The sequence below is a fragment of the Ixodes scapularis genome, unplaced genomic scaffold (assembly GCF_016920785.2).
Source record: "Ixodes scapularis isolate PalLabHiFi unplaced genomic scaffold, ASM1692078v2 PGA_scaffold11__112_contigs__length_91849675, whole genome shotgun sequence".
In the NCBI taxonomy this organism is placed as follows: domain Eukaryota; kingdom Metazoa; phylum Arthropoda; class Arachnida; order Ixodida; family Ixodidae; genus Ixodes; species Ixodes scapularis.
In genome coordinates, this window is record NW_024609837.1 from 87,068,725 (window position 1) to 87,212,903 (window position 144,179).

At 46.4% G+C, this 144,179-nt stretch overlaps 2 protein-coding genes and 1 pseudogene across 2 annotated transcripts; 2 read left to right on the forward strand and 1 right to left on the reverse strand.

The window, feature by feature from the left end:
* Window positions 1-12,932: 12,932 nt before the first annotated feature.
* Window positions 12,933-37,750, forward strand: LOC8027389 (ADP-ribosylation factor-like protein 15). The gene is made up of 4 exons (XM_029966128.4): window positions 12,933-13,202; window positions 21,324-21,534; window positions 22,908-23,119; window positions 30,207-37,750. The coding sequence occupies exons 1-4, from the start codon at window positions 13,140-13,142 to the stop codon at window positions 30,336-30,338; spliced, it is 618 nt and encodes a 205-aa protein (XP_029821988.1). The 5' UTR covers window positions 12,933-13,139; the 3' UTR covers window positions 30,339-37,750.
* Window positions 37,751-49,008: 11,258 nt separating this feature from the next.
* LOC115320453 lies at window positions 49,009-49,780 on the reverse strand (annotated as a pseudogene).
* A 13,091-nt stretch (window positions 49,781-62,871) lies between these two features.
* On the forward strand, window positions 62,872-117,890 carry LOC120840772 (tetraspanin-33-like). The gene is made up of 5 exons (XM_040501336.1): window positions 62,872-62,893; window positions 104,312-104,555; window positions 113,251-113,533; window positions 114,842-114,985; window positions 117,615-117,890. Exons 1-5 carry the CDS (start codon window positions 62,872-62,874, stop codon window positions 117,888-117,890), a joined length of 969 nt encoding a protein of 322 aa, XP_040357270.1.
* The last annotated feature ends 26,289 nt before the right edge of the window (window positions 117,891-144,179 follow it).

The window sequence follows — 144,179 nt, forward strand, 5'->3', positions numbered from 1 at the left end:
TCGAGAGGATGGCCTAGTCGTTCCAGCCACCGAAGCGGCTGCTTTTGTACGAATTTTGAGTGACGGGTTAATCTTCTGTAATCTTGTAGGGGGACAATAGCGACTTCTGCGACACACAAAAGGGATTCTCGGGAAGAGGGGAGTTCCTCCTTGCCCCTTTCTCTCGTCGAGGCCGGAGGCGAGACAACCTCCGTCACTAGCTGTCAAGGTTCCTAGACGAGCATTACAAACGAGGCGTTAGCGACATCCACCAGGTGCTCTTTGCTAATCGTTTAATTCGTTTTAAAATTCCTTTTCGAGACTTTTTTTAACAAGATATTGGTACGTTCCATGTGATACTGCTCTTTTGAACACATATAGACCAAAAAATGAGCGCCGAAATTTCGTTGTAGTATCCCTTTAAAGGGATACTTAAACGAAATTTGAAATATTCCCGTCGTGTTCAAAAACAGGTTGAATATGATGCACAATATCCGTAAATGACCATCACACGTTTGTATTTTGAGCCTGGTGGCTGTATTTTTCGTTATAAACGGCCCACTCTGGCAAGCGCTCGGAGAAGGCCCAGCGGAGACCACGTGACATCCAACGCACGTAGGTCGTCTCGGGACGAGCAAAGCTACGGTGAGGCTGACGTCGAGAAGATGGCCTAGTTGTTCCAGCCACCGAAGCGGCTGCTTTTGTACGAATTTTGAGTGACGGGATAATCTTCTGTAATCTTGTAGGGGGACAATAGCGACTTCTGCGACACACAAAAGGTATTCTCGGGAAAGGGGAGTTCCTCCTGCCCCTCTTCTTTCGTTGTGGCCGAAGGCAAGACAATCTCCGTCACTGGCTGTCATAGTTCCTAGACGGGCATTACAAGCGAGGTGTTAGCTCTTTGCTAATCGTTTAATTCGTTTTAAAATTCCTTTTCGAGACTTTTTTTTTTTAACAAGATATTTGTCTGTTCGATGTGATGCTGCTCCTTTGAACACATATAGACCGAAAAATGAGTGTCAAAATTTCGTTGTAGTATCCCTTTAAAGCTACCAGTCTAACTCCAACAATGGTAAACGGCCTGATTTTAAGGTTATGATGTTACTGCAATTAATGCAAAGGCGACGCGAGCTGGGCAAGAATAACAGTAATAATTTTTGGAGAGTGTGCACAAGAAAGGACAAAGGAGAAACAGAAATCTCCAAGCACAGCTAGGTGACTCTTGCGCGACTGAAAAATTGCACCTGGTAAAGGTGTCGAACCAGGGACCTTCCCATTTCCAGTGGAGCCAGGCAAACCAGGAATTAGACGTCAGTAGAGCAAACGTCGCCACTGCACATGCGCCGAATGTAACCGCGTTTGGCGCTTCGCGTGCGCTATTTTAGCGTACGCTATTTTTTTTTTTTTTTTTTTGGGAAATTGCGTGCTTACGTAAAGAGCCTTTGCGCTCCTTCAAGGAGGTTTAGGGAAGCGCGAGAAATTGGCTAAAGCCAAAGTGAGCACAGTTAGGAAATGGCGGCTCCCATAACCGCGGCATGAGCCGCTCTGGCGGTCGTCGTGAGCGCGACGTGGGCGGCATCCTCGCTACTGCGATCTTCGCTGCAGGACGACATTGCACATCTACGGGAGGTGCACGTCACAAACGGTTTGGAAGACCCCGCAAGGTGGGCAACGATCGCCGGAAACCCGCTGCTTGCGACGCGCGAACATTTCTCGGCGAACTTACGTCGGGTATGTGTGTGAAGGTCAGTATACGGGACCCCTCTTGGCTAGTTGACGCAAGTGAGAACGACCGGTCGACCGCTCGCCTCTCATATTTAAACAAATAAAAAATTTTACACTGGGCATATATATATATCAGGGTGTCGAACTGGAACCGAACCGAACCGAAAACCGGAACCGAACCGGTATTTTTTCCGGAACTGAACCCGAACCGTTATATTGTTATCGCGATGAACCCGAACCGGAACTGAACCGGCAAAAAATAACGGTTACCGGCTCATGTCAAAACGGTTCGGCCACGCGCTGTTGACAATGAATGTGTTATCAATGCCATTTGTTTTTTAAGTGCCGTCAACTGACACACACCTCGCTTACATATTTTTCTTCTCCACTCAGTCTTAGGAATATAAACGCTGCATCCATGAATCTTAACATAGGAACCAGTATTGCGCTGGTCGCGGCTTGCACGGAAGAAAAAAAATTGAAAAGCTGTGCAAAAAAAAAAAAAAAAATCGCGTCACGGGATTTCATTTTCCTACAATCTCGTAAATCCTAAATGCTGCTGTGTGCTCATTTCATAACAAGTTTCTAGAACGCGCGAGTTCTTGAAGCTTGCTTCCATCGGAATGAGAAAAGAAAAGGCTGTGGAGTTTGATAATAATGCATCCGGTTTCGTATAGGCACTTAGAAGCCTTGTGGCTTCTAAGTGCCTTCTAAGTGCCTATATTTGTGAGACAGCGAACTCTTCTATTTTAATATTTATCCTATTATGTCCTTGCTAGCATTGCGTTCGGTGAAGTGTTTTTCATATTCCGTATCTTGTTTAATGAAAACTTCTTTAAGGGTTTAATTTGAGTTACCGAAGGCTAGTTCAAATAAAGAAAGCTGCATTTTCTCCCCACTGTTCCTTCAATTGCTTACACGCCGAGGTGGCGGGATAGATAGCGAGTTCTACTTGTAAGTGGGTTTGTAAGGAGGTCGCGGATTTTACAGCTACTGCGTCGGACCCAATAGGTGACATTGACTTGGCGTCACTCGCTAGGTTCGCTGGCATCGCCCACCACGGTCGCCATCTTCGAGGTCTCTTTCTATCGCGGTTATTCTTATAGGGGTTATTCTTATACTTTGGTGCTTTTGAAGCGCCGTAGGAGTAGTTTTTGTGTGTTTGAGTTCGTTTTTGTCGCTATCGGACTCGTTCACCGCGGCCGCGTTGCTCCCTCGGCTCCATGAAGCTCTCCGTGTCGCGCGCCGTGCCCACGGCGCGCGACACGAAGCTCTTGCGAGAACTGATTTTTCTACTTTGGTGCTTTTGTAGCACGGTGTGATTACTCTATTTTGTTTTTCTAGTTTATAGTTTTTTTCTAGTGGATTTTATGCACTACGGCCGTGTAACCGTGTTGCTCAATCGCCTCTGTGTCGTACATACGTTGTGCCTTGGGTGTTCGTTCCTGTGCAGAAACATACCGTGCGGCTCACAGAGTGCGCAGCTTATGAAAAATGCGGCGCATTTTTCATTAGCCCGAGCGATCTAAAAGCCGCATGTAAGCGATTTGGCGAGCGGCGAGACAAGCAACGGCGACCCGCTTCGCTGCCGCTTTGCGCAAGGTCACTCGCGCGACGAGGCAAACCGCATGAAAGCGACGGGAGCACACGACCAAGGCGATGAGCGCTAAGTTTTTTAGAAATCCGAAAACCGAGCTACGCGACGAGCGACAGTGAAGGGTGAACCGCATGTAAGCGATGTAGCGAGCAACGGCGACAGCGACGGGAGTCGGCGACGAGCGACGGAGATTGCTCACGGTCGGTCGTCGTGTCGCTCGGTTTTTGGACTTCTAGAAAACGTCGCTAATCGCCTTGGTCGCTTGCTCCCCAGTTGAGTCAAACCGCGACCTCGAAGATGGCGGATCGACGGTGGCGCTCCCTGGCAAAGTCGAACCTGCAGGCTCAGTGAATACAACCTATTAGATGAGGTCCGAATGCGTAAACGTCGGTGAGGTAACCTTTGAGTGCACATAAAGAAACCATTCCTGGTAGAAATCCCTGAGCCTTACACTACGATGTATCCCGTTTCGTATGTGCTGATTTCAGATGTTTTATTTGTAATTTATTTTGATGTTGCAATTTGTCATTTATAATTTCCGAACCGGTTCGCGAACCGGTTCAGCGCCCCCGAACCGGTTCGCGAACCGGTTCGCGGATCGAATTAATCGAACCGGAACAGAACCGGAACAAAATGAATTTACCTGTACCTGAACCGTAACCGAACCCGTATTTCTTTCGGTTCGACACACTGATATATATATATATATATATTAACGCAAGTGCTATGTTTAGCGCCAGCGTGCGCTTAAAGGGCCCCTAAAAAAAAAAAAAGATGTTTTTTTTTTTTTTTTAAATTCTGGGCGCAAAGTCCATAATGTCACGGGATGGTCATACACCCTTTCCACCTCAACGAGATGGTCATACACTCTCTCCACCACAACGAGATGGCCCAAGCCGATCCACCTCTCCAGAGAGAAAACGAGTGGAAAGGAGGTGACTACCGACGAAATCGCGTCTCGCAACATCAATATTAATCTAATCTTTTCTCTTTTTTTTTTTTTTTTTTTGACATTCAACAATTTAATTTTAAGAGTTCCTACTCGTGGTTTCGAGAGAAAGGAAGCGACAAAAAACTAAATGTTAGGAGTGTTTGTTTTGTTGCGACGAGTTGAAGTTGCCCGAGCGCTTGTCAACGTTATTTTTATTAATTGCGTGATTCCGGTGCTTTCTTCCAAAGTAAGCCAGAAAAGAACTGGGTATACAGACCTTACAGCTGCGATGTTTTGGTTGCTGCTTTCTGCATATTAAGGTGTCGTCGCCAGCGATATGGGCTCATGGAATCACCAACTGGGAACGGACATCACGTGGGAAAAAGCTTCATGATGTTCTTAATCGTTCATCTGAAAAAAAAAAAAAAAAAAAAAGATGAAATCTGTGCAGATGGCACAGAACTAAGAGATCGAGAGCTAGCAAACACCTTTAGCAATTATTTTGTGAACTTGCCAAGAGTTAACCCAGGAGAAGACGCCTGTGCTTACATTGAAAATCAATATGAGTGTTCTATATTTGTTCAGCCAGCTGTGGAATCCGAGGTGACGCTTGCATTCTTAGCATTAAGAAATACTAAAAGTTGTGACGCTGACGACATGCAAATAGGGCCAGTAAAATAAGTGTTAGACATCCTATCTCACTGTATAACGTATATTTTTAATTTGTGTTTGCAGGCCGGGGTTTTCCCGAAGAGATTGCAAATCGCGAGGGTTTTGCACAAAAAGGGTGACAAAAACGATTTCGGGAATTATAGGCCTATTTCATTTGTATCTGTTTTTTTTTTTTTTCAAAGGTTTTTGAAAAACTTTTGCTGTCCCGTATGGTAATGTTTGCGGGCAAACACAATATAATCACTTCATCGCAATTCGGATTTCGTAAAGGCCAGGCAACAGAGCTCGCCCTTCTGGAACAAAAGGAATGCATTTTGCGTAGCTTTGAGGATAAACAGATGACTCTTGGTATTTTCGTTGATTTTACGAAAGCCTTTGATTATTTAAACCATGACTTGCTGATAAAGAAACTTGAAAGGTGCAGGTTTCGCGGACAAGCGTCAGCTATCATTTCATCATATCTTGCTCATCGTAAACAGTATGTTCACATTAACGGGTACTCTTCAGATATCCAACCTATCATATCTGGCGTTCCACAAGGCAGCATTTTAGGTCCTTTCTTTTTTGTTCAATTTATATATTAATGACATCGTGAACGTAGATAAAAAATACCAAATATACCATCTATGCTGGCGATACAAGTTTGTTTTTCATAAGTTTTTGCTGTGATGACTTAGCATATAGGGCGAATCAAACTGCAGAAGTTTAGTAGCTGGAGCCACGCTAACGCTTTTAAAATCAACGTGAACAAGACTAAGGCAATTTTGTTTCAACCGAAGAATAAAAATGCAGCTATTACAAAAGATGTCGTTTTGAATTCGAGAAAAATATAAGTTTTGACCAATTTTACGACTCTTGGAGTTGTTTTCACGCAACATATAACTTGAGATGAACATCTAAACCAAAACTTGATAAAGCTGTCACGTGTGATTGGCATAATGTATCGTGACCGTTCTGTTTTGCCAGGAAATGCTAAATTGTTAATCTATAACTCGTTATTTTTTTCACATATACATTACTGTCACCTCGTCTAGGAAAATACTACAATGGCAAATTTGAACAAGATACTTATGCTACGAAAAAATATACTGCGAATACTATGTAATGTTTCATATGATTACCATAGTAAACCTCTGTACACTAAATTAAATTTAATGAATATTTACAATATCTATAAATATCGTTTATGTCCAGCTTATAGGTCTGAAATAAAAAAAAAAATAATGTTGTCAATCTTAGTGAACTAGCATCCCTGTCACTGAAAGTGGCAACATATCACACTCGTAGCCTAGACGACTGGAAAGTCCCCAGTTGTAGAACAACATATGGTGAGCAAATGCTATCCAACGTACTTCCGACCCTACTTAATTACATTAATACTCACAATATTCATCCTTTAACATCAACAGCAAGATATATCAGAGAATTTTTTTCTTGTAGAGTGAATTGCATAGCAATGACTTAGTAAATATCCCACTCAGTGTCCTCATTTGTAAGTTAGTTATATCCGTTGAGTATGAATTTATTGAATGAGTATAGTATTACATAGTCGTGCTATATATCTTGAATCTTGAACCCTTGAATGTCTTCAATATCTTGAACCCTTAAATTTGCAATTGTTCATTTTTTTTTTTTAGTAAACCGCCTGTTTAGCAGAGCTAATTTACCTGCTACATTGGAATGTTTTATTTTGTTATCGGAAACACCCAAGCACTACCGGTCTGCTGCGGGGTTGGAAGGGTCGCTGACGGAAAGGGGATGCTGAACCGAAATTCGGATTTCACAAAATACGCTTGCAGAAGTGTTCAACAGGGCGCCATAAACCACGAAGCCTCACTCATATAGCCATATCTCGAGCGGATGGCCGTATTTCTAGAAAATAAAGGAGCGAATGAGGGAGAATGTTGACGTCATCTTATCGCAGAAGAGTTGAGAAGGAGGAGAAATGGCCTCAGCTTCCCTCTTCGTCTCCGCGCCCTCGCGGAGTCAAAGCGAAAAAAAGAGGCAACGAGAATCGCGAGGTCGCGCGTCTTTTTGGCCTTGCGCGAGCGCGCTTTTCTTTTACAAAATTACGACGATCCGTTGGAGAGACCGCTTTACGAGTGACGTTTTTGGAATTTGTAGCTTCGCGCCTATTGATTCTGCGTTGTTTTCTGAAATTCGATTTTCGGTTGAGCCTCCCTTGAACCCTGAACGCAGGAATCACGTGGCCACGAGTCGTCTGGAGGCCGAGAAGGACAACGTGACGATCCCTATGACGGTGGCCGACTACATCGTCCAGCACCAGGCCAAGCCGGCCGACATGCCCACGGACCTGACGGACATTTTCTACGACACGACGGACGACGAGATCGGAGACTGAAGAAGAACTTGTCGTAGTGTAAACAAAAGGTCGAACTGCGTCCGCATTTTTTTTTTCTTTTATTGTTCTGTTTTAGAAGCATTAAATGCTACCTGCGCGACGCATCGCTTTTTCTTTGCTTCACCTGTCCTTTTTGCCTTCCAGTTGTGGGGGGTCTTATGAGGCTAGAGCCCGCTCGAGGCACGAAGCGCTTAGCAGCTTCCCAAGTACACAGACTCAATAAATAAGCCGAAGCTGTCTTGGTGGCGCCACCTCGCGGTTTTCCTCCTGTGACGCGGCTGGTAGGATGAGAGCAGACGACGCGCTATGTAAAAGCACGGAGTGGCTATGTTAGTTGGAATCTATGCCGATTAAAAACGGCTTATTGATTAAAGAAACGCGTATAAAGTTTTTGTGAGTGATCTTTATAACGAATAACAGCCCCTTACAGTGGCATTTTATATTAGAAATACTTTAAAATGTCCATAAACTAAGCCTGGAGCTTCACATTACAATTTATGCGCCGTGCGTCAGAACTATTCACAGCCTTTTTTTTTTTTCCCGGATCTGTGGAGCCTGGTGTAGATAATGGTTTTGCATTTACCAGGGTAAATGACGTTCTGTCAGCTGTGCTCGCGCGCACAGCTGGGTTTCAAAGCGCCGCGCACCTGTTTTAGCTACATTGAGCTCGCCGGCCCTGACACTTCTATGCAAGTGTGACTCGACAGTTGCTGTCGAGCAAATGCTCGTCAGCAACTGACGCTTAGTTGCTTCCGAATCGTACACGTGGCAAAGACGTTGATCCCATCGCGACTTCTGCTTTCTTTTGCACGAAGAAAAGCTGAAATTTTCGTAAATTATTAAATTCTCGGCCATTGCCCGGCAAATTCAGGTGATTGATTAATTGGTTCTATCTTATGTTTACTAAAATTTGTTTACAAAATTTAAAATCGCTCGCTGAGAAGCGCATCACGCGCATTTGGGTATGCAAAAATTAAACATTCAAACAGTAATAATTCATAGCAGGTGTATTACTAAATATACTAAATTACTAAATTTTTAAAAACCCCGAAAAAGTTATTTTTAACAATTTGGTTGGGACACGCGTGTCAAAAAAATTAATTTTACGCGAAAAAAAAAAAAATTGAGCGCAATATTGACGGCGCGATTTCGTCGGCATTTCGGGTGCGTGGGGGAGAGGTCGATCCGCTGGGCTATCTCGGTGAGGTTAAAAGAGTGTATGACCACTACGTGGCGTCATGGACCTTTACGCGCAGAATTTAAAATAAATCTCTCGCCGTCAATATTGCTGTATATTTTTTTCGCGTATTTTTTTTTTTTTTTTTGACACGCGTGTTTTGAGCAGATTGTTTTTTTTTTCTTTTCAGTGTGTGTGTGTGTGTGTGTTTGGGGCGGGGGGGGTCTTTAGGGCTTCGATCTCGAGGGTGTCTCGCACGTTTCGCGTCGACCGGGTGAATAAGCAGGGATTTAGTTGAAACGATTCCGGATGCCGTTTACTGGTTTACAAAATTAAGAACGGAATCAACCCGGAACTAATAAGAGACCAGCCCTCACAGAACACGTTGGAGCCAACAGGATACGTGTAGTCGCTTTCACTGAAGTGTGTACTACGCACGCGAATTTCGCTTTTCTATTTCCAATCTGATGAGACATTCCTTTCTTAGCTTCATTTTGTCCGAATCATCATGAAAAACACACCCTATTCGCCGTGGTAGATGTTGTAGTGTAAAGCGTTTGATATTCGATTTTCATCCGTCCAGCTTTTTGTACTGGGTTAGAGAACAGCACACCAGCAGCCGAGGGCTTCGACACCTCAGAGCCAAAAGTGTTTGTTGGCACAGCTACGCGTGTCAGGTGTGATTTCAACCTCTGGTAAAATGTCCCACTACAAATATCGCTTCACAAAATAAACACAACCCGTGAAACGTTCTGCCGCGCGTTACCCGAACAGCGAATGAAGCGAGCTGCGTGGTCTGGCCTACCCGTGACGTCACAAGCAATGATGATGATGATGAAAGCTAGAGAAGTACACGCCGCCAAGGTTAAGAAAAACAGGACAAAGCCCTCCACTCTTTCCACTTCAGCAAAGAAAATGCGGAAAAGGAGGCGAGTGCACCCGCCTCCTCTCCAGCATTCGCTCTGCTAAAGTGGAAAGAGAGGAGGATATTGCGGAAGAAGCTTGCCCTGATTTTCTTAACCTGCAACATAGTATATAACGGTTTTCAGGGCATCCAAGGAAAACTGGAAAGCCTCAATAATGCCCACCATCCTTCTTCCAAAACCGACGCGCCCCATCGCGGCGAAATACCACGCAGTGCACTCTGGGAACTAGTTGGCCACTCAGTTTCGGTTTCGACTGAGCAGCTTCATCTCATGCTATCGCGACCGAACGCGCTGCTTGCGTTTTCGACTATCTGACTTTTCACGATTGTACAATACACTCATTCTCGAGCGAGATGAAAACGAAGACCTAGGCACTTTCCTTGGTTCCCGAAACACCGGATATTGTGCGTGCGTATGCAAGCGTAGTAAGACGTGGCTTAGTCACCTCACCCCACGAGTGCATCTTTGAGCTCGTGTCAGTAATCCCGTCTAGTACCAGTGAACTACAACTGAAATTTGGTCACCTTCAGCCCTACACGTATTTTGTTTGCCAAACGTCCGCTTCTTGTTACTTCATTGGGCGAAAAGCAAGCCGCATCCTCACAGGAGTATCAAAGTTGAGCCAGCGTTGGCAACGCAATAAATTTGACCTCACTACTGCACAAAAGTTACTATGATGTCTTCCTCGTGTCATCACATATCTCACACTCAAGTTTTATGCTGGTATAAGATTAAGTTTTCGCAAACGCTGAGATCGGCTAGCTACGACGGAGGCCCTAACAAGCGTCCCCTACTCCTCGCTCAGCCTTTTTGGACGAGCTTTTACTGACGCCCAAGATATGTGCCTGAACGGTGTGTCTGAAATTATCTCGGCACACTCAGTGAGGAATAAAGCAAACACATAACAGATATTATTGCCATCAGCAACCGTCAAATGCGCTTTGAATAATTTCGTTCGTTTGGCGCACCGGGGTTCATACCCGTCCGACGCACTTGCGCCAAATGGTGCGACATTCTTCACACAAGTGCTCGACTTTTGGTTTCTTAAGGCGGTTTGTATGTGCGAATGGGCCTATATGATTGCAGGATAACTTTATGCGTATATGCGATGTTGAATATAATTAGTGAAATGCAAGCGGGTGGGTACTTTACGAATTCGTGCAGTGCTGCGGGACAGTACAGATAAGCGATGAGAAGTGTGTTCAAATGGAGCTTTTCAATAGCGCCTCCAAGTTTTACCTCGCGTACTCAGGCATATTAAGAAAAAACAGTAATTGCAAAAAGTTATATTTCGTCTATGGACGCACGAAACAAACAAACTTCCTGATTGCGCAACAACACTAATGTAAAGGCGCGAGCTCGGTTTGTGCATACTTACTAGTGTCTTGTCGTTTCGTCCACAAGCAAGATCCCCGAGCTTCGCAGCGTCGAGATTCCCAGCACTCGCTAGTCCACATACCTCGAAACGCTAGCAGAAAGGCTCGAATAGAAAAATACAACAAGCATATGCGTTAAGACAAGCTATGCGTCTCGGGCTTGTGCTAAAGCTTCGAGATCTGGCCATTTAGGTCAGTTTAGAGACCACAAATGACGCTCTCGGGACCAGAAAACATAAAACAACGGCCGTTTATAGTGCACGCTCTCTGTATAACCTCTTGTCGACGTGTCGATCGAAACCGAAACCATGGCACTCTCCTCCCTGGCCAACTAGCACTGCAACCAGATGTATGTTTCTTTTGTATAATATGCATTTTATTTTAACGCTTTCTGCTCGGCGGAAAAAATTCTTGGAAACAAAATGAAGTTAAAAAAATGGGCGGGTTCTTTTACCCGAATTTCTCTCGAGTTTCAACGAACCTTTAAAAAATGAATTAATTACCATTGTTACCTTTTCACTAGAGCACTTAGTTTCGGTTTCGCATTCAACCTTATCTGGGACGACTATTTTTAACTAGGATGTAAATATTAGAGCAAAATAATTTATACGTATCAAGTGTGACCCAAACTTAACCGAAAACAGTGCGACTTCTCAAAGTAAATTACTCAACTAATTCTAGCAGTTGATATTTACATATGAGGATAGATTTGAGGGCAGGCGCACTCGCCGTACGGGTTGTAACCTTTCTGCACAGCCGTGCACGCCACTCAGGATCAGATTTTTGTATGCAAATAAATATTATTATTATTATTATTATTATTATTATTGTTGTTGTAGCTCGTGCCACTGTGCTGAAGTGCCGTATTCCGACTCTGTAAAATACCTTGGTATACACTTCGACTCCGACCTTTCGTGGAATTATCATCTAACGAAAATATGTTCGAAGTTGAGAAGCGTTTCTTGTCTGCTTTATAACATCAAAACTTTCATGCCCCTCGGCTTACGCAAACGCGTTGCCTATTCGTTAAGTCACCTGCGCTATGGTATAACTTCGGTTCATGCTCGAATTTATGGCAAACGAAAATAGACAATATCTTAAAGGGGATTTTGAAAAACGTGTGCTATAACCTCAATTATTCTCATTTAGACCCTTTTGAGACATTGTCAATGCCGAACTTTAGATCTCTTTTTTTAGAAACAGTTGTGATCAATCACTACTGGTCTGACGACTTTAAATCTCCTTGTCTCGTCTCACGGCAACCACGGAACGTTTCCAAATATCTCGTCCCGAAATGCTACACACGGTATGGCAAAACTATGCGTTCATTCTACGTTCCAGACATTTTTAATCAATTACCTTCAGATCTCTGGAACCTTACGTCAAAGAAAAAACTAAAAAAGCGCCTCCGTCATATGGATATACTAAAAAAAAAAAAAAAAGGATAACTGTTTTTTTTTTTTTCACATTTCTGTGGAGTATGTTTTTGTGACTAGGAGAGACTCATCACCTGGTATTTCTGTCCCTCATATTTTGTGTCGATCTTTGAATGTGCTGTGAACAGACGTGCCGTGTGAGTGCGCCCTTTTTTGTTCATTCTGCTAGACTCCTCATCTCGAAGATCTGTGCCTCAAAGTTTTGTGTCGATTTTTTTTTTTTTTTTTTAATGTCCTGTGACCAGACGGACAAACCAATTTTAACCCTTTTTTTCTTCTGTTTTCTTCAAATAATTTTTATTGATTAGTACCGCTGAAGTGGACATTTACTGTGGACTCCTAGTGTCTTAACGTTTTTTGTTGTTTTTTTCCTTTTTTTTGTTTTTTTTTTCTTTCTGACCGATTTTGTTACCAATTCTACCTAAAAGGGTTCAGTCACACAAGCCCCATGTCGGCTTTGACGAACCTGACAGCTTCATGAGTATAGTCCTCGAAAATAAATGTATTATTATTATTATTATTAACTGCAGTACCCTCTGTAACGGGCGGTAGCTTGCGCTACGTGGCCTATTATTAATACATCTATTTTACCCTTTCTCCTTACAAACCAATGCGTTCCTCTATTCCTAGGCGAACTAGGGCACGGTATGCGACCACTCTCCCGCGGTGAATTTCTTGGGGGTTTCTAGGCTAGGTGGCGCAAACTACCGCCCGATGTAAAGAGAACAGTTATTAGGATCAATCCATCCATTCGTGTTCCAAAAAAGAAAGATGGCGACGTCAGCCGTGGTGGAGTTGTGGCGGTCGTCGTTCCGGCCTAGTACGAACCGCTAAGTCTCGTAAAAAAAAGTCGTTTCGTGCAGTTCTCTTTAAACTAACCTCGTGCCAAACATCGTTTCGATGCTTCGTCGACGCTGATCGCCGACGCGCCAAGGAGCAGACGACGAAAGCAGCCGCCATGCCGAAACTCATGGAAAACATTCAGCTCGGCTTTGCGGGCTGCCGGATCGCTTTCCGGCGGGTAAGTTCACAACCGTTTCCTCCAAACTCCTAAGATATTTTATTTTTATTTTTTATATGACTAGAAATACGAGGAGCGACACATTAGTCTTTCGGGGTATCACCACATTGAGTCTTGAGAGGCGGTCGGCGGGGTAGTGTGAGCGAGCCAAGAGACACCGGCATAAAAACAAAAACTTTGCCGGCCACAACAGTCTCTGAGCAAACGTTCTTTTTTTTATTTTTTTTGAAGGAGAGGTTACGTTTCGGCGACCTTTTTCACGCGTCGTGGTAGCGTTTCCGGCGCCTTTCCTTGGCTTGGGTCACTGTTTGTTTTTAGAACTTCCTTCGTCGTCGTGCAAGCATCCGCGGTGCGCTGCTTTGTTTGATGAAATAATAATAATAATAAAAAAAAGCCAAAAAGGTCACTAACGTTGCGATTTGTTTACTAATTAATTAATAGGCAACAGGAAATATTTGGGGCGCCTGCGTCTGTCTGAAATGTGCCAGATGAGCGGTCAGTGCTTGTTTATCAGGCCAATCCGCTTCGAACTGCGTTGATGGCCCATAATGGTGGAGTGTCAGAAGTGTTCCTACCAGTAAACAGTTTTTTTGCGTTGCCTGCAGGCGAATTTGTCGAGGGGTTTCGAAAGTTTATTTTGACAGCTGCATGCACGCACGAATGGTTTGAAACACAGCCTGGCCTATTTATTCGTAAACATAAAATATATCTAACGCATGGGACTGCATTTTTAGTAAGTAGTAAACTGTAGTGTGAAACCTACCACGCTGAATACTTGCATAACTTGTAAATAAATGCAGAAATCAGTTGGATAACACCAACCCACTGTTTTTTTTATCACTTGCAAAAATCCCAGAAGGCTGCGTACGGAGTGTGAAATGAATTATGGGAATGACCTGTATGCTCCCGCACCATCTACTAGAGAGACAGACACGGAGCGCAGGTTTTTGTCTGCCCTTGACCGCTTGCCTGTGTTTCCCTGGTCACCTCTAAGGTCACCTTTGTTGTCTGCTACAATTGGTCCTATACAGGACGTTCCCAGCATTCCTTTCGGTGCCACGAATGGCACTGCTCGTTTTGCAAAAGCACTATTTCTATCTGAAAAAAAGTAAGAGGCAAGAAATTGTGCCTGAGATGAGCGGTTTCTTTTTTTTTTTTAAATAGAGGATTTGTTTTGTACTCTCTCAAACCAACCTACAGAACTCCTGTGCATTCCTTGGTGCTCTTCGTGAGGATGCATTTTATGGGCAACAGGAACTTGTCCAGATGTTATTTGCTCAGGCATGCAAAGCACACTGCAGGTCTTTTTTTTTTTTTTTCTTTTCGTTTTTTTTTTGTGTGTGCATGTGTGTGGTGGGAAGGGGGGGGGGGGGAGATCCGCGAGTTTAGATGGCACCATTGGCTTTTGTCCAGCTCCGTTTTTGTGCTCCTACGTCAACTTCATTGTGGATTGCATTGCTGCGTGCCAGCAGAATATGGCGGAGCTCACCCAACTCGGCTCTTTCCTGTGACGCATGGTCAATGCAATGCTTATATTATTCACACGCAGTCAAAAATGTTGGTGGAGTCAAAAAAACGTTTATGTGGCAGGTTCGTGGTAAAAGCAAGGCCGGAAATATATAGAGTACACTTTTTGGGAACAAGCTGCCAGCCATAACAAACACCAAAGATTGCAACAACAAGAAAACAGTAATTAGCTAAATAATTTACTAAAGTCACTAATTAGCTTTTTATTTAGTGAAAATAAGCATATAGGTAGTTCCAATTAGAAACTTGCTGAGTGTCATTGAAAACCCCGTAATCAGTAAATTGTATGAAGAAGCGCTGGAGTGCGCTAAAGTTTTCACTGGTGTAGCAGGCCCAGGGCTGGCAATGTGAAAACACAGATGATATTCTTATCATTCAAACCAGTGTGTGTTTAAAAGATACAGTGGAAGCTAGGAGCTATGACGTTCTTACCGCCGAATTCAGAAACCTCACACAAACTACACTCAAACTGAAGGGTCCCTCCACTTCCTCGAGGAAGGCGCGAGGGCCGGCGCTGGCCAATTGCGACGGCGGATCCGTCCTCGCGATTGGCCACCTCCGGCCCTCGCACCTTCCTCGAGGAAGTGGAGGGGCCCTTCAGTTTGAGTGTAGTTTGAGTGAGGTTTCTGAATTCGGCGGTTAGACCAACACCGTCGAAGTTGACAGTCTGAAAGTGCCCATGGTATGGCCAGTCGTAGAAAGCCGACCACAGTGACACTTGGTTTTTCTGTGGCGATAAAGTTAACTCTATGGGCGCCCGTGCACCTTGAGTGCTGATCGATGCTGTGCACGCACACTCTTAGTTCCTGAAAAGCCACAGGAAGCTTTAGCAACCAAGTCTGACGAAAAAAAGAAGATGAGAAAATAAACTCTAAAATTATTTGTCTACGAATGTAGTCAGCGCTCGTCGTTTTGTGGACTCCTCTCCCATCCTGGTTGTTTAGCACACTGTTTCATATATTGCTCGAATGTAATCATGGGCAAATTGTGAGGGCAGTCAAATGATAAGTCATCAGTCAATTCTGACAATAGTTTGTGTAGCATTTCATTAATATTTTCAATAACCTCAACTTGGAATAATGACAATCAGTTTATTGCACTCCATCTCACAACTTGCGTGGGACACAATCATGGTATAGGGGAAGGGAGCGAGCTTAGCTCTGCACAGTGGCCTGTCTGCTCGTGCGGGAACTGGCCGGGAGGCAGGAAAGCAATCGCGGTTCTTCCTGCCCTCAGGCCGCTTCCCCGCATTACATCGGTGCGCGCGGGGAAAACCAAACCTCCCAGGCCGATGCGCACTGCAAGCTAGCATGTGAAGTACTCAACAGCACAGCTGCCACCTTTTACAAGATTTATGGCACACAAAGAGCAACCTGTCGACGTATGTCATTGCGCAGTGCGTCAAGATGTAAGAACTTTATTTCTATCTTTGTGCGATAGCGAAAGTACGCGTAGGAAAAAGGCCAACTTTCTTAAAATACACGACGCTTGCGCTTGCATTCTTCTGCCTGAGAAGAGTGCTTTACCACCATCGCACTGATGTGTTGCAGGAGAGCTGTAGGACGCGTGAGCAGCTCAACCCAAATTTGCTCACATTAATAATATTATTATTTATAATAATAATAGTAACAATAAAAAGCTTGCTTGTGGTTTTTCTAGCAGCATATATTGCAGTGATGTGATTTCTGCGCCGTTTGCACCAAAGTGCTTGCTCTGCTACATCCTAATACATTTTGTCAAAATTTGACGAATTCCCACCAACATTGTGCCATAAGTCAATATAATTTACAATACCTAAAATATAATAGTCAGGCCCAGCTACATAACCAGATTATTACAGCAGGCTTGTGCAAATTTTCAGAACTTTCAATTATAGCATCAAATATTGTACCATTTGCTTTTATCTCTATAAACACTGACAGCACTCGAAAGTTTCACAATATTTTTTTTTATGTGCGTGGTTTGTTCTGTCAGGTTAACTGGCTTCGTTGAAGGTTCTTCTCACCGCGCACCTTGTGTCAAGCGACAACCACAAGTAGAACCAGAGTGAAGCGGCATCCGCAAAATGAACATCACGACTTTGCGTATCTTATTTTGCCCCAACGCACCCGCGTGCTAAGGTGAAAGCATCATTCTGGAGCCACATGGGACGTGACGCGCAATTTCTGAATAAAGCTGTGGCTATTATATGTAGGACTGCAATATTCTGACGATATCTTTTTTGAATTCGAGATTTAGCGAGCACAACTGAGTATTGCAAAAAGACTTGCACGGGGTATTCACTGGACGGCATATTAGAGTGTGCTGATCAGAGCGCATGCTCAGAACGAGCTGACATTATTAGTCTGACAGGACCGGCACTATTGATGGTGTGCAATGCACGTTTCAAAACTACTGTGCAAGCTTGCTGTCAGCATGCGCTTAGCAGTCATACACTCAGCTATGGTCGCCAGTGAATACTCCCCATAGGTTTATTTTTATGTCAACTCTCTCGTTTAGTTATTACCTTTATATGGCTTCATACCTGTTCGATGGCTTAGACAGTAGAGTACATTAAAACTAAATGAGTTGGAGCAGTAGATGGAAGCTTGAAAACAACCTTAACGCTTTTTGCGGGTTGGTTTTTAATAAGGCATATTTGTCATTCAGATGCCATATGGCGTATGCAGGGTGTTTCTGCGAAAGCTTCCGAAGAATCACAAAAAAATATTTTGTTTGAGAAAATACAAATCTCTTTGCGGGAACAAACTACCAGCCTTGGCAGACGGCAAAGATTGCAAAATCATACTAATTAGCGAGACAATAAACTAAAATTTACTAATTGACGAAACAATGGACTAAAATTTACTCATGAATTTTTTAATGAGTGAAAATAAACATACGGTTCTACTGAAAGACTTGCTAAGCATCATTGAAAACCGCTAAATCAACTCTTTTTTTAGAAAGATGTAAGGCAGGGGCAGCATCTTACGGCATTCCGCATTCCGTAAAAAACGCTTCATTTGGACGCGTTTCTAGGTTTTGGTTTCTTATCGGAGCGCATCTTTGCGCCCACGGTGCTGCTCCTTGGCGGTCGCTGCGCGAAGCCACTGCCTCGCCTTCCTGGTAGGATGGAGGGAAGTGTGACGCAGATGTGTTGCGCTGGACGCCTTTTTTTGCACGTCTTCAGGGCACAATCATGTGCCAACTGGGATCACGTGACCACCTACGTGCCCCCTCCTCCCTCTCTTGCCCCATATCAGTTCCTCTCTCTCATTTCTATCCACGTTTAGTTTGTTTCTTCGTTTGTTTTTTTGCTGCAAGGTAGAATTTGGACAGCACGCTGAAATGAATCTGTGATGTGCGCACTTAAAAAAACATCCAGTTGCCGGCAAAGCAGTTGAAATCTCCCTTTGTGGTTGTGGGTCTAAGGGGCATGTTTGTTTTGCACAGATATTGTTTTTCCACGTAAAATTATATTGAATAACGTTACAGCGCACAACAAGAGAAACACTCACAAACACAGACCCTCTGAAAAAAATATACACTCATTCGGCGCTGACTTACAACTAATGGTTTGTATTGTCTTCTTCTATGCACAAAGAACCACCCTCTCTTTTTCTATGTTCTAAGAACAAGATAACCTCAAACGCAAGTTAAAAAAAAAAAAGGAACTTTTAGAGCAAAAGAAGAGGAGGTGTTTCTTTGTGCATAGTAAACGAAGACAATACAAACCTTGAGTTCTGAGTCAGCGCCTGAGTGAGTGTATTTTTTAGTGGGTCTCTGTCTGTGAGTGTTTCTCTTGTTGTGTGCTGTAACGTTATTCAACATGAACTAGCAACTCGCCCAGTCAGCAGTCTTACCACATAAAATAGTTTTTTTGAGAATACGTAGATGTGACCGAAGAATTACATATCAGTGATTGGTGACATGAAGCAAGCTAATGACTTAAAAGTAAACATTAGACAGAAGTCTGTCCGGTTGGGGAAATAATTATTAAAATATGACGACCAACCAATCCCTAAATCAGGGGCCCAACGTTTCGAAACCAGTTCGGCTTCTTCTTCAGGGGCGACTATGGAGGAAAGGAGCCGCAATCTTCTTTTTCCTCCATGACGGAGGCGAATGTGCACTATCCCATCTTCTTCCTCTTTAAATCATTTTTTGAAGACACATGGTCGAGCCCGTTCACATACAGTGAACGAAAATTCTGGTATCTTTTGACGTGATATCCCTGTTCACGAGCGTTCTGGTCTCCTTAGGAGTCATAGCTGCCAGAAACACCCTGGAGAAAGACAGCGATTTGAGAAACAGGACCAAGTTCAACGTGAACAAACTTTTGCCGCTTCCTTAAATTCTGCCCGAGTAACACTTATTTCAGCTTCAAAGGAGAGTACTTTAAGCAAACCAGTGGAACCGCAATGGAGGCCTTCACCTCTGTCGCCACGGCGAACCTGTGCATGGAAGCCATAGAACAAAAGGCTGTGCAGTCCTTTCCTGCACGCCCCAGGGTGTTTCTAAGATATGTGGACGACTGCTTCTGCGCAATGAAGAAGTCTCAAGCAGACAACTTTTTGACACACCTCAATTCGATCGAGCCTAACATCCAATTCACCGTGGAACGGGACAAAACAACACCTTACCGTTTCTCGATGTGCTTGTACAAAGACAGAAATACCATCTCCAGTTCTCAGTTTACCGGAAAGCGACGCACACCGGAAGATACTTACAATTTGACTCCAACCACCCAAGGAGTGATAAAGTATCGGTGGTTAACACACTCCTATCAAAGGCAAAGAACCTTTGCTCAACTGATTCTGACCGAGGAAAAGAAGAAACCATCATTTGCGACCTCAAGAAGAATGGATTACGGGCAGCTTCATACACCGCATTGCCCGTCGTCAAAACCGCAACCGACAACACCGCCAGCTGCAGGTTGATACGAAACGCCGGCCAACCACGCGCATCAGCGTCCCATACATCAAGGGAACAAGTGAATCGCTGGCACGGGTGCTAGCAAAGGAGGGCATTCAGACGGCCCACAAGTCCATTTCGACCCTTGAACGCTTTATGCCACGACCAAAAGATCGGCCCCCTAAAGAGAAAGCGCAAGGTGTGCTGTATGAGATTCCCTGCGCGGAGTGCCCATTTTCGTACATCGGGGAAACAAAGAACTATCATGAACGGATTCATCAATACAAGGCTGATGTGCGCAACTTCGATCAAGAGCGCGATGCGGTTGCTGAACACTGAAAAAAATGACCACCGCATTGACTTTCTAAAGACACGCATCCTGGACATCGAAACTAGTCCTCGCCGGAGGCTCTTCCTTGAATCTTGGCACATTTAGACCACGCCAACAATCATTAATAGGTTTCTTGGCGCACTGCCATCTGTGTATGTGAACCGACTCCACCAGTTGTCTTCAAAAAACGATCAAAGAGGAAGAAGATGGGATCGTGCACATTCGCCTCGGTCATAGAGGAAAAAGAAGATTGTGGCTCCTTTCCTCCATAGCCGCCCCTGAAGAAGAAGCCGAACCGGTTTCGAAATGTTGGGCCCCTGATTTAGGGATTGGCTGGTCGTCATATTTTAATAAGCAAGCTAATGAGTGCAGTCTTCAAATTAATTTTTCTACTTGTGCTTCCACTTCTGCCTTTCACATATTTTGTTGTTATATTGTAATCGTGCGGTGAACTATAGTAGCCCAATGTATGATTATGCGATCAAGAATATTGGGCGTTGACTTCTCTACAAATTGTACAAAGCATTCGTCTAGACATTTCCGGGGTTTATTATTTTCTGAATTCGAGGGTGTTTTTTGGGGGTTTATTTTGCAACAAATTTTGTTGTTTTATTAACCTTGTCGAGATTTTTCACATACTTTTGGAGCACGGCTTCTTCGTCATTATCAGATGTTGCGCCTCCACCAACATAGCTTGGGAGAGGGGGAGCACGTAGGTGGTCACACGGGTCACGTGATCCCTATTTTCACGTGGCTGCGCCCTGACGACGTGCAAGAAAGGCGTCCCGTGTTGCGCATCTCGGCCACTTGGGAGCATGACCGTCGGCGCAGAGATACGCTCTGATAAGAAACCGAAACCTAGAAACATATCCAAATTTAGTTTTTACAGGTTGTCGAATGCTGCCCCTGCCTTGCGTCTTTTTAAAAAGAGTTGGTTTAGTGGTTTTCGATTATGCTTAGCAAGTTTCTCATTCGAATCATGTTTATTTTCACTAATCAAAAAATGAACTAGTACTTTTCTGTTAATTATCTTGCTAATTATTATGTTTTTCAGACCTTTGACGTCCGCCAAGGTTAGTAAGTTGTTCTTGCAAAATAGTTTATTTTTATCTCGAACAGAATATTTTTAGGTATTTTTCAAAAACTTGCAGAAATGCTCTGTACGATGTTATTGATGTTCATATATATAGTGCCAGTGTACATCTATTGCTGTAAGTTTACTAGGGACGTCTTGCCACCTGGAGCTGGTAAGTTTTATTGACTAAAGCCCAACAAACAATATGCCATCAAAAACAAGCTCCTACTAAAAGCACTTCACTGCCCCTTTAAGATAGTCAATATATATATATATTTTCTTTCTGCGTTTCCAGTGCTGCAACTGGGTTTCCTGCGGCAGTCGCTCGGGGTCGGAACTCCGGGAGCAGTACGAGGTGCTCTGCCTGGGTCTCATGGGGGCTGGGAAGTCGACTGCCCTGGCAACCCTGGTCGGCGAACCGTCGGACGCCCTGGAGCCCACCACGGGCTTCAACATCAAGACGCTTCCGGTCAACGATACCGTGCTCAACATCAAGGAGCTCGGAGGTGGGCTTCCTCTGGCATATCTATGTTTACCTGGAATTTGCTTGAAGATGGTGTCGAGGAAAACGGCCACTCTTACAGACCTTTTTCGTTGACCCTTGTCTTCAGCCACGTAGTTCGCACATCCGGTATGGGTGGGAAGAAATAAAGACAGGCATTTCAATTTGGAACAAGTTAAACAATATAAACGAGAAAAAAGCGAGAAGGGGTAACAATCGCGGTAGAATACAAACACCTTCCAGTTGCGTGGCGAGGGCAAAACAACGTCTTCCCCTGTACCAAAAGTTCTGTAACTCAAAATGGCAAGAACTACGCAAAAGAGTTCTACGTCTGTGCCACGGGAATGTTTCTTTTTCAGCTTGTGTAATATTCATAACGTTAATATACTTTTAGACACAATCGCTTGGTCGTTGCCTTCGGTAGTGGGCCAGTTTGACGTAATAATTTGCCCTAAAATACCGAGCAGGTACCCACCCAAAGGTTGGTGATAACCATAAAAGCATGTGAATGGGCGCTTGCTAGGTCCAAGAGGAGGAAGCAGAGGGGGTGGGGTGGGCTTTTGTTTGATCCAGCAGAATGGAATAGGAGCAGTATAGGGGTTTGGTAGAACCCCTAATTTTTAAGGCATCTGTGCCACTCTCTTTGAGCCTTTTTTGTGCCGGCGCTTTCGCACGAAGCTTCGCCGCTTCCTGACGGCTTCTCGGAGGAGTGGCTTCTGTTAGCTCGGTGGGCTCAAAAGTTTGTTGGGGTGGGCACTTGATATGTCCTTTCCTAATATTTTAAACGTTTCAAAAGCAGTGGTGGGCACAAGGGCAGTTGCTCGGCATTTTACGGTAGGTGCGATAATGTAAGACCACGGCCCTTAGGTGCCTGGTCTGGCATTTTTTTGTCGTGCCTTCTGAAAGTTTTCTTTAGCGACAGATTGAAGCGCCTGAGTCACGCTGCCGACATCAGGAGTCAACCAATTGAATCGATCGGAGAACCGGATGAATAGATGCAAGTTCGAAGAGGCAGCAAAGGAGAGAGTCGCTGCATGCATCTATTTTTTCATAAAACCCCACAGGCCCGTCGAAAAGAGGGATAATTGGAAATTCTATCTATGTGAAACCTAGCGGTCGTATTATTTGGGAATAAGTGAAACGTTGCGCAAAGGGTGCTACGTCTGCTTTCGAAATATTATCAACATTTATCAAATTTTTTACACATTTTCTTTTAATCCTACGTGGATCGGCGCTGTTTCTGGCGACAAAATTTACTGGGGCTGAAACTGCCGAAATTTCTGGACCGGTGAGTAGTCTGTCCAAGGACCGCGGTAATACCCGTTTAAGGCGAGGGCAAGAGGGCGCATTGCCAGGAGCAGCTTTTTCCCATCGCAGGTACGGACGCCGTGCGTCCCTTCTGGCACCAGTACTTTGAGGGCGTGCACGGGCTGCTGTTTGTGGTGGACGCGTCGTCCGGAGAGGCGTCCTTGGCGACGGCTAGGGACACCCTGCAGAAGGAGGTCCTCGCCCAGGGGAGCCTCAAAGGACGGCCGTGCGTCGTGCTCGCCACCCACGCAGATGTCGGCCACAGCATCCCTTCCGCGCAGGCAAGGAGAAACTTTACAGAACTCGTGCAGCTCTCAGTGTTAAAGGAAAGCCGAAGCACTTTTCGGGAAATCCCAAGTTTGGAGCGGACTCCTAGAGATTTTCGTCTTGTGAATTTGGTTGCCACACTTAACTGGGGCAGAAGTAAATGTAAACCGCTTTTATGTAACAAAATGTCCACAGCGATTGCCGCAGGGCGTGCGGTGAGCCTCTCCCAGCCGTTATCTGTCTGAAGCATTGTGATGTTGTCATTGGCATCCTCGAGCCAGCTTAGTGGTGAGCAAGAGCCATCTGACTTCGCCGACGACGTCACTTTTCCCAGTTTTTCTTTCTGGTCTGGCGCTCTCCTACGTTCAACACACTGCAACAGGCGAGGCAATGTCGAAATTTTATTGGTAGTTACGAGGCTCCTACATGCAAAGGAAAAAAACATTTTTTTTAACAGTGTGGATGGGAAAAGGAGCTATAAAATGAATTTACAACGAAAAGGATAATTTTTTTACTTATATATTTACAGTGCAAAATGAATTTCTAGTTGGTGCCAGCGTGCGCCACGGAAAAGTAGCCGCTATTTATCACGTGGTACTTGTGCTCTTTCGGAAGCTTCCTATAGTCTCTAAAAGTTACTTATTGATCTTCGCTTCAAGTGCAACAAAAAATGAAGATTAATAAGTAACTTTTAGAGCCCAAAGGATGCTCCTGAAAGAGCGTAAACACCACGTGATAGACCCGTGCGTCGGTCAGAAACTGATGGCGGCGGCGCGCTGGAGTGTTTTCTTCCGGTGGCAGCAGCGGGGAGAAACGCGTTGAGCCGGCGGTGCACCACGCTCAGCGTGCGGTGGTGGCGGCGCACAGGTCTACCACATGTGGTAGACCTGTGCGCGGTCGCCAACTGCAAATTCGTTTTTCGCCGTAAATATAGCTCTAAAATTTTTTTTCTTCATTACAAATTTGTTTTATGATATTCTTTTTCCATCTAGGCCAGGGGCAGCCTAGCTTTGGCTCTTCGCGTGTTAAAGTGCGGCTCGCGGCTCCCTTCCCCCCCCCTTTATTCCCCAAACTTCCCCCCCAAAAAAGAAATGGAACAATTTTTGAAATCGAAAGACAGGTTGCGGTTTGGTAGTCTTGTGCCACTGCTATTTTACGTACAGATGGACTGATTTTGACTGGGATAGATTGAAAGTAGTTGTTTCATTTATTTCTGTAAACAAAAGTTTGCCCCCCCCCCCCCCCCCCTCTTGGAAGTTTTGTGGTTTTTGTTTGCGCTCTTAGGCCTGGTCAGCCTAACCATTCCTGGTCTAGACTATTTAAAAAAAATATATATATTTTCCTTTGCATGTGCCCTTTCAGGTGCCTACATTAAAACTTTAATTGTTGTTTTTTATTCGAGGCCCTCTTTAGCTTTTTTTTGAGGCCGGTTCACACACTCCTAGTCCAGAGAGGCTAAAAACCGATTTTAAGCCTCTTATGACTGCTTACGTCCATCTGCGCGGCGGTCGTAATCAGTCGCAAGTGTGGGAGCCAGCTCCTAGGTCCGCTTCATACCGGCCACTTTTAACGCAGAAAGCGTCGTACGGAATCGTAAACTTGCATCACGAAGAGAATTTTCTTGCTTGTGTTTGTTTCGCAAAATCTATATAATCTTCCCTCGCATGAAAAGACACTAATACTTCGGTGCTTAAGTGTCTGCGACTGGTGTGTTTGGCGTCCGATCCTGCCTGCGCATCAAAAGTTGCCGCAAAGTGGCAGCAGACGACGTTGCAAAAGCCGGCGTGTCATACCGCTGGATGTTGCAGTCCCGGCGGTTAGGGCTAGGAGTCCCATCAAAAAGTATGAATGAATGCGAGTACCGCCATCGTTGCGGTTTCCCAACTCCCAGCTGCCAAAGCTTGCGTGGACCGTCGGGCTTGGAGAGTGACACGCAGCGGAGCAGGCGTCAGGCGTTTGGCAACAGCGTGACACTTCTAGGACGTCGTCAGACAGGAATCGAGGGATCACGTTTTAGGATGCGGTGAACACACGCGTCGGGGACACACTCGCAGGCATTGTAACGGCCGCAGCCAATCGGGAACGCAATCTTTTTGAGTGACACCCCCCGGCCCTGCGAGGGTGATTACGATAACTGAACACTTGGTTCTGGTTTGCAATAGATTGTTTTCGTGACAAAATTGTTTTGGGGAGATAGGGTAGCGTTTTTAATTCCATTTACAGGTATAAAAACGCGGGTCAGTGTCAAGGTAAAGCATTTATGTTTAGGCTAAGTCATCGTGAACTTGTGTATTTCTCGACATAATTTCTATAATTGACTGCGATTTTACTAAGTTACAAGTTACCCCATGGATGTAACTGAACTGCGCTTATGATTAGTCCAGGAATACAATTAGGCTGCAGTTTTAGTTATTAAAAAAAAATTAAACCTCGTTAATGGTGTGGCCAGGATTTTTTTTTTTGAGGGTGGTGGGGGGTGGTGAGGTGGCTGGGATGTCCAGGACTTGGGGTTCGGAGGGGGAGGGGGGGGGGGTCAAAGTGCATGTGCATATGTAAACGCGCCGAAAAAAGACGAACCAAGACGAAGAGATACAACACAAGGCGCACTCGCAACTGTTGTTTATTAGGAAAGTACATGCTTAATATAACCTGTTAGTCATCAACATGTCGTTGCAGTTCCAGCTTATGTATTCAAATTCTTTCTTTAATAGGGTGACTGACGCTTCACTAATGCAATCTACACCCTTATCCTTGATTTCATATGCCTTGTACACCTCTCTGCTTGTTTTAACTTGGTATCGAGCCACAATCTTAATGTCATGCAACACAGGAGTGCAAGCACAGTGCAAGCACAGTGCATGACATTAACATTTCGCCTCGATACCAAGATAGAACAATTTGAGAGGTGCACGAGGCATGTGAAATTCGGGATAGGGTGTAGGTTGCATTGGTGAGTTGTCAGTCGCCCTATCAAAGAATTGGAATATCTAAGACAAGCGTTGCTCCGACACATTGATGACTGACAGGTTGTGGGGGGCCTATATTATTAGCATGTACAGGTCCCCTCAAAGTAAAACGGAGCGCCGGAGCGGCGATGGAACTGCATCGCCGCACTATCTAGCAGCGCTGGCTGGAACTGATGGCTGCATCTGCGCATGCGAACGTGCCTTCCACTGGATCCTCCGTTTTCTTCTTCCAACCCACATGTTATTGGTAGTTCAAGCTGCGCAACGATTTTCCTAAAATCGACGCCTGATAGCACAAGGGGCGGTGCTCATCGACAACACTGGCCCTTTCCCACTTTCCCTCGCGTTATCTACCCATGCGAGCGGAACACCTAGCGGTGTTTATCGGAACAGTGTTTGGCAGCTCGAGACGCCGATAATGCGAGGATCAAAAACAAGAAAGAAGGAGGACAGTGCGAACGGCACGTGCGCACGAGCAGAGGGCACCTATTAGTTGCAGCCGGCGCTATAGTGCCGCGATGCAGTCCGGTCGCCGCTCCGGCGCTCCGTTTTACTTTGAGGGGACCTGTACATTCCCGATAAACAACAGTCTCAAGTGTGCCTTGTGTTGTATCTCTTTGTCTTGGTTTTTGTCTTTTTTCAGGGCTTTTACATTTCAAACTATGAACCAACTGGCCCAATTATTTACTTTGCTGCTCTATATATTAGAGTTAGCGGAATAGGGGGGGTGTTGGAGTTTCATTGGCTCCTCCCTGGCAATGCCATTGAACCGTCATATTTGCAATTGCTAAACTTTATGGACCTCCAATTGGGTGCACTTAATGGCTACAGTAGGTGTGCACAATGCTCTTCAGTTTGCGTAAGCTTTCACTGCATTCATTTCCCACCCCTGACAAAGGATAAGCTTAGGTTACACACCGCTTGAGCTGCTGAGGGCAAATGGATACCTCCAATGTGAATGTGGACTCACTAAAACCAAATACCGTGGAAGCCAATACTGGCAACTCCCGCGGAAAACGGGCGAAAAGTGATTGCAGCGCCCCTGGCGAGCTCGGAGTCTCCGCTAGCAGACAAATTCTCCAAAATGCATTGGTTTTGCCTATCTCCGTGCGAGGTGACCAACGAAAAAAAGTTGTCACGGACGTTCGCTGCTTTGAAAGTTAAAAAATGGGTGCCAGCTCATGAGTGAAGGACATTCTCTTCGCGTGGGAAAGATGTTACAGCTTTCTGGGTGCAATTTCGGAGTTCTCCCGAAGAAAACATTCTGTCACAACTTATGTAAGCCAAGCAAAACACGAATGTATGCCTTCGCGCTGTTTCGTGAAAAAGGGAAATGTACAAATATTTCAGAACATAGCTTCGTTTCAACTTTATTGTTCTTATCAGTCAATTCGTTTTGTCGTTGCAATTCCCATTTCTCATGAATGTCTTGCTTATAACCGTTTCGTCGAACAGGCGAGCTGGCTAATCCCGTTAAGATCGTCTCCGGATGAAGAAGCAGAAGTCAATTTCGAACCACGTACGTTACGGCGATGTCAGTATGCTCCGAAAGAAGTCGTTGTGCATATGCAAATCTGACGCGATTATAGATTAACAAAAGCAGAGTTACGAAAAAAGCAGACTTCTCGCGCTTGCAAAAAAAGAAGGGGAGAGCGTCGTAGCCCCGCGAAGAAAGGCGATTTCAGTCACGTTATTTACAGTACACAAATTCCGATTGTTAGCGCGGGGACGACCAACATCTTCTGCTTCGCTGCTTCTTCTACGATAAAGGCCGACACCCGTTGAACCGTCTCCACTCTTTCCATTTTTGAGTCTTCTTTCTTTTATATTTTTGAGGCGACGCCACTCTGCCGCGTTATTTCTTCCTCCTGCTTATATGTTGCTGTGTATATTTTTTGTTTTCTTTGTGCTTTTTTTTTTTTTTTTGCCCGACGCGTAAACCATTGCGTAGCTTGCTTTGTTTGGCTTAGTTTTTACTCCCTTTCCTTCGCTTCGGCGCTTACTACCCCAGGTTCGTCTGCGCTAGGCCCGGGCATTTTGAGGGCCGTCTGCAACTTTGCTGTTGTTGTTGTTGTTTTCTTCCAGTGTCGTCTGCGATAACCTCCTATTTTCGCCTTCGATTGAGTTTCTAATCCAAAATCGTCATACGTGCTTTTTGATATTTATTAAATATATTAAGAAGTGTAAGCTCGTTATACATTTTTATTCGAATTTTATTTGTGTACTCCGGCCGGCACGTCTGCTACGGGTCATCGTTTGTTGATCAACCAGCCGCATTCGAGCATACACCAGACCATACTTAGAGATGGCAGGCATGTTATGTGCTGCCTACCATTGCAAGAACAAGTTTGTGTGATGTGGTGGAAAATCTTTCTTCTGCTTCCTACGTCAACCTACGGACACCTACGTCAACAAGTACTTGAATGCACTTTTAAACTGCTTCGTCAAGCGAGCAAACGAACAACCCGCCAAAGTCACTGGAAAAATAAATTCGAAAGCAAAAAAAGGTTACTCACTGCTAGCACATATAGAAGATTGCTGCCTGCGACCAAAACATTTCTGCGACTCTTTTTTACCGGGCAGTGTGAGCTGCACTACGTTATTTATTTCCCCTGTTTTGTTTTTAGTTCGTACCTACGCCGCGAAAGCAAATAAAGAAATGTACAACAAGCAGCTGAAAAAAAAGGGACGCTTTCTTCTTTTTTCATTAGTTTCGTCTGTTGCTTCCGCTTTGTTTGTCGTGAACTCAACACCGGTGGCGACCACCAGCTATTCATTTGCTGCTTTCCATTTTTCTTTCTTTTTTTCTATAAGCGCCGCAACGATCGTCGTCGTTGAAATAGTTTTTTGCTAGCTTCTTTGTTTTATTCGCCGTTGTTCGCCTCTTTCCCGTTTCTTTTTATTTTCGTCGGGAATGGCGACACCATTTTTTCTGCAAAGTTCGGTAAGTGTTTGCACGGTCATTTTTATCCTTACTTTTTGTTTTGTTTTTATGCTCCAGCAGCTCGTGCGCTTGCTCTGGTAATATTAACATGTCGTTTTTGCATATTTTAATAATTACGACGTAGTTCGAGTAGCTAAACGCCTTTTTTCGCTTCCCAGACGCGTTTCAAACGCGTGTGATCCCCTGAGAGGCGTTTGAGACCGCTAAATAAACTGCTCTATCTTTGTTTATGCGCGCGTTGTTATTCGATTGTCGTTGCAGTTGAGATCAGTGGATTCCGCTTTGCAAGCGAACTGACCGTAATAAATTGTTTCTGCTGTTAGGGTGACGATACGGGGCTCGTAAAGCTCGAGGACGTCGCGGAGCCTATACTTTTCCATTGCGACGACTGCTTCCGTAGACTCCGAGTCCGCTAGAGGCGCCACTGTCACGTTCGCCGCCGCTCCTATGTGTTTTCGGAGGAGTTTCCAGTATTGGCGAAGCTATATCGTATTTGCTAAAACTAGAACAGGTATGACGATTGATGAAGTGAGCATTGTTCTAAGCATGTTATTTCTTCAGAACACTTCGAATATACCTTCCGGGCATTTGAAGGTAACTTCAGAGCATTGCTTTAAGGAGTGTCTTTTTTTGGTGTTCAGGGTTTTCCTCGTACTGTCAGCTGATCCTTGATACGCGTGTTATATACCTGTGAGGAATTCTACGCTTTGCCCGCATGAAGGTTGTTCTCGGTCCGAGTTGCAAACCAACTTTGAGCAGTACGGTCCTTTATGGTATCGGTTCTCAAACTGTTCAATCTCGAGAAACCCCATCTCTCTGAAATGATGCCCTGAGAACCCAGCCTCGGTATTGATGCATTAAAGCGGTGCAACTACCTAGAGGCCATCAAAAGAATGATTAATGTACTTGGAAGCGAGTGGCTCATAGTTATGCATCAGTAGGTGACTGAGATCTTCTAAATTTGTGCCTTAACTGGAAAGATGCCTTACATAGGGGTGGAGACAAGCCGAGGAAATTTTTGAGCTTGCGGAACCCCTCAGGGTTCTCTGGGGAATCTATCGGTTCCGAGTGAAAACTCATGATTTACGAATCTGAGGCAAAGAGGTCCCTCCAATTATGCCATACATTATGTGAAAACAATGTAATCGGTCTCATCAGCACCTCTAAAGCTGGGGCACAATGGACTTGCAGGTGGAACAGCTGCTTCAGGGTGTGATGCACGGCCGCAAGTGGGCGGTTGTGTCCTGCTCACGTGGCGAACGCCAGGGTGTGCTCAAGGGTCTTGAGATGCTCACGGGATATATGACGGCCTCATCAAAGTAGGCACCACAGATCCTTGGACCCAGAGAAGACAGAAATTCTCATCCCATCTTGTGGGACAGTCAAAGCCCTCCATGGACCGTTGCTCTCAAGACTGCCAGATACTGTTCAAGGGCTGCACAACAAAGGAGCTGTCATGTGCCAGAACCCTCCTTGAAAATGGCCTTTGGGGTGCTCTGGAATTGTCCTGACATGTGTTAGAGGAACTCCCTTGGAGCATTTTTGGAAACCCTCCGAGTTGTCCTGGACATTGTTCTGGAAGATATCCTGGAAATATCCTTTGAACTGCCCTGGTGCTCTTCTGGGAGTCTCCCGGAATTACCTTTCTGGGGATTGCCTGGAACTCTGTTGGAGTTTCTGTTGGAGGTTCTCCAGGACTGCATTGGAAACTTCTAAAAGCATTCTGGAGCAATCTTAAACACCTGTTCAAGAACTGCTCCAGTAATTCCTTTGGAATTTTTCTGGAGCTTTCCAAGAACTGTCCTGGAGGCCTTCTCGAAGTCTCCCGAAACTCCTCAAGAAGTCTCCTAGAACAGTGTGAGGAACCTGTCCCTGAACCTCCCCAGGAACTACCTGGGAACTGTCCTAAAGTTCGACCTGAGTTATCCTGGGACCTATTTTAGGAGCCCTTCTGGGACACTTCTGGAACTGTTCCAGGGTTACCCTGCGAATCTGTGAAACTCCCCTTGATCTTTTCTGGAACTGTCTGGGAGGATGTCCTAGGCGTCTCCTTGAACTTTTCCCGGGAATCTCCTTGGAACTGTCCCAGAATACACAGTTGATGTGGACGGCACTCACATGGGCACAGCCTGACAGGTTCTTTGGCTCACTTGTCCTCTGCTGGTGCACATTCATCCCCAGCGTTTCTTGCTGAAAACAGGGACAAGGCCATCTTCAGTATTTCAATTTGAGTAAGGGGAGGAGGCGAAGCTGGACGCAGGTTTCAGATGCTCAGTGGCGTTACGAGACAACGTTTGATGTGTGTGCACCCATTGTTTGCCTGTGCTTGTTTGGCGTGCTTGTCTTCTATTGTTTTTTTCTGTTTGTCTGTGCATGGTGTATCCGAGATTGGGGCCGCCTGGTCATGCGGTAGGCACAGAAAGGAAGCAGTGCGCAGCGCTCAACATTTGCGTCTGGGAGCTCAAGCATAATTTCGGCTGCATGTATGAATTGGGTGTGCAATCCTTTCCTATGGTGATAACTGTGATATACTACTAACTCCGACATCATAGCCCAGTTAATGAACAGGACTAGGAGAATGCAGGATCACATTGTATGACCTCGGGTGCAGATGTTGCACACTGCACGGATGCTGTCTTTTCACGTCTACTACACAGTCTGGTCACCTTTGTACTGTTTGCTGTTAGTAGTTTGCAAACCATGAATGGTGTTCAGCAGTTATGTTTGAGGGGTCGTGGGGTCTTATGGCAGATCTCATTTCGATGAAGCTCACCGAGTTCTGGCGTGTAGACCTCTGTCGAAAACCCCCTAGTGTGCTATGTTGTGATTGATCTTGTGATTGGTCTGATCTGTGCATTTTCTGATCAGTTAGTTGGCGTCTCCTTCTGAGAGTGTTCCACTCGTTAACAGGCAAAGCCTATGCAAACCGTTTGAATGGGGAATCAATATTTTCGGGGAGCTGGTTGTATTCTTAAAAAGAGCTGTAAAGTCACTTACAGATGTAAAGTTACAAACAGACGTAACATCGCAGACGGAGCATACATCCTTTTAGTGTTCTTTCCTGCTAAATTTGCAGGCAGTGCTTCTGTTGGAGCCTCATTTAATCTCGAAACTTAAAGGGGCCCTGCAGCGACTTTTTTACTGGTTTTTAATTTTCACCGAACCTGAGCGCACTGAACGTAGTAACCTAGTGAAACTTTTCTTTTCACGAAATTTATACATTTCGTGAATGTATGAATTCGTGAAATTCATACATTTTAGAAGTTATAGACAAATTTAAATTACAAAAACGAGCAAAAAATAACCTCCCTCATGACGTCCTTGGTTGCTTGAGTGGCCGTGAACTATAGGAGGGGTAGTGAGCTGGTCGAGCGCTCACGGCTGCCGCACTCCGTGTCGATGGCGCGAGAGGGCGCCACTAAAGCATGTTCTGGATAGGCTGTATACAGCGGGCAGCCAGAGTGGCTCTCATTGCATTTGCTGCATGATTAAATACTAATTCAACATGACACTTCATTGGCCACAAACGACAGCAAACACGGGGTAAAGATCAGTCCAGAATGGAAGCCACTTCGTGCTGCCATACCGCAAAACGGCAAAACCGCAAGACAAAGCTTCTCGTCGAAGGCCTTCGGAACGCTCAAAGCCGGTCGGATCCTCTTGTCCATAGGACCGCGGTGCCGCCACGTACATCTGGGACCTTTCCATGTCGGCGCCTGATCCTGCTACTCCTTTCTAGTATGCGCCGCCTTTTCCACTGCTTGGTGGCGGGTATGTCGACGGGTCATTTCTTGTTTTCGTGCTTTATAACCTGCATTTCTTTCTTTTCTGATCTAAAATACCGAACAACAACTACTTTTATAAATAATTGATACAGTTCGCGCCACATATATTTTGTATTTCGACTAAAAAGAAGCTTTTAGCGGCTCTGACCAGTAGTAAGCCCGGGACTAAAGACTGCACATATCGCACGCTTTCGGTACCGCGGGTCGCCCTCATCGGTGAAAAAGGTTTCCGCGTCGTCCGGTTCAAATATGACGCACTGATATTTAGTTACTCTCTCCGTGCCCGCTGGCTTGCCCGAACCACAAGAGACGTGGAAACCGCAAAAAAGGTAGACACTTAAATATGATTGCAGGGCCCCTTTTACAAAGACTGATTCTCCATTCACGGGAGTTTGGTAGAAACCTGAGCATTTTATTTTATCCTATGTTTGGCTTTTCCTCGCAGTTATCGCTGTGTGCAACGATTTTACCAACCTTTATACTCAATTTCAGGACTGGTGATACCGAGGTTATTTTGCAAAAGAAACCCTTTATGGGTTTATTTTGCAAAATAAGTGTTCCCTCGTCCCAAGGATTAGGGAGGGTTCTCGCAATTTTAGAAAAACTTGGCAGTTTTCAAAGTCCATCTACTGTCCTTAAAGTTCCAAGTCCGGGGCCGCAGAACGAAGATGAGGTGTTTGCTCCGTAGCTCTCGTCTTACCCACCACATGGCCGACCGACTTGTTGCGTAGTGCCAAGTGCCCCAGGGTACCATCGAATAGTTTGTTTTTATTCCAGTAGGGTTCAGTGCGTGTCAGCCGGAGGCTACTCAAGCACATTTTAATGTCCTATCAAAAGCTTTTTATTTTAGGTACAAATTTTTAGTTTGATTGGAGAACTGCATTCGTTGGTGGTTAGATCCAGTGCCACCTAGCTGGAAGACTTGGCCTGCACCTTTTTTCTTCTAACGTCATTACTAGTGGATCCCTGCAGGACGTCTGCTCCGGACATCTGGCTTCCATCATGCTTCGTTGCCATCTGCTCCGCTTTGGCTGTGCGCGCCCTCTAGAAGCTTGCAGGACGCCAAAATGTTATCAAAGGTAGAGAGCTCGTGCTGGAGGCGAAAGAACCGAAAGGCCTCCTTGATGTTTTGTCCCGTCGGTTATCGTAGTCTGCGTTGCTGCGATTGCGTTCCCGGCACGTTGGTGTGGTCGTACAAGAGGGGCGATGCTAGCTCGTGCCGACTCAGCGTACCGACGTCTGCCATTTCACTACGCCCTCGTTGAGCTTGAGCATGTTTTCCGCTCGGGGTGGGTTGAAGGTTCACCGTACTCCATTTCACTTTTTGACAGGCCGCAGCGGACGCTACAAGTCCGAGCCAATCTGACGCCGCTCAGTCGCATGATGCGTCCACGGCACCGGATTGGCTGGGACGGCTCGCAACATCTGCTGCGATTCGTTCAGTCCTTATTGCCTAGGTTGTACCGCTGGGCGACCCACCAGTGTGGGATACCAATCTGTTTTGCACAATTTTCAACATGCTAACGCAAATTTTAGTACAAAAGTGACGAGTGCTCGGATGTGAGGGTGGCACGGCATCTGCAATGCAATTTTCTTCACCGTTAGGACACGCTGAGGATCTTGTGGGGACAAATTGGGCCACAACGCCAATATGTCGAGTTGCTTAAGAAGGAAGTTTAAGTTTTTTTCTCGGGACAGACGATCCACGCCGACTCTGCCAAGGGAATAGTTTCTATCCGTAATGTGCTCTCGCAGCGGGCGCTTGTGCGCCGGACTATTCGTACCAAAGAAGGTGGTTACCGTACCAAAACAGTGCTCGAGACCAACCTTTACTTCACAGCCAAGGTCCCAACAGAACCGTGTACGATTGGCCATCTGTTTTGATTGTGTGGTTTGCCAAATTTTACGAAGAACCTTTGTTAGTGGCTTGCAAGAGAGACAACTATCTGTTGTGGCTTTTTTGAAAAAGCAGACTGGAAGATTTTTTTAAGGGCTGACCAGCAAAGAGGAAATCGTTCCGTAGGATTGGAATGAAAGCTATCTTTGAAGTTGTGTAATTTCTTTTTCTTTTTTCCAGTTTGCTTTTGGCAGGAATTTGCTGGGGCATGCAGAGTTTCATGTCGATAGGGCAGCAGCAGTACAACCAACGCAGTACAATCAACAGTGGAGGCAGAGTAATACAATGCTGTACTACGTGCAAAGCCAGCACTTGATTGACGGGCATCATTGTTTGTTTTTTTCATTTATCTCTCGTCATGCCTTTGTGGTCTTTCCTCAGTTTTCTGCTGTGAATATCTTGTTCAATATTTTTAACCAGTCATCCATAGTTCCTCGAATTTCGCCTTCTGATATGTTTTTTTTGTTGCTTACTCTTGTGCATGCCTTTTATTGTCTACAGTCTACTGAAATTATTGATTGCCAAATTTTGTTCTTCACTGGCATCGAATGTGCTGGGAATGTCTTTAAATGTTGCGTTTGTCTATTCGATTTAATCTGGCTGCACCTATATAGGAGTCAGTTTGATATTGTTTCTGCGAACTCTAGTCTCAGTATGACTATCGGTGGTTATCGGGTTTCTGTAGGTTCCTGGAAAAAAAAAAAAAAGAAGTGTTTTGTCTTGTTCAACTGCATTTGTGGGTTTAAAGGGGCATCAATGATGGTGTCAAACATCTTGTTTTCATTAACTTTTTTTTTTTTTTTTTGCCACAGGAGGTTTGGGTATTATCTTCTCCAGTTTTTCTGAGGTGTGTTTTTGAGAAACTGCTTCTGAAAAAAAGGTCAGGAACAGGAGAAACGAAGTCCTCTCATCTTTTTTTTTTCTTTTCTACCCTCGGCATTAGAAAGACTGCTACTGTGGTGTTAAGGCCCGTTCACACTCTTGCGACTTCTTAGAACTTGGTCCCTTGAAACCTCTTGTAACGAGAGGACACAGTGGCGCCATCTATTGGGTAGCAGTGTAAACTTGGCGGTCCGGCATATTTTCTATTGCTCCCGCGCATTATCCTTCCTTTCTTGACTCGAAAAACTTTTGTAAATGTTATAAACGAGCCTTTTTCATAGGTATTATGCACATTTGACCTCGGAAATCCCGCATTACCTTCGCTCTTGGGAATTGCAGTGCCAGGGTCATCGCATAGATGGCGCCATAATGCCAGTGTGTTTTAAGTGTGTTCCCTCATCCTAAGAAATATTAAGAAGTTTTAACAGATCTCGTCTCTCTCGGTCGTGCTCGGTTGCAAGAGTGTGAACGGGCCTTAAGAGTTCAAGTGATACCCATGCAAGTCCTTTATCCACAGCGATCATAGGATAGAGTTGTGTCTCAAGTGCAAACAGATCTGCAGGCAAAGCACTTCTTGGAGTATGCTTGAATGTTTGTCAAAATTAACTTCAAAACTTTTTTTTTTTTTGTGGTTTGACTTTATTTGTTTTAGGTTTTCATTTGCAGGCATTGTTAGGATGTGTTGCTCTCAGGTTTCCTTTGTACAACACACACAACTTTGTAAAAGGTCCGATAGAGAAACTTCGACCACCTTTTTCACCCCGCGGAATGAAACTATGTATTGTAGAAAACTGTACCTCCATCTAAATAAGAGGCTTGGTGGAAATAAAATCAGAAATTTTAAAAACAAAACAGTAATTTGATAAAAAAAGAAAAAGTGATAAAAATATATTTTTTATGAGCCCATGTCTAGCTAGGTTTAACATTTGTCAAACTAAGGAATCACATTATGGATGCCTGTGGCATTCATTTCTGTGAAACAGGCTTGTAAATAAAAAAGAATACAAGATTATAATTATAATGCAATTAAATGCAAAGGTGCAAGCGAGCTGGACAGGATACATAATACAAGATTGTTTTTCTTGCTGACAGGTTTTGTTTTTTCAGTGAAAAAAACGCTACAGGCACCTGCAGTGCCATTTCTTGGTTTGGTGAATATTAGACCTTGGTGAATGTTGCCTCAATGCGAAATTTCGTTTTTATCTTTCGATCCAACGTCCCGTTCTAAAACTTTCCCATTGTATACAACCACCAGCGTCACTTTAACACGAGATTGGAGCTTTCTGCGATGCATCGTTTATTTGGGGCCCAAAAACAGGTTTTAATTTTCTCTATCAAACCATGTATATGTTTCTGGAAAGAGTCGGCGTACAAATGATGTGAACTGAAAATTGACTGCGGGTACAATTTAGAATTACGTAACTTTACATGGCCTTGAAAGGCTGGGTTTACTCGTAATAGATTTTACTGAGTAAATACTCACCGGTTGAGCCTTCCGGGCTGCTGTGAACACGTCCACTCAACGCGAGGCTCCCTTTTGTGAAAAATTGCCATACTCTGTTTCATCGTGACATGGCAAAGAGTGAATGCTATGGCCCCATCGGACCAATCAGAGTGAGGGACAACCCTTACCAAAGGCAGGGGCTGTCATGTGCAGTTGGAGAAGGGGGAAAGGAGGAACTTCGCTCTTACCCGGACCCTCTTTTGTACGTCCCAGACGTTGCTCTCGACCCCCTCGGAGACTAGCCTGTCGCTCAGAATTCGTACAAAAGCGTCTTCTCTCCCGCCTCTGGATTTGGCAGCACTACGCACAACTGAATTGAAGCCGTCCAGCCGAATCGGTCTGCTCAGCCGAATTGACCTGTCAGCCGAATGGACACTTCAGCCGGATTGGGATGACACCTAGCGAGATAGAGTATAATCACGTGTTTCCCTCCGACGCACTGATTGGCTCACCTGGACCGTAGCCTTCGTCGTTTGCCAAGTTACGATAAGACAGTATAATGTCGGATGTTGCTTTTATGAGCTCTCTTTTTCATTTTGTTGCTGTTGTGTCAGTCATGCAAGTAAGGGTATAATGTCTGGCTTCCAAAGCATCCCTCGTCTGTGTTTGTCTTTCCAATAGGGAAGAAAAGCTCTTGCAACACTAAATACACAACTTTTTTTTTGTATGTTTTCGTGGTCTTTTATTTCTGCTCTGACTTGCTAGTGGTGGCGAGGTTTCACGACTCATCCTGAGGTGTGTTTGTGTGTCCGTCGTGGCTTCCCCGCTACGTTTAGCGGGGAATCGCAGTGTCGCATGACGTCGCAATCGCCCCCTGCTAAGTGTATCGGGAAAATTTTCTCCGCTGAATTTGGCGGGAATTTAGTGTCACGCCATGGTAGCCGAAGTTATAGTAGCTTGGGCTCTAGCGCCAATCGAAGCTGTGCACGTTTACTCTTCACTTCTGAAATGCAAGAGAAGGCTCAAGCGCTTCATTGGGAACTCGGCCCCTCCTCGCAGAGGGGAGATGCGTGTAGAGCACGAGACGGCGCTAGCCCTCGTGCACTGCCGTCTGGTTTTCATTTAGCAGCGTTGCCAGATGGTTCCACCAAACATTCGCCAAACGGCTGGAAGGTATAGCCCTAATATAGCCAAAGCAGTAAAAAAGGTATAGCCAAAATAGCCAAGACGAGAAACAAGGATTTTTAAGCCTTTCGTTGACAGTTTTTCACACGCATACGAAACACGGTAAATTCTGTATTTCAACCCTCCGATGCGCCACATTTTGTGCACATTATGTCACTTGTGAACTTTTCGGAAAAAGCTCCAGAAGGATGGAAATTCACACAACACTGATTCTTCCTTTGTAGGTTTTCAAAAGTAAGTACAGAACACACGAAGACAGCTTTATTGTGAAGCCCGGGAGATATTGTGCAGTAAAAGAACAGAAGCAGACAAGTCAGAACGCTGGGCGTTTCAAATTAGAACCCCGAACATCTAAGGTCCTTACTAACATCCCATCCGCCTCTTTTTCTTTGTGTAGAATATGAGTGTCCCCCACTCCGGTTCACGCTATTTCCGACTGTGTTGTCCTTTCTTGGGGTGGGCGACGACTGGAAGTTGGTCAATTGTTTAGCGATGAAGCCGCAGACTTCTTATTGTTGCGAACTTGGGTGCCGAGGAATTTTCACAAGGTGCACCAAAGCAGTGTTTGGAGAGTTCAGTTTACATCCCGGTAGAATATATGCTACCGGAGCTGTGGTAACAGTGCAACCTGTTTGTATGGTTAGTTCCACTGGTTCCACTGGGCTGTGGGGAGACCGCTTGACCTACGCAAGTCTTTGCTTCTCTGCGCATTGTGAAGACCCCGAAGTTTGTACAAATTTGAAGCCTTTCTCCTTCCTGTCTCTCCTCTCAGCTAATCAAAAGAGAAACAAACTTTTTTCGAAACTGATTAAAAGTCTGAAAAATAACTAGTTGAACCTCAAAGTTCAACGTTGAACCTGAGGTTCGACAAATGTTCGCCACATCACTAGAAATAGCCCAAAAATAGCCACATACGCGACTCCAGCAAAACGGACGCCACCAAGCGGGAAAACCGGGAACCAGCCGGAACAGGCCGCTTTGCGCCCCTCCGTGCGTCTCTGACGGCTTTCGCGGACACATGTTGTCGGCGCGGTGGCGAGCAATGTAATTTGACGAAGGTCCGAGAATTTCTTAAGTTTGCTTGAGTGCTCAGCGTGAGGAAGCATCTGTAGAATGTTTCCTTCCAACACGTGTTTGAAAGCCCGTTTACTCCACAAAACACAATCGCGTGCTTTCGATTTCTTGGATTGGCAGGAATCACAGAAAAACGTTTTAATTTCTTGTCTGTCTCGAATCACATTCGAAGTGACGACTACTTGGTAAGTGATAAGTGTTTTTTTTACAAGGATGTGGAACAGTGGACTGAGAACGACAGACGAGGTGTTTCATTGAGGGGAACACCAATGTTGCAGTCATGTGAATGGGAAGGTTCGATAGCTGCTTTTCTTGAGTTTGGTTGTGTTCGATTAGCTTCAAGATTGAGCCATCCACGCCGGTCGGTACGTTGGCTTTTCATTTTGGCTTCTTTTCGCCGAAAAAGCCTCTGGACCACACCGAGGGAGTTGGGTTGATTTTGCAATTACTTGATTCCGGAAAACCGGCTCGCTGCGGACGATTAATGAGGGAAATTGTCTGCTTTCAAAAGGTGGGGGACGCGTCTCGCAAAGTCAGTAGCTGTCACAGCATTATGATCTATCGCGCCTCCAATATTTATATTGTACCTCTGCCGAAGCCAGCAGCAATGTACGTCTACATTGCTCAGGTTGACCGGCCACAAAAAATACTCATCTTCTCCATTCAGGATACGAAGGCAAGTTCAGTGCAGAGAGGTTCTGCGTGAATCTCTGATGAACATTCCCTTCAGTTTGTCTGCGTTTGTCTCCGTGCTACCGGCTAGAACCATTTGGCTGAGTTTAAGTGGTATCTCTCTGTCTGTCAAATATACTTTTATTCAGCAGTTCACTTAATAGCTGGTCAACTAAGCTTTTATTTCAACCCGAAGAATATACTAATATTGCTTTAGTGGGACATAGTACGTAATATAATACATAACCCGCACATTCGTCAAAATGACTTCTCAATCGCTACAAAAACCTGATTTGAAATACGACTATCAGCTGCTTGGTGGGGCGCCAGCGGGTTAACATGCTCCTTGGCTCAAGAAGCGCTCGCAATTTTCATAATCTTCCTGCAGCCTGTGTTGACCGAGCAGACGTCTGGAGCCGTTTGTTAAAGGGACACTGACAGGGTATTTATGGTCGCACCAATCGCCAGAGAGATCTGTGGTCACGCTGAGCACAAAATCGTTTAAACTTTTTATGACTAGGCTTCACCAATATTGCAACGTGCCCCTTCCTAGTACCTAAGACCTCCTTGGTCCGGACGCTCCAGCCTTCCCTTCTGTGCAAGTTTTCTTCTCCTAAACTTTGAGATTCCCCCAACCCTTGAGCACCAGTGGAATGGCCACTAAAAAAAACAACCGGCGCGCTTCACCGCTGATGAAATATCGATTCTGTCGGGGCTTGTCGGCAACCATAAAACGATCATTGAATGCAAAAAGACAGACTCCGTATCTTCGAACCTCAAAAACGAGACCTGGGAAAAACTCTGCAATGAGTATAACTGCTTACCGGGTGTTAGTCCACGGGACTCTAATCAGCTCAAGAAGTGTTGGGGGAACCTCAGACAAAAGTGGAAAAACGAGCGCTCGGACGAGAAGCGCAAGACCCACAAGGCAGGTGAGTGTTCTGTCCCTACTCGTCCATATTACTCGGAGTGATCGATCTACTCTGGCATTTGCGATTGGCGAAGGATCTTATTGGGAAAACTCTTCGCGCTTCCTTCTTGTCAGCGTGTGTCATTCCGCAGTTTGTTCAGTACAGTATATAGAAAGATTGTGATATGTGCAGTGTTTCGAGTGCCGTGGATTATCCCGCTCCCGTTTAGATCCACTTTAGCTCCGTTGTACTGAGACGCACAACAGATGTCGACATATCTTCCGTAAGGAGCGGTGAAATAGTTGTATTTCATGCGAAATGGCATGATATGGCATTGGGGCCGTTTACTGTTGCGGCGTTATTGCCTTATTGATCGACCTACCTTTCTATTTGTTACCTGTGTGACAAAAATATCGTGCTAAAATGTCCCAGCCTCGTCTATGTACAGGAGTGTTTATTTAGAATATTCATTATGTGCCTGTATCTCGACTGCTTTAATCAAGTGACCTGACATACACGATTGTTCCTTGGGGGGGGGGGGGGGGGGGGCGCCCCCCACACCCATGAGCGCAATTTCTGTGCTTGGGGGGGGGGGGGGGGGGCAGTAGCGGGGCACGTGGCCACCCGCCTCGACAATGACGACTCCGACGGAGCGGCCTACCTGCCCCCTGTCCAGAAGGAGCCAGTGGTGCGCCTGCTGGAGGGCATGGTTGTCTCCGGCCCAGAGTATGAGTATGCAGGTACAGTGTTGAGACACATCGATATGCACTTTAGACCACTTGTAAGTTGTGTGTGATGGAAAAAAATAAAATAAAGGGACCCGGAATTCCAGAGCGGGGAAGATAAGAAGGGAGATATTTACAGTCGTAAGAAAAGGAAGTAAGAAATAAAACGGTGTAGATATATAAACAAAGTTCAGTTCGGCAAATCCGCTTACGACACGGTGTTGCACGTCGGCATTGGCATGGAGTTAGTCCCGTCTCGGAAATGCTTGGCAGGCTCGCTTGGCAGAAGCGGATGTTTCCCAGCAAGCTTGGTTAACAGCCCCACGGGCCTGGATTCGTCCGTCCGGGCTCTTCTTTGGCTGCCAGGACCACCGCTGTCGAGCCGGGTTCCGTGTCATGCCCGCCCTTTTTTCACGTATCACAAGCTTGTGTCGTCTTCCTCTCATCACGTCTTCGTTTTTCATTATATCCATCTTTTGCTTTTGCCTTGTTGTCTTCGTCTTCTAGTTACATCTTCACCACGTTCACTGCGTCTTCTTTCTCGTTTTTTGCTCAGTCTAACTCACAGTTTTCATCTGTGTCGTTTTTTATCATCCTTGGTTCCCCCACATCATCACAGTGTGCACCTCATAAGGGACTGGTAACACAGAATCCATTCTATAGCTTTGTGGTAATGTTGCACAAATTAACCGACCCCAATGGCGCCCAAGCGTGGTATGCTACCCACTCGCAGGAATTTCACGGGGCTGAGTTTCTTCTTTCGGTAAGCCTTTTTCCCACTCCCTGTGTTTCCTACCGTCTCGTGCTTCGGTCACGTCCGCGTTTGTTGTATTGGTGTGTTTTTGACTGCTCGTTTTGTGCCTGCGGCAATAGTTTTGCACGCTTGTGTTGGTTTCTGGGGGGCGTTTCTTCTTTTGTGCTTGCAGCCATGCTCACACGGGAGCAGGAAGCTTGTTATTGGCTGAAGCTGAGCATGTTGCTTCATTGCTTGTGAATGGGGCCGGCTGAATGTTATATTTTTTCTGTGTGTTTTCCATGTTCAGCTGGCCCCATTGACAAGCAGGAAGCTGCAGTGGCCGCAGCGGCACAAATGAAAATGCTCAAAAGGTCATGGAAATGTGCAACTTCGTGATGCAGCGCATGGCCCTCACGCCTGGCCAGCACAAGACCACACTGCAAGAGCCCCGACCACACTTCACTGTACCCGTCTACATGAGGTACGACAACAGTAAGTCTGTGGCAGACTTCCTGGGCGAGTTGCAGACGTACCACCTTGCCTCCGGTGCCTCGAAAGCCTTCATCATGGACCGCATTGTCCCGCTGGCGTTGAAAGCCAGTGTGATGTTCTGTGTCTCGTCCTGACTTTATTTGGGAGACTTCCGAGCACGGCATTCCGGCTGTCCTCGCCCACCTCGTCGAGTTGCGGAGGGGTCACACCACCAGCGACCGAGTGCTGCCCAACGGGTGTCGAACGTCCCGTTGCTTCTCGCAGCCGATAACGGCTTGCAGGTGCAGTTCCAGACTCACTAACAAGCTGAACTCTGGTGCTGGCTCTGTTCTGGAGGCTTCGACCACGGCATTCCTGCTTGCCTTCTCCCCGCCCCACCGAGCGACAAGTCCCACTAGCACCGCCGGAGCGCCACCCGAGTTAGGTGTCGGATGTCCAGCTTCTCCTCGGTCCCGTAACAGCTTGCAGGTGCGGGTCCAGACACTCTGGCAGACGGGACGGACCCATTTGCGGACCGGGGGTTTCGGGATGGTGGTGACGTCGACTTCGTGGAATTGGGGAGAGGGGGAGGATGAACTGCTGCAGGAGGGGACATTCGTTGGCGGGGTGGCGTCGAGGGAAGCCGAGAAAAAGCAGCTCGCGGCACGGGGGAAGAACGCCGACACGCGGGACGCCGAGAAAGTGCGGAGTTTGAAAAAGGACTCCCGGTACGCAAGGCCGCTGGAGAGGGAACCCCGCGAGAGGCGAGACGTCGCAAAGAGATCGAGTCAGAGACGGAAGAGGGCATCGCCTGGGAGCCGGGCCTGCTGCGGAACCCCTGCGAGCACCGCAAGCCCCCAAGAGATGCACGGCAGGACATATGAGCCCCGTATCATCAAAGCCTGATTAGTGTTCAATTAATTCGAAGAAATGCATAAAAAGTTAACCCTGCGATCAGTGTTGTGAATTCCTCCGCCCTGTGTGAACCCCGAAAGACGGTAATGCACGGCGCCGTCACATGGCCAGCGCTAGAAGCTGGTTTGGGTTGCAGGCCCCAATCACGAGCCTGGCAGACTCCAGACAAGGCTTCGAGACCGGCACGTAGCCAGGATTTTAGTTCGGGGGGGGGGGGGGGGGGGAGGGGGGGGGGCGCCCATGACAGAATGCTGTATGAGGGGGAGAGGGGAGAGGAGGCCCCAGCAGAAGGAAAGATTTCAGGGGGAAGGGGGGGGGGGGGAAGCCTGGGCCCCATGGCCCCCCCCGCGGCTACGTGCCTGCTTCGAGAAGAGTTCCTGCCTGCAACGCAGATTCTCCGAGAGCTCGAGGCAAGGACGCAGCACTTGGACGAAAGTCAGGACTGGTACATTCGGGTCATGCAAGAGCTCTTCAAGAGGGCGGACCCAAATACACCGGAGTCGGACAGAGTAGCTCGGCTGAGAAGGCAGTGCCACCCAAGATACCACGCCTACCTCATCAACCGTATCTTTGAGACCTTTGAAGAGCTAGCCCGGGGCGCCTGCCTCATTGAGGAAGCTCTTCATGCTGAGTGGAACTACGTGCCGCCGCCACCAGCCAAGTATGTACTCAAACCAGCATGCCCCGAGGCCTCCGAACGAGACCTCTCTTCCCCACTACATCAACCAGGAGAGTTGGCGTGACATGTATGGCGTTCTCCCATGCGGGATAAGCGGATGTTCGACTAACTCTCATTGAGAGGTCCCTGGAGGTCACAGCAGGGCCCGTGAGGGTCTCGGGCGGGGGTTGCCACGAGAGGTGGGAGGTCGTTGGCCGTGCCCTATCGCAAGTTGGGGTCCAACGGAGATCACTACCCAAGCGAACCATCTTCATCAGTATGCTCCTGCAAGTGCTGGGGAAAACTGGCACGCTGCGGTCGAAATCCTACAGCCATGCAGCATTGACCTCGTCGCAACGGAACAAGCCCTCCCCACAACAGCTAATCGCAAGCATGGTAGAGGCCATCTCATAGTGGTTCTTTACCCGATCGGAGGCAGGCACTTCGGTGCGGGTGACCTAAGCAGGCAACTGTTGTCGGACTGCTGCTACGAGTGGGAGCAGCCCGGCCACCAACGAAACCAGTGTCCAAGACTTCTGGACACTACAAACAAGAGGTAGCACAAGACGGCAGCAAAGTGCTGGAACCAGAACAACCAGGGAAACTATTATGGCTGCCGACGCTGAAACCAGACAGCCACTGACTGACAGCCGTTACAGTCATGGGGAGCAGTGAGGCCGCGGCACTGATTCCATCGGTATGTCGAATCCAGCCCGAGCCTATCATCTTTGAACCGTGCATGGCGATCACTTTGCTCGGTTTTCCCTTTGCCGCACCTTTGGATTCTGGGGCCACTATCTCAGAGGGGATTTTGTTTTCGAACTCCGCAAAGTAAAAAAGATAAGTGTCCGGAAATGCGAAACGCGATTACAGCTAGCTTCTCTGACAACTTTCGAGAGGCCCGAGAAAATCTAGACGTCGCCCGAGTGCAGCAGTCGTAACAGTACAACCAGGGGCAACGTGACCTGCAGTTTGAGTTGTCGCAGTTTAATTGGGATACAGCTCATTTCATGCCGTGCAATTTATAAACATTGTACCCTGTGCTAACGACTTGTAATCCAGATATGGGTTTACCCATCTTGTGACAGGAGATCACTATCAACCTGGCAGCCCCTCTATGGACATGGCAGAGCCAGAGGCAAGTGCCAGTGCTGCAGTAGCCCCGGATCCCCCAACCGAGCAGACCGTACCTGCTCCTGCAGCTGCTTCAAGCTGCAGCAGCGACAGGGTGGCGGCTACTCACGACGAAGCCAGGCCGCCTAGAGGGAGGATGGTGCTCATAGAGTAGGCTCTCTCAGCAGAGAACGATGTACGAAGTTCTCTGCTGAGGGCAAAGTCTGCCCTCCGTATCAAGCTCCTTGAGGAGGAGCAGCAAATGAAGGTGGCAGAGCACCGCGTGCGGCTCCAGGTGGAGCAGACGAATTTAAAAATTGCTGAGTGGAAGCTGAGGGTGTTTCAACAGGGAGGCGAAAAATAAAAAGCAGTGCCAACGCCTCGACTTTTTAAGGGGTCTAATTTATTTCACAGAAGTTGAAAGCTGGGGCTATATCCGGAAAGGGATAGGGTGCGATTTCAGCTCGTTTCAAGCTAGGCATGCTTTGAGAAAATGCACGATTACATAATGGCTCCTGCCTATCATCTATTATTATCATTTGAACTAGTAAAAAGCCACTGCACAGTCACTACAGCAAAGAGTCTGGCAATATTTTCACATTTTTGTTGGTGAATAAACAGGAATAAAGAAAACAGTAAAGGCATTTACGAAATACACTAAAAAAATACTCATTTACATATAAACATACCTGCAGACGATGCTTATAGGACAGTTTCATTGGATGCCGTGCTATTTACTCCAGTACAATGAAAAAAAGCCACTTTCACGACAAAAGCTTTAAAGGGGCAATGGAACAATTTTCGTACTTTGTGCAGATACTCCTTAAAACAAATCGCCGAGGTTTATGAGCTATGAAACATGGTTGTGTTTTTTTAAAATCATGCAATAAAAAATGCCGAAGACAAAAATTAAATAAATGGCAACATTTCCCCCTTTAACTTGCAGCCACAAAAAGTGGCCAAGTGATCTGGAGACGATTATATGCCACCAATGTTGACCATAGTACAGGACACGCGCCGAATTGTAAACATTGTTGGTTTGGCTATTGTCGTCGTTGCAGCACTTGGACACGAGCCATTACCTGAATGATTGTCAAGCTGTTATCGCATGCCCAAATCGAGTGCTCACGCAATACTATAGGGTCCAGTCTGTGAGCCGCATTCAAATATTGTCACTGGGAGGGGAGACTACACCGACAATGCGACCCCTGAGCTTTTGTGGAGTTTTGTGAAAGAGTGATTGAAAGAAAACGCTTGCTTTTATCTGTGAAATTACACTGCAACAAAAAATGTTTCTCTGTCAGCGGCATTGCATTCAAGTATACTTAGGTTCGTCTAGTGCCAGTAAGCTTGTGTGAAGTGAAAAACATTCTAATTGAATATTGTTCCACCGCCCCTTTAAGGCAAAGCTCGATCAGTCATTGCAGAAGGGAGCTTTTACTTCAAAAGAAGCTTCTACTTGAAGCTTCTTTCTAGTATTCGTTCCCATGTCTGTATGCCTGTGAGGGAGTCCTCCACGATGTCCACGGGTGGCAGGTGACTGGCCGCATGGCCCTCCTCCTGGGTCTGCGTGCCCTAGGCACAACTTGCGGAGCTGGGGGAGGTGGAGGATGTGGGTCCTTCCTCAGGCAGGGCAGGTTGTGGAGCGCACCGCAGGCTGTGATAATCTGCACGGCCCGATGTGGCTTGTGTTGCAGCCTCATGCCAAGGCAGGGGAAGCGCCGCTTCCAGATGCCAAAGGCCCTTTCCACAGAATTCCTCGTTTTGATGTGGGCCGTCTGTTACCTGATTGTGTGAGGGAATATCATGATTGGCTAATTAAAATATAATATTGCCTGTAGATCCCCTTCATATCTTTCTCCCGAATAGCTCGATTTCAAAATGCTTCAGCACCACTTACAACAACGCACTAGCCGCAGACAACGACAAACAGGAGAAGCTTCACTTGTCCTGCCTCTAGCATCAGCATCATACATTCGGTAACACTTTTACATCTTGTGCACCTCGTGCGTGCATGTGCAACCAAAACATGCCAGAAGGCATTGAGCGTGCTCTGGAGGCAGGGCAGAAAGACTTCCTGCAGTTATTTGCGGGGGTAATGTTGCCACACCCAGTATCTTACTTATTTTGTTTCGTACATTATTTAACCAGCGCAACTAGCGCACAAGTTCAGTAGTGTTACTACTGTTCCACATTTGTATATAATGTTTTCCTTGTCTCCGCACATAGCCCTACATTTGCTCAGGCACTTGTATGATTTACTTGCCTGCCTCATGGTGTGTTGGCTGGACCTGGATCGGCCAAGGGGTCATCAGTAAAAACAAGCAAACGTAGCCCATGTCCCCAAGCAGCGTCCCTGGTACCCGGTGTTCCTTGTACAGCACCCGCACACGGGAGTTGTCCAAATTCCGGCTGTCGTGCACCGACCCGGGCCAGCTCACAACGTCATAAAATTGCAGCTGGGGGCCGGTGACAGCCTGCAAGTAGATTGCATTGAAATGAAACATGAAGACATAAGTAAGAAAAATGAGTGGCAATGGTCCCATCGAATGAAGCTGTCGTAATACTCGACAAATATTTTCATTACAAAAACTGCTCAGGTGATGTGTTCTGACAACGTCAGTATGAACATTGCAAGCTGAACGTAATTTTGAATTGGAGAAGAAGCATGACCAGAGAGAAATCGTTTCTATCAGCAAAGTAAGAGAGGTACACACTTGGAACAATTTACAGCTGTCACTCCTGTGTGTCCAACTATATGCACATATTTAGCACAAATAATGAACACAGGTGTTTAGAAAATTGCTGCCTATAGTCCATTGCAAAACAAAAAGGTAGGACGAGGGTGAGACGGGCCTGGGAGCAGGAAGCAGACCGAAAGCTGGAGAAGAGAGGGGGAAACCTCTCTTTAGCCTTCCCTCTGCTTCCTCCTCCCTGGCCCGTCTTACTCTCGCCCTACCTTCTTGAGTTGCAATGGACTATAACATATACCCAATAGCCACAGTTAAATTTTGAAGATTTTACTGCTATGTAATATCAACAATAAAAAACCTTCCTGACTTTTTTCTTTTCTTTTTTGTAGTACATTAGGCGTGCTCGAGCATTATGCTAGTTTGAAGGTGTGCTTTCTCCTAAGCGCGCAGCTGAGCTGCCGCGAAGCGAGTCACAAGATCGTTGTGTCCGCTCCGCGGTTATTGCTTCTCCGCAGTGCAACTGTGCTTGAGGAGAAGGGCACTCAAGGGGGCTAACCCGCCGCAATCAACACTTCGAAAAGTATGAATATTGCAGTTCATTTGGTAGCGAATATCAACGTAATATTTGAAACTACTATTAGAAAATTAGAATATTCGTGCAGCCCTACTCTTCGCACGTAGTACTTAGGCATCAAGAAAAAAGAAAACTACTTGCTTAATTTTCAGTGGCATCGCCAACCATGCCATGTGCCAGACGCTTTAGAGCAGCATGTAGCAGGTCAACCACTGCATATAGCGAAGCAAAGACGAGGGGGCTTCGACCACGAAAGTTTCAAGTTATACATGTGTAATGCTTGGGGCAGAATATCCAAATTTCATGCAGTCGAACATGAGCGCATACTCAAATGAATGACATCTCGCGATCGCGCGAACGTTGCTCTAACCTGATGTCAAAAGCTTTTAAACTCTAAATTCGGTAAACCGCGAACTCTGCACTCGTTACCTGGACGTTGATTGAGAAAACTCCCTTGTGGTTGCGGAACACCTCCGCGTCGTCGCCGCCGGGGCTCTTGATTCGCACGTGGGTGCAGTCGATGCACCCGATGACATTGGGGAATTTCGCAAGTGCGAAGAAATCGGGCATCTCCGTGTTGAATTGGGCGGCGCTGGGGAAGTGAACGAGGTCCCGGAACAGGTGCCTCGCGATCAGCTGCGTAACTACTCCGACCGCGCGGCACACTGTTGGTTGGGACACGTTCACGAGGTCCCCAGTCACAACCCGGAAGGTCCCGGCACCATAAAACCGCAGCGTGACCAGCAGTTGCAGCATGGGGGTCAGCGGAAGGCCGCTGCAGTCGGTGCTCGTTTATAGCGGCAGCATCCCGAGCAGCTCTCGCACGGTTCCCTTCGTACAGCGGTACCGCGCCAGGAACCACCAGGAACTGCCCGTCGTTGTAGCGCTCCATCGGGTTTTCCCTATCTCGAATTGATGGTCGCGGGACTCGTGGCAAAGAAAACGTGTCCCCGAAGACGATGTCGCACGCGCGAGTTGCAAATTCGAAGGCGGAGATCCTCTCTGCGACGTCGCTTCGCCAAGTCGCCATGTTGAAACAACTACGAAGTCGCGTTCAAGACAGGTCCAAAATTTGGCCACTTCAAGCTCGCTTCAAGCTTTCACGCTACGCGATAAACAGCGACTTCAAGTTTGTTCTTTCGAGAGCGGCTTTTGGTTTCGCGGACTGGGTTTGCACTTCTCCGTGATGTGCGGTTGACGAAGGAATTGTGACTCGAGGAACACCAAAGATAAGACGCAAAGTGCGCGAAGTAACTGGGTATCGGTTGTCCCCGTTTAACGTCGAGTGCAGTCGACGAGAAGACTGAGTAACTGCTTTCGAAACGCGAGTTTCTGTACCTGTGGGGGGAATCTGGCTTCGGAAATAAACACAGTTCGCGGAAAGCTCGTGTAACGCTTTTATCTGCTGCTCCTCTCGTCCCGTACAAGAGACGTAGCGTCCTCGTTAAGCTTTATTGAGCTCGATTTGCTCGATTCAGGGCCGCCATAATGAGATGCAGGCAACGGAGGAACTTTGCTCCCCTGCTTCAGGGACGAAAGTTTCTCCCTTCCTAAAGGAACATAGGTTACAAGACCGTTCCTCCCCTAAGGGAGGACTATCCATACCCTTTTTTCTAAGAGTGTACCTCTTGCCATTTCGTATCGATTATTTAGCGGTGTAATGTTTTGCCCGTGTAAAGTGTTTCGCAGACCCGTTGCTATGTGCAGCTTTCATTAGACAGTTTTAGTATAGCGTTGCTGGATCTTACGTACGCAATACGCAATAGTATAGCGTACGCTAAAAATGACCTGCTTGGACCGAATTTAGTTGTGCGTTACGTTTTCGAGTGAACACCGCGCATGATCTTGGTTAAATTTGCTAGAGTCGTAGAATTCCGCGTGCTTATAGCGCAACCATGCTCCTGGAAAGAAATATTGAAAAAGAAAAAGTGTCCAATCATTTCATTTCAGATTAAACCAAGCCACAGCTGCCTCGTCAAGCGCGTTTTTCTGCGGGGTACAGAGAATACGAGTACGAGTGCGTAGCCAATTTCGATCGCGGAGCCTCCGTCAGTCGTCCCGTGGAAACGGCACCTTTTACCGGTGCTATCGCGGAATGAAATTCATGACCCTGATGTCCAGTGCATAGCGAGAACTTCGACGATTTCTTTTAGAGTCGTTCGTCCGTCGGCGATGAACTGTGGAAATAGGCTTAGCGTTGAACAGATCGCAGCGTCGACGCACACTGCGAGTGGCGAACATTTCCACTGTGCACTCTTTCAGCTGCAGGGCGATCTGATTCGACCGCGGCAGGTCCCAGAAACAATCGCCGAGCTGAACACCACGCAATTTCACGTAACACAGAACTTCGAAAGCACCACGTCGCCCTTGCTGCGCCAGTCGAAGCAACCGCCATCTTGAAACTGGCGCTCTCGTTGGGTCCGAGATCTCTCGAGAGCGTCCCGCAAGGCCCGCTAGCCAGCAACGCAAAATCCCCAGCGTTGCGTGCGTACGCAATACGCTAGCCCTTCTATTGCGTTCTGCGCATGCGCATTCATGAACCACAATCTCCTCGCGTACGCAAAGCTATAGCGTACGGTCCACTAAAACTGTCTATTTTAGCTAGTAAGACACGCGTATGTGACTAAAAACGCGTTACGACGGTCGATCCACGCGCGTTGCCTTCGCTTCGACGCTTGCCCCCGATGGCCTTCCTTCGCAACGTCACGAGAAGAGCGGTACGGCATTATTTCTAGCAGGTGTTGGCTGGCCACTCACAGCGCGGCGGGAAATCACATGACAGGAGGAGAAACATTGCGGGAAAGCTGGCGCATAGGACGGCGGCATTTTCACGTTCTTGAAGCAGACGACAAGCAGAGAAGGTACGCAAGCGACTGGGTTGCAGTTTCTCTTGTTCAGGTGGGTCTAGCTTTGCGGCTGCAGTCGCGTCGGGAGTGTTCAGGAGATTATGGAGGTAGGGGATTGCTGCCCTTCCCACGGAATTCGTTTTCGCAATGAATTACGCGGCTGTTTTTTACTTTCCTCGCCTGAGTACCAACTGTGGCGAGAGCAAGAGACGCTAATTGGTAGCGGCTTGTGCGAGCGTTAGTGAGAAAAACAAAAGACGACGAAAAAGAACTGAGCGTCATTGACGTGAGTTTTCCAACAGAGATCGTCACACCAAGTAAGGCACATGCCCCCATTTCGGAAATACCAACTACTCCAACGCCGTCCAGGAGGTTCGGGTCGGCGAGATCAGTTGGAGCTTTTACATCCGAGGAAGGCGCTGCCCGTGACTCTTTCGAGTATCATCCGAGGTTTCATCCTCCGCGAAAACGAAGTTAAAAAAAAAAAAAAATAATAAAATAAACAAGTAAGACCAAGGTTTATTTAGTATTTTAAACGCTTTTGGTTTTGTTTTATTAGGGTGAAATTAAAGGGGAAACTGAAAACTAAGGCATTAAAATTGTGTTTAGAAGCCGCTGTAACCGACTTTGCTCATCTGCTTGCTGCAACCAACATTGTCCATCGCAACCGCAGAAAACGCTTATGTGAAATGAAACCTCGCGATCCGTACCTCTGCGCTTTTTCTTTCTATACCGGAACTGATGTCAACGTTTCAAAGCTATATTGAAAATAAAAACTGCGTGGCGCTGTAGGCGCTCCCACTTTGGGAAGTATATTATCCTCTTCCGACTTCATCTTTCCGAGTTAGTGGTTATAACACAGCTTGCGGCTGCATTGAGGTGGTGGGGCTCCCATCAGAAAGACAGAGTATAGGCGTTTGAGCACTCGGAACGCTTTTATTTCCCGAATCTGGGGGTTGCGCCTGGTTGGAGCTCTCGCGCTACGTGCTAGCTCTGGTGCCACGTTGGGCCACCTCGACCTGCGACAGGAAAAAGAACATGATGATTCACCCGGAAAATCACCCAGAAATACGGTGGGAGTGTGAACTTGGTATTAAGTGCTTCTTTGGCTTCGTGTTATTCCCGCTCTAACTGTAAGTACCAATCGTCAGAACTGGTAATTACACTTCAGCCTCTGTCGCACTTACTATCAAGTTCACAACGAGACTTGTACGCGTTACTGAAAAATAGTAAGGAATTACATTTATGATTACTCGAGGCTAAATTGTAATTAATTACTATTACAATTACCTTCTTATAAAAGTAAGTGACCGTTATCCCAAAAAGTAATCCGTTACTTTCGTGGCGTTACTTTCATCATTATTGTCCTCAAGTAAGAAACAAAGGGAAGAGGGTTATTCAAGTTCTTATTGTTGCCACCTGTTCCATTTATTGACCTTGAGTATTTTGAGTAGCAGCTGACTCTCAAAAGTCTCGTCAGATTTTTTGCGTCATTTCTTACTGAAGATGTCGACTGCTACGCTGAGCACCCTTTGAACTGAGGCACTGGATGGGAGCGCCATATTTTGCCTCACGAATGCTTCATGCTGTTCATTGAGCTTCTTCAGCGAAGCAGTGGAAGCACTATTTACCTCGAAGATAGAGGAAAGCTTCATCGTTGCAGCCGTTGCCTGATATTCAAGAGTTTTAGTAGATCGCTCCGATACCTCCGATAACGATATGATGCATGCGCAAGGGCGACGGCGGAGTATCGGGTATCGTTATCGGAGTCATCGGACCGATCTACTGAAATTCTCCATCGTCGAAATCGCGAAGGTGTAGAAGTCGTCATACATCTAGCCAAAACTAGAATAATATTTAATTTATGTACATCTTACTATACCGTCATATATTGTCAGACAATAACAAAGCATAGTTGTAACAGTAAGGTTATAATTAAATAATAAATAAGGTTTGGCTCGATATTCTTCTTCCTTTGGTTGTGAACAGGTCGAGGCTAGGTTGAGACGTTGGTGAATAAGAAAACGTTTCCAATATATAAATATAAGTAATCGAGAAAAGAAAACATTTTCGAAGTGCTCGCAAAAAGCTGACTCACAAAAAAGCATGACTGAGATGCTGATAACGTGGCTGGAAATCACAAATAAAGTGGGCCAACCCTAGAAGTCGGAGTACAAAAAAGTAAGTGGCTTTTAAAACAGGGTCAAATAAGGTGAAAGAAGCAGAAAAAATTACATCCTGTTTTCTAAGAGAAGATGATAAGTGAGCAGCAACGAAAGAGGATGCTTGTGGCAATAACACCTTCACATATTATCATATCTCTTTTAGTGGATTTTAGGGTAGACGGAGCGTTGTCTCGTGTTGTGTGATTATGAAAAGGGTCGTAGTCACTATAACCGAGAAGGGCATTGTTAATTCTTGTCTGTGCCCTTACCGCCTTGAGTTTCTCGAAGAGACACACAATCACCTCCCCCCCCCCCCCCCCCCCTTTTTTTTTGTAGAAATGCCCATTTGGATCTTTTGACATTGTTGTTAGGGTCTAAAAAATAGATTCAGGGGCTCGACTTTACCAAAATGAGAACAACCTTTTCTTTAGAAGAGGGAGGGGAAGGGGGAGGGTTGGACCTGAAAAAAAATGTAACGGATTACAACGAATCCGTTACGTAAAAAAATGTAAGGAAATTACTTTAAAATTACTCTAGAAAATATGTAATTATTCCGTTACTAAATTACCGTTAAATGTAAGGGATTACAAGTAATGTCGTTACTTGTAACGGATTACGTACAAGTCTGGGAATCAGAACTGCTTGATCAAAGCTTTCGCATGTCGCACCTGGGTTCCAAAGTGAGGCCGGGTATCCGATTGCCGTCGGTAAAAGCGGTTAAATATCGCCTCGGAGGAAAAGTCAGCTGCTGCTAAGATGTCAGCAAGTGGTACTGCTGACATCTTAGATGTAGTCGGGATGGACTGTAGGGATTGGCGCTGTTTTGCGCGACTGGGCAACTGTGCTGTGTTAGGCAGGAGTAAAAACCAGCTTACCCGAGAAATTATAGAAGCGGAGAACATTGCAAGACGGGAAACTCAGTGCGTTAGCACTCCGTCCTTAGCTTTATTGGAGAAAGAACTGCATTATTTAGACCAGAAGGTGTTTTCAACAGTAAGCCAGTATAACCGCTGGTTTCTTCCTTTTTGTTTACTTCTGATATTATTTAACAATTAAATTTTGGTAACTCTTGGACTTTTCGCATCACACGAACTATTTACGCCAAGAGTGTAGTCGACAGTGGACCAGCATATCACCTGGTTTATACGTGTTCGTGATTAATTCTCTAATTATAATGCAATTCAGGTAAGTACCAATATAACGCGAAAATCAGCTACCGAAGTAAAACCCTTGGTTTTACTTCGGTTTTACTTCGAGAATGTGCAGCATTCTCGAAGGGACTGACGGTGGTTGCCTCATGGTAGCTAATGTTCTCTTGCAAGACCAGCCCTGACGGATAATTGTTATATATGGATACAACAACCCAGCACAGAGGGAAAGCCTTTTTTGCCAAGCCAGAATTCACGCCAACACAAGATTTAACGTCATCCTACTGGGCGATTTTAATTGTGTTTTAAATAAGAAAGACAGGGTCCCATCAACAAACATCGTTGATCCAAGTGCGGAAGTTTTAAGATCACTGATACGAGACTGTGACTTGATAGACTCCGCCACAAATCACGCGCTCTGTTACACACACTTTCAAGGATCGTCTCATGCACGTCTTGATCGGATATACATATCGGCTTCAGTTAGTACCGCTTTGAGTACCTACAGCGTGATCCCTGCTTTTTTTACTGATCACTGCATGGTACAAGTTCGTGTAGGTATAAAAACACAACAGAAAATTAGAAAATCACAGTCTTGGTCACTATGGAAAATGAACGAAAGGCTCCTTGAAAATGACGATTTTAAACGAGGCGTAGAATCAGCCCTAGACGTACTTGAGTGCACCAAAGAAGGATGGGGTCAGAAATGGGAAAACTTTAAACTTGACATAAGAAAAATGGCGATAGAAACGTCATCAATTGTCGCATATCATGAAAAAATACAAGAAAAGCATCTGAACAATGACATCCTCTACCTGTATCGTCTAGAATGCCGAGAGCCCGGAAAGTACAAAGATGAAATAAAGAATCTAAGAAAGCAAATTGAAGAACACGATAAAATACGATATGGGGGCGCGGCTGTGAGAACACGCACTCTGGAAATGATAGAGGGAAAACAACCGACAAAAAGATACCTCAACGCGGAGCGAGAATACATAAAAAAGAAACAGATTACTTTATTAAGCCAAAACGGTCGCCTACTGAACGAAAGGAAGGAAATAGAAGATGCCTTCGTTTCTTATTATGATAATATATTTGCTTCAACTCTGCTCTCTGTCACAACCCAAATGCAGGAATCTATATTAACTCGGTTGCCAAAGCTTAAAACAGAAATGACCGAAACACTAGACGAACCCATCGACGTGAATGAAGTCGAACTACACATAAAAGAAATCAAGAATGGAAAATCTCCGGGACCGGACGGTTTACCAGCCAGCTTCTACAAAAAATGGAGCAAGAAACTTGCGCCAATACTCCTAAATGTTTTTAAAGAATCATACAGAAATAAATGCTTACCTCCATCGTTCCGGAAAGCACACACTGTACTGATTCCCAAATCAAAAGACCCGGACAAGCTCCAACGAGTGGACGGTTATCGACCGATCAGCTTACTTAATTGTGACTACAAAATATTTGCACGAGTGCTTGCTGGTCGTTTACAGAACGTGATATCAACATTAGTAGGTGACCACCAGACATGTTCCATAAAAGGAAGGAACATACAAACCAACATTCACATCATCCGGTCTATAATAGAGATTTGTCAACGAACGTATGAACCAGCGGCCATTCTACAGATTGATCTTGCCAAGGCCTTCGACAGAGTTCAACACTCCTTTCTTTTTGATATTCTCAAGCACATAGGAGTAGGAGAAAACATCGAATGTGGAATCAAGCTCTGTTATAATGATATATCAACAAGACTACTAGTAAACGGAACTCTCACAAGAGCCATAAAAGTCCAATGCTCGGTCAGACAAGGATGCCCCATGTCGCCACTGCTCTTTGACCTCTACCTTGAGCCCCTCTGCAGAAACATCATAACCAACAACGAGATTCAAGGTTTTCGCCTTCACAGCTGTGAGGTCAAGCTTCTAGCCTACGCGGATGACCTGGTGCTGGTGTGTACTAACAAGCCAAGCATAGAAAACGCAATGCTCTGTGTTTCGAATTTTTGTGCCGTGTCAGGAGCAGCGGTAAACAATGACAAAAGTAGCGGTTCGTGGTGTGGAGAGTGGGGAACGACTCCATCTCAATACGTAGATATCCAATGGTCCACCACAAAACCACACATCTTGGGAGTGCCATTGAGCGCAATGGATAATCCCAAGCCTATGTGGGACGCTGTAAGGAAAAACGTTAAAGCCGCGGCTAATATGTGGAGCTCACGTTATCTTTCTACTTTTGGTAGAGTCGCTGTATGCAACATTTTTCTTTTGTCAAAATTAACGTATCTTCTGCAGGTTATGCACTGCTCAAGGCTAACAGTTAATGTATTTAACAGAATAATGGCGACGTTCATCTGGAGGTCACCATACGAGCCAATGAGAAGATCCAACTTGTTCCGACGAATGCACGACGGAGGACTCCATATATTCGTAAGACAGCTGATCGCAAGGTGGAAATTTTTCACACAGGAGCAGCACCCGTTTTTAGAGTTGTGCAAACAATTCTTTTTGAAGAAATATATGGTATCTCTAGGTGATGCAACAACCACAAGCGATATAACAAAATTACGAGGATTCTATAAAGAAGTCGCGGACACATTAGAATTTCTAAGAGCAAGATTCGACAATGCCTTTTTGGCTTCGTGCACTAAAAAGAAACTAGTTACTCAATTACTCATTTCATTGTTCCCAGAACCAGTGTTTCGAGTGTACCCTTACGCCCCTCCCCTGAACTGCATAACTGATGTTTTGAAACGGGTTAAGACAATGCCGATACCACCGAAGTGTAAAACTTTCTTTTATAGATTTCATTCTCGTACCACACCAGTTAAAGAGTGGCTCGACTCTCGAGGCACTGATACATATGGAAGCACTAATTGTAGACTTTGCCACGTAACCGAAACGTTCACCCATGCCTTCGTTCTTTGTGTTGACGCTGTGTTCTTTTGGGATGTCTTCAAGAGAACACTCGGAAAGGATTTTGAAGTGGAAGAGGCAAACTTTAGGTATTTGCATTTCACCGACCACCTTGACACTGTTCAAGATATATTAGTAGTACTAGGTCTTTACAGCCTGTGGAAAACGCGCAAAACAGACACAGAAGCAGGTGTTGCGAAGCCATCCTGGGTTAATTTAAAAAAATATTGCAATTCAGGTAGGCCAAGGCATATTGGCCACCTGTAATGAAAGTGATGAATGGAAATTAATAGTAAAGAACCTGAGTCGTTCGCCTCATATTATATAGGCTATGATGTCATGCGTTGAAGAGGTCAAGCCAAATGAAAGTTTAAGTGATACCTCCTCGTAAAGTATTTTGCGATGAGTGCTCGTTTTGAGAACTTTGTTAAATGTTCCTTGTATTCAACTTCGCTACATCACCCACCATAATTCATTGCTTGTATATAATCTAACGCAAATTATCATCGTGTAAAAATCATTAAATGTAAATAAATGTTTCTGAAAAAAACAAAAAACAACAAAAAAACAACCCTTGGTTAGCTCAGTTGGTAGAACGCTTCGCCTGTAGTGGAGAGGTCTCGGGTTCGATACCCGGATTTTTTCCGGTCGCTCACCAGTCACCTAACCGTATTTGGAGATTTTTGTTTGTTCTTTGTCCCTCTTGTTCCCCTTCTCCAGGAATTATTTTCGTAATTCTGTAAATATTTTTGTAATTTTTGTAACTCTTGGACTCGGCTGTATTAGCCATTTTTCCCTTTTCTTTGTGTTCTATTTTCCATTTTCTATTCATCTCTGTTTTTCTTTCTTTTTCTTTAGCCTTTCCTCCCTTTGCCTTGTCTTTCCCCTTTTTTTCCTTGGCAACCTATTCTTTGGGGTCGAAGAAGAGGAAATTTGAAATGCAAAGCAGTTGATAGTTCAGCGCTGTGTGAGTGCATATTTCTGTGTGTTTGGATTTTGAGTAACTGTCTACCTGTGCGCTGGTTCGTAATTATGGTACTCCCACCTCTACAGCTTTGGAGGTGGCTGCTCCTCGCGTTGAGTGCGCTCTGAAAACCAGACATGGGAAGTAATCCGTTACAAGTAACGGATTACTTGTAATCCGTTACTTTTTCCAGTAATTTTGTAATCTCCCACGTTACTTTTTTCGGAAGTAATTTGTAATGTAATTTCGTTACAAAATATTGGTAACGGATTACTTTCATTACTCGTCACTTTTTAAAAATATGAGCTTAATACAGTAACTGGAGCAATACGAGCAGAACATTCAGCAGCATAAAGAGAGCAAGATTAACAAAATAGAAAACATCAGGAAGGGGAGAATAGCTGAAAAGAAAACAAAGTGTTTTTTGTATGACCGGTCACTAGAACCACTAGAAAAACGAGCAAGGCATGTACACGTATACAAAAGACAAAGATCAAGTGAGACAACGCTGAGTAGGCTCTCTGTCGCCTTCTTTAGTGTTTTTCTTCTCCCGGGGAGGCAAAAGGTCGTCGTGTTTAATTGTTTTTGTCTTTTAGACCGTTTCACTTTTCCTAACTTCTTCGACGTCTCCCGCCACCTGCACAGATATCAAACGCGGGTCCGTACCCCCTCTATTCGCGGGTTCACAACTCGAGTAACAGACGATCTAGCCTCGCTCGAGGGGGTCGAATTTTCTTTGTCTTTGATGATCTAGCACATTCCTGAGCCGCGGCTGAAAAGCGCCCGGCGCGAAGCTAAGGGCGTAGTCTTGAGGGTACGGACGATACTTCTTTTGGTTTGCTTGTCTGGGCATGTTGGTCGAGTCCACTCCTCACGTTACAGTCAACTATCAGCATAAAAAAAGGGGGGGGGGGGGGGGGGGTTAGGCCATCTAAGGAGCGCTGACAGAGAGAGTGAAAGATGGCTTAAAAGTGGTAAGATTTACCGCTTCTCTCGCTCTCTATGCCGTCCCCTCGCTTGGCCTCCACGAATATTGGTATGAAAGTGAGAACCGATGAACGATCGATAACCCGTAACCGCCACTTTTTCTCTGACTGGTCGAGTTTCGGTTACGGAGTGTCCGTCGTCTCCATGGCCATCTCTTAATGAGATGTTCAAAATTTAGGGCATTAAGAAGAACGAAAACCTAGAGTTTCAGTGCATACTTTGCTTGCCAAAAAAATAACATATTGTCATCAGCAAGAACAACAAACTCTAATCTACGGAAACACATGAAGGTAAGCTGGGACACCTGCATTCTGCATTGGCTATACATTATAATGCCAAAACCAAGTTTTTCTTGTGAACAACAGGCGAAACAGCCGAGTCAAAAGGGCGATATCGTAGATCGCTTCTTTAGCTCCAAATCTCGTAGCGGGGGTAGACGCTGCTACTGAGCATGCGCACCGCTAGCTTTGTCTGCACAATTCCAGGGATCATTTCCGGAGGCCGTAAGCTAGTGGGATGGCGGGTGGCGTTGCAGCTTTCGGTGCCTTGTCAGCTTACAGGCGAACGAAGTGCACCTACACTCTGTCTCTTAAATACAATATTTTATTTTTACAAGGGCTACCCTATACGGGCGTATGAAAAAGGAAAGGTAGCGTTGCAGAACATCTTTGAAAAATATCAAAATTGTTTGTATTATTTTTTTAATAAGTGTACGGAAAAAAAAGTAACGTGAAAGTAATTTGTAACGTAACGAGTAAAGTAATCCGTTATTTTCTAGCGAAAGTAATTTGTAACTGTAATCCATTACATTTAAGGCTCGGTAAGTTGTAATTGTAATCCATTACATTTTTCAAGTAACGAGCACAAGTCTGTTGAAAACCGACGTGTCAATGCCCGCAAGTGTTAGTGTGTGTTTTATCCAGTGAGCTACTGCGTTCTGTGCTGCTGGGCGGAGAGGCAGTTGTGAACCTGATAGTAAGTGCGACAGAGGCTGAAGTGAAATGAAACCTCGCGATCCGTGCCGCCGCGCCGCTAGCGGCAGCGATTTCGGCCGCGGAATCGCTGCATGTGAAACCAGCTTTACAGGCTTGCAGATCGTCGTCGTCGTTTGCCAGCAGCTAAACAAAATTTCCTAACGAAGCGGAAGTTGCCAAACGCCGCTCACATATGCAGTCGAGGTACGGTGCCTGGAACGCGTCTCCGATTGGTGTGTTTACCGGGTCCAAAAAAGTGGTACCTCGATTTCCGCCTGATGACGTCATAGAAGTGTCATGCTGTCGCCGGTCGCGAACCTGGCGGCGTCCGAATAGCTGTGGTGTATGTGGCAGACGCCTGTTCTGTTGCACGTCGCTCTCCAATCCGGAGAGCGACGTGCAGCCGGAAGTTGGGACGCCTGGAGCGCCGTGACGACAGCGACATTCGCGTTCGCCTGTGGTTTTTGCCAGCATTTCTACGACCAACCGCCAGGATCGCGACATCCGACAGCATGACACTCCGGCTTCTGTGACGTCATTTGTTGCCACTTTGGAACCACTTTTGATGTATGGGCGGGATAGGACGCTAAACACACCAGTCGGAGACGCGTTCCGGGCACCATAGTTGGGGGAGAGTCACTGGATCTTAGGAAAGTATCAACAAAGTCCCCGTATGATCGCCATTTTGGTCCATGGAATGAGATTTTTCCTTAACCTCTTCAGCCTTGGTGAGCCCATCCCCATTCGGTGTGAAAGATTGCTGCGGGTGTAAAGAGATTTCTTGTATACCCAGGTTTTGTTAGCCGCACACCGGTGAAACAAGCGCGCATCTTCGCAGCGCGCACGGCGTCGGCGCTTGGGTAATGCGCTGACAAGCAAGGGTCCTGGCTGGAATTTCGCAAAAAGACCGATATCGCTGTAAAGGATCTGTGCATATAAGCGTGAGTGATAAGCTGATTGCATATTAAAGGCGCTTATATTGGCGAGGAACGCTTTCCAAAAGATGATGCTCCATAGTTATCTTGGCGCGGCTGGTCCAGAACAACTCTTTCGAAGATTTCAAAGGACTGATTTCCATGGCATCAAATACAGATCAGCCAATCGCTGTGCGAAGTTTGGTCGTATGTATGCATTGACCAAACTTCGCACAGCGATTGGCTGATCTGTATTGACATTGACAGATCAGCCATTCGCACAGCGATTGGCTGATCTGTATTGACATTGACAAGCACACCGTCCAAGGCGCTCGCGCGCCTTGGACGGTGTGCTTGTCAATGTGCACGCAAAAGTTTCTGCGCCTGCTCACCCTGAGCGCCGGTCGAATGCACGATGAACGCAATCATCGTCATCGTCGATCGAAGACGAAGAGCACGTTTGCTGCGTAGGTAGAATCTCCTGGTGCCCACGTCCGGTCGGCCTGGTTCGCCGTGTCGCTCCAAGATGCATCATTCCAAGGGGGAGAAAGAGAGGCCTAACTTGTCCAAAGCAAGCCGGTCCGAGGTGAGCGAGCTCTGTTCTTAAATAGGCGTAGTGTTTTAGTGCGGAACGACGTTCCTCGAACGCGTTCCTTTTAGGGGGAACGAAGGAACGCCGCCGCTCCATCTTGCATCGGTGGAACTTGTTACGTAGTCGACGAAATGGCTGTAGCCTGAACGGCGTTTCTTTTTTTCTCTTTTATCTGCAATCTTACCCGTGTTTAGTAGGCATTTGAGCTCTTTTCATTATCGATTATTGCAACCTCCAACTTCGACGGATGGAGAAGTGTCCGAGAGATAGTCACAAAGAACTAGAACAAATGGGACCTTGGTGACTCGACAGGTAGTTCGATGGGGATATTTTCACTCCATCGTTCTATTTTATCTATGGATCATCCGGCGCAATACTTAATTAAAAAGCGCAAATGTAACGTTGACGTAACCAGATGTTCAAGCTTAACAATGTTATGGGAACGAGTTCGTTTCCAACCACTGGAACTTGTAAAGGGAACTCGTTCTAAGACTGAGGAGGAACGAACTTTCGTTACTTTTTTGAAGGAACCAGTGCAACACTGAAACTAGACGCGTTTCTGCTGTTGTTTAGTCTGTCGGCCTTCGCGTGACGTCATTATGCAGGCATGACGGCCCTGCCGGTAGCCTGTACGTGCGAGCTGTGCGTAAGGTAGCCGTCAATCAAGGAAAAAAATCATGCGCTTTAAATGCATAGCGTTTATAGATTCTCTAACGTTACGGTGTCACATGACGACTGTCACGATGATGACGTCACGTGAACACCCAGTGTTCACGCAATGATGTAACAGTAAATCTTAAAACGCGTATTGGTTTATCAGCTGACTTCACCATCGAGGGTGTACATCTTATGGAAGCGCTAAGTGATGTCCCCCAAATGCTACGCATCTAAAAGCAAATTTGACGCTAAAAAATAAATCAGGTGAAAACTCGTTGACGGCGAGCTTCCACTGCGGTTCCGCGGACGTGTGTTTCACACAATCAGGATTGTTGTTCATGATAACCGGCAAGTGTAAGGTCGTTTTGAGGATATGCTACACACAACAGTACCGCAGCGAATACACGATTTGTAAAAAACCACAACCCGCATGTGCTTGAGCCCAGTCCAGCCAGCGCGCTCAAAACTGCGGCAAGTTCGAAAATCACTCAATCACTTTATTTTTAAAGTCCCCAAGGGGGGTATTACAATAAGGGGTAGGCTGCAGTTGCTCATGCTGCACTAGAATTTTGTGACCACAAGCTCCTGCGCGCTGGTCAATCACAGTAGGGTGGGCTGTAGAGGGAGGTGTGCTCATTGCCTGCTTCGACATAGTAGGCAAGAAATTATGGTGTGGGTGTTCTTTGCTTCCCCACAATCTAGCAGAAACGCCACCTGTGCATCATCCATATGGCGGCGCTGATGCTATCAGCCATCTCACACGGGTACACGGCACCTTGTTCTAGCCAATTAGGAAATGTGTTATCTAGAACAAGAGAGAAGAGTTGAAGTTGTTTTGATACATCAGTTCTTTACTATGGTGAGGTTTATATCTGTTTTGTTTTTAGTATTCGTGTGTACTGTCAAAGTAGACGTGTGTACTGTCAAAGTAGACTGTCGCATGAAGAAGCATCTCATCCTGGCTGCATTGGGCTCGTCACATTGGGGCAAGCTCCGGCGTATCATGAATCAACTGATGAACCCTCGTCCAGCTATGACCATCCGTTTCCGCCTATCCCACTTTAATTTCACGGCACTGAGACAAAAAGCCCTTTTAAAATAGCACTCCAGCCCTTATGTATTTTGGGACCCTCACAGTGCTGCGGTCCCCTTCAGCCCATCAAACCCCTCAGCCCTGGAAAACCCTTCAGGCCTTTAAACCCCGTCAGCCTTTCAGACCCCCTCAGCCCTTCAACCGTTTAGACGCCCAAATGTCTGGGAAACATAGAACAAAATGGAGTTTAAAACGTGATTGAAAATTTATTTCAGACATTGAGTTCTACTTCCATGTCTTAACTCAAAAAGATAAGAACCAACGTTCGCTCAAACCCGGGCGCAACCAGCTGGAGACAAAAGCGATCAGACCAAATAGAGACAACGGAGTTCTTTGTCGCAAAAAATATCTTTAATGTACAATGCCTCTGGGTAAATTTCTGATATGCACGGTAGTTCAACTAATAATATCGAGCAAGTGAACCATACGCACAGATACTGTCAGTAACACGTGTAGCGAAAAACACAACTGCGCAACCAACATCCGCTGCTCTTGAGAAATTCTGAGCACAGTTGCGGTGTCGTCTCCGGTGTCTCTTTTGCTCGCTGGATGCTTCTGAAGCCGGACGAATGAAGAGGTGCAAGAAACAGGGCACTGAGACACCTTGATCCGCACACTCAGCTGCTCTAGAAGATAGGTCCCACCATGGCCTCCTCTATACTTACAAAGCCTGGCAGTGCGTCAACGGGGCCATAGAGTGTCCGGTCGCAGATTTAGAGCCCAAGGATCTGGTGGCACAGAACATTTCTCGGGGAGTTCGGTAGTGAGCGCACAGCTTTTGAGCGGCGCGGACCCGAAACACACTGTTCGGTCGGGAAAAACCGATGCTACTGGCTGCTGATGTCGAGGCTACGACGAATGCGGCCGCCAAGGCCTGTGGCTTCGGCGGCCGCGATTAAGATGTTAAGTAAAAATATCTTTTAACGAATTCTTATTTTCGTACTCATTCTGGTTTCGTGTCCACTTCCCCGCATGGAAACATCTTGTACTATTGAAAATCATTCGGGAGAAGACGTTTTTGGTCTTCCTAAATAAGGGAACCTGAAAACGTCCTGAAGACGTCTTTGAAAGGACCAGAATGTCCCGACTAGTTCTGAACTTCCCGACGACGTCTTTGTCGGGACGAAGGCGTCTCGACCAGCTGGGGACGTCCTCAGGACCATCGGCGTTATCTGGGCAGTTGTGTGCCCTATGGCGCATGGACCGCCGAAAACTCCAAGCAGGGGATAGTTTTAGTCTTTATTTTTTTTGGCTCTGGAGAGCCTTCACGGAGTTGAAAAGTCGACTGGTACAACCACCTATTCTGCTTGCTACTCGCGTATGTGACCAGTAAAGAATTCCGTCTCACTTCTATAGTAAAACTGCTCCTGAGCTTGCTTCAGACGCGTCCGTGCGCAGCACGAATTCCTTTTCGGGGTCCAGTGATAGCAGAATAGGAGGTTGTCCCAGTCGAATTTTCAACTCCGTGAAGGCCCTTCTCTTCTCTTTGACTCCACTAAATATCATTGCGGGCTCCCTTTTTCGTTAGATCCGCTAACGGTCCTGCGATATCTGCGTAGGTTGTTACGAACTGTCTATAAAATCCCGTGAGCCTGAGGAATGACCGAACTTGGCGCTTCGTTTTCGGTCTTGGTGCGTCTTGGATTCTTTCCAGGATCGTTGGGTCAGGGGCGATATTCCCCAGTCCAATTTTATGTCCTAACAAACTGATTTCGCTTAACCCTATCTGACATTTATTTTGTTTTGATCGTAATGTTGGCTTCGCATAGACGCTCAAAAATCATCCTGAGTGTTTCCACATGCTTCTCCCTCCTCAAGCTCGTCGCGACCAAGATATAATCAATGTAGTGATATGCATCTTGAGAACCTTTCTGTGTAGTGTAATCAATGTAGTGATATGCACCTAGAACCTTTCGCATCAACTTCATAAAAGTAGCAGAGGCGGCCTTGAGGCCAAAGGGCAGATATCTGAACTGGTAGTGCCCACTTGTTGACGAAAACGCCATCTTCTCTCTTGCGTCGACTTCCATGGGAATCTGCCAGTAGCCCTTAGCTACATCTAGTTTTGCGAAAAACCTCCTGTGTCCCGCTTTAGCAAATGTCACGTCACTTCTGGGTGTTGGCTCTACATTTGTCATTGTTGCGTCGTCCAATCGTCTGTAGTCGACACAAGATCTTTTTGATCCATCCTTTTTCTTCACAATAACTACCGGAGTGTTGTGCGACGATGTACACTTCTCGATTACCCCCAGCTCGAGCATTTTGCTGATTTCATCCTCGACCACATTCTGTACTGCAAGAGGTATTGGGCACTGCCTCACCTATATTGGCCGCGTTGTTGTGAAATAAATATCACACGTCATAAGGTTTGCCCTCCCGAGGACATCAGAAAATATGTTTTCGAATGTCCTTAGTAATTCTCGGACTTGGCCTATATTCTCGCTATCGAGGTTCTTATTTATGACCACATCGTCCCACCCTTGCTGTCTGGTCCAGATTGGCATCGGGATGTCGCAGTCTTCGGCCTCATGTTCGTCCTCGTCAGTTTCTGGTTTATTAACCACCGCAATGCAAAGTGATTGATGTTATTGGGTTTCTTTCCTTTCTTCATATTTCTTGAACATGTTAATATGAAATAGCTCCTTCTTGCCCCCCACCTCTATCTCGAAGTCTAGTTCATTCTTTCTTGCTGTTACAGGAAAGGGTCCCTTGCACTGCATGATCATCTTGTTATGGTCGGTGGGGAGAAGGATAAGTGCTTAATATCCCAGTTGAATCTTTCGGTTAGAGCTCTTTCTGTCGTAATAGCCTTTGCATCTTGCCCTTGCTTTTTCCAGGCAAGTGTGTGCTTACTTGCATGTGTTCTCCACTCCAGTTTTTCTTTTAGCTCCAACACGTACGTACGAAGTCTTCAGATCTTGCTTGAGAGCTTGGTTTGACCACATCTTTTTCAGAATAGCCAAAGGTCCTCGCTCGCACTTTTCTGCCGTAGAGTAACTCGAAAGGCGAGAACCTGAGGCTCGACTGTGGAACTTCTCTGTAGGCAAACAGTAGAGCTGGAAGGTATTGATCTTAGTCCTTGGGCCTCTCCTGACACATCCTTCTCAGCATTTTCTTGATTGTGCCGTTGAATCTCTCCCCCAAGCCGTTGTTCATGGGATGGTACGGGGTGGTCAGGAGGTGCTTCATTGATTGAAGTCGACTCACCGCATACCATCGAGGCCCGCGGTGCCGCGTCTAGCGAATATAATAATGTGATGAGTATATACATGCAAGATGACGACGACAGGGGTTGTTGGTATTGGGCTGGATGGCAGTCCGATTCGCAGAAGTCCAGATTTCGTGGAGGCGGGTTGGGCGGGTCAGCAGCGAGCCATGGGGATCTGGCACGCCGTTCGATCGGTGAATGAAGGAGCCCCAGGAACATGGTGGCGCTGTTGCTCACTGGAGTCAACTGGGGTCGAAGCATCAGGCTCCATTGAGGTAGCCCAGCCAAAGTAGAAGCTGCCGCCTCCGAGGAACCGAGGCCCAGGGCTCAGACTGAGGCACCGCCGTCGTCCGGTGTGTCATCCTCTCAACGCCGTTGTCGTCATCTTGCATTTTGATCTTCCGACGCTGTTCCCGTGTATCAATATCTGTAATCTGTAACCAATCAGCCCCGGCAGTTTGCCGCACAATTTTGAGCGGAAACGAAACAGACGAAACCGAAACGGAGGAACGGGGAAGGGGTGGCGTTTTAGTATATCCTCGCCAACACGAGAGATAAAAAAGTATAGTGTGCTCCGGCTGCTCCGGCGTCTCGCCGCAGCGGGGCGCCCGTTACATGACTCTCCTCTTGTCCGTTGCTTGCCCCTCTGCCTTTTTACTTTCGGCGGCCGCGTCACGTGACTATCTGCCATGCTTTGTCAGTATAGAGGAGGCTATGGTCGCGTGCATAGTACGGGAAGCCGACACTTACGTCCGCTCGTTGAGGAAGAAAAAACAGGGCGACCAGCCTCTGATGAAGGCTGCATTTCTACTGACTAAAACAGGTGATCTTCAAACGAACAGCAAAAAATCCACCTCCAATTTTCCCCACGCACCCTCTTTTCCTCGTGAGCGTGGACTGAGCCAACACCACTTAGAGCTGAATTCCGCACCGCTCCTCCGGTGACGTCACAGGAGTCGGCTGGCCAGCGTCGCGAAAAAGTGCTGAACTGAAGGCGTCGCGCATAGATTTGCCGACGTAGTTTGGCATTTTTATTGACAAAAACGCTTGTTCATATGTAAAACAGGATTTATAAACATCCATATGACTGGGAAATATATTTTCTTACACGGGCACCTTATTAGGACGTACAATTATTGGTATGATTTGCAAGGACAAGGTTAACGACGTTTCGAGAAAGATCAGATTTCCTTTTAGGCAATCAACCAACACTTTGGTGTTTTTATTATCTTAAGAAGCGAGCAGACAGATACGAACGTATAATAACTGCCTTGAAACTTTATCGTAGAAAGTAAAGGGACCTGCCGGAAATGCATAACAGCAACAATCAAGTAGGTGCTGTTTGCACATGTGTTTTTATTGAATTCGTTCGTGCAGCTAATTAAAAGAGGGCGACGTCATTCCTCTCTTTCAGATATTTCCGTGAGGCTTTTTGCGGGCTGTCAGTCCCATTTCTTATGTCCCCCTGGCCGTAAAACTCACATTCAGAGATAACATTAGTATACCCTTAACTTGTATCTTTATATATATATATATATATATATATGAATTTGTTCGAATTAACGCGCGTGCCCAGAGACTGGAGCTTGCTCAGGCTGGGACTGCGGCAGAGACCTCGGCAGATGCTCCAGCCGAGCCGTTGACCGCATCGACGCCGTCGAACGTGCACAGCGAAGAGCAAACGCCAAGTGCAGCGGCGACCTCAGCGCGACTCATTCAAACTGTTCCCAAGGCACACGCTAGAATGGACGAGACCGAGGACCGTCCCCTGCTGCAGCGTTCCCCGGAGCAAGAGACTCGATCACAGCCGCTGCCGGTAAGAGATATTCAGGTACGTGTAACTTTACTATGATACGTTACGCCGCGTTGGTGGTGCTGTGGCAGACTTCCGGTTTACGAGTGAGGGTAGAAGTCGCTATGCGGGACGGGCATTCCTCTGTTGTTTTGTAATAGCCTCGTCCCACTGGAGCGACAAACACCGGGTTTTGTCCGACGACACCACAAAGTTCCGTGTCGCCGATGCTGTCCCATTGCAACGACCAACACCCGCGAAAATCGCCAACAAGCGCCGACAAACGATCGACGACGGACGAGATCTTGTTTGTTGTTGGACTTGAAGCGCAGCAAGCAGTCCCACCGAGGAACATCTCTCGGAGACAAACTTATCCTCCTCGCCCGTTTATACCTTCTGTTGCCTCCCTTCCCACTTTTCTACCCTTTCTCCCGGAACGAGAAGCCCTTGGCGGCCACTCCTCGTTCGCGGCCCCGCAGTTCCGGTCCCTCGATTGCACGCCGTGGTCGCGGGCGCGGCTTGCTCGCTGGCGCCGGGCGGTCGTCTTGCGAAAGGGAATTCGCTGTGGCTGGTTTTGCTCGCGAAAACTTGGTGCGCGAGGTGGTGCTTCAAGACGCTGAAGTCTACGCACCTGCATCAGGATGGATACACCCATGTGCGAGGACTGACCAAAGTAAGACCGCTCACCACGAAGTAGGACACGACGTTCCGCGCCAAGCCATTCCGGCAGACGAGACTTGTCATCACGTTCTGTAATAATCGTGATGCCGTATAGTCCACCAAAAAGCGCCTGCCCTCGATCATTGGAATATGAAGTTATAAACATCCTCAAAGTCAGCGTGAAATTCCGTGGCGCTCACCTAGAAGGCCTCGAACGGCCCAAAAAAGGAACGATTCGGGTATTTCTAGTTCGGAAAAAGTTTGATGTTGATTGTCACGACTGTTTACGGAAAGTCGCCAACGGCAAATGAAGGGAAGCGGAAGCTTTAATCAAGAAATAAAGCAATCGTCTCCACTTTCACCGTGTCTGTCGGCGCGTTTTATGCCCAAAAAGCAAAACACGAAAACCGCGTCGCCAGACTCCGTTTGTATGTGTATTCTGAAATGTTTTGTTGACAACTCCAGTCCCACTGGGAAACAAGTTTCCTTGCCCCCGTGTTCTGCGTCGTGGTGCGGGTTCGGAGGGCCACGGCTTGGTTGAGATGTGGTGCGGTGACGCAGTGTGTTTCTACGCTGAGGCTCTTGAATTAAATCAGTTGAAAGTTAGCGCTCTGTGGTGTCTGTTTTTCCTATGTCCCTGTCTTCAAAGCGCAATCATGTTTTCTAACGTGCCATACCAACTTGCCCAACAATCAGCGCTTGTACCTACATCGCCCGTTGGGCATTACAGTAGGAGGACAGAAATTGTAAAAAAAAAAAGAAAGACGTTTACAACTTCCTGTAACGCCGAATTAGAGCGCAGCTCTTTAGGAGGAGGAGGGGAAGGTATGCCCCTTTTCCTCATCCGCACCCTCTCCTCCTCATCTCCTGGTCGCCTCCCATTTAGGGGATAATTTTCCCGCTAAATTTAGCCGGGAAATGTTTTCGCTAAATTTAGTAGGTAAATTTTTCCCCTCAATTTAGCGGGGGATATTTTTCGCTAAATTTACCCATAATGCAACCTCACTGGTACTCATCGTTACTGGTGACCCTATGACGTCACTGGTGATCCTCGAGACGTCACACGTGACGTCATCATGGGAAACGTTCTATAGGCTCCTTGCACATGACGTCATTTCCGATACCCTCCAGAGAAGAGGGGGAGAAGGAGCTCCCCTCTTATCAGGACCCTCCTTTGTGCCTTCCGGATTTGCACAGGCGTCGCTATTCTCCTCCCAGAAGATTATAGAAGATTAACCCGTCACTCAAAATTCTTACAAAAGCAGCTTCCCTCTCCTCCTTTTACTTGGTGTGCAAATGTGTGCGATGTGAGGTCAATGCAAGGAGCCTATAATGCACCGCCGACGACGCCGACGCCGCTCAAGCCGGAAACGGGCGCCTGAGAGCTGCGCTCTAAAAGCACAAAAACGACAGCAATTAATAAACGATGAGATTGAACAAGATAGACATTCAAAAGTAAACATTCCAAACACACTACCATAACATAATTTCTTAAAAAAATAATTAACGCTTGGAAGGTCTAAAAGTTTGATCATTTATTTTATCAGAAACATAATCAATCACAGTAGCTACTACTCTAATTATCGAAGGCTTTCATACATCGGGCATTTGTTCGGCAAGAATGTTATGTCAGACAGCACTGTGAACTCGGTTCAGCGCCTATTGGACTCGAATGCTGCGTTAGCGTTCGACGTGACCTGGGGCCCATTCGTGTGCTTTACGCGGAAAACAAATTTTACAAAGGGTCTATTGTGTCATACGTATAGGATGTGTCCTTCTATATAACAATGCATCAACACATACTATTAAACTAGATACTGAGAAATGTGTTTGTGTTTGCAATTAACAAGTTACAGTAATAATTATCTCTTTCGAGTGTAGTATTTATTTTTGGCGGCTGGGCCCGTTTTGTGCTCATTATTGTGAGTGTGCTTTGATGTTATTATCATGTGTGCATTTTTAAGTATCCTCTCTGCAATGCCTACATGGGTTCTTGAAGGAAATGAATATTAAATAACATTTTCACATCACTGGAGTTGATTTTGGATGCACCACATGTTCAGGAGAGGTGGAACGAGTGCAGCACCATCCAACAGGTCTGTCAGTATGGTATGTCCCATTAATTAATATTGAGGGGTCAGACATGCAGGTGTCCTCAAAAGGTCGAGCACGTGCAGTGAGCACCATTTTTGGCGTCTAGACTGAAGGCTTAAAGGCAAGCAGAATTATGGTTATTTGGTTAGCGTATCAAATAGGTTTATTTCCATTTGATTACATAATTGTTGATTCTTAGCAAATGGTTCGAGTTCTTTCTGCGACAGTCTTGTGTCGGGCGTTCAGTCGTAGTACCTGTGCTCCTTGTTGTCGGATGACGCTCCTGGCACGTCGGTGTTCAGTTTGGTCGAGTGGCAACTATGACTGACTGATGCCGTCTTGTAACCATGTGTCATGTGCCGCCACTGACATCTGATGCACTGAAGCTGCAGGACTGGCTTCTAGTCCGCCAATTTTCCTGGTAGTTTTCTTCGTCAATGCACCAAGCTCGGGCATGTATTGCGTGGCTGTGCCTTTTGCTGTACCATTGACTCGATGGCTGGCAACAATGTTTGTTGGTTATGCAAGCCATTTCACTTTCATTTTGTAATGGCGATTTCTTCTGCATCCCGCGACCACTGCAACTTGTGTAAGTCGCGTGTGGCGAAGTGAAGTTGGGTTATTGTGACAAGCCGCGACAAGCCGAAGAGAATGAGGAGGAAGAATACGGGGTGGGGGATGCGAGGAGCGCGAGAGGGGATTCGGCGGTTGACAAAGGACGCAGCAGACGCAACCAGGCCGGACCTCCGTCGGCGTGACCAGACGTCAAGAGGCCCAACCCACAACCCGCTTCTCATGCAGTCCGGGCGCCAACATTCCGGAGGTAGACAAGATGCATGCGTTGCGCAGTTGAACACTCCTTGCCGCTCCGTGCCACAGACGTACTGGGCCTGACTCAAGCCTTCGGCCAAAGCCCAGCTGCCTCGTCGCTACGTCCCTCGGCCCTGACCTTGGTGGATACCTGGTCATAGGCTGCCACCGACATACGGGGCCTGATTTAAGCCTTCGGCCATCGATCAAGTGCCTCGTCACTACGTCCCTCGGCCCTGACGTCGGTAGACCTTTGGTCATCGGCTGCCACGGGTGCTACGCCGCAAGGACTGGAAAGTCGTGGGCGAGGGACTTTTTAGGGGAAACTCGAACCTTAACATTTGTTCAAGTGGTGTGAATAGTTGTGTAAACATTCTCTTTCCATATTTCTACAGTTCAATATGAATTAGCCCATAATGCATCCTCATGTCTTCTGTCATTTCTTTACAATATCTCGAACCTCACGACAGTGATGCTTGGTGTCCAGTTTTGAGAACAACCAACCATTCTATTTTTTCAAGTCACTCAGCGGAATTGTCCCTCTAAGTTGGAAATTGTGTGCTTCGTGGAGTGGACACAGATAATTTGTGTCAGGAAATTATTAGGTATTGTCCTTGGATGACAACCGACACCAAATCAACTGTCATTGCATTGCCGCTCACCTGCTTTGTCGTGCTTACCTGCCATCAAAGTGATGGGAATCAGAAGCTTCGGGGTAATGTTGGCACCAGGGACAAAGGCTGTCGAAGGTAATCCTCAATGTTCCGCAGTCGCTCCTCGAAACGGGGTCGAGGGTCGTTCGGCATGGACCCTCGCAGGCCACTTCATTGGTAGGGGCAGCTCCGGTAGAAATGGTAACCCTCTTGCAGTTATAGTAGAGTGGTTTTGGGTCGGCCATTCGCAACACCTCTGTTTTCCTCGGTGTACTTTGTTCAGCGCAGACCTACACCCAATGTCGGGAATGCTTCGGCGTTGGGGTGTCTCATTGAATTGGCACTCAATACTAACGGCCAGCCGGTGGTGGTCGCGATATTATTGTGGCGTAAGTCGCCCTCGGTTCGTCAGTTGCCGCTTCGCTCGCAGAAGTCTCCGGTTGAAATGCCTGTCGAACTTGTTCCGAAACAATTTCGTCAATCAAAATAAAGGCTGGGCAACTGATGGCAGGAAGTTGCTTCCTGATCTCCCGGACCACGTCGTGGGTGATGTCGCGGATGTCTGGAGGCTGGCGTCGAAGTAGCAGCTGGACAACTGGAGTGTCGAGACACCTGGAAGTTGTTTATAGTGACAGGCTCGGGCCTGCAGTCCATGTTCAGTGTTGGAAGCCTCGGTGATATGAGCCCTTCGACTGTTGTCGGGGGTCGCAGACAAGGCTGCCGAAGGTGGTGTCCGTCACATGAGGACATGGGATTCTTAGCTTCTTGTGATTACTATTCATAAAGCAGAGCTGTCATTTACAATTTGTGCTGTGTACAGACCGCCTAGCAATAATTTAAAATTGTTTTATCAAGAATTTTCAATATTACTAAATAGGTTTATAACAATGATAAACTCGTATTAGCAGGTGACTTTAATATAGATACCATGTGCGACAAGAAAACAGGAGTCACGGAATATCTCGACATATTGTCTAACTATGGTTTATATAGTTTAATGAACGACTACACAAGGGAAGAGTACCTAGGGCATACAGTTACAAGATGGTGCATTGATCACGTGATAGCAAGGTCGGAGTAACTTAAAATTTCTAGGGGGAACTATTAAACAAAAGGGAGCAGATCATTATCTCGTTGCGCTCAGGATAATAAACGAAGAGCATACAGCCGTGATAGGAAAAAAAGAACGTAAAAAAATCCTTGACAGTAAGAAAGTAGATGACACTATTCAAAAATATGACTGGAATGCTTTGCTTCATCTAGATCACACCACTCTCTATGATACGTTAGTTAAAACATTGAAATATATACACAAACAATCTCTTAGAACACTAAAGTTAAAACCGAGAAAACCTTGAAATAATTGGATCGACAAAGAAATAATAGAAATGAGTGTCAAAAAAAATAAAACAGATTATGGAATAGATGTAAGCAAAATCCGCATGACACAAAATTAAAAAAGAAGAATTTAGACGACTACGAAACAACCTCACTGCAAAAATTAGACTTGCTAAAAAGAGATTTCATATGACGCAACTCCAGCAGTGCGGGAAGAACTTAAGAGAAACATGGAAAATCGTTAAATCAAATAATTGGCAGACCCCCTAAAGATAATATAGATGCATGTATACAAAAAAAAAACTTTCGGTGCAACTGACTTTGATAAGCTCAGCAATGAGTTTAATGACACCTTCATCACAAAGATACAAGACTTGCGTAACCAAGTAAACAGCACAGTAGGACCAGCTAAGCTATTAGGGAATTCAACTAATTCGGCGTACTTGCCCCAAATGACAGAATCAGATCTAGAATAGATAGTTAACAGTATGCCTATAACAAAGCCAGCGGGATTTGATGAAATAGGATTTAGAGATATAAAACATAACATAGGCTGCTTAAAACGCATTCTGCTTGCTATAATAAATGATATGTTGTCTACAGGAAATATACCCAGTAAGTTAAAAGTTTGAATAGTACGGCCAATTTATTAGAAAGGAAACAAGAAATATATTGTTAATTACAGGCCCATCGCGTTGTTGCCGGCAATTTCTCAGATAATGGAAAAATGTTTTTACAAGTCATGACCTCGTTTTGTGACAAATTCTTGCTAATAAGCAACTGCCAGCATGGATTCCGGCAACAAAGAGGCACGATACTTCTACTGGAGGAGATAACAGACTACATTAGTTAACAAATTGATAACAACAAAATAGCCCTTACGCTCTTTTTAGACTTGACAAAAGCCTTTGATACATAGATCATTCATTTTTAGTTAAGAAACTAGATAAAATTGGTTTCAGAGGGCATTTCCGTACATTTTTTTAAAGGTTACTTCACCGAAAGAACCCAAAGAGTTCGAATAGGAAATAGCACAAGTTCTGCTGCGCAGCTGAACTCTGGTGTGCCTCAGGGTTCGGTATTGGGCCCGATGCTGTTTAACATATATGTGAACGACCTATCTTTGCTTCCTTTAAAATAAAGAAGAAGTATCAATCAATACGCTGATGACACAGCCTTTGTTATTACACACGAAGATTATAATACTGCCGTTTCAATTTTACAGGATGACATCAAACAAATTATGAGTTGGTTTTAAAAAAAACTATATTTTTGTGAACAATGATAAATCGAACCTCGTGTGCCTTCGAACTCACCAGAAACGCATTAATCTTAATCAACCCATCTTTTTGCATTCATGGGACTAGACAATGCTCTTGCTCACCACTACTTTACGCCAGTGGCACTAGGTACCTTGGTATACACTTTGACGAGTATTTATCTTGGAATCATCATATTAACTACCTACTTAAACACCTGCCGAATAATTTATTCATACCTCTATAAACTCCGAAGTTCTGCAAGTATTAATCAAAGGCAATTGATTTATCTGATGTTAGGTGAATCAAAACTAAGATATGGATCCACATATATGCACTTTCATCCAAATACAAACTACAGGAAATAAATAACCTAATTAAAAAAAATGATACATGGCGTATGTACACACTTAGAAAGTCTTTCGTTTCAAGAACTTCTGTCAGAACTCCAATTGTTAACAGTGGAAGACCTGCATAAATTCCATGGTCCTGATAAAATATCATTTCACGCACGAATTCAAAATACCATCAGCTAAAGAAAAACAACTACGGCGCACAGAAACATTTTACATAGAGAGAAAATACACTAATTATGGGAAAAGGTTGAGGAAGTATTATGTACCAACATATTTTAATAATCTTCCTGATAGTTTACTTAATCCGCTATCATTAGGACAGGTGAAAAAAAGAAATGCGTAAATGATGTAGTACGCCAGGTGAACAATAGACAGCCCCCAGACCCATGCCTTTTTTTTACGTCCCCACTGTATTGCCGGATTCCTCTTGCACGCCTGCATTCACTGTTGTTTTCTACGCGCCTGTTTGTATTGCCATGATTTTAAAATCTATAGTTGATTTAATTGTGTCATTTGTTGTATTACAAAGTCTATGTAAATCATTATTATTGTTGTATAAAAATAGGTAATTTCGTTTCATGCTTACTGGCATAAAAGTTTGTGCTTGTATACTGTTAACGTGATAAACCATTTTTCCCTCTGCGTTTTATGTTGAGTTCCGCATAAAATAGGACTCCAATCAGTTGTATCAATTTAGTTTTACATACTTCCGATTTATTAAATTCATCCCACGCTGGACTGTAAGTACTCACGCACAAGCACTGAAGTGCTTTTGTGAGACTGAGTAAATTGTATGTACGCTTTCTTTGTGAATAAACTTAATAATAATAATAATAATAATAATAATAATAATAATAATAATAATAATAATAATAATAATAATAATAATAATAATAATAATAATAATAATAATAAACTTGTATTCAGGACACATTCATGAAAGCATACAAGAGTGCGGGGGCAATCAAAGCCAACAAATGGCTTGTGTGATGCCGCCCAAAAAATTACAAAAAAAAAAACAACTGATATGTCCACGAAAAAGCAGTGTAAAGCTCGTCACACACACATCAGTAAAACAAACTGAAAAACTTTAGGATGTACAAAACTGAATCAGTAATTAGGCACATACACACTGATACTAACAAAATATGCACACGTTAGGCGACATCTCATCCCAGTAGGTGAAGTCTCAGCATTCTCTTTAGTTGACGCAGTGAATTCGCTTGTAGAATTTCAGAAGGCAGATTATTAAAGAGTTCAGGCACGTAAAATTCGCGTGTACACCGTCCATATCTTGTTCGGGCGAAAGGTATGTCGAAAGTCTCTTGAAAACGAAGAGAACGAAGAACAACGTTTTTTCTTTTGAATTGATCAGTCCAAAAGTATCGTAAGATAACAGTTTGAATAAAAAGTGTTCGGAGGCAGGGAAATTGTAATTGTTGAAAGAGACCAGTACCATCGGGAAGTTGCATGCCATAAGAAACACTTTTCAAAATATTTTTTTAAAATGCAGTCAATTTTCTCATGCCAGAAGCCGGAACAGTTTCCAAACACCGTAACGCACTATATGCAAGAGCATGGGTGACTAGTCTGCGAACTGAGAGATGCATAAGTGATTTTGTATTATATAGCAGACAGCAAGTACTCCTTAATTTTTTACAGAGGGACGTGAGTTGAGCATTCCAAGTTAAACCGCAATCAAACAAGATTCCTAAGTATTTTACAGATTCAACATATACTAAAGGAACACACTTGCAAGATACACAGTTTGAGTTATGTAAAAGGAAAGGGAAATCAAGACACACATATTTAAGAGGATTATGAAAACAAATAAGCTTAGTTTTGTTTACGTTAACGTCCAGAAGATTTCGTTGAAACCAATCCATGACTACAGTCGCAACGCATTGCAGTGAGCGGGCAGCATCTTCGAAGTTAATATGTCGAGTAACAATTACAGTATCATCCGCGTATTGATAAAGTTTGGCTTGGGAAAGAAAAGTAGAAATGTCATTAACAAACAAATTAAATAGGAGAGGAAATAGGATTGAGCCTTGTGGTACGCCTGCCCTTAATGTTGTTCGCGGGCTTTGTGCCCCAGCTGCAATTACAAGTTGTGAGCGATCTGATAGGTAGTTTGAAAGAAAAGAAAAAAACGGACCACGAAATCCGTAGCTATAAAGCTTCTTCAGAAGGATTGAATGGCTAACGGTATCAAAAGCTTTAGATATATCTAAAAAGAGAGCACAGCAAACAAGATGTTTTTCAAAACCAGAAAATAATAAATCGGCAAAATCTTCAAGCAATGGCTGGCTTCCCCTTCCTTGAACAAAACCAAACTTACTCGGTGCAATTACATCATGTAAATCTAGAAATGATGTCATAGTATGGAATACATGTTGTTCAAGAAGTTGTGCAATAATTGGCAAAATAGAAATTGGGCGGTAATTTTCAATCTTACTCCCTGCGCCGCCTTTGAACAAGGGTCGTACTATAGCGGTCTTTAGTTCGTCTGGAATAATGCAACTCGTAATAAAGCCGTTTAACATATGAAGCAGTACATGCTTAATAACCTCATAATTTCTACGAAGATCAGTAACTCGAATGCCGTCGATGCCTGGTGATTTTGATGGTTTGAAACTGAATAACAATGAAGAGAGATCTGATTCTATCATAGGCGGAAGGAAAGCGGAGGCCGTTACAACATTTTCGAAAGTCATGAAAGAATCTCGTGTCGTACCTGAAAAGGTCGCAAAAAAACTGTTAAAACCCCTTACAACCGTTGACAGATTAGAGCCAAAGAACCTTTTTAATACATTATCGATTGAATTTCGGGAGGAGTGACCACGGAATTCGTTAACGAGAAGCCACGTTTTGCGCATGTCTGAGCGAAATTCTGAGAACTTTTTACAAATGTATCTGCGCTTAGCTGAACGAATCATCGTTGTAACCATATTTCTACAAGTTTTGAAGTTTGATTTAAGCTCTGCATTGTTAGGAGCGCGCCTATGCCGAGCCCAAAGTTTATTTTTTTCTGTTATTGCTGCCAGTATATCTGCATTCAACCAGTAGTGGTCAGGCCGGCGTCTTTTAACGTATATTTCTTTTCTGGAGGAAGCATCAAATGCCTTCAAAACCTGCACAAACTTTTGGTAAATATCAGTGGATGTAGATGATTGGAGAAAGTCGTTCCAGTCAAAGGAAGAAACAAGGCCATCAAACTTAGAGGAGTCAAAAACTGATATTTTTGTGCCCGCCAAGCTACTCAGGGGAGAAGAATTATCACAGAACCAACGACACCCAACAAAATAGTGATCAGCTAGCTTCTGTGTAATAACTGCCGATAGGACCTTTTCTGAACAAGTTCTTAGATTAATGTGGTCTAAGCACGAAGCAACCAACCTGCCCAAGAGAGTCTCTTCTCGAGTGGGAGCTGTTATTTAATTTAATTAATAATAATAATAATAATAATAATAATAATAATAATAATAATAATAATAATAATATTATTATTATTTTTTTTATTATTATTATTGTTGTTGTTGTTGTCTTCTGTAGCATCAGGGTCGGCGTGGACGCTCGATCAGACGCAAACATCCTCCACGAAGGCGATGACGCTCTCGTTGGGACCGTGTCCTTGACAGAATCAGGAATTCGGCTCCCTCTCGTCGATGTTAGCTGACGAACGTGCACTTCAGCTCGATCTTGCAAACTTCCCACGACGTTAAGAAGGATTCGTGGTCTCAAACCAGTGCCTGGCCGTTTCTGCCACGATACGTATATATGTTCTGCAGGAGCTGGTTGTCTGTCCAACTATTGTGGCAAGCGACACGGTCATAATGTTCAATCCAGTCCTCGTCGTCTTCATACACCTTGCGTGAAAGGGCGTCGGAGTGTGAGGTGTGACAGGCATGCAAACAATGGTGGGAGCGGACGCGGTTTGCTGCTACAGGTTTGTCATGTTGGCTTAGTCAGCTTGGGTTTTTCTGTCAGGAGACCGAATTCCGGTGGTTTTTCCTGGTAGCAGCGACTGGCTCGGATTTCAGGTTCTCAAAGCTGTATGTTGGGCTGGTTGGTATTGGTCTTGGGTTGCCAAAGGCATGGTAGCGCTTTTTTGGACGAGGACAAAAGAAAGAAAGACAAGACAGACACGAGCGCTGATTCTCCGTGGTGTATTTGCGAGGTTCGTTCTTGTGGTACTCGCTCGATAGGACTTAGTATAGACTTGGACTTGGTTCACGGCTCGCCGGGGGTCTAAGACGCGGGATAGTCCGCCACCCGTGTCCCGTTATCGAGCAACTCAGCTGAGGAGCCGCCAGGGTGCACAGAGAGTAAAGGGCTATGGGTAAAGTTCCCAGCACCTCCACCAGAACTTACGATGACAGCCGAGCATAGCTTGGAACTTTCTAGAATAGTAAATACTGAGAGAAGATACTTGAACAAACATCTGTGACAATATAACAAAACTGACAGAAAAGAGTCTATCTTGACAGCTAAAGAAGCAGCATTGTTTTGTCCGGATAAATCCTCTCCTTCGGGGTTTGGCGACTGCCGTAGACGAACTGAACTGAAATGCATGTGACAGCACGTTTCTGGTAATGAGCTACTGCAGACTGTCTCCGCAAAGCGGCGTGAACGGGTGAGTTGGGTAGGTAACACGCTCGATGAAATGTGCCTACAGCTTGCAATTCGCGTAACGAGTGTTGATGAAACGTTTGTATCGACGAAACGTGCGACAGACCAGCGGAATCAATACCAACTGCAACATCTGTGCTCCGTGAAATTGCACGTCTCCGTCAGAACAATTCAGGAAGCAGCACGGCACAGGAACTACCAGTTTAAAGGCAGCCTTTCGGTGCGCCGCACACCTGTGCTCCGTGAAAGTACACGCCTCCACCGGGACAATTTGGGAGGCAGCACAGCATCATTTAGGCACGGTACAGGAACTACCAGCTTAAGGCAGCTCTTTGGTGCGCCGCACAACCAAAAGGAGCCTTCGATTATTTGAACGAAGCGGCACCACGATTGTACACTGCCAAGCACGACTCACGCGATTTCCGTAGCTAAACTGTGTATACAGATACATTGCACACGCTTCACTGCAGACCTCAAAGATTCTGATGGTCAACGAGAGCACAGAAACGTCGCCTTAAAGTTGAACCTAGCGATATCCGAATTAGTCCGAGGTCCGAGCAATGCAGGGCCGATTGTCTCTTTCGTTGCCATATCCCCGTCGATCACCAGCGAAATGCACACCGTTCTTCCGTATTTTCACGTTATACCTACGTCAGACACCACGCTGAACACTGAAGTCGCTTTCGACCGGCCTCATATGACGGCTTCCGCGTCTGAAATCAACTCGCTGAAACGAACGACAACGAACAAAGCATGCGACAAGCTCCGGCCCAGCTGGGGCCAGCCGCTGCATCGGCGCTGCCATCTTTCCTGTGACGTCACGTATTTGGTTTGATCACGTGACGAGTGGTCACATTTACGTACAGTGGCAGCGGGCTTATGGGGGTCACTTTCGAGTGCAGACCGGAACCCCGGTTTATCGCTCTAAGCCCCTCTACCTCGTTGGTTTGCTGCGTTGTTGACGTCACTTCCCTCTCCCTAGTCGCCGTGGGAGTCCGATAAGCGCAACATAGGGCTCGAGGTTTTTGACGCATTTATACTTCTGTCGGAACGACAAGATTTATAGAAAAATTAACTTTTTATAGAGCACGTATTTGCACAAATTCATATCTTTTTACAAGTCCCCCATTGACGTCATGCCGTGTGGTTCTCATGGCCGCCGCTGGCGGCGGCAGGTCGGGAAATATTTCAACTTTTGCCTCGCGATTACGCGGCGGAATTGCAACATTTTGAAAAAAAAGGTGATGTGTTTTCTGTCCTTTGTGACTAGATAAACAATGTAAAAAGTAGAAGATGCATATCCTTTCAACGTTAAAAATTGTGGCACATCTCCTTTAAGGACGTGACGGTAAAATAAAATTTTAGCTGTGTTAGGAGTTTTGTGTCTGTCCTACGTCTCTTCTTTTTTCCGGCTCCAGGGCTATCAAGTTAGTAACTTAAAATCGACAAAACATAAAAAAGTACGAGGTCTTTTAGGCTGGATAAAATCCTCCTGACATTGCGACGCCAAAAATGTAGCATACCGCTAGCCTTAGAACACAGAAGTGTGCCGTGATCATTCCATCGTGTTAGCTGTCGGACGTACGCCGAGATGGACTGCCTCCGTGCAAAGGTTTAAAATAATGTTTACTATAAAAGAAATCGGAACAATTTTACGCTTTCTAGTAAATCTAACGAATACATTTGAATATGTTACGGAACATTTTCCATTTTTCACATTACTCTGAATTTTCGTTTAAATCGCTTTGAAGAACCATAGCGTCGTCTTTCCTGAACACGTTTTTATGCAAGACAGTAATCTGCGTACAATTTAATATTTGATGAGATTCCATTTGTACTATCAGTAATAAAAATTTTCAAAACAAGGGGGTCTAAGAATGAGCCTTATGCGCTCCTGACGTTACACTTGCACACAATGAGTGAACGCCATTTATGATAACACGCTGCTCACTGCCATCGATATAACTACCTATCAAATAAAGAATGTATTCATCAATGTTCAAGGCTCCGATATACCCCGACATCGAGCGTAGGAAACTCGGCGTAGCGCAGCGCACACATATATACTGATTGGTCGCAGATATCGAGTTCCAGTGTAAAGCATGAGACATGTGAGCGATGAAAACAGGCGCCACGGGGCAGCGCGCTCCAGTATCCATAGCAACCGATGCTGGGCGTCTTGACGTCACTTCGGCGCGGCGTCGCGTCGCTCGTATCTGGTTAAAACGGATAAAGCCACGCTGTGCGCCTGTGGCGCGCCTAGCGGCGAGCGCCGCCCGGCGCCTTCTTGGACCGCTCATGTGTTGCATGCTTAACAGAGCCTTTAGGCTACGCAGTTTGTGAATGAAGAGTGAATGGTCAACTAAATCAAAAGCTTTTCTAAAATTCAGAAAAGCACAACCAGTTTGGCAGCATTTATGAAATGCACATGTAAGATCATGATGAAATTCCAGCACAATATTCGCAGTGATGTCTAGTAGCTGAAATAGCAGCCTCTATTGTTGTTTGCTAGTGGCGGATAAAATCTGGTACCTCTTCATCAACGGTAGACGTGCGAAAGTTACGGCGTTTTTCGTTGAACAGTTATTTCTCTATTTGCTTCAGTTTCGATAGTGTCAAGAAACTACCACCCTGTACAAGGCGCTTATAGAAGGGATTCTGTGTTTTTTTAGTTTATTTTTTGTCAAAGTGGGAGGATGTTTTTCGGAGTTTATTTTTTGCCGAAGATTCGGAGTTTATATTTGTCTGATTCCGAATTCTTCGAAATTCAGAGTTTAATTTCGCAGTGTTTCCCATTGAAAATAAATATGTAAATATTAACCGGATGTAAACGTATCCCAGATAAAAAATAAAACACGCTTGTGTCAATTAAAATTTCTTCAGTTTAATCGGCGTTGGTACCATTGCCACTGGCAGTAAGATTTTTGTCCCACGACAAAAGTCGCACACTAGTGGCGCTTCGATAAACGTCGATACCTTAAAATAAATAAACTCCCGGAGGCAATCTCTACGAAGCTCGTAGTCATCCCATCCTATTCCATCAATCTAGCCTGCGGCCGCGCGAGGTGGAGTGGTTGAGGATGTAATAGAGGGGTTTCAACTGTCCCTTTTTCCTATTCTTTATAATCTCTATGGTCCATAGCTTTCACTGTTACAAAAACATACCCTCTCCTTTCTCTAAATCACACATCGCATGGCTGAAACTGGAAATCAAAAGAGTGGCTTTTGTCGTGACCCCAATGTACGATGACCTGTTGCCCTGAATCAACCTCGACGAGACACGCGGCTAGACCCCTTTTGACAACGATCTGAGATTTGAAAGATAATTATGGTGGCATCTTCGCAGGACCATTGACTCTATGCTGATCAATCTGTAAAAGAAGAAAAAAAGAAAAAGGTATATATATATATATATATATATATATATATATATATATATATATTGTAACGGTCAAGGAAAAGGAAGAAAAGGAGAGGAAGAAGACGAGGTCGTGTGGAGAACGGAGGACTGAATTCTGGGTTGCCCGTTTAGCCCAAGAACTGAGACTCCCGCAACAATATATATATATATATATATATTACTTTTTTTGTTGTTTTTGCGCGGGGGGAGGGGGGGGGGGGTGGCATTGGCACATAAACATTCGGATATTATCGGATAAATCCGAATGGACCAAAATTTTACCGGCGGGTGTTTTTCGGAGTTTTTCGGATTTATCCGAAAACACGGAACCCTACTTATAGACATAAGCCGATCTCACTAAGCGTTTGGCGCATGCGTGAAACCCCCATAGCTTTAGTTCATATGAGGCAAGCACCAGTGCCCGAGACTTCTCGTGCCGTCTCGGGATGTGCATCCGAACACCTCCAGCCAGAGCCGTGTATAGAGAGAGTTCGGTCAATGGGAGGCGCGGGCAGAGCCAGGGTGTGCACCAGACGCAGGAAGTGGGCTAGACATGGTCTCTTGGCCAACCAGAAGCCGAAACGAATCCCCCAGCGGTGGTAGCGAGAAAGTGTTTTAATCAAAGGTATATGTTGGTATACGGTTTTAATAAGCGCGTAAGAGTGAAGTGTAGTAACCCTTCATGGTTGAAAATAGGGTGCACGTGATGTTTCGATCATGATCATGCAGAAAGATACAAGAAACAAATGTGCCGCTCAACTCGGTTTTGCTCGGACAGGGTGGAACCGCTCGGACAGCGGATTCCCGGCCCTCGGCGCTTGGCGAACGGATTATGTCGATCGTTCCGCTAGTCGCACTCTTCCACCATGATTTTGGATGACCGCGATTGAAACATCACGTTCACCATCATTTCTAAATAACTAAATAACTAAATAACTAAACCATATTTCAGTCACCTAGAGTTACTTCGACGAACATATTAAGTTTGTTTCTCGCGACCACCGCCAGGGTATTATTTCCGGCTTCTGGCTGGCCACATTCGAATCTCTGAAGACGCCCTGGAACACGCCCAGCCCGCTTTCGCACACCTTTCCAAAAAACACTCGACCCCAGGGGCAACAGACCGTTCTCGAGCCCAGTCACTGAGTTTGAGGCTAGACTCTCACCGGCGTCCCTCCTAACCCTAACCGAGTGGACTGTGATTTCAATAGGCGCAGCCTGCGTAGGCGCAGTTTCAAACGCTGCTGGCGGCTAAATTCTCGTCTTTTCCCGCTATATTTTGTGTTTCATGGTACATGTATGTTCCCGAGGACATTGAGAAAGCATTGTGCCACATTAAAAAAAAAACAAAAAAAAAGGCAAAAAAAAAAAAAAAGCTGTGAATTATTTTTGTTGGGTACGCGTGCGACAGAACGAATGCGACTGGAATGTATAGTTCTAGTTATTTGTTTTTTTCTTACGTTAAGTTTTGACGGCGCCGCGGGATTTGCCGCATGTTAAACGACAAAGCGCTTTGCTGTCAAAAGTAAATTGCAACAGAAGAGGGCCGAAAGTCATGCATTTTTCACGCTCACAAATAACGTGTTTACCGATGGACAGGACACGGACATACGATTGAGGAAGTGTTAACATTCGAACAATATATCGTACGTACCACGCGATGCAGCGTTATCCGAAAAGAATTTATTTGAGAAAGATCTCAAATAACACAGTCACAGTCGACGAAAGTCGCATCTTGACGATCGGATGGAATCCGAGATGACTTCGTTTTGGGGCACGCTTTGGGGAGAGCTTCCTTTTTTCCCAACCGCACCAAGGCAAAGAAACAAATGCAACTGACCCGTTTCTCACCCCGACCCGGACAACTATTTTTGGAGATGGCTGAGGATTCTACGCGGATTATCTCTGGGACGGGGGAGAACAATGTTCGCAAAATCGCGTCGAGGGTCGTTCGACGTCCTTCACCTCCTTCGTTTCCCGTGAATGTAAAGCAGAAAAGCTTGAATGGCAGGCACTTACCAGCCTTATTTCTGACAATGGAAGATAACACAAAAAGGGTACGCAGCACGCATAAAAAAAATTAAGTGGAAACTTTCAAAGGGGGCGAGAAAACGTCGAATGCAAAACCGCAAAAATGTAGGTAGAGAACCGCGCTGAGCGGGTCTTCACAGTCCCAGAGAGTGGCAGATAATTTCTAGTTGATAGAGGGCGCGAGAGTCGCACCAGCCGCATCAGCATCAGCAACATGGCGGCGGCCTAGGAGCGTTTTTTGGAAAGGTGTATACTTCCCAACGAATGGTCAAACTCTCTACATATACGGCTCTGCCTCCAGCAAGGTAGTCTCACGTGCAAAAGGACTAAAGTTCCTCCCGAAACATTGCGGCAGCGGTGGCGTAACCGAACCGGCTTGTGAGATCGGTCTATTGCAAGCATGGCGCCACGATTGGTGCTCCATGCCTGCAAGCAGGTGCAGCTTGCGCGTGAACATAGCTTTGGCAGGCTTGCAATGGCACGGTCTTGTCTACACGAGCATAGACATGGCGGCGGCCAGTCGCCTTGCTTGCAATCGTCTACAGGGAGTATTCACTGGCGGCCATAGCTTTGTGTGCGAATGCTGAGCGCGTGCTGACGGCGAGCTTCTACAGTTCTTTTGGAACGTGCATTCCGCACCATCAAGAGTGCCGGTCTCAGCAGCCTATTAATGTGAGCTCGTTCTGAGCATGCGCTCTAAACAGCACCCAAAAATATGGCGTCCAGTGAATACTTCCTGTAGTTGAGTCAACCTCTTGATAAAATTAACATTTTATTGTCACGAGCAATCTGGGGCGTGCGGAAGCCGAGCATTCCAAGGACTTGCATGACACCCTCAAATGTAGCACATATAAGCTTTTAAGTCTCGATGCTCAGTCTTCGCATCGGTTTCATTCTTCAAATATTTTCTTCATAACGCCGCCATTAGCATGTACAGATTACACACACTTAAGTGATGATTGCTATCGAAGTGGCCAGACTTAATTTCTGAAAGGGTATATTGAGTGCTGCGTGATAACCCTGTGCGAAAACTTTGTAGAGATGGTGAAAAGATGTTACTGTTATTTAGATGACTCACCAAATTGGAGTAAACTGTCTGTTCCGTGATTTTGCTACATTCACTCGTGAAAGATATAGGCCTATAGTGCTCGACATTATTTTTTTAATAATTTTTATGTATCGGAACTACATTTCTGATTTTTCAGTTTACGAAGTAGCTTTCTAGCTACTTTGTAAATATAAGTACTAAGACGCTACCATATCAGCACAATATCTTAATACGATATTGGGGATTCCATCTGGTTCGGAAGCTTTCCCTAATTTAATATTTCCCAATAATTTGCGTATGCCGTTGTGAACAAAGGTAAGGTCGTTCATTTTGGTGCTAATTCTATCTATAGTTTCTGGCAGGAATGAGGATGTGAGTGTTGGGAAAACAAATTCAACATATCCATTAAAAACAGCTGCCTTAGCACTATCTTTTGTCACTAGGTCACCATCAGTCATTAGAGCATGGACGCCTGCGACATCCTTTCGTTACGATTTTTCATGTGTCTATATTTTCTTTATATACATTCTTTAAGTTTTTGACCAAGTGAAAGTAATGATATTGTCACGAATGACAAGTAAACTGAACGTTTAATAGGGCAAACGTCTGTCCCCTGTCCCAAAAATAAATAAATAAATATAACAGAAGAAAACAGCAGAGCGTTGCGGTCGTCGAAGTCGTCGTAGAGCAGAGTCGAACGCTGGGGCGAGACTGACTCCGCTCGCCATGCGGAGTCCCTTATGCACCGTGGTGGGCTTCTGGAACATCCGGCGTAGAACTTTCGGCGCGGAGAACATTCGGAACTCGATCAGACGAGAATGTTCTCGAATGATTAAAAAGCGCGACAGGACAACGGACACAGATGGAGACATAGACACAGCGCTCTGTTCTCGAATGTTCTCGAACTTACGAGAACGCCAGGTTGAACGAATAAATAAAAGGACATTCCGCTAGCTGGAATCGAACCTATACTAAGTTACAGGTCAAGAAGGTAGCGGCAAATCCCCCTCAAAGGGAATCATACATCCCTCCGCCATCTCCGCATCCAATAGCGTCCCATCGTTTCCGTGACGTCGGGGCCAACGCGCGAAGAGGGTCTTGCCTTTCTGTACATATTTGCTTTATCTTTCGACTTTGACTTAGCATTGTGGAAGCCACGAGAGGGAGATTAGAGTTTTCCCCCTCCGATGGGAACAAATACGACTTTCGGGGATTAGGTTCCCTCTCTGATGAATATAAATGTCGCTTTCTTAAAAAGTGGGATCGGAGACAAGTGGGAATCCATTGAAGCGGAACAAGGAGCGTTTCCAGTGAAGTCTCCTTTCGGCTGCGGAGAGGTTTGAAACGGGCGCATCACGCTTGTGGGAGGAGCTTCTCCTACCTTCTTGGACTTGTAACCGATTATAGACATTCCGCGTGACAATCAAGCGCGCTAACCGTTCGGCCACGCATGCGCTCGCTCGTCGGCGCGCGTGGCAATATTCTGCGTCTTTGATTTTTATTTTGAGGTCTCTTTCAAGATTTTTAAGGTATAGATGCACGCGTCATTACTTATTCTCATATTGTGCAAAAATACTTTTATTTTTATTTATCGAGCCCCTGATTTTCGAGTTCATCCAAGGATTATCTTATTTGCGTTTCGCACTATCTTCGAGGGGACATAAATCTCGACCAATTCTTGTATCTTATTCTTAAGTACATTACACAAAGCATTCACAATGATCGATACAACGCATACTTTACATTCACACAATGAATCATTGAGATCACCCCCCACACTATTATAACCACCCCCTATTAAACATATCAACCATTTTAGGTTCATTTTGATATCTTAGTACACTGAAACATTTCATAGCCGCTACAATTGCCTCGTGGTCGCTTATGCCTAGAACTGCAGAAACCGAGAAAAATATTGATAACCTGTTGCACAAAAGAACATCTAAAACTTTGGTTTTAATACACGGATACTTGCGGTCGTCAGATTTATTTGTTTTGTTCCAACATGAACCCGGGAATCCTGTCACGTTGTCTTGACCACCCGCAGACCACGTTCAGTGCGTCTTCTCGTTCAAACGGTCATCTGGTCGTTCAAACTGTGGTCTGCTGGTCCAGACGACAGCGGCCAGTAGACCAAACATTGGGATAAAAAGTAAGTGTGGGCCTGAAAATAAGTTTAAGCTTTAAGGATGTTTGGTGTAAGTAGGCAGGTGAAGCAGGTACAGCAGGTACAGGGAGATGTTGACCATTGTTACCATTGTGAATTGTTATCATTATGTTATCATTGTGAATCAGGCATAAAAAGTCGGCCATCACCGACTTCTTATGTCTGATTCACCTGATCCGATTCTGCTTGCGATTTCCTGTACCAACGTCGAGCATCGCAGGCACCGTCTTCGCTTTTGGAGCCCGAGCGACGTCGCGACTGAAAAAAAAAAGAGCAGAATCTCACGAGAATCAGGCTTTTGCGTTCATTCTGCGGTGTTCACGCGGAATGAATCACAATATTTACGCCAAGTTTTGCGATGCAACAAGCCTCGATAATTTCGCTCAGGCGATTAAAGTGGTAAGACATTGCTAGGAAGGCGTAGAATAAACAATCCTAACGCGAAAAAAAGCACGGGGACTCACCCTGACGCCGACAACATCACATTCCAATGATTTTGTTGATGAGGAACGCGGCGCTTCTGGTCCACACCCGATCGCGCATGCGCGGCGCCGGTGGCGTGTCGCATAGGTGCGCTCCGGTTTGTTTGTAAACATGAGTTGGTGTATAGACCGACATTCTGTTCACAAACAAGTTGGCCTTCACCCACACGAGGTTTGGGGACTGCGCCTGGAAAGTTTTTCACACCTGGCCCACACCTCAATAAAAGTTTCCTCTTGTCTTGAAAAGTTTGATTATTGATTGATTGATTGGTAGCACACCATTCTCTGTAGACGCAAGGCGAAGAAAAAGAAAAACCCGAGCGGGAGTCTGAGCACCAGCCTCATCAGCGTGAGCCGCTGCTCGAGCAGACGAGTCCGGGGCCGATGCCGAGGCTCGACCGAGTTGGACCCGAGCCCCAACCCGAGCCCCAGCCGGAGTCTCCGTGTCCCGGGTTCGCGGGACAGTCTACAGAAAGAGTGGCCTGGTTGGAAGCCAGGGAACCCACGCTCCCGTTCGCATCCGCACAGTACGCTTCCCAGCTGGAAGGCGCTGACACCTCCAAGATGGACTTCAGTACGTGGTCCTGGTTCTCTATATGCCCGTATTCGGGCCAGTAAATGGGATAATTGCTGGTTCGCACCATGGAGTTTGAGTGCGACCGAGTGCGTTGTGCTAACCACATAAAAAGATTAAGGCCTTCGAAGATTTTCCTGATGTCATCGCAGTCGGATGGCGCCATCTCGGCAACTAGACCCGAGACTGATGATCCTTTGACGGGTTGATTGGACACGAGCCTCTGTCGAAAGCTGACGCGGCCCTCGTATCCAATTCGCGTTTTTTCGCGATCCGCGTTCGCTCAATCTCATTGCGATGACGTCAACATTCTAGTGCACAGGCTTCGAGTACGCCGGGTTTAGTGTTGGTTGTGCTGGCTTGTGCCCGCGTCCGACGAGAGATGAGCATACTGGCACTCTGGCGTCTTTAGGTTTTGGTAAGCCTTTCCGCCTGCTATCCTCTTCGCCACGCGGTAACGACCGCGTGCGCACGTACAACCAACGAGCGCGGGAGGCGCCGGCCATTAAATAGCGAACGTTTCCCGTGGTTTTTCAAGTAAAAGAGCCTAGATTTGAGTGTGTTTCCAACTGCTGGATTGGGGTCATGTGGTTTGTGATTGTGGGCCGCCTCTCCAATACGAGCTGTTGATCGTCTGCAAACGTCTTCGCCTTCCCAACAATTTCCTCTTTTCCACGCGACAACCCAACACATGCGCACTTGCGACCACTATACCCAATTTGGATTTAGACCTAGATTTAAGAGGACAATGAAATGACTCCTTTATTCTTGCCCTCCAAATAACTTTTACATTAAACGTTCAATATTCACTGAACGCCGAACAGACATCTGTTTTTGTTTTGGTTTATTAACTTCTACACGAAAAATTATTAAAATATAGAGTTTTTCTTCCTCTCCAACTCACCGCAAAACAAGCCGTGGCGTAATTTTGACGGTCGTGACGTACTATGGCACCAGGCAGGAGAAGGGGAGCTTTTAGCGGCGAGCTGGCGGTGTGCCGGTAGGTCTTACCACAGTGTTTTACTGCACTGATGGCGCCGATGCCATCGACATATTTCCTGAATCGGCGCCTCTCACAACCGCGATAGCCATGGCCACATCGCAGCTGAGCGAAATTTAATCAGATATGTTGCGCTACAGCGACAGACCGGTACTATACGCCGGTACGAAGAGCAGCAGGTCGTCAGCACGACAGCCGCCGCCGCCGTCAGCCGTTTCCGCGGTATCGCTAGAAAGAAGGGAACGCGCTGTCACTCTGACGTAGCAGAAAATGCACAAATCGTTTTATGGGCACAAGCTTCAGGAACCCTGAAGCGCGGCGAAAGCGGGCGGGAAACGGGTCTGTAAACCCAGGAAGATCCGCATCTTCGGCTAACTCATTTGACAAAGCAGGGGCAGCAAGATGACCATAAATAAACTTGATGCCTTGACTACCCAGGTCTGTGGTATGCTTAGAAGGATCAGGAATCGTAGGTGGGGTTTTAATTGAGAAAGACGGCATACAACTCTTTCAGGTCTTTATTATCTCTAGGGTCAATTACGCCACACCGTACCTGGTCTTGAGTAAAGCGGAACCACAGAAAATCGATGTCCTGATTAGAAGAGCGTACAAAAGTGTTCTTGGCCTTTCCGAGAGGACAGTGGCCGTAAAATTACTAAATATAGGGGCACACAACTCGATAGATGAGCTTCATGAAGCATACCTCGTGGCTCAGATGAAGAGGTTGGCGTCCGCGACTAGCGGAACGTGGCTCATAGATAAACTCGAGATGGCGGTTCTGGAAGAACGCATACGGGTACTGACTTGGATCATGGCCTGTCAGCAGAAATAAGGAGGTTAATATTTGTTAGTCGTATCCCGAGGAACATGCATATAGGGAGAGATGACGACAGAAGAAAGGCCTGACCTGAGGCCCTGTCTAGGACATATGATCACAGAGGCTAAAATGCAGGGGGTGCATCTGGTCTGGTTCCCTGGTCACGCGGGTAACGCTGGGTATGAGGCAGCAAATGCTGAAGCCCGAGGTTCTATTCTTCGGGACTCAACCCAGCCGGGTGATCAAGTGAACCCGGATCTCTCGTGTAAAGGAGCACTCAAAGCGCGGAAGCTAGACAGACGCGTATTCCCAAGCCCGTGCGGGGGACTCGGGAAAGAAGAATGGACCCGGAGAAGGCTACAGACGGACACTCGGTGACCCCCGCCAAGTTGCACCAGTGGTACCCCGACCGGTATACTACGGGAGACTGCCCCTTCTGTGGCGAACCCTGTGCGAACGTGCATCCCGTTACTTGGAGTTGCAAGAAGATCCCCGGTCTGGCTCCAATTCTACACGAGAATGAGGAGCGGGCCTGCAGAGCGACGTCATCGGTGTGCAAAAGCGGACGGTGACTCGTGCGCTGCATGCCCAAGCCGCAATCGAAGCCCTGGAATGAGGGCATACATCCAGTTTCTATTTCTCCGACTCCCCCTTCCCTATTCCTGCCTGTACTGTCCAATTAAAAGTTTTCAACAACAACCCAGGAGGCGTCCGCCATTCAATTGCAAACGCCCTCCATAAAGACCTGGCAGCGGTTCTCGGTAATCTAGCAGCTAGGCTGGACCTCCCTATGCCTCAACCGGATAAGATTGAGTCTGTGCATAGATTGAAAGCGAGGGAAGGAAATATCCCGCCAATCATCGTGCGGTTCAGGGACAGGTCGGAGAGAGATAGATGGGTCAATAAGCGTTCCGCATTAAAATCTGAACGTATTTTCATCAACGAGAACCTAACGAAGCTCCAGCGATGGTTGTTTTGGAACGCGAAAGAATGGTGCAAAGGAAAAAGGCTATAAATATGTCGGGATGAGTAATGGGAAAATTCTAGTAAGGCGGAAAGACGGCGCGGCTGTGATACGTATCGAGGATGAGAGTGACTTGAACCACATCCGCTGATATGACCTCGTGCAACTCATTTACAGATTGGGACAGGTACACCAAAAATTTACTAGTTGAGGACGGAATAGAAGGCAGCCGGCAGATTCTCCATCTCATTCAAATCAATGTTAGAAGCCTTAAAAAACACTGGGGCGAACTAAATGTATACCTGAGGGATACGCTCATAGATATAGATGTACTAATACTAACCGAAATAAATATCGAGGCGACAGAGCCTTTGTCTTTTAATTTTGATGAATTTCACGCATTTTCAGCACGCCTCCAAGGCAGAAAAGGAGGAGGAATTCTTGTATACGTAAAAAATACCTGGCTAACCGATCGTATTGATCTGTCTATGAAACACGCGGAAGTTCTTGTGATTACTATTCATAAAGCAGAACTGTCATTTACAATTTGTTCTGTATATAGCAATAATTTAGAATTGTTCTATGAAGAATTCTCAAAATTACTAAATAACAATGCTCAACTCGTATTAGCAGGTGACTTTAATATAGATACCATGTGCCATAAGAAAACGGGAGTTACGGAATATCTCGACATATTGTCTAACTACGGTCTATATAATTTAATTAACGACTACACAAGGAAAGAGTACCTAGGGCATACAGTTACAAGATGGGGCATTGATCACGTGATAGTAAGGTTGAGTAACTTAAAATTTCTAGGGGGAACCATTAAACAAAAGGTAGCAGATCATTATTTTGTTGCGCTCAGGATAATAAACGAAGAGCATACGGCCGTGACAGGAAAAAAATGAACGTAAAAAGTTCTTGACAATAAGAAAGTAGATGACACGATTCAAAGATATAACTGGAATGCTTTGCTTCATCTGGATCACATCACTCTCTATGATACGTTAGTTGAAACATTTAAAAATATATACAAACAGTCTACTAGAACAATAAAGCTAAAGCCGAGAAAACCTGGAAATAATTGGATCGATAAAGAAATACTAGAAATGAGTGTTGAAAAAAAAACAGATTATGGAATAGATGTAAGCAAAATCCGCATGACATAAAATTAAAAGAAGAATTTAGACGACTACGAAACAACCTCACTGCGAAAATTAGACTTGCTAAAAATAAATTTAATATGACGCAACTCCAGCAGTGCGGGAAGAACTTAAGAGAAACATGGAATATCGTAAATCAAATAATTGGCAGACCTCCTAAAGATAATATAGATGCATGTATATAAAAAAAAAAAAACTTTCGGTGCAACTGACTTTGATAAGCTTAGCAATGAGTTTAGTAACACCTTCATCAGAAAGATACAAGACTTGCGTAACCAAGTAAACATCACGGTAGGAACAGCTAAGCTATTAGGGAATTCAACTGTTTCGGCGCACCTGCCCCAAATGACAGAATCAGATCTAGAATACATAGTTAACAGTATGTCTATAACAAAGCCAGCGGGATTCGATGAAATGAGATTTAGAGATATAAAACATAACATAGACTGCTTAAAACGCGTTCTGCTTGCTATAATAAATGGTATGTTGTCTACAGGAAATATACCCAGTAGGCTAAAAGTTTCAATAGTACGGCCAATTTATAAGAAAGGAAACAAGAAAGATATTGCTAATTACAGGCCCATCGCGTTGTTGCCGGCAATTTCTCAGATAATGGAAAAATTTGTTTTACAAGTCATGACTTCGTTTTGTGACAAATTCTCACTAATAAGCAACCGCCAGTATGGATTCCGGCAACAAAGAGGCACGATACTTCTACTGGAGGAGATAACAGACTTAATTAATGAACAAATTGATAATAAAAAATAGTACTTACGCTCTTTTTAGACCTGTCAAAGGCCTTTGATACAATAGATCACTCACTTTTATTTGAGAAACTAGATTAAATTGGTTTCAGAGGGAATTTCCGTACATTTTTTGAAGGTTACTTCACTGAAAGAACCCAACGAGTTCGAATAGGAATAATTAAAAAGCGCAATAGGACAACGGACACAGAAGGAGACAAAGACACAGCGTTCCTTCTGTCTCTGTTGTCCTGTTGCGCTTTTTAATTATTATGAATCACCAACTCGCCCAACTTTCTACCCTCGTCGAATAGGAAATAGCACAAGTTCTGCTGCGCACCTGAACTCTGGTGTGCCTCAGGGTTCGGTATTGGGCCCCATGCTGTTTAACATATATGTGAACGACCTATCTTTGCTTCCTTTAAAATAAAAAAATGTATCAATACGCTGATGACACAGCCTTGGTTATTACACACGAAGATCATAATACTGCCGTTTCAATTTTACAGGATGACATCAAACAAATTATGAGTTGGTTTTCAAAAAGCTTATTTTTGTGAACAATGACAAATCGAACCTCATGTGCCTTCGAACTCACCAGAAACGCATTAATCTTAATCAACCCATCTTTTTGAATTCATGGGACTGTAGACAATGTTCTTGCTCACCACTACTTTACGCCAGTGGCACTAGGTACCTTGGTATACACTTTGATGAATATTTACCCTGGAACCATCATATTAACTACCTACTTAAACACCTGCGGAATAATTTATTTATACCTCTATAAACTCCGAAGTCCTGCAAGCATTAATCTAAGGCGATTGATTTACCAGATGTTAGGTGATTCAAAACTAAGATATGGTAGCAACATTTATGCACTTTCATCCAAATACAAACTACAGGAAATAAATAACCTAATTAAAAAAAATGATACATGGCGTATGTACACACTTAGAAAGTCTTTCGTTTCAAGAACTTCTGTCAGAACTCCAATTGTTAACAGTGGAAGACCTGCATAAATTCCATGGGCCTGATAAAATATAATTTCACGCACGAATTCAAAATACCATCAGCTAAAGAAAAACAACTACGGCACACAGAAACATTTTACATACAGAGAATATACACTAATTATGGGAAAAGGTTCAGGAAGTATTATGTACCAACATATTTTAATAATCTTCCCGATGGTTTACTTAATCTGCTATCCTTAGCAAAGGTGAAGAAAGAAATGCGTAAATGGTGTAGTGCGCGAGGTGAACGATAGACAGCTCCCAGACCCATGCCTTTTTTCGTCTCCACTGTATTGCCGCATTCCTCTTGGCCGCCTGCATTCACTGCTGTTCTCTTCGCGCCTGTTTGTATTGCCATGATTTTAAAATCTAGAGTTGATTATACTTCGTCATTTGTTGTATTACAAAGTCTATGTAAATCATTATTATTGTTGTATAAAAATAGGTAATTTCGTTTCATGCTTACTGGCATAAAAGTTTGTGCTTGTATATTGTTAAGGCGATGAACCATTTGTTTTCTTTCACTTGTGTTGAGTTCCGCATAAATAGGACTCCAATCAGTGTATCAATTTTGTTTTACTTACTTCCGATTTGTTAAATTCATCCCATGCTGGACTGTAAGTCCAGCATGGAATGATACCATATTATGGGATGAATGGGACAAGCACGCAAGTGCTTTAGTGAGACTAAGTAAATTGTATGTATGCTTTCTTTGTGAATAAACTTATTATTATTATTATTATTATTATTATTAATATTAGTATTATTATGGTTGGAGTTGCTCCCTCTTAGATTTGGAGCCATCAACTGCCGCGCCGCCACGCGGTTCTGACACGAAGCTTGAGAGTGTCGATACACGGGAGATATTCAGTGGGTCGCACGATGCGGGTTTAGCGACACTAAGATCTTCGCGCAGTCGGCTAACTCACTCGTCCATTCCGTCGTAAAACAATGGTAACGTATCGACTCGCGATGGTTTCACGAAACCTCTCGCAGCAAATAATATAAAGTACGCACAATGTGAGAAAAAAAAAATTACACCATCTTCCCGAGGGGAACCATGGGGTGATGCGGAGCATCGTTCCATCACACTTCATCGGAAGAACGGAGTGGAGTCAACAGCGGTCAACTGAACGCGCGCAGAAATTGGTTTGCTTTTTATGTTAATACAGCCTTGATGGAGATGCGCGCCTCAACGGGTAATCGGTCTCTTAGCTGTAGATGAGAAATTTAGCCAGTGCAGTACAACCGCTAACCTGGGATTCTTAACGTGCATCACGCAGTAGTGATCACACGAACGCGTGCCGGTACGAAACTCGTCCAGATCGAAACGGGCGGGGGGTGGCGGGGACTCGAACCCAGGAGGTTCCCAGCGCAAGCTTTCGCTCCACGCTCCAAGCTGAGACGCGTTAGCCCACTCGGCCACTTCCTCCCCTTGAACGCGCGCAGCGCGCTACCGCTGCTTATATTCAAACTTGAAGGAGAAGAAACTAGAGGAGCAGAGTTGAGCCTGCGCGCGTGGTGTGAGTAGAAGCGAACGCACGCGAAGTGCACGCAGCGGGTAGCTGCGTGCACTTCGCGCAGCTGTTGGAGAGAGAGAGAACGCACGCGCAGATGTTGGAGAGAGGGACGCAGCTGGTAGCTGCGTGCACTTCGCGCAGCTGTTGAAGAGAGAGAGAACGCACGCGCAGCTGTTGGAGAGAGGGACGCAGCTGGTAGCTGCGTGCACTTCGCGCAGCTGTTGAAGAGAGAGAGAACGCACGCGCAGCTGTTGGAGAGAGGGACGCAGCTGGTAGCTGCGTGCACTTCGCGCAGCTGTTGGAGAAAGAGAGAGAACGCACGCGCAGCGAGGAGAGTTGCGCATGCGTAGTGTGAGTGCGGACTACGACGCCGCGGGACATAGCCCGAGCAAGAGATGCTCCGCATCTAAAAAATCCTGTCTGCTTTGTTAATATTGCGGTGTCGATATCGCGAGAGAAACTTCACCACCGAAGACATGGCTCACTTTGTTCACCTGGCCTGTGACTAAACCGAACGTGCTTACATCAGTTCGGTTGCTCACGCGCGAGCGGGTATACGAGCGAATAGCGATCCTGGCGCCACTAAGCGCGCACTGGATCCTCAGAAAGTAGCGCCAAGGGTCGCCGTTTTTGTTCATGGAATCAGCAGTTTCTCTTTAAACTCTCTGGCGAGCCGATCCGAATTTCCGGTGACAGATTGCTTTATGAACATATTTCTCGCATCCCGGGATTTTGTCAGCCACACACCGGCACAACAAGCGCGCATCTTTGCAACTCCCATCACATGCGCCGTCGGTGCTTTGCAGTGTCGAAAAATAATTTACCTGTCTTGAAATATACGCAAGAACAACAATATCATTGTTAAAGATCTGTGAAGATAAGCATGATTGATAAGTTGATTGCATACACAGTGCCAAATACGTCTATATGAACGAGGAACACCTTTCCAGTATACGATGACGCTCTATAGCGATCTTGGCGTGACTGGTTTAGGACGACTCTTTGAAGCTTCGAAGGGACCGAACTGGCGATTTCTATGGCAACGGAGACCGATCAGTCAATTGCCTTGCGAGGTTTTGGTCATCTGTATGCGCGTGTCTGTTTGTGTCCGGCAAGCAGGGAAGGCAATGCAACTTACCAGGATCCACGTAGCCGGCTATACTGGAAGAGTTTGGCTTTCCTTTGAATGTACCGACAATCCAGCCATATGAGATCTAGAAACCAAATGTTTTTCACGATGTATTGTGTTACTAATTCATGACCCACTTGATGAGTCATATCCCACGCCTGTAGTGGCGTGTCATCGCAATGAAAGGGCCTTTCTTTAGCGCCTTTGGCTCTTTCTACGCAATAAGTTGCTCACACTTCCTTCCCTAGTGAAAAATTGGATGAAATATTTCGTGATACAATAAACACATATGATCAAAAAATATCACGTGAGAACACATAAGAACCATACGAGATTATATACGATGTAATAAGAAACGGAGAAAAAGTTTCCGATGTTCTTATGACTTCTTATATAATCTTATATTGTTCTTAGATTTTCAGACATCTGTTTCATGGACAAAAAATAATTGCTTATGCATGCTGGCTGGAAAACATATGGTTAAGTGAGAGAAGAAGGTATGTAAAAGAACATGAAGATATTGTAATAAAGAAGGGGAAACGAGACTCCGCTATCATGAAACACAGGGCACTCTGAAACTATAATTTATATATATATATATAATTAGTTGTTAGCGGTGTGCAGAAGGGAGTCATAGTGCCAGGACTGTCATTTGTGAATGCGGTATTGTTTATGAGGTCAGAAATCCAGGCAGGTTCAGAGATACAACAAAGGAGTCTGGGTAGGTTGGCATTGGGGGCACATGGGAATACACCAAATGAGGGAGTACAGGGAGATATGGGTTGGCCATCTTTCAAAAGTAGAGAAGCGATCAGTAAAGTAAAATATGAACAAAGACAGCCTGAAATTTATGATACACGGTGGGCAGCGAAAGTGTACAAGTATGTCTAAACACTAAGTGGACAAACCGAACCCGCAAGCTGAGATTTAAATACATTCAACGAGATGGGGCAGATCAGAGCATATCAGTAGAAAAGGAGTAAAGGAAACAGAGGATATTGTGGGAAGAGAGATAGCAGGGGAAATCAGCTTTCACAATATACAGGGCACAAAATCAAGAAATAAAGAAGGAACATTGGTATGATAGTTCATTGGGGAGCTCATTGCTGTTTGAAGCTCGGACGGGGGTGCTAAGAACGAAAACATATAGGGCTAAATTCCAGGAAATAGATACTGTATACAACATATGAAAAAAAAAAAAAACAAAAAAAAAACGCAAAAGGGAAACTAAAGAGCATATAATTTTAAAGTGCGAGGGGCTTCGTCCTACCCTCTTAGGGGGGGGGGGGGGGGGGTGACTACGGATTCGGAGGTGGCACTGGGATTCGCAGTCATGGATGGACGAATGGGTAGGGAAAGAATTGCCGTAACTAAGAGGAGATTGGAAGATTGGTGGAAAAGATCAGTGGGGGGGGGGGGGGGGGGGGTAAAAATACATATATAAATGAAAAAAATTGAAATACTTTAAAGGGGGGGGGGAGGTTGGTTAGAACAAAATTTATAAAAATTTATAAAAAAAAGAAAGGATGATGAAATATTAGGCTAGGTGGCTCAAGCTGCCACCCATTACAAAGGCTATAGCCATTACCATCCGTCCATATGTACGATTTTTCATCAAGGTTATCTGCAAAAATCTCCAAAAATATTACCGTTTTTTATTCCCTGTTTAAAAAAAAGAACTTATTTGTAAGTCTTCTTTTCTTTTTTATTGGAGATCGATTAAATGTGTGGGGTTCGCTCTATTATATATAATCGCCGCCTCCCGATCGGTATGCGCGTCGTTCGTCTCCCTGGCAGTGATACGTGAACGAGAAAACAGCGAATGGGCTTACTTTACTTCCCGGTTGCCCGTCCTCGAGAGCCGGCACTCCGGGCCTGCCGATCCTGGTTGTCACCCGTCGTTCAGAGCTCGCAGTCGGAGTCTGCGTCCAGGCCTACGGATCGCCCTTCCCACGCCAGCGCTGCTTAGGCTAGCTCTCCAGGGTTATCACGCTGCGGAACTACACCGGGATCGTCGTGGCCTATGCCGGGATGGCCGGGGCTCGCCGTTCCCCCCGGTCCTGGTCAGAATCTCGATAGTGGACCGCTCCGGGGATCGCCATGGGCTCTAGACCAGCCAGAACGGCTCCACCATTCTTGCCGGGCCCCAGCCTCGCCCAGCACGCTCTGTCTGGCGCCAGCTCGTGACTGTTCCGCCGACTACCTGTCACGTGCCCTCTGCCCCGTCGTCTTCCATCCTCGTCACCCAAACTCCCCCCCCCCCCCCCCCTCCCCCCCACCCCACCCCCAAGGGCTGGAGTTCGGAGGATTTCCGGTGCACGGGACCTGATGGACCTCAGGGAGGAGTTCTTCCACGTCGATGGACTGGGAAGACAAGTGGACACTCTGGTCAGGGCCGTGTGAGGTGGCGGAGATGCGGCCGCTGTGGTTGTTGCCGGAGTGGCCACGTTGCAGCGTCCGAAAGTGGCGTAGGTGGTGGTGGGATCCTTGGCGTCGGTCTTTCTTGGTGCCGGCATCAGCTGGCTCTTCTAGCGAAGCCGGCAGACAATGTCAACAAGTCCGTCGCTGGCTCTCCCATTCACCGCGATGCAGCAGAAGGCCTGCTCTAAGCTGGTCTCCCCGACACTGACGAACCTGCCCCGTTTCTCTTGGAGGTCACCGCGGGCGTAGAACTGCCCTCTTGAACCCTTCGTCAGGCCGAACAAGTGTCAGCCACCCTGAGTACTTGGGAAAACGGATGGGTCCGTGTTTCCTCCCGGTGGACTTTCTGGTTGACGCCGCCAATGGTAGTCTTTCCAAGAAGCCATTCTGCGCAGAACAATTGTTAAAACAACAGAACGAACGAACGCTCTGCCGCAAATTGTGGCAGTGGTCATAGTCTCCACTGCAAAATTGCTTGCCAACGGGTTCTTGTACCGTGCGGCTAACTCGGCGAGTACGCATTCCGGGGCTCGCTCCTGGGTCGCCAGAAACAGGGGATTTCCTGTGTCCTACCGCAACCTGATGTTAATCATCTTTCCTATCGCGACGGTAGTATACATTCAAGTCAGCGATGTGAACCGAGCCAGACTCCTCGTTTGTATCTCACCGAGTAAGCTGAGAAGTAATATACGACGCTTGCGTCTTTACCTCGTTCGGGCCCTCTCACCTCGGAGCCAGCGATGTCGAAAAATCACTAGCCGCGTTGTTCAGAGTGTGAGTTTCTCTCAGAATTAGGTAACGGTGGCGTAAACCCCATCGAACTGTTGCGCAGGCGAATGTATTCAAAACCCGCGGCGGGATGGCCATACCCTATCCGCTCTCCGCAACGACCGCGTATACCGTGTGCGAATCGATGTAAACATCAGCGTCCCGTCCTATCCACGTGTAAACGGGCTCTAGGGACTCATCGGCCCTCGAAGGAAGCGGCAATTCAGCGAGGAAGCCCGCCTGAACCGTTCGCGCCTCAACGCAGGCTGGACAGCTACAAGCCCACCTAAATGTCTACCGCCTCATCCCCAGCCAGGTCGTGAGGCAACATAACTGACTAAAAGTCTTGCTGTTACTGCCACGACCGGCCAGAGTGAAGTCGAAAAAAACATCCTATAAATCGGCTCCGTAGATTTCTAGGAACGACCTCCCTGAAGGGAGAGTCGTTCCTCTACCCTACTTTGATTGTCGGGATGACGCGAAGCAACAAGTTGTCTTGGTCGAGCAGATATAAATCGTAGTGCTCACTTATTCGCCTGCCAGCGTTCCCGGTGTCAACTGCTGTTCCCGCAATTTTTTCGACACCCGTTGACAATCTCGTCCGCGCCCTGGGCCTCGACAAGCGCTTACTTGCTCACCACTTCACCCCAAGCCAAACTCCTAAATTTGTCTTCTCGTGTTAAATCCTAAATCTTAATAAAAACAAATCCTAAACCTGCAACGAGTCCTGGCTGTTTCCCTTCTTGTCAGTCGCTATCCTGCATTCCAGCGAACATGCGGTGCCTCTCCTCTGCCTCTGAAGGCAACTTACTTACATCTGACCCGCACTCCTCGTAAACCCCCGGTTGCATCATTTCCCCCCAACCGCTATTTTGGGGTGCTCGAGACAGCGCTTCCGCAACCTAGGCTTTCGAGTCCTTTCGGTACTCGTCACGAGGAGACACCTGCTGAACTTGCTGTGCAGCAAGTCGCCGAAATTTCAACAGACTTTGTCTCAGCGGGCATCGTTAGCGTTAGTGAACAACCCGCTCAACGAATCCGTGGGACTCCCTGGGGACGTACAGAAGCAGAGGCATACCGACCGGGCCCTACGTTGGGCGCCATTTTTATGTGGGGTTCGCTCTATTACAATCGCCGCCACCCGGTCGGTCTGCGCTTCGCTCGTCTCCCAAGGAGTGACACAGCACAACGAGAAGACAGCGAATGGGCTTACTGTACTTTCGGGTTGCCCGTCCTCGAGAGCCGGCACTCCGGGCCCGCCGACCCTAGTTGTCGCCCGTCGCCCAGAGCTCGCATTCGGAGTCTGTGTCCGGGCCTCCGAATCGTCCTTCCCACGTCAGCGCTGCGTAGGCTAGCTCTGCCGGGTTATCACAGCCCGAGTCTCGCTGCGGAACCACTCGGGAATCGTCATTACCCAGGCCAGAATGGCCAGGGCTCGCCGTTCCCCCTGGTCTTGGTCAGAACCTCGCTGGTGGACCGCTCCGGGGATCGCCAAGGGCCAGACCAGCCAGAACGGCTCCATCATTCTTGCCCGGCCCCAGCCTCGCGCAGCACGCTCTGCCTGGCGCCAGCTCGAGACTCTTCCGCCGACCGCCTGTCACGTGCCCTCCGCCCCGCCTTCCACTCTCGTCTCCCACAAATGTGAGCGGTCCTTGAATGCAGTGACCAGTCACAGGCGTAACAAAATGCCGATGAACGAGAAAATGTTTTCATAGCACTACTTGTAACCGCGAATACATATAAACTCGCTCATGGTGTCCTGGCGAAAGGCAAACGCATCTCCATCTTGCGTTATCGCCGAGGTCAACTTCTAGCTAGATTTAACGGGTCACAAGCTCCACCCGTCCGCCGAATTCTCTCCGTATGTATCCAATGACTTTAGTGCCACCGGTGGCCCCGCTCTCCTGGGCAACGGAGAAGGGCCGTTTTTGAACGACGCTCATTTAGCACGAACTTTGTTCTCCATAAAAACTTCAATAGAAAATTTTTTTTACCGCAGGCTATGTCCGTCCAAAGGTCCACCGGTTCCGTCGCTTCTGTCCATCTGGGCTGGGCTTAAAGTGTAATGACCGCGACTTAGCGGTCGCGCTATAAAAAAAGGCGCCAGGCATTCCAGGAAGCTTGTTGAGTGACTTTGATCTAGTAACGTTGGGCAAATCGGTGTTTGGAAAATGTTTCCAGCCCACTTCCAGCAGTAAGGTCACCCCGGTTGTTGCTGACACAGCTGTCGCTTACGGCGATCCTTGCAGCGTTCCCCGAACCGACGTCCCCGCGGGGTGTTTATCGCACCGTGGCAGTGTCCACGGAGCCTGTGGTGAGCGAGACGACCATCCTGCTCGACGTGAACCCCTACGTCCGGTACCCGCTGGTGGTGCTTAACCTGCTCCTCTGGCTCGTGGGACTGGTGCTCATCCTGGCCGGTGCCTACGCCTACATGGAGACCTGGGACCAGCCTTCCATGGCGGCCTTCGGCTACAACAGTAACATCTACAGGTGGATTTAGAGATGTTGCTGTTCTCAACCGTTCATCCATCTATCAATCGCCTCTTGTGAACGGCGAATCCGTTCAAAGGAGTCACGTGGTGGCGTGCCGTCAGGTGGCGTTACCACGAAACGTAAACTCAGTTGCGGAACTCCCGCGGACGAGCGGGAGTTCCGCAACTTCCGCCACCCGGCGTTTGATGCGCCATCTGGAGTATGTGCTTCAAAACCGTATTCCTCGGAGTGTTTACGGTAAAGCACCATATATTTAGACGCTATGCTTCAAAACCAAACCATAGCTGCCGTCCTCTATACCGTAAAACGTCGAACGACGGCAGTGCTGGATCTCGAGGGATCTCAGACCCCCCACGGATTTTGACGGGGGCTTTGAGACCCCTTTGGAGAGTAGGTCCAACCGCCGCGCCCTCACAAAGGAGCTGAGAACTAAACCCATGGGTAGAAAAGGAATTATTTGGACGTATATTTCTGGCGCAGTGCTCGACTGACGTAGGCGAACGCTATGTCTGCGTTTCGATGCTTGTCGAAGTCATTAATTTAAAGGCAAGCTGCAAGAGCAAGTGTGTTCCTCTAACCGCCCCCCCCCCCCGCCCCCCCCCCGAGGTGACTATACAACAAAGATTCCCTGGCATCGGTGAAAGACTTTAGGTCGCTACTTGGTGGAAGCAGCGTCTAGGTAGGGGAGTTTCGCAACTGAAAAAACACGTGATGTCGCGTGACACCGTGATGTCATGTCAGAGGTCAAACAAGCCCAAGTGGCTACCTAACCGGGAAATATCCTCCGTCCGTGAGGTTACTTCTTTTTTTTTTTTTGTGTGTGTGTGTGAATCACCTTGAGTAAGGAAAACAAAACAACTAATAATTTGTATATAAAAAGGACGATGTCACAACGTTGTAATGTTTCCTTTCTTTTCGTAAACTCCACCGTTCCTCCAGCCTTGCCCTACGCGGGTATATAAAAAAAAACAAAAAAAGAAACAAAAAAAAAAAACGCACATGCAGTTATGACAACAACTTAGGAAACGTTAATTTTTAAGCAGTGCAATAACTTTCTTGGGAGGACGTTTCTAGGCCGTGTGCACAAACAGGTCGTGCGTAGAGAGTCGTGTATAATCTGTATCGTCGTGTGGCTCGACATTCGCGTCTTCTGCGCTAAAAAGGGAAGGGCTCAGTTCCTCCTCACTGACAACAGAGGGCGCCACTTGTTCTATCTCTGTTTGAAGGGGAGCTCCGGCGTCCATCTCAATATTTCGAACAAAATATACGATACAATAAAATGCGATAGAATTTATTTACTTTTTTCGTATTTTACAGTTTAATACTCAAATAAGCAAAAGCGGCTCGTGTGTTTTGTTTCCTTAAGACCGTGATAAGCTGCGCTAGCTACTTTAATTATTTTCGCACTTTATTTTTTATTAAGAATGATTTCCAACTTAATAAATCAGCCAGTATCGTTACAATGCTCATTATTAATGTCGTCCATAGGGTAACTAAAAGTGGAAGGAGTGTGAGCGTGTTACATACAAAACAAAAATTCGCCGCGGGATTTAAAAAAAAAAAAAGTTTCTGGCGAGAGTTTGTAGGGATTTGTTTGAGCAAGTTTATTTAATACATCGTATTAAAGCGGCCTGTTCCGCTGCAGGATTCTTTTTAACTTGATTGTCCACGGAAGTTCGAGCAGACAAGAGTTGGAACTCCGCGATGACAGCGACACTCGCGATTCCTCGTACTTGGTGCCGGGACTTGTAGCACCAACCGCCAGGATCGCGACATCCGACAGCTTGACACCCTGGCTTTTCTGACGTCGTTCGTGTCCACCCCGTGACCACTTTTGACCTGTGGGGAGGATAGGATGCTAAGCAAGCTTGCACAAGACCCGGCCGTTCCATCACCGTACAAGAAACTTGAAGGGAAGAAAGGCTATTGGATTCAAAAGGATTGAGCCACTTCAGGTAGAAATGTAGCAGCTCCATAAAGCTCTCAATGGGTACTCCGCTGGAACTTCGGAAAGCGAGCTCTCCATCACCGAGGTCAGTAGCTGGTCGTGTGGCAAGGAGTAAAAAAGATTCTCCACGTCAATGCTGAAACCGGTTCTCTTCTCAGGACCCCTTAATCGGAGATATTCCACTATCTCCTCAGAATTGACAACCCGGAAGGGGTCGCTAATGCTTAAGGCGGACAGTTGTTTTTGAAGATAGGAAGCAACTTGCTTTTGCCACGATCCCTTTTCTGTGACGATGGCTCTAAATGGACAAGCCTCTTTATGTGTCTTTACGCTGAAGAAGACCTCTAGATGTAAGCGCTCCGCTTTCCCAACTCTTGCGGCTAACTGGGTTAACGCTAGCCGCTCACACAGATTTTTTGCTTTATCTCTGGTTTTCTTCAGCGCGACTTGCACCGGTCTAAAAATTTTCTCAATAGCTGCCATGGCCCTTTCGTTGTACAGGCTATCTGGCAACACTACGAAATGTCCTTCCTTATCAGATAACAGTGCGCGTAGTCCATTAGTGACCATGTATCCTACCAAGGGCCTAGACGGTCCCACTGGTCCTCTTTTTTGCGGAACCTGAAGGTTATCCACGCACTCAGAGATGCACCTTGGTCGGTTTTCCTCTACTGTCCGGCATGCTACTCTCTTGGCTAGTGTGACCAACTCCGGTGGGCTCATGACTGGCTCGTAGCAAAACTTAGGGCCTACCTCCAACCGCTTGCCAACATCCGGTGGAATCGTTACATCACCCAGGGTTGTGAACTTGCCCGCCTGGGAGGGAACCTTGTCTTTCTTGGTTGGTAGATGGCGTCTAATGCTTTACCAGAGGAACTCCGTAGCATCTCCCGCTAACTTGCTCATCATACGGAAGTATCTTCGTTGTTGTCCATCATTGCCGGTACTTTTAACTTTAAAACTTTAAAGTTAAATCTTTAAAAGTTTTGACTTTTAAAAACAACGAGCCTGCTATTGCTACGCGCTGGCTGCACCTCCGATTATTACACGATACGCGGCCGTTTCTTCCTTTGCAGCCGCAAAGACGGACAAGGGGAAGTGGTAGAAAACTGATTTTTTTCTTTGGACCTAATCGTGTCGGCTATCGTCGCAGGTGGCGTGCTGTGCGGCGAAGAGGCGTTAAGAAGTGATGCCGGATTCTGGTGCGAGAGTTCCACTTCAAAAATCGTTTTCTCGCTTTAAAGGGATACTGAAGCGAAACTTGAAATACACCTATTATGGTCAGAAATAGGTTCAATATGATCAATGATATTCATAAATCATAATCGCGCGTTTGTATTTTGAACGGATGGCTATATTTTTCACCCTAAGGGGCCCGATTGGGCGCGCGCTCAAAAATCGGCCATCGGAGAGCGCGATGCGTCTTGGGATATTGGGCGCATTCGTGACGTCACTTGTGCCAGACTGGAAAGGCTACGGCGTGAATGTTGTGGTTACGAGCATTGCCACTTGGTGGCGCGTCGACGATTTATGACCTGTGACAACGTGGCCGTTTGAGATGTGCAAGGGCTGCACGCACGCTGCATTACGGCAGGTCGGCAACCACGGCAGCACTGTCAAAACCAGCTCTGAGGCCTGATTCTCAAAGCGAACTCACGACGAAAAAAGTGCGTACGACAAATTTGAGAGAAAACCCGTACTCTCGAAACGGAATTGTCGTAACTTTTGCGCAGGTTACGACAGAATCCTACGACAGCTCCGAAGCTGTCTTACGCACTTTTTACGATCAAATCAACAAGGCCGACAGCGTCGCTCAGTTACTTGGTATCGGCCACCAACGGACATTTATTTTTCTACGTGCTCTTCTCGTGCGTCCCGACTTCAACCAGCAAGAAAAAAGGAAGGAGTACTTAAAACAGACCACGACGATCAAGAACGCAGGATCCACAAACACACGAGAAGAGCTACAACGGCCACGATTCTGCCGACCGAGCGAGCTCGGCAGAATATAGTAGGCCTAGCAGCAACATCGACTCGGCGCACCGTTGCTCCGGCGGTCCTTGGCCGAGACCGTCTGTCCATGACCGGCTGGCCTGCTGAATGGAATATGCCCGCGCGACCCTCGTGGACCCTTCCCGGATGAGTAGTTTGATCCCTGAAATAAATTTGAGAAGTCAATATTTTCCCCTTGTCATCTCGATCTCCTTGTTTTCCGAGACAGCGGTGACGAACACTGTCGTCGAAAAGGGACTCTCATTGATTCTATCTCATTGTTTTGTGTGATATAGAGCTCAAATAAACGCCATACGGATTACCTTCGCAACTCAGTATGTACTGTTATTAGTATGCCATTTGTATTCTGACACGACGCTACGTCACTGTCGAGCTATAGCACTTCGTGGGAGCTACGCGATGTCGGTCTAACCTTTCTTTGCCGAGTGTCATGTCAGTATCGAGTTGCAATCGTAAAAAATCGGTCCAGAAGCGCTTACCGAAACGCGGTCTAACAGAGCGAATCCAGCACTTCGATCAAACGCGCGTGTCCGCTCCGAGTGTGAACAGGTATTTGCGTGGCTCTTGCTGACACCCTCGTAGTTCAAACATATCCTTCTTAACGTCGGCTCGCAGCTCGCGACTCGCAGCAACTAATACCGGCCGTGCCAGAAGCATGCTCGGGTCGTGTCGTGCAAAGAGCCGCAACGAGAACGAGCTCACTGTGGCCAACTACGCTTTGGCTTTCTCCGCCAAGGCTTTGCAAACGCGTTCAGGCTTAGGCGAATTCTGCCGGCACGCCGTATTGCCGCAGAACGGCGCTGCTCCTATGCCACAAGTGATGTCACGAGAACTTTCCCACCATCCACCAGATGTGAATTTGAAATCGTTTAATTATGTTTAAAATTAGTTCTCCTGTGTTTTACAGCGCGATATTTATATTTCCGAATCGGTGCCTGTCCCTAGCCCATATTTATGCAACAAGATCGGCGCTAAAATTTCGTTTCACTACCCCTTTAAACAAAAATTACTTCGATTAAACTTTCAGAATCAAAAGATTATCAATTCTTCTTCCAAATCTATGATATTTTGTATTTTTACTTATACCACCTCTGGGTGAAATAAACGGCTGTTTATGCGTCAAAGCGCACTTTTTTGCAACTTCAGGATTTTTATATACTGCGAGATATTTAATTGAGCGGTTTAAACATTTTTTTATAGATTATATACCTGCAGGGCAGCCGGTAAAAAGTTGTATTAAGTCCCGGGAGCAATTAGATACTTTTTGATAAAATAACAAAAATTATAAATTTTTCAAATTCTTTTAGTTTTTTAAGAACTATTTAAATTAAACAAAACTTTACAAGCCGAACCACATTGTAAGTCGAAAGCTGTGCAAATTTAAGAAAAAATATTGTTGGGTGTTTCACTAAAAAGCTCATTTTTCATCGATTATCGAGTGATGCCTAGTTTCACGCTGTTTTTAAAAGTTAAAACAGCGCTCACGTCATCAAACTTTTTTTTTTTCCGGCAAAACTATTTCAGGGCATTGCTAGGGACATTGCGCCAAAAAGCCATGATTTCTTTTTTTTATTAGAAATCGGAAGGGGTCGAGCGCAACGTCTGGGACGTTTGACATGGAATGACCCAGTAAGTGAATTCTCAGCATTCTCTTCAGTTGACGCAGTGAATTCGCTTGTAGAATTTCAGAAGGCAGATTATTAAAAAGTTCAGGCACGTAAAATTCGCGTGTCTTGTTCGGGCAAAAGGTATCTCGAAAGTCTCTTGAAAGCGAAGCGAACGAAGAGCAACGTTTTTATTTTGAATTGATCTGCCTAAAAGCAACGGAGACAGGGAAATTATAAATGTTGAAAGAGATCAGTACCATCGGGAAGTTGCATGCGATAACAAACACTCTTCAAAATATTTTTTTAAAAATCCAGTCAATTTTCTCATGCCAGAAGCCGGAACAGTTTCCAAACACCGTAACGACATACCGTAACACACTATATGCAAGAGGATGGGTTACTAGTCTGCGAACTGAGAGAGGCATAAGTGATTTTTGTATTATATAGCAGACAACAAGCACTCCTCAATTTCTTACAGGGGGACGTGAGTTGGAGCATTCCAAGTTAAACGGCAGTCGAACAAAATTCCTAAGTACTTTACAGATTCAACATACACTAAAGGAACAACACACTTGCAAGATACAGAGTTTGAGTTAATAATATCAATAATAATGATAATAATAATAATAATAACAATAATAATAATAATAATAAATACATGCTCATTGCATAAACACATAACACAGGTAAAGACACTGGTTCATCAAAGCCATATATAGGGCTTGTATGATGAACACTAACTTAATGAGCATGCTTCTCTTGAAGAGTCAAACAGAAAATTAAATGTGCTAAAACTGTTTGTTTTCGTACGGATCTACATAAGTAAAAAAAGTAAATTCAGTCTGATTACTCACAGCATGTGACACCACACTGCCAGCGAACTTAGAGGGAAACACAAAACATCATATGAAATAAAACCAAAAAGCAAAATAAAAGTATCTAAAAATAAAAGAACTCTCTCAAGTGGCCCACCCCAAAAGATTGGGATGATCCACTTGAGAGATTTCTTTAATGTTTGCACTGACTCTATGTTATATAAGTCTTCCTGAAGCTCATTGAATATCCTACGCCTTCTACACAACGCATTCTTCTTCAGGGCAGTTCAAACTGGTGTGTTTGAATAGGGTCTCAAAATGAGCCAACTGAGGCGATTTTAACAAGTTATCCTGTGCAAGACAATCTGAGCTGTAAGCTACGCTTCTCAGCGTACCTTTCAGTACACAATCAATCATGTTATGCCAACGCCTGGGGCAGTTGCCAAATAAAGTAATGCCATACCTTAAAATACGGTATCCCAAAGTCTGCAAAGTATCCTAATCGACATCGGGACAAACACTTTACTAGAATACAATAGACTGGATACTCTTCTCATTCTTTTGCATATATCTGTCATTTGCCTGTTACAGGATAAATCCGAATTCCCATCTACTTAAAATCACAAACATATTCAACGGGAACACATGTACAATGGAACAACATGTCGTATGCAGAATCAAAGCCCTATTAGGCAAACACTCCTTAGCGGGTTCGAAAAATAGACAAGTCTTGTTTTTGAGCAATTAATATCAATGACGTTCGACACATACCAAACCAACAAGTGTGTAGCGTCATCCTGCAGTGTATCTATCGCGGCACTATATTGCATATAACAAGATCAAAGCAGGGTGTGATACCCGTGCTGATAAAAGGTACAGTTGTGTCTACAAGATTGCACCTCGTTATACAATAGAGGCGACAAAACAGAACCCCACGGTATTCCCGGTCTCAGCCAAGCTCTAGAACTTTTGTGTCACCTACCAAAGTCCTCTGAGACCGGTTAGATCATAAATTAACAAGTAGTGAAATAAATAGGCCTCTGAACCCATAAAGATTAAGTTCTTGAAGTAGCATTTTATGACTAGCCGTGTCAAACGTCTTGGAGGCATCTAGAAACAAAGCACTCGAAATTTAATTAATGTCAAAACCGGTGTTTAGCACGTTCGACAGCTCTTCCAATAAAGGCTGTGTGTCGCAACCCTTGACAAAACTTTTTTTTTTTGCAGGCTGCCGTAAGGCTGTATGCACCTCAAAGAACGAGGTCGTTACGGTGAACAGATGATTTTCCAAAATTTTAGACAACGAAGGCAAGGTTGATATCGGGCGATAACTTTTAAAATTTCCTGCAGTCCCACCTTTAAATAGCGGCTTAGCCATTGCAGTCTTCAGGTTGTATTGTATGCAGTCTGTAGTATTTTGTTTAAAATAATGAGCAACACACTAGAAATGGCGTCAAGTTTCATAGGAGCTCACCCATACCAATGATGTCACTACCGGCCGATTTGTTGGAGCTCAGGACTGACATTAAAGAATGTAACTGCTGCCTGTCCAAGCACGGAAGGAAAGCCGACGGAGCTATGATTTTCTGTAATGTTAGGGTCCTTTCCCCCTTATCTTTGACAACTCCCGAAAACAAAGCGAACTATGGTATGTATTAAAGATGTTGACAAGAAATAGTACATCACGTTCAAAAACGAGCCTCCAATTCCGAGAGGTTGCCTAAACAGGGATCCCGTGGCCAAGTTATGCGATGATTCACGAAATAATTTTTAATGTATTTTTTTTACCGAACGTAGCATGACGTTAGCACGGTTTCTGGCTATCTTAAATTCTTACCTTTGCTGCTTACTTTTTGAGTTATTCCTGTTGCGAGTCCATGCCAATTTTGTTTTTGCCTTAACTGCTGCCTAGATGTCACCATCCAACCACGGTTCGTCTGGTTTTCTTTTTTTACCTCCTACCTTTTTTATACATTTGCGTCTCCAAGAATTTAGAACTTCTGTAAACCTGTTGTAATGTTCGAATGTACTTGACGAGCTAACAAGATCTTACCGGCGGTAACACTGGAAAAATCTTGCCGCTTTGGTAACGCCGGGAATAATAATGTTTATTCATTCCCAAGAAAAAAAAAGTCCATGATGCTGGAGGCCTCAAGAAAGCGCTGCCACATCGACAGCATGAAAAAGCTCAAGGCCCCCACACTGGCAGTTTCACAGCATAAAGCTAATCGCTCTCCTCGTCCTTGATTCGCAGAGTACCTTAGAGCAAATATAAGCAAGCGCCTGTATTGCTATGGTATACTCTGCAGCGTGCTCGTGGTGAATCTGGAGGCGACCGTCGTCCTCCTGGGGCTGACGCTGCTCTCGTTGTCCTTCTGTGGCTGCGTGGGGGCGCTGCGCGAGAACACCTGCCTGCTCCTGACCTACTCGTACTTCATCACGGCGCTGCTGCTCCTGAACCTCGCCCTGGGCGTGCTTGTCTTCTTCCTGCCCACGCAGCTGAAGCGCATGCTGCGCAGCACGCTTACGCGCAACCTGGTCGTCCATTACCGGGACAGCGCGGACCTACAGAAGCTCATCGACAGCGTGCAGGTGCGGGGATATATGTGTGGGTAACTTGACAAGCGACGAAGGCTGCGATCCCATGGAACCAATCAGTGAGTTGTGAGCGAATCTCACAACTGCGCGCAGCACCGTCGAAACCACGACCGGGAGAGCGAAGGAAGCCGCCATGGTACACATATGAGTGATCTCAGAAGGAGAGGAAAGCGACGTCTGGGACTAGTTGCTGGGACCCACAAAAGAGGCTAAGAGGGGAGTTTTTCCTTTCCCTCTTCTCCAACCGCTTGGGTTAGGCTCTCGACCGTGTACCTTTGGTGAGTTTAGTCACGTGCGTCGCTCTGATTGGCTCGAGGGGCCCGTCCCGCTTGCTGATTGCCAAGTTAGTGCAAAAAAAGAGTATAGCCCGGAAACATTTGCACCTCCCCACTATTATAATCTGTTTGTAACCGTCTAACCTATGAATTTAGTCTGTAATTCAAGTTACTTTGACCTACTCAGGTAATCTAAAATATTCTTCGATATGGTACTTTTTTTTAACGTGCAATCTGCACGTCCTTGGTGCTGTGAACTAAACACGGGTGATTGCAATTCTGCCCAATCTAACCTTCGCTTCGTGCATGCTCAAGTGGTTGGTCGTGGCCGGTGGTTGGTGTTTGCCGCTCAAGTGGGACCACTAACGATTTTCATCGCGAGTTTTCGAGCCTACTTTTTTTTTTTAGACCGCCAGGCGCCGTGGTTCGAGAAAGCTGGTGAGCGAACCCATACCTGCCGCCAATGTTTTCTGTCCTAGCGGCTGGGTGCCGCAGATCTTGCTGGGGTCGCCAATAGTCGCTGGCGGGATGAGAACGGCAGTACTTTCAGCCAGAACGAATTTCCTACCTTCGACCACGCTTTGGCGTTTTCGCGAGCCTCGAGCGTCCATGCGCAACCAAAGCACGACGGAAGGCACGTGCTGGAGGCGAGGCATTCGACACAGACACCCTGTCGTTCTAAAGGTCGGTTCAGACACTTGCATTTGAGTGCATTTGACTGTGTTGCGTCCAGAACCGAAAGTGAGTCACCGGCTCATCTGTGCTTCGTATGAAGCGTGGAATCCAATTCAAAGCATCATCTTCGCACGCAATATAACCAGCAGGGATGTCCATAGTGTTTCGCAGCCGCGATGCAGACAAACGCAGTCGAATGCAACTGTCTGAACCAGGCTTTATCCTGTGAGTGCTCCAGAGATGAGGGTTCCGCGAGACTTTCTGCTAGCTCGCGACCGCGCATTTCTGGAGGTGGTCACGTGACCGTGCATCAGTGAAAGACGACGGGGGTACGGCGCGCGCGCCGTCGCAGGTGGAGCTCCAGTGCTGCGGCATCTCGCAAAAGGACTTCCGTGACTGGAACGACAACATGTACTTCAACTGCTCGCGGTCCAATCCGAGCAGCGAGCGTTGCTCGGTGCCTTACTCCTGCTGCAAGAAGAACTCATCCGAGCAGGTGACACTTGCATTTTTGAAAGTAGGAAATTCCTCTTTAATAACCCCCAACCTCGATATCCCAAAATATTGTCCAACCGTCCGTCCGTCCATTGCCCGCCTAATTTAGCGAGTGAAATTGACCTGGACACCAAATCATTTCCCCTCTAAAAAAAACGAAAAAAACACAACAACAAAGACAATTAGCGGAGAACCTGATGTCACGTGACCTGAGGTCACGTAACATAGGTTATACAAGGAACAAACGAATTGGTTATAGGTCAACTTTTACCAATTCGAAAGTGAACATTCGACAGATGTTTGGTTGGTGCAAGACTAATAGACCAATTGCTATATTACCCAAGCATCGAGGAGAATGCAGCGATTGGTGTTCCACGTGCCGCATGTGCTGGCTTCAGCAGTAGTAAATTTTCGAAAGCAAAAACCTAAAACAAATCGTATCTTGCACGCGCGTTCGTCAATGCTTTATTTTGGTTATTTACTTCGAATCTTTTATACGGGGAAGGCACGCGCGTGCAGCGCGTGGAACACCAATCCCTGCATTCTCCTTGATGCTTGGGTAATATAGCGAATGGTCTATTGAAGGAAGAAGCGGGTTTCAACCAAGCACTAATTTGAAAATGGACCCGGCGTTCCGGGGCCCGTCGGCCTCTTCTTCGGGAGTGACTTTGGCGATGGCCGTTGAGATGTAGTATTTCCTGTTTTTTTCTTCTAAGATGGCGCATATCTCTATGGGTTGGTAGCATCGCGAAACCAATGTGCCATGAATCTTAAAAAAAGTCTTTGTCAGTGGTTAGTTTCAATCACAGAGTTATTACAATAAACGCTAGAGGCTCAGCTGGCGCTAGTGTGCTGTTGCATTTTGAAGCAGACAGCATGCAGTCAGAAATTGACTCCGGTAATGCATTTCTATGGGAAAAAGCGAGTGCATTTTCTCTCGGCGCTCGTTTACAAGAGCAAATATCACGAATAATTTGTACGTACTAGGCACATTGGAACATTTCTCAGTCACGCAGACGAAATAATCGGTCAGTTACAGCATTTTTATTTGAAATGCGCGGCATTAAAAACGGTGTTAAAACCGCTTAGTACATGTATTTATGTGCACTGTCGGACACTGCTAGCGCGAACACGGCGTCGACGCTTTCTAGCATGGGGGATATACGTGCCAAACGAACGAAGGACATGTGGAAAACCAAGAGAGAGCAAGAACTACGCAGTAACACTGGGTAAGTAACTCCTTGTGCTTGCAGACGATCAAAATAAATTGAAAGTCCGATTTCCAATAAATAAGTACTGCTTTATTCTTTCTGCTCATGAATATGTGCGAAGATTCTTATTCTGTGTTCAAATCATCACCCGCACGCTCCAAATCTTTGCAAACAGAGGGAAGCCAGAGTACAGGTGCAAGATAAAAACTGCCCAACATAGGAAATAATAAGAAAATACACCTTTCGTAGTCCACGTCCTTTCTTTACGTTTCGAACGTTTTTTTTTTTTTTTAAACAGTGAAGATGTACGGACGGGGTCATTTTTGTATAGTGAGAGGACGGGCATATTAGCAATATATAAGCACCAACGGAATGCTGGCGGACTTTTAATACACTCTACATCCCTTTCGATTGTTATTTTGCTTGGAATCGTCGCTCGTTTTTACATACCTGCCATGGAACAGGTTTGGACCTGAAATATAGCGAAGTTTAGCATCGTTCAGTGGTAAAGAAAAAATGCTGTAACCAAAGCAATTACACTTTCACAATATTAATAAAGGTACACACTACCCGGTACAACCAAAGTAACGAAAGTTATTCTCGTTATTTTCCGGCGACGAGACAAAATTCACGCGCGTTTTCCCACAGGAATACACAGGAAGACTGTAAAAGTAGACTGCATGCTGTCTGCTTCAATTTGCAACCGGAAGTCCCGTAGACACTAGCACCAGCTGAGCCTCTAGCGTTTATTGTAATAACACTCTGGTTTCAACGCTGAGGATGCGGGTGTTCTTGGGGTCAATCCGGACGTCCTAGACGTCGCAGTGTTCAGCGACCGCTCAGCGCTCGGGATCGAAATTGCGAATGTTGTTTTGGAGCGGGCAGACGCTCTCCCCTAAAGCTTTTGGTGTCGCCGATATACGTAACTGGACCATCCGCACAGGGAATCTTGTACACACAACACCTTGCGTTCGCTCTTTAGGGGAGCGATCGTTTGGTCGTTGCATAAGCCGTCTAAGTGTCGATACTGGCTTGTGGACCATCTGAATTCCTTCTCTAGCCAGCGCACGTTCCAGCACTTCGCTTGTTCCTTGTACATGTGGGACGCTGATGCGCGTGGCTGGGCGAGACTGCGTATTCGGCTTTGACTGCCCGTGTCGATGACCTTGACGCCGACAAGGTTTGACCAAAGGAAACTTGGCGACATTCATACATCCTCGTAACTGAAGCGTAACACGGTAAAACTGGCCTGCTCAGTGCACGTTCGCTGAAAGTTTCAGCTTTCTATTTGCAGGCTCTGATTTTTTCGAATCATTTTACAGCGTCGGATTCGTTTATATGCAACCCTAACAGAGCTCTGACTATAGCCTCCGACTTCTTGGCGCGAGGTTCACAAGCGGCCCGCCCGTGCACGAGCAGGTGGTGAGCCTGTACTGCGGCCAGGGCGTGCTGAACCAGACGGACTACGACGCCTGGTTTAAGATCTACACGGGCAACTGCGTGGACGCTGGCCACCGCTTCGTGCGCGAGAACGTGACCTTGATCACGGGCCTGTGCCTGGTGTTCGTCATCCTGCTCGCCTTCGTCCAGATGGTCACGCAGGCGCTGGTGGACGAGATCATCATCATCCGCAGGATCTACGACCGCTTCTACGACCGCGTGTTTGAGCTGCGTGCCGCAGACGTCACCGACTGAGCGTCCTCGAAGGTTCCAGCCCGGGGGATACCATGTGGTGAGAAACTGAGGACGAGGATATGAGAGCGCCGAGCTCTGATTGGAAGGATTAGTGGGCAGACGCAAACGCTGTCTGTCTTGGTCTCTATTCGCCGTCTCTCTCCAGTCGGAGCGTTCTCGATGCGGGGCGTTCGAAAGACGCCCTGCCGTCCTCATCTGCTCTGACGTCCTAGCGCGCTCTCTCATTTAGTCCTCGGCCACAGTTTCTATCCGTCCACAATAAATGCCGAGCGCAAGTTCGTCTGCTACTCGCGCAGGGGTTGCGGTGACGTCAGAACGCCGAGTTTAGATTGGCTTTGATTGGAAGGGCAGTGGGTAGACCTCAATGCTGGCTGCCTTGGGGTCTACCCACTATCCTTCCAATCGAGCTAATCAGAGCTCGGCGTTCTGATGTTGCCGCAACCCCTGCGCGAGTAGCAGACGAACTTGCCTTCCGCATAAGCGTCAATTTGAGCAACGTTAGTATAGAAAATATGGATTAAAGTAACTGGATCATGAAAAAGTAGAGCGCCGAGCTCCCCGTATGGTTGCCATTTCGGATCATGAAATTAGCCATTTCTTCATCACGCCTCCGTTCTTGGTTTGCCGATCTACATTTGCTGGTGACGGGCAGCTTTAAAGAGAGGTTTCTTGATGCCGACATTTTGCTTTCCACGGACCGTCCAAACAAGCGTACATCTTCGCACGTGCACCACCAAATGCGGTGTCGGTGCTTGGAGCCATTAAAAAATAATCTCTATTTCGAAATACACGGGAAGAAGAATGTCTTTAGGGAGTTTTCGAAGACAGTTTTCACCGCCCCGACACGCTCTCCGCAGCCCGCTACGACACCTGGAACTCCTCAGTCGAGGCAATCGGCGCGCATGCGCAGCAACGGCTTCTTCGTTGCACAGGACTTAGCGGAGGGGGGAACGCGGTCTACAAAAACTCTCTATTGTAAGAGATCCGTGGAGATGGGCATGATTGATAAGTTGATTTCACACATACTGAAGGTGAGGAACGCCTTCAGTACGATGATGCCCCATTGGTGATCTTTGTGCGACTGGATTAGAAAGAAGCCTCTTGAAGCCTCGAAGGTTTGAAGGCGCTGAAATGGCGATTACCATAGTAACGGAGAACTGCAGTGTATTCCATAGAATACGCAGCATCGATTTAGATTCACAACACTACAGCCATATTCTTGCTTAGATTCAGCGTTGACAGTTGGTACCAGCTATTGCTGACGTGCCTGACAGTAGATGCATCTACTGTCAGGCACGCTCTGGCTTCTGAGGTATATATCACCTGGCTTGCTAAAATTGCCATGGCCTTTTTGTTGAAAGTTTCAAACGCAAAACCAGGCCATGAAACAAGTCATCCAATTTTAGTATATGTACTTTGGAAGTACATATACTAAAATTGGTATATGTACTTCCAACTTTCAACATTGACGCAAAACCGGGCCATGAAACAAAGTCATCCGATTTTACTATACACCAACTCATGTTTACAAACAAACCGGAGCGCCCCTAGCGGATGCCACCGGCGCCGCGCATGCGCGGTGGATGGTGGGCAAAAAGCCCGCCGTCGCCCATAAACAAACCATTGAATTGCGTTGTTGTCGGCGTCGGTGGGAGTCCCCGTGCTCTTTTTTGCGTTGAAATTGTTGATTCTACGTCCTGATAACAATGTCTGACTACTTGAGCAGGTTCAGCAAAACTAACGAGGCAAAACTTTGCGTAAATAATGTGACGCGCGGCGATTCATTTCACGTGGACGCCGCAGAATGGGCGCTAAAGCCTGACTCCCACAATGAGATTCTGCTCGCTGTTTTCAGACGCGACGTTGCTCGGACTGCAAAAGCGTGGACCGTATCTGAGATGGTGGACGTCGATACTGAAAACCGCAAGTAGAATCGGGCATTACAAATCGGTGATGGCCACTCGTAACAATAATGATCAACATCTTCTTGTATCTGTTCACACTTAGCACTTACCCCAACCAAACTTCAAAAGTGTTTTGAGGCCTGCACTTAGTTCGTATCGCAATTACTGGGTCAACGTTTGGTTTACGGGCCGCTGTCGTTTGAATGAGCTGACGACAAAAAGCAGCCAAGTTTGAAAGAGCAGACGACAGTTCGAACGCATGCGTAATGGAGTACGGGCAAGAAGCACCGCGTCCCGCGTCAACAAACCATTCGAATGTCACGTTGTCGGCGTCTGTGTGACTCTGCATACTCTTTTTTGCGTTGGAATTATCGATTCTACGTCCTCATCGCAATGTCTTGCCACTTTAATAGCCTGAGCGAAATTATCAAGGCTCGTTACGCCGCTAAACATTCCGTAAATAATTTGACGTGCAGCGATTCATTCGCATGAACGCCGCAGAATGGACGCCAAAACCATGATGAGATTCTTCTAGCTATTTTAGGTAGCGACGTCGCTCGTGCTGAAAAAAGTGTAGAACGTAGGTCGACGATCGACGTCGATACTGAAAATCGGAAGCGGGAACAGACCAAGCGTAACAAGTCGGTGATGGCCACCGGTACCAATGATCAACATCTTGTATCTACTGTTTACACCGAGCCTACTCAAGTCTTTTGAGGCCTGCAATTACTTCTTATTGCAATCACTGGGTCAAAGTTTGTTCTACGGGCCGCTTTTGTTTAAACGAGCAGACGACAAAAAGCAGACAAGTTTGAAAGAGCAGACGAGAGTTCGAACGATCAGGCGGCCGTGTGAATTTGAAGACGCACAGAACCCGCGGGTGGTTCGGACAACTTGGCGGTTTTCTCTCGTTCATGTTGGAACAAAGCAAATACATCTGGCGACCACAAAGTGTTGCCTGCACACGCAATCGTAGTTCGACAGCGTCTGGTTTGCCCTTTTCACGGCTACTATCCACGTTCTTGGACGAACGGAGGGGGCAAAAACACATGAAAACTGATCTTCAAACCTTTCCACACTCTCTTGGTACAGCCCCCGTCGCAGTATTTTTACAAAAAGGCAGGTTTTTAGAGCGCAGCTCTTAGGGGCCCGTTCCCGGCTTGAGCGGCGTCGCCGTCGCCGTCGCCGTCGCCGTCGGCGTAACCGCGCGGTGCATCATGGGAAATGTCCCATAATGCACCGCGCGAGTCCCCCACCGGGGTCACGTGACCTTGTGGGGGGTCACATGACCCCCCCCCCCCGAGGTCACGTGACCCCCCGAAGTCACGTGACTCCCCTGAGGTCACGTGACCCCCTCCTCGAGGTCACGTGACCCCCCGAGGTCACGTGACCCCCGCCGATGTCGCGTGACCCCCCGATGACGTCATCGTCACTGATGACGTCACCGGCATCCACATCGTCATCGGCATCATCACTGATGACGTCACCGGCATCGACATCGTCATCGTCACTGATGACGTCACCGGCATCTGCATCGTCATCGTCATCATCACTGATGACGTCACCAGCATCCACATCGTCATCGTCACCATCACTGATGACGTCACCGGCATCCACATCGTCATCGTCATCATCACTGATGACGTCACCGGCATCCACATCGTCATCGTCATCATCACTGATGACGTCACCGGCATCCACATCGTCATCGACATCATCACTGATGACGTCACCGGCATCCGCATCGTCATCGTCATCATCACTGATGACGTCACCGGCATCCACATCGTCATCGTCATCATCACTGATGACGTCACCGGCATCCACATCGTCATCGTCATCATCACTGATGACGTCACCGGCATCCACATCGTCATCGTCATCATCACTGATGACGTCACCGGCATCCACATCGTCATCGTCATCATCACTGATGACGTCACCGGCATCCGCATCGTCATCGTCATCATCACTGATGACGTTACCGACATTCGCATCGTCATCGTCATCATCACTGATGACGTCATCAGTGACGTCACTGATGTCGTGACCGGCATCCGCATCGTCATCATCATCATCACTGATGACGTCATCAGCGACGTCACTGATGACGTCACCGACATTCGCATCGTCATCGTCATCATCACTGGTGAAGTCATCAGTGACGTCACTAATGACGTCATCGGTACCCGCATCGCCATCGTCACTGATGACGTCATCAGTGACGTCAGTGATGACATCATCGGCATTGGGGGTCACGTGACCCCCAAGGTCCATGACCCCCTCCCTGGTTAGTTTAACCCCCCCCCCCCCCAGTGCCCTTCCCTCCTCCTCCTCAAGAGCTGCGCTCTAATTCGGCGTTACAGGGAGTTGTAAGCGGCTTTCATTTTTTGTCTCGTTTCTTCCAAAGGAACACAGGAATGCATGTCTGGCACGGCGACTTCTGCCCACCGCCCTAGACCGGAAGTGCGTCCGGCGCGCCACCACCGCGGCGTGACGTAGGAGAGTTGAGTTGGTGTATATGCACTTTGGAAGTACATATACTAAAACTGGTATATGTACTTCCAACTTTCAACATTGACGTCAGGCACGTCAGGCCTGACGTGCCTGACGGTAGATCCACGTGGTGAAGTCTAAAGCAAGGGTCAAGGAAAGCTGGCGCAAGGGGGAGGAGGGGCGGACAAACACAGAACAAATAAAACAGTTAAAATTTTATGAGCTGTCCTTAAGCAGGCCCACGACCAACAGAAATGTATAACTAACGTTACACCGTCGTTTCACCCCAGACGCAGCCGATGCTAAGAGCTGATGTCCTCAATCAGACAGAGTCAAAAAGACACCATCATGATGCTCGCCTGTTTCTGTACGTGTTCTATTATTGCTGAACCAATCATATATAACAGGAGAGGGCAAGTGACTTTCGGTTTTGACGGTGTCTGATTGGTCCCATTTGCTCAGATAGCGTCGGCTGCTTCTGGACCTTAGCAGAAACGATGTGTAACAGCACAAGAAAATTTTCCAGTAACTGAAAACTACCGGAAGATTTTTTTTCCTTTGTCGCAAAATCTCGGGGCACTTTGCGGCCACGGGAATGGTGGAGGCTGTTCCGACGTACGCTCGTGCCGATTCAAACGCTTCGTATATCCTGGAAGCGGGACGATTCGTCCTCTCCCATCAGCTCAGAAAGTAAAAGAAATAAAGGGAGCACGAAAGGAGGTTATCACATGCTTTGTCGTGCTTTCCTTTCGCCTTCTCTGCGTTCTAAAATCACAAAAGTGTAAGACCAACATCAACTTCGTCTTTGATTCCTAAATAATCTCACGTGCCGTACATCAGAAGGTCACGCGCTGCACCAAACAGACGTTGGGGGCGCCTCAGAAAGGATGCGGCCGTAAGGGAATTCCAAGCGAACATACCTGAAACCGGGCACTCGACCGTCGTTTCGCAAAATGTTTCGCGTGTAAATTTTTTAGACATCAACTCAGAGGCGGTGAAATATTAGAAAGATAGAAAAAACAGCGGCCGCGTATTTTTTTATGTCCCACAGGGGGGCCATTTTGTCGGACGTTGTTCGCAGCGCACGCTCAGAACGATGCCTGAGGGCATCCGTTTCTGCCGTTTCAGAAGAAGCGAACACCGCGCGTGCGCAGCTTTGATCGGTGCCCAAGGTCCGCGATCGCACGGGTATTCATAGCTTTGGCTGCACTGCCTGCGAGGAGCGCACAAGAATGCACGTTCAACATCCATTCCACACAACCAGAATCATTGTTCTTGGTAGACAATAAATGGGAGCTAGTTCTGAGCATGCGCTGTAAACAACGTCCAACAATATGGCGTCCTTTGAATGCTGCCTATTGGCGACGTGCGCGACCGAAAGTGTCGCTGTGGTCGGCCTTCCACGATTGGCCCAAAAGCTGACTATGGCGTCGGAAAGGGTATACCATCGACGAAAATAAGAGGAATGAAAAAACTTTAGTTTTGACGGTGTTGGCAGTGTTTCTTTGAGAGCGCAATGATTTCAGGCTTCCACCATGCTATTTACAAACACCATCGAACTTGTTGTTCGCAAGGTAATGACGTCACAAGGGGGAACCATAGGAGGGCGCCACCAAAACATCTCGCCGCTAATACCAGCCTGTTTGTCGTCTGCTCACTGCTTGGCGAGCTTGTTCCCGGGAGGCTTGGTGAACGCAAAAAACGCCGAGAATGCCTAGTAGAGACTGGTGACGAGCAGGATGATCGCGATAAGGTCATTTTAACGAAATGTATGAACGATGAGCACCTGGTACCAATCTCGCAAATCAGTGCGCAGACAACGGGCATCCGGTATAGGAGGACGTTGAAAATTCAAGGCCGCCGTTTTTGCACCATTTTTAACATTTCACCACCCGCGTGTGGAACTCCGAAAAACAGACACAACTTTTTTTGCGAAACGACGTTCGCCTGCATATATAGTTCCAGGTATGTACGATTAGAATTGGAATTTCGCAACGTGTGCCGAATATGCTGGCCCTTACGGCCGCACCAGGTATTTCTGGAAACGCCAATTGGTAGCTCATAAGACCAAAATTGTGTTTTCTTGCAGGTTACTTTCCGCTTTTCGTGACCACGGGGTTCTCCCACCATCATGTTGTCAGTCAACGCCGCTGCCATCGCAAGTCGAAAGTCTCCACAAGCGGAAGTCCGTTTTTATTTTACATCTATTGTATTTACATGTTTATATTCGGCGTGAACTAAACACCAAATAAACGATATGCACAAACTCCACTCCATTCAGCGCGTCTTTACACTTACCGTTATTTCGATAGACCTCCTATACATAAGGCCTTATTGTGCTGGAATGCCTACGTCACCGAGAGAAGGCCGGCGCAGTGTATGCACAGATTGGAAGTGGGCGCTGCGTGAACATTCGGCTCGGAGTTAAGGCTTTGTTTGTTTGGAAGTGCTGGTGCGCATACGTTGGCATTTTAAGCTGTCCTCATTCAAACTCATGATCACTTCTTTTTCCTCAATCAGAACTCACGCCCACTCACGATCACGATTTATCCGAAACAGCGTCACCACCAGGGGCGGGCGTGGGTATTTCTTGAGGGGGGGGGGGGGGGTGTCAGGTGTTGGTCAGCGTATTATATGTATAAGACCCCCCTCCCCTTCCCGTTTCCGCGCCCTAAATTTTTACACATGCAGAATTCAAGAAGGGGGTCAGGAGATCCCGACCCCACCTCTGAATCCTCCCCTGGTCATAACCCGGATTCACCTCACGGTTCAACACAAAACCAAAACTCACTCGCCGTCATCATCACCGTCGTCACGCTCACAGATCATCACGTTCAGTCATCACGAATCATCAGACTCGCAAGTCGTCACGCTCATTACACTCACATGTCATCACCCTCACATGTCATCACGAATCATCAGACTCACAGGTCATCGCATTCACAGATCGTCACGCTCACAGACCGGTCCTCACACTCACAGGTCTTCACACTCACAGGTCATCATGGTCCTCACGGCCCTTACTCTCACAGCTCCTCACGGTTTTCACACTCACAGGTCACCATGCTCATCACACTCACAGGTCATCACGGTCCTCACACTCACAGGTCATCACGCTTACCTGTTGCTTTCTTTGTGTTTTTCTTTTGTTTCTCCCAAGCCGTTGGTTTGTCTTCGCGTGGGTCATACGGCGGGTTCAAAACAGTGAACTTATAAACCGCTTATTCAATTTGAAAGAATTTTTTTTAATGTCTATGTTCTCATCATAATCCCTGTTGGCAGTGGTGTCCGTCAGTTGTTTGCTTTTTTATGAGCAGAGGCCGCAGAGGCCGAGTTTCACTTCTCACTCGAGTTGCTTCTCGTATTGTTGATCGACCCTGGTTCCGGAGTAGGCGGCGATATAGAGAAACTTTGGTCGGCATTGTTTTTCAGTCATCTCGGCCTTTATAAAATACCGTCAGCATTTATTATCTTGATACATGCAGCCGCCTTTCGTTTGGTCTCGTTTGGATTGGTTCGGCTAGGCTTTGCTCGGTTTGGTTATGAGTGGTTTGTGGGTTGGGGGTCGTCCCCGAGTCGTTCTCTGTCGCGCTCTCGATCACGTAGGGCGCGCCACTCATCATGTCGCAAGCAGCGTCGTTCTTGGCGCGCAGTTCTATAATGGGCAATCAGTTCATCGAAAAACGTGTCATCGACAGGTCGTTTCATCGACACTGCGATGTTTCGTCGGCAGGTCCTTTCTTGGACATTCTTTTTATCGATGTGTCATCGGATGGTAGTTTCTTCGACATTCGTTTGTCGACACCGGTCTACATTTCGTCGACACTTTTTTTTTACTCGGACGGCTAGACATTTCTCTTTCTCTCTCTTTCATCGATGCGGCGTTGGCTTCTTGACGTCTCGCGTCCTTCGCGTGTTCGCAGCGCACTACGGTGTCCGCTACGGATTGCGGACGGGGTGCAGGTGGCGCAAGCGCAAATGCTCCTCACTCTTAGTGCAAAGGTAGTGCGCTGTGCGCTTACGTTGCTGGAGTGGTGCGTGCGGCGTGGCGGCCTTTTGGATACGTTTGGCCGTTTGGGCGCGTGCTCGGCCTGTCTAGCGGATATTTTTTACGTAAGGAGCGTGCCCTATGAAGCTGAGGCTCGGCGCTCGGCAACTAAACGGCCAGACGTAATTGTTGCTTTCTGTCGTGCTTTTGGCTGCGTGCACACTCGAAGCTCGCGAGACGCTGAATCGTTCCAAACTTTTTCTAAAAGGGGTGTTTCTCGACGCAGTGGGGGCCTAGTATACCAATCATTTTTTTTTATAGAATCACATGACGCCTATTTTGTGCCCAATAATGCACAAGAAATGCCAAAACTCACGTTTTGTATTCTTTTCTTGCAAGTGTTCCGAAAAAGGTAGTGACGTACAGGTTAACTTGTCGGTTTCGGTAGTCTCTAAGAGTCAATGAACGAGGTATTTACATTGTTGCAGCATGTAGAGTCGGAGCTGGCGGAGGTCTATCGCCTACGCCGTCGTCTTTGCAATTTGGCAGTTGACCGATTCTACGTGCTCGAGCTCTCGCTGGAAGCGTAATCCTCTTTATGAAGTATTCAAAATTGGGTTGTGTGTGTGTTTATACAGCCTAGAACTTGGTCTGCCTCACAGGGGCGACGAGTCTCCCAGCTGTAGATGAGAAATTTAGCCAGTGCGGTACAGCCGCTAGCCTGGGGTCTTTAACGTGCATCACGCAGTAGTAATACACGACCGCACGCCGGTACGATGCTCATCCAGATCGAAACGGGCAGGGGTGGGGCTCGAGCCCAGGATCCCTGGGTTCTGCAGCGCGAGCTTTCGCTCCACGTGCTCCGAGCTGGTGTGCGCTAGACCACTCGGCCACCGATCCCCCCTTGAAGTATTCAACAGTGCTCATCCGTGTGTACTGTAGTGAACATTTCAGACCCGACATATCAATAGTTTATTGTTATCGACCAGGAAAACGTAATATCTGTGAGCATCCGTACAAGAAGCTGGATCTCGTGAGCCCTCCAATTGGAGTCGTTCAAGCCTCCGAGCTGGACTCCTACCTCAGGTCCGGTGACGCTACTGAAGACAGTCTGGAAGAAGAATGACACTACGTGCTCATGGTTGGCGCTCTTGGCTTCGATTTGCCTGAGCGTGCCGGCTTCGTCGACCTGAATGGGGAGATTGTGTTCCATATCGGTAGTGTTAATGAGGGCTCGTCAAGCATCCCTTAGGCCGAAGAGTGTAGAAAAGATGATTCTTGTTGCAGAGCATGTCAAAAGAAGGAAAAACTTAATTTGGCTGCCGTGAAAAAAGAAAAAAAAAAGGAAAAGAAAAAAAAGTGAAAGCCGTTTACAACTCCCTGTAACACCGAATTAGAGCGCAGCTCTTGAGGAGGAGGAGGGAAGGGTACTGGGGGGAGGGGGTCAAGTGACCTGGGGGGGGTCACGTGACCTTGGGGGGTCACGTGACGATGCCGATGATGCCATCAGTGACGTCACTGATGACGTCATCAGCGATGATGACGATGACGATGCGGATGTCAGTGACGTCATCAGTGACGTCACTGATGACGTTATCCGTGATGATGACGATGACGATGCGGATGCCGGTGACGTCATCAGTGACGTCACTGATGACGTCATCAGTGATGATGACGATGACGATGCGGATGCCGGGGACGTCATCAGTGACGTCACTGATGACGTCATCAGTGATGATGACGATGCGGATGCCGGTGACGTCATCAGTGACGTCACTGGTGACGTCATCAGTGATGATGATGATGACGATGCGGATGCCGGTGACGTCATCAGTGACGATGACGTCATCGGGGAGGTCACGTGACCTCGGCGGGTGGGGTCACGTGACCCTGGGGGGGTCACGTGACCTTGAAAAAGGGTGTCACGTGACCTCGGGGGGTCACGTGACCTTGGGGTAACCTTGGGATGACCTTGAGGTGACCTTGGTTACGCCGACGCCGACGCCGCTCAAGCCGGGAACGGGCCCCTAAGAGCTGCGCTCTAAAATGGGGGTGGGGGGGGGGGCGGGGGGGTGGAGGGCAGTAACAACGCACTGCTGTACAGATTTTTTGTTGTTGCTATGTCGTGCCTGCTATATCATTGAAGAAAATTCTCAATTAATATTCGCATGGTGTCTGTTACTTCCGTTTCTGACCTTGCCTCAGAATATTGATCAGTCCATCGTAAGTTGTAAAAAACACGTAAGACGACCGTTAATCAGTCCTGACAAATACGCAGAAAAATGCGTTCGGTTAGTTAAATTTGTGGGAGGTTCGGAAAGATGCTTAAAACCCTCACAGACAAAAACAAGTATTTCGCGTTGTCCATCGGCGTTATCGATTATTTTCTTCGTTCTGTATCTTAGGACTGCGGTTGTCCACAGTGATTTCAGCGATACTTTAGATCGGTGACGAGCCTAACTACGTGGTGCGTCGGGCTTTCGCAACTTTGAAATATACGTAATATATTTTCAGTTTAGTATCACGAACCTTGATATTAAGCTTCGTGTGGTGACAGCCACGTTTCAAATAGTGCAAAAGCATTTGAGAATGCCACACATTTCGGTCAAATAGTTGCTCGGTTGTAGTTTTATCACGCAGTACTGTCTGGCGAAGCTAATAAAAAAAAACGTACGCTTTGACTGCTTCAGCAATATTTGTTAGTCGACGCAGGGAGCGTTAATGTGCTGTAGCAAGGACCACGATATCTTCCAAATTGCTGGACTTTTGATCTTATACAAAATATTAATAATAATAATAATAATAATATGTTTTATTTTCCGTCAAAAGTGTGTGACGGAGGGAGACCGAGGAAAAAAGCTGCATGATGCAGTTTGACAAGTCCTCGGCCCCCCAACCTTACATTTGGCAGCAGTGGCACAGAAAACAAAACAAAAAAGACAAAAATTCATGTAAAAGAATGTTCACAGAAAAAGAATCATATACAATTTGTCATAATGCTTGTTGCAATTTTTGGATTCTAAAGTAAAAGACGTGGAGATGAAGACAATGCAAAGTAATTAATTCCGGTAAGCATTTCGCTCGGATGCTTTTATGGTCACGAGTTATCTTTCACGCAGCAGGGCGAATGAACCGAAACGACGGAAATACCAGAACATTTTCGGGAGGGGAACTCTATGGAGTTCAGAGCACGACATTCGTACCCTGCTTTTGATTTTTGTTCTCAATTTTAAACGTTATTGTACTACCGAAACAGTAGTTAAAGTGTGCTTCACCCAAAGAAACGCTTTAGCCAGGTATTCGCACGGCTGTTTCTCCGCATAGCATTCAAATGCGTAACGCATATTTCTTCTTTAGGGCGAAACGCACCTTCACCAACGTTTTAGAATTATTACGTTAAGCAGCAGAGTATAACGTTCAAGTTTGGGCTAGCTGGTATTTTAGGGTTAAAAATTACAAACAGCCGAAAGACACGGACAAGAACGAGAAGGAGAAAACAGCGCTGTGTTCGTCCACCTTTTCGTTCTTGTCCGTGTCTTTGCGCTGTTTTTAATTACAATGTATAACGGCGAACTAGCACTAATTAACGGCAGTAATTAGTGCACAAAATTAAAGTAGTATTTTGGGCTGCTGCCCGTTGCGCAACAAGAAGTCGCCATAGAGTTGGGAAGGGTAACTTCTTTTTGCGCCATCTTGCCGCGAGCGACACTTAAAGGGGCACTCAAGTGGTTTTTGAGTTCGTGTTTTGATGATGACAACTGAATCTAGACGACCTAAGTACCACGAAAAACCAAAAAATGAAGTCATCTGGTGATTATTTCCTTAATAAAAATGTAGTTGAAGGCCGCCGAACCTCGGACCCATCCAAAACGAAACCACTCTCATTGGTCACCGCTCGCATATCAAAACGATCTCGGGCCAAGGGTGTTGGGCGACGTTCCGTCGCTCATTGATCCCGAGGTAGCAGGTAGCCGCACCGGCCGAACCTCTTTGTCATTGGAGCTTCGATCATGGCGGAGTTCTCTACGCTCGAGGACCTGACGCCGTTAGAGGTTGAAATTCTTCGGCGGACAGCCGGCCTGGGGATGATTTCCTATGACGCCACTCCGACGTGCGATGTGGGCGATAGCAGCGCTTCGGAGTCGTGTTCGAGTTCCAAGGACGACAAAACGCAGACCTTTTCGGGCGTTCTTCGATTTGCGGTTGGGGAAAGCCGTAACCAAACAAACGTTTGGCATCGCAGCGTTACCTCTGGTACGTGATTTCAAACGATGTCGCCACGTTGACTTTCGCCTCGGGAGGACGGCAGGCTGGTTCAGACATGTGCAATGAGCAGGTTACCTACGACTGCGTCCTTTGCAACCGGAGCGACCGGAACGACCACACTGCGCCGCGCGTACACACACCTGCAACCACTGCAACAAGCGCAGCGGGTCGTCAGCACGGCGACCGCTTCTATGCCGCCGTCAGCTGTTTCAGCGGTGCCTCTAAAAAGGGGACGCGCTGCCACTCACTGCCGTAACTAAATATAGACAGTTTTCCATAACCTAAAGCTTTATTATTTTTTTTCACGATAAGCTTGCAAAGCACAGTGGATGAAAAAAAAAAAAAGATTCAGTACGCCGTTTTTTACGATCACGACTCTAATACACGACTTTGCCAACAGTACAAATATCGCCACACGCCTTTTCTACGATTATAAAAGACATGTAATCTTAGCAGCGATATAGCAACGTAGAAATATAATTTCGTGATCAGATAGACGTTGCGAGCGTTCAGGATTGTGAACACTAATCACTTTTCTCCGGTGATGAAAACGCGTGAAAATTCGCATCCTTTATACGGTATGCGCCAGTAATACCTTCAACTTGAGCACACGCATGAAATGCTCCAAATAAGAAATCCGGGCGATGTTCGAAAACACAAACGCTTAGAAAGTACCACTGTAGTCGAAGTAAACAAACACGACGGCACGAGCGTTTCTGCTGTCTTGAGAGTGCCGCCACGACATCGCCGCATGAGTAGGTAGATCTTCCCTTCTAGTACGTGCTGGGTTATCATAGCAACACACGACGAAAATTCACAGCCAAGCATAGCGCTTTTACACGGAACGACGAGCTTTCACCACGCCGTCCACGTCGACGATCACCACCGACACCATGTTTGAGGCGCGAGTTCATGATACGTCCGCTTCTGCGCACCCCGAGGGAACGGGAAATTCACCCCCCGCGGAGGAAGACAAGGAGAAAACGTAGTCCCTTGTTTGTGAAACGATAATTGCAGTATCGCGTATTCTAAACTATAACTATTTTACGTCTCGTGAAACTATCACGCACAACATATTTAAATGAACTGAAAATCGTTTCTTTGACGAAACTTTACAAAGGCCGCCAAAATTTTCAAACATACGATAATTTCATTGGTCGGCGCAGGAACAGAACAGAGTCCGCACGTATTTTATTCCTGCGTGATTAATAGGCGGTTCTGCCTTCTAAAACTGAAGATACTCATTCACTGACACTTCCTTAACGCCACTGCACCAAAAAGTAGCTTTCCCGAAAATCACTTGAGTGCCCCTTTAAAAGCATGATACTGCACAATGTGAAAGATTTCACTAGAAGCTTCGATCGATCGTGACACCGCCTTTGCTTCAGTTTCTGAGTGATGACTTATTAGCGAAAGACACGGTGAGGTGCGGGGAAAGATAAAATTGTTTGTGCGACTGGGTGCTGATGAGGATCATGAGCCACTTAATTTATTGCAGCTGTGTGAACGCTATAGTTGACGTAATTATAAAATTCTATGCCCACCGGCACCAACTTGGCTAAAGATTAAAACAGCGCAAGGACACGGACAAGAACAAGAAGGTAGACAAACAAGGCGCTGACTTACAACTTAAGTTTATTCGTTCTAACAGCGAGTATAAATACTGTATTGTCACAACAAACAAACATGAATAAAAAGCGTGACCTGGATGCCACGTGCTCACTAGCCATCGCTATGCACTGTCACTGTGTGTCTAAATAGGAACGTTCCTTATCTGATAAAGATAGTGACGGAGTGCTGACCACAGTTTTGCCCCAATCTTCCAATTTCCGGCGCCTCAATAATTTCCCGAGTGAGTTTGTCTTTATTTTTCCTAATCACTTCACACTTGTCAAAGACGGGAGCGCAGCAACAGTCTCGGCAGTGCAGGCCAAGGTGACCTGACCCAACTCTAAACACGTTATGCTTGTGTTCCCGCAGCCGATCATTGAGGCATCGCCCCGTTTGCCCGACGTATCTCCTGCCACACGAGAGGGGAATAGCCCATCTTGCCTTTTTCCTCAGCGCATTCCAAACTTGTGAAAAGAGGAATTGTTAACCTCTGTTTTAGAAATGCCCTGTTCAAGTCTTGCCCCCACAGGGTGAAAGAAAGCTTCGACACACAAGCAGCAAGGCTCAGACATGCGGGATATCCGTCTTACCTGTTGACGACAGTTGCTGAGAGCTTACTTAAGAAAGGACGTGAGGAAACTACCCAGCAGCATAGGTCGGCATTTTAAGCTGTCCTCACTCAAACTCACGATCACTATTTTTTCCTCAATCAGAACTCACGCCCACTCACGATCACGATTTATTCAAAATAGGATCATCACCCGGGCTCACCCTCACGGCTCAACGCAAAACCAAAACTCACTCGCCGTCATCATCACGGTCGTCACGCTCACAGATCATCACGGTCATCACGCTTACAGGTCATCACGAATCATCAGACTCACAGGTCATCACACTCACAGTTCCTCACGGTCCTCACACTCACAGGTCATCACACTCACAGATCCTCACGGTCCTCATACTCACAGGTCATCACGGTCCTCACGGCACTCACACTCTCAGCTCCTCACGGTCCTCACTGTTACAGGTCATCATGCTCATCACACTCACAGGTCCTCACACTCACAGCTCCTCACGGTCCTCACACTCGCAGGTCCTTGCGGTCCTCACACTCACACAGGTCCTCACGGTCCTCACACAGGTCTTCACGCTCATCACACTCACAGGTCCTCACACTCACAGGTCATCACGCTTGCCGGTTGCTTTCTTTGTGCTTTTCTTTTGTTTCTCTCAAGCCTTTGGTTTGTCTTCGCGTGAGTCGTGCGGCGGGGAAACTTCTGAGCCACTAATCCAATTTGAAAGAAATGTACTATGTTAATGTTTATGCTCCGCACATTTCTACCAAATTTCGTAAACCTGGATGAATTACGAAAGAAACTAAATGCAAGCTGACTAAAGTGGGTGCGTTTAACTTTCGCCTGCTGACAAGGGCGGCGGGAAAACAGAAACGCGCCTTCCGACAGGTTACACAGACAATGTCGCAGTGATTAGAACATCGCCTCGCTGTGCATACCTCGCTCATTTGTACACAGATAAACAATTACTACATATATCACTTCCGTTTCTTTTTTTGTGCCACCCACAGGTACTTCTACGGAAGTTTATGCAGAATGTATATATAGTAAACATATGGGCATCGACCCATATTTTTTTTTTTGTGTGTGTGTGTGTGGGGGGGGGGGGGGGACGGTTATATTAGGTAGGGTGGTTGCACGTGACGACGGTTTGAAATCTCACCATAATCCCTGTTGACAGCGGTGTCTGTCAGTCGTATGCTATTCTATGAACAGAGGCCGCGGTGGCCGAGTTCTCTTCTCACTTGAGTTGCTTCTGATTTTGTTGATCGACCGTGCTTGCCGGAGTGCTGCGATTTAAGGAGAATCATCGGCTGGCATTGTTTTTCAGTCATCTCGGCCTTTATAAAATACTGTCAGCATTTATTATCTTGATACATGCAGCCGTCCTTGAATTGATTTCGTTTGGATTGGTTTGACTTCGGCATGACTTTGCTTGGTTTGGTTTGGAGTAGTTTGGGGGTTTGCGGCCGTCCCCATGTGGTTCTTTGTCGCGCTCTCGATCATGTAGGGCGCGCCACTTTTTTGTGGCGAGCCGCGTCATTCTTGACACGCAGTTTTATAATGGGCAATCAGTTCGTCGAACAAGGTTTCATAGACAAGTTGTTTCATCGACACTGCGATGTTTCATCGGCAGATCGTTTCTTCAACATTTGTTTCTTCGATGTGTCATCCGAAGATCGTGTCTTCGACATTCGATGCTCGACAGAGCTTATTACTCAGCCACCATATTACTACATTTCGTCGACACTTTTTTTGTTCGTTTTGTTTTACTCGTACGTCTAACGACATTTCTCTTTCTCTCTTTCATCGACGCGGCGTTGGCTCCTTGACGTCATGCGTTCTTCGCGTGTTCGCAGCGCACTACGCTGTCCGCTTCGGACAGGGCGCAGGTGGCGCAAGCGCAAATGCTCCTCACTCTTTGTACGCATGCGGTGCAGTATGCTGTGCGTGGTGTTGGCTGTGCGCTTACGTCGCTTACGTTGCTGGAGTGGTGCGTGCGGCGCGGCGGCCTTTTGCACACGTATGACCGTTTGGCCGCGTGCTCGGCCTGTCTAGCGGATATTGGTTTACGAAAGGAGCGTGCCCTATAGGGGGGGGGGGGGGGGGGGGGAAGTGAGGCTCGGAGCTCGGCAGCCAGACGGTCGGACATTATTGTTGCTTTCTGTCGTGCTTTTGGCCGCGTGCACACTTGACGCTCGCGAGATGCTGAATCATTCCAAACTTTTTCTAAAAGGAGTTTTCCTCGACGCAGTGGTGGCTTAGTATACCGCTCATTTTTTGTAGCGTCATGTGAGGCTTATTTTGTGCCCAGTAATGCACGCGAAATTCCAAAACTGACGTTTTGCAAGTGTTCCGAAATAGGTAGTGACGTAGAGGTTAATCCGTCGGTTTCGGTAGTCTTTAAAAGTCCAATGAACGAGGTATTTGCATTGTTATAGAGTCGGAGCATAAGAAGTTTGAGCGAATATAGGGGGCACTCCGATCGATCCAACATGGCGGAAAAGAGGGGGATAGATTTGCGGCGCCCGTAGATCGGTAGCGTATAAATTAAACAAAGCGTGCTGTTCTGTTTGTTTACGTGTGCGAGACGATCATCGCTTCAACCAAGACCTACCGTGATGCTACAAATGAAGTGTTCAAGCCAGTTGAAGGCAAGCAATCTTGCCATAGTCAAGATGTGTGTGCAAGTGTTCGACGTGAGCTCTCACGCTGGTGGAGCTGTCATCAAGTTGAACCGAATGTACTTGGGTCCAAAGAAAGGTGCACATCAACAATGTTGGCGCGTTGAAACTATGACGCGTACTTTATCTAAAACTAAACTTATCGGTCTGCGGCTACAAACATTTTCGTTGACGTTGCTTAGATGAAGTAACCATTCAGGCCTCGCATTAAACGGTGTTGCGAACTCTTCGGTTGTTCTAGTTAATAGTGCTAAAAAGCGGTTGGATGGAAAGTATGACAGTTACAGCATACAAGGGACGACTGAGGTCTTTATCCTGCGTTCTATGTATGGAAACATCGGTATCCTTGGTGTTATATTGCGATCAGCTGGTCGCCGATCGTCCTGTTTTTATGCATAATGTAAACAAGCCCTTGGAAGCGCCAATCTCATTTCGATGTGCTTGTGCACCCCTACAAGCCTCCTTTTGGCTCTTGTGGAAAGCTTTATTGTAATAGCAATAGTCTCATCGGCCGTTCGAGTTGTATGTACCACGGTGATATCTGCTGCGTGCGATCTGCAAAAAAAACAAGTCTGTATTAAATGCCAGAAAGAGAACGAAGGTAAAGCTTTTTTAACTTTTTTTTTTCTTTTTACAAAAGAGGGCAAAGCTTCTGAAACAAGAGCAACCTAAGCTGATATTTGAGTGTGCTCAGGAATGAATGGCAAAAGGTGCTTATGCTAAGTGGTAGATGTACACAGTTAATTTTCTTTTGCATCTGCATTGTAAATTGAAAGATATGTATCAGCAGAAGGCACGTGTCCTTTTGAAAATGTATTTTATTAGGGCAAAAATAGGTTTTCATACACAACCGAAGAGTTCGCAACACCATTTAATGCGAGGCCTGAATGGTTACATCATCTAAGCAACGTCAACGAAAATGTTTGTAGCCGCAGACCGATAAATTTAGTTTTAGATAAAGTATGCGTCATAGTTTCAGCCTCAAACGCCAAACATTGTTGATATGTACCTTTCTTGATGACAACTGCACCAACGTGAGAGAGCCCACGTCGTTGAACACTTGCACACATATGTTGACTATGGTATGGCAAGATTTCTTGCTTGAAGTGAAGATCATCTCGCTACGACTAGCTACGACCACACACCGCAGCGATGCAGGCGTCGAAGGGGTGCATCGCGGTCAGTCGCCGTCACCCGACGCTGCTCGTTTGACATTCACGGCTTTCCGCCCAGGTGCTTCGTTTGTACTTGGAACCAAGTGTTATTTTCTGTGCTTGTGTCTGTGCTCAGTGGCTGGATATGGGCCTCAAGAGCAGTTCTTCAGGCTCAATAGCATTCGCCGAAGAACTTGCGAAGAAAATGCCACCCAGGAAAAAAAGCACGAAGACACAACGCACCAGCTTGGTGGACTATGCACTGGTCGCGGAAACCAGGCCCTGCGGAGTATACACCAAATGCAAACTATCTAAAAAAAATCATTTTTAGGTTCAAATTGGCTTCTGCGGACTAAACGCCTCGACACTGCCCTGTTGTTATGCATTGTATATTCACCACTGTTTGTTGCGGCTTGAGACTGCCTTCCTGTAATGATGCAGAGGGGTCAACTGAACCTTGAAATAAACATATTTAAGCGCATCTAGACACGATGTTCCTTAAAGCCAGATGGTCAGGGAAAAGGTGTGCCATTACCTAATTTGCCAACAGCACACCAATGGTCACAATCAAAACTCACCGAGTCAATAGGCAGTTTTCCACCGCATTATCGCCGTGTAATCACCCATTTGGTCCATTAAAAACCTTGAGGCTGTAGCCACCGGCACACCCATTCTAGATCTGGAAAGCTTATGCTGTAGACGAAATTCCCATATCATCACATTTTTAGCAAACTGAATGGTCCCACCTGTTACACTTTTAGCTTTGGAAGTAAACCAGTTCACAATACCACCAGTGGCATATATCGTGCCAAGCATTAGTGCCGCGTGTGGCAGCAAAATGTCCTAACTAGGGAAGCAAACTTAATCGATCGTGTTGATTAAGGCATCTAGATACGGGAGAAATTATCAATCAATCAAAGAAGGACCCTCGAAAGGGAAGTTTTCTCGCCGAACCAACATTACTTTTTATTGGGCGTTCCTCAATGTAAGGCCGAAGACATTCACTCCGTGATCGGTACAGAAGCATTTGCTCAGTAGTCGGTCGTGCGTGATAAAAACAACAACCAAAACAAAGGTGGATTAGAAACGCGATAGATTCGCCTTTGCACGGAGTACTTAAACTTAAAATCGTGTCAAAATAAAGCGACTATGGCCCGCCATGCTAGCAGCTATCTTAAATTTCACCCGTGTAGTCGTCACACCCGTACACCAAACGAAAGCGTTACTGCAAGCACCTCCGCCGTCAACTTTGAGTCGCTGTTGAGTCTGAAGAACTGCTCTATGAGGTCCATATCCAACCACTGAGCACATACACAAGCACAGGAAATAAAACTCGGTTCCAAGTACAAGCGAAGAATCCTGGGCGGAAAGCGCTGAATGCCAAACGATCTGCGTCGGGCGACGGCGACTGACTGCGGTTGCGCTCCTTCGACGTCTGCATCGCTGCGGCGGGTGGTCGTAGCTAGTCGTAACAGATCGTGTCAGCTCTGTTGCTCGTACCGGAACACTAGAGCCGCGTAATATTCTTGCTGCTGAAGTTTATAAGCCTACGTTCTTGGCCAACGCATTTACACAAAGCCAACGCCCAGCTAACCTATCCCCCTCTTTCTCTTTCGGCGACCGGCCGCCAGGGCGGTGACATCGTCGCTGAAACTCCTCAATCGCCTACGTCGTCTTCTTTGCCATAGGGCAGCTGACCGCTTCTACGTGCGCGAGCTCTCGCTGGAAGCGTAATCCTATTTATATAGTGCTCATCCGTGTGTACTGTAGCGAATATTTCAGGCCCAACATATCAATAGTTTATTGTTATCAACCAGGAAAACGCAATATCTTTAAACACCCCCCGACAAAGAAAGAAAACGAGAGCTCGCCGTTCGCTTTGACCAACGTTGGCTTTGACCAATAGACCGATCTCACCAACCGTCAAGAGCGTGCGTGACGCAGCCATAGTTGTACTTGACAGGAGGCAGCGGTAGTGCACGAGACGGCTCGTCTCGCGCACTACCGTGGCGTTTACCCTCGTGCGGAAAGATCACAGTTCCCGCAATTCATTGCGACAGAGGAGGCATTGCGAAACTGGCGATGAGGTCGGTCTATTATCCCAAGCCCGGTTCACAAATCTGCGTTTCGAGCGACAGAAACGACAAAAACAACACGAACGACATGACAAAGGAGACGATTATGTTCGTATTACAGAGCGTGGCAGATAATGCAATGAGCAGCTTTGTCAAGCAATCATGTGTCACGGTTGTCCCGGTGTCATGTCATTCGTGTCGTTTCTGTCTTTCCTGTAGCTCGGAAGGCAGATGTGTGAACCGGCCTTTACGAGCCTACTCTGATGGTACGCTTGAACGTCACGGAAAATCGGTCTCCTCGCCTTTTCGAGGTGTCGCCACGGGTACGAATACTGGCGGGGTATTAAGTGATTTGTTCGGCACACAAGCGTCACTACAGGTTATGACTCTGTCAACATTGCCTGAATCCTATTCTAATTGTAAAATAAAATATCGAAGTTGTCTTCCCGGGCACAATGTCCACCCATATCAAAATCGAACTTGGCGGTTTTTTTAAATGCAATATTTAGCATTATTTCGCGCATTAAGTTCCCGGAAATTAGCAGCACATTCGGAAATTGAAGTTGAGTGTTTTTTTTTTCATAACTCGCGGAAATGATGACAAACGGTTTCTCCGGACATTTTATTTATTTATTTATTTCAGTACCCTCAGGGCCCAGAGGGCATTACAGGGGGGTGGACAAGAACAACAACAATGCAAAAACATAAAAAAGCAAAGCAAAGGCCAACAATGCACTTCTGCTAGAGAAAAGAAAAGATCAGCCTAATATGTATTAGCAAAAATGATTAACTAATGCAGCTCTAAATAAATCAACTGATGATATGTTTACAAAAGATGCGGGAAGGTGGTTCCAATCGGAGGACGTTCGAGGAATGAAGGAGTCAATGTATGCCGAGGTTTTGCAAAGAGGTATGCCGACTTTGAAGCGATGATCGATGCGGGGAGAAATGAAAGATGGGCTCAGAAGTAGTTTGTCCTTCAGCGAGGCGTTAGAATGATACATTTTGAAAAACAGACATAGGCGTGATATTTTTCGTCGTAGTGAGAGAAGAGGCAGAGATAGAGTTGATTTCACAGATGATACACTAGCAGTGCGGTGATAATTGCAGAAAATGAAACGCACCGCACGATTTTGCATGGCTTCAATGTTATTCATGAGCGTCGTTTGGCCGGGATCCCAGATTGCTGCAGCATACTCGAGCTTTGAGCGAACTAGAGTTTTGTATAAAATTAGTTTGAGGGACATAGGGACTGAAGAGAAGTTTGTTTTGAGATACCCAAGCATAGAGTTAGCATTAGCGATAATGTGATCAGTATGAGCTTTCCATGACATGTTAGAAGTAATATGTACGCCAAGATATTTATAAGAAGACACAAACTGCAGAGGAGTGTTACAAATTGAGTATGACGATGGGGTCTTGATACCACGAGAGACACTCATAGCTTTACATTTATTAGTATTAAGAGACATCTGCCAAAGGTTACACCAGTCGGATACCACGCATAGGTCATCTTGGAGAAGTGTGGTATCAGAATCGTTAGTAATTTCACGGTAGATTACACAGTCGTCGGCGAATAAACAAATGGATGATGATACACACATGGGTAGGTCATTTATATAAATAAGAAACAAAAGGGGCCCTAAAACGGACCCTTGGGGAACACCAGATATAACGGGACTGAGAGAGAACTTAGCTTCATTGGTAGTAACAAATTGAGAACGATCAGTTAAAAAACATTTAATCCATGACAAAACATTCGGGTCTATCTTAAGTTTACTAAGTTTATAAAATAGGAGTTTGTGAGAAACTTTATCGAACGCTTTGCAAAAGTCGAGGAAGACGCAGTCAACCCGGGATCCACGGTCAAGAATGGAAAGGAGGTCATTAGTGAAAGTTAAAAGTTGAGTTTCACAGGACAGTGATTTGCGGATATATTATAATTTATGTTGCATAATTATCAAATTCGCGGCCTTTCTGTAACCATCGGTTCGAGACAGATTCTCTGTCGCTCGGTTAACAAGTGTTCATTCAACGCAGTAGCGCACTTCAACGAACCGCTGATCAATCTTGCCGTCCGCTACACCATTGTACAAATTCATTACGGGCTTGAATCATAGCGATATGTGTCATATGCCTTCCAACGATAAGAAGTGTTTTAGAATTGAATTGTAAAAAGTTGGTTATCAGATATATTATTTTTGTTTTACAAGAAATTCTTGCCTCACTCTGAGCACCTATGCATTTGACCATAACAACGTAAAAAAGAAACATGAATAAACAACGGCCAAGGGGAGCACAGCGTCACGCACGAAGCCCGAGAAGCCCGGGCAATTGGCGCCTCGGAGTCGCGTCCAGCCGGCGCGCCGGCAACCCGGCCGTGGCCGTGGGGCAGGCGCAGCGACGTTGCGGCCACTGCGCGCTTCCGTCAGCGAAGGCACACGGCACACGGCGAATTCTGCGAATCCCGATGAGCCAGTAGATTGATTGGAGTAAGACAGATGGCAGCGTCTCACAGGCGTCCATTCTAGATGCCACCTGTCTCTATGCGACGCTCTAATTGGCCCACTGAGTCGTAGCTTCCACAGTTTGCTAAGTGTGCCCATAGGCAACCACTAACCTCCTTGGGCAACCAGCAATGCAGCTTGGAAGTTGGCACGACACGTTGCGCCATCTAGCGACTGAAAAATAAAACAACTTGGATAGTCCAGGACGGCATGGGTCGCGAGGACTGTGGGCGGGCGCATTTAGAAACCACGTGTGAACGTGGCATTTTGGATCGGCGTGAGCCTTTTTGGAACTGTTTTTTCATAAAATTAAGTCTCAACTTCACGTCTCTATGACCTTTCCGGGTTCCTGTGACGTCTCCCCTAAGCCTAGAGTTTCCCCCAAAAATAAACGCCGCTACTGCTGCGTGAAAGACTGCCACGGTCGTGCAGGTGACCCAAGCATCAGACTTTACCGCTTCCCTTTAAGACCTTGGGAAGCGACACGGCGACAAAGTGGATTACTGGAGTGCGATGCATCAAGTAAGTGAATTTTACATTAATTGTTGACGTGAACGAAAATAGATGTGCAGGCTTGGAAAGTGGTCTGACAGACTCCTTTTGCAAAATAACGTATTTATACTAGTTTTTTTACGAGTCTCTGAGACAACTATTTAGAGAAATACAGTAGGAAAAATTGGGCCGATTGTTGCTTCGCTTTGACGTCGAGAATCAGGCGATCAGGTCTTCAAGCGAGATGCCCTTCGACCTGTTCCCGGCACTCGTAGTTGTAGGCGTGCATTTGGTTGCGACCGCGCGTGCCGTTCGGCACGCGCGGTTGCAACCAAAATTTTTTAAGCATGCAAGTTTTTAAATAGTGGATTTTCGTAGAACAAATTTTTGTTTGTTTCGGCTACCAAATTTAATGCTGAGTCCGGTAACAAATGTGACGGCGTGCGGAAAACAGGATGCTCACTTTTTTTCTGGGAAAAGCTCATGCGAAGCGTAAATATCCTTCTCATATCCTGTCGCCAGACTTGTGCACTGTTCTCTAGCACGGAGAGTTTGGTTCTAATTACCCACCTTTTATTCTAGTGTCGTGGGGGCGCCGGGAGAAGAAGAGGACGGTCGAGCGAGGCGCGAGCGGGGGCCAGCCGGCGAGGAAAGAGGAAGAGCGTGCTGCACGAGGCTGGGGCCGGGCAGGAACGATAGAGCCGTTCTTGCTGGTCCGGCCCATGTCGGTCCCAAGAGCGTTCCACCAGCGAGCTTCGGATCAGGACCGGCGGAAACGGCGAGCCTGGCCTTATCGGCCTAGTCCATGACGGTCCAGGAGTGGTTCTGCAGCGAAACTCTAGCTGTGATAGCCCGGAACAGCTAGCGTACGCAGTGCGTGGGAAGGACGATCCGCAGACGTGGACACGGACTCCGACTGCCAGCTATGAACGACGGGCGACAACTAGGGTCGGCGGGTCCGGACTGCCGGCTCTCGAAGACGGGCAACCGGGAAGTACAGTAAACCTATTCGCTGCCTTCTCGTTTCGTTGTGTCACTTCCTGGGAGACGAGCGAATCACAGACCTATCGGGCGGCGATTATTATAGAGCGACGCCGCAAGCGCACGAAGACAGTTCAAACAGGTGTCCAAATGACAGCTTCAGATTATGCTCTCAACACTTGGACCTATCAATGCTCCCGATGGTCTTAAAAAACGCATAAAATAAAAAGGGACATGGCGCGCACGTGCACACGGGGACTGCTGAAATCGGGTTCGCCGCCGCTCGCCAGGGCCCGACGGGCAGACTAGCCACTGGCCGAGAGACCCCTCCGCTTGTGGCGCCGAATGCAGCACTCTCGTGGCGCCGCCTGGCCATTGCCGGCTGGCTGTCCTGCACTTGCGCCATCTTGCCCCAAACAACATTTAAAAGCATGATATCGCACAATGTGAAAGACCTCACTCGAAGCTTCGATCGATCATGACACCGCCTTTGTCGCACTTCCTGAGTGATGACTCATTGCGAAAGGTACGTTGAGGTGCGCGGAGAAATGAAATTCCGGGTGCTGATGAGGATCATGCGAGTCATTTAATTTTATTGCAGCTGTGCGAACGTTATAGTTGACGCAATCATAAAATTCTGTGCCCTCTGACACCAACTTGACAACAGGAACCGAAATACACACGAACCTTTCTATGCCACAGAGAGAGGAGCGCTAGCCGTTTGGAGCGCTTCCCCTACTCCGACGTTACCGCGCCGCCTCGAGGCGCCGTCAGTCCGTTGGCGTCTCGCAGTCTGCCGTGAAGCGAAGAGCGAACGCCGAGGAGAGACGAAAGCGACCCCCCCCCCCCCTTCCTCATACCCCCTCTGCCCTCTACAGCTGGTTGAGACATTGCGGGGGGCGCTGGCAAGGAGGAGCCTGCAAGAACAAGCACCCCCCCCCCCCCTCCTCCGCCCTCCACAGGAACCGGCGCGTTCACGTGGCGAAGGAGCAGGCGAGCGACACCCAAACCAACTCTGAAGGCCCGAACCCCACGCAGTACTTGCGAAGCGAGAGTCTCCTCGCCCACTAAGACGGCCCGGGGGCTCACGTGACCAACCCAGCTAAGAATATACCACCGCTCACCGGGACTCATCCTGTCCATGGTCCTCAGGCTCACGCCATCACGCAGACTAATGCGATCACCGGACTCATGTCCACCCAAAGACTCACGTCTTGATTCAGGCTCATGCTCATGAGCCTCGAAACTCACAATCACACTCAAGAGACCTCAAAACTAACACTCATGAGTACTTCACTTAGCGCTCAATCTCACACTCACACTCAAGAGTTTTAAGAACTAACAATCACACTCACGGTCAAACTCACGTTCATGAGTTCGCAGGGCTCACACTCGCACTCACACTCATTAGTTCTCAGAACTCGCGATCACACTCGCGATCAGACTCACGCTCATCAGTTCTCAGGACTCACGCTCACACTCACACTCATAAGTTCACGTGCCTCACGATCACACTCACACTCACAATCACAATTTTTCGAGACTCGCGGCCTCAC

Bases quoted from the DNA above. Each gene is read 5' to 3' on its own strand.
- LOC8027389 (XM_029966128.4), top strand. From the start codon at position 13,140: ATGCCGAAACTCATGGAAAACATTCAGCTCGGCTTTGCGGGCTGCCGG. The intron at 21,535-22,907 runs GTGGGCTTCCTC...TTCCCATCGCAG, and splicing joins CAACATCAAGGAGCTCGGAG to GTACGGACGCCGTGCGTCCC. The intron at 23,120-30,206 runs GCAAGGAGAAAC...ATGGACTTGCAG, and splicing joins ACAGCATCCCTTCCGCGCAG to GTGGAACAGCTGCTTCAGGG.
- LOC120840772 (XM_040501336.1), top strand. From the start codon at position 62,872: ATGACGGCCCTGCCGGTAGCCT. The intron at 104,556-113,250 runs GTGGATTTAGAG...TATACTCTGCAG, and splicing joins TACAACAGTAACATCTACAG to CGTGCTCGTGGTGAATCTGG. The intron at 113,534-114,841 runs GTGCGGGGATAT...GCGCCGTCGCAG, and splicing joins AGCTCATCGACAGCGTGCAG to GTGGAGCTCCAGTGCTGCGG.